At 32.1% G+C, this 144,179-nt stretch overlaps 2 protein-coding genes across 6 annotated transcripts; both read right to left on the reverse strand.

Moving 5' to 3' along the window:
• Positions 1–7,933: 7,933 nt before the first annotated feature.
• On the reverse strand, positions 7,934–100,938 carry LOC143236938 (eukaryotic translation initiation factor 4E transporter-like). 5 transcript variants are annotated; one of them, XM_076475650.1, is made up of 21 exons: positions 100,556–100,938; positions 47,818–47,927; positions 45,832–45,926; positions 44,674–44,747; positions 40,476–40,727; positions 38,912–39,135; positions 34,669–34,806; positions 32,893–33,041; positions 32,228–32,387; positions 28,613–28,843; positions 25,804–25,880; positions 23,823–24,024; positions 21,538–21,708; positions 21,180–21,277; positions 20,055–20,191; positions 19,790–19,856; positions 19,594–19,669; positions 15,838–16,143; positions 14,379–14,624; positions 12,284–12,487; positions 7,934–11,169 (listed from the first exon to the last, which is right to left on the reverse strand). In XM_076475650.1, the coding sequence occupies exons 2-21, from the start codon at positions 47,897–47,899 to the stop codon at positions 10,961–10,963; spliced, it is 3,198 nt and encodes a 1,065-aa protein (XP_076331765.1). In that variant the 5' UTR covers positions 47,900–47,927; positions 100,556–100,938; the 3' UTR covers positions 7,934–10,960. The 5 variants fall into 5 exon arrangements, with proteins under 5 accessions (XP_076331765.1, XP_076331766.1, XP_076331764.1 ...); XM_076475651.1 differs by lacking the exon at positions 100,556–100,938 and adding an exon at positions 75,050–75,194; XM_076475649.1 differs by lacking the exon at positions 100,556–100,938 and adding an exon at positions 48,627–48,732.
• A 3,232-nt stretch (positions 100,939–104,170) lies between these two features.
• Positions 104,171–137,419, reverse strand: IntS2 (integrator complex subunit 2). The gene is made up of 16 exons (XM_076475020.1): positions 136,954–137,419; positions 135,225–135,363; positions 133,043–133,390; positions 130,657–130,851; positions 127,025–127,197; positions 121,700–121,897; positions 121,066–121,249; positions 115,233–115,355; positions 114,256–114,886; positions 113,493–113,823; positions 113,050–113,275; positions 112,625–112,735; positions 112,257–112,364; positions 109,371–109,476; positions 105,628–105,801; positions 104,171–104,563 (listed from the first exon to the last, which is right to left on the reverse strand). The coding sequence occupies exons 1-16, from the start codon at positions 137,235–137,237 to the stop codon at positions 104,412–104,414; spliced, it is 3,483 nt and encodes a 1,160-aa protein (XP_076331135.1). The 5' UTR covers positions 137,238–137,419; the 3' UTR covers positions 104,171–104,411.
• Between the last annotated feature and the right edge of the window lie 6,760 nt (positions 137,420–144,179).

The raw sequence follows: 144,179 nt of genomic DNA on the forward strand, positions 1-144,179 counted from the left end.
AATCACTAATTATTCAGGAAATATTGGAGTGTTTGGTTCTAATCAGTGATGTCGAGAAACCCACTTGTTGAGAAATTTATATGCAGAAACGCCTCGTTTGGGTTGAGAAAATATTTTACATAGAAGAGCGAACAACGTTTCGACCTTCTTCGGTCATCGTCAGGTTCACAAAGAAAGAGGTAACTGACCGGAAGCTGATCACATGTTTGAAAGGGGTTGTGTAACTGAGTGTCGGAATGTAAAGGGCGGAATTAGATGTTTGAATATATAATTTATTTATTTTATTATATTAATATAGGTATAAAGTCGTTCCTTTATATTGGTTAATTTTGGGTTTAAGTTGTTGTATAAGTTGTTTAATTTTGCGTTTGCTTATGTTTGTTTAACACAGCATTAGATCCACCACTATACTGGTACAGATATGTAGATGACACGGTTGCGGGATTCAGATCTACAGAACACATACTTAATTTTTTCAATCGCATTAACTCTATACATCCCAACATTAACTTCACATGTGAACAGGAAGAAAGCAATCAAATATCATTTCTTAACCTCAAAATTACAAGAACCGACGCACAATTCAAAACAGAAATCCACCGAAAAATCACCCATACTGGACTATACATTCCTAGGGACTCAGCACATGAAACAAAACAAAAACTCAACATACTAAGAAACCAAATAAACACAGCCATAAAACTATGCTCACCAGATAAAATTAACGATGAATTAGACAAAATAAAACAATACTTCATCAACGTCAATAAGTTTCCTCCACAAACCGTAGAAAACATTATACGCACACACCTAGACAGAAAGCAAAATCAACCAACTAAAGTAAATATATCTCACGAATCAAAAAATCACGAAACCATATACTGCTGTATACCATATATTCCTGACATCAGTAAACAAATAACCAACATTTGGCAAAAATTAGTAACAAAATATGACATTCCAGTTAATACCAAATTTATTCAAAAACCAGGCACAAAACTGAGGTAAATACTCAGTGTAAAAAACTACACTGACAAACACCACACCAACATTATTTACAAAATACAATGTGATAACTGCCACGACTTCTATATTGGAGAAACAAGTAGAAAAATGGAAACCAGATTCAAAGAACATAAAAAGTCACCTTCACACGTTTTCGAACACTGCAAGTCAAATAAACACAGCATAACCATAGAAAACACTCAAATACTAAATAAAGAAACAAACATAAACAAACGCAAAATTAAAGAAGCCTTACTTATACAACAACTTAAACCCAAAATAAACCAATATAAAGGAACGCCTTTATACCTATATTAATATAATAAAATAAATAAATTATATATTCAAACATCTAATTCCGCCCTTTACATTCCGACACTCAGTTACACAACCCCTTTCAAACATGTGATCAGCTTCCGGTCAGTTACCTCTTTCTTTGTGAACCTGACGATGACCGAAGAAGGTCGAAACGTTGTTCGCTCTTCTATGTAAAATATTTTCTCAACCCAAACGAGCCGTTTTTGCATATAAAAGTGTTTGGTTCTATTATGGCCAAGCTATTAGATGTCATTTATTTTTAACAAGTCCTGATATGAGTAATTAATTTCTCGATGGTACCATTGACTGTTCTCTTAGTTGTTATAAAAGGTCCAATCTACAGTTTAATAATGGTCTTATAAGGCACAGGGATTTCCTGCTCGTGGATTTGGATAAAGTCAGTTCCTAATATGCATTCTTCTTCAATGCTAGTTACTCACATATCATGATGTATAGAAAAGTGTCCAACAGTAGAGTGACGAAAATAATAAATGTACATAAGGTTCCAGAAAAAAGGAAAGCTAGAAGTTACTTTGAGACTGTAAAGAATCAACAACTATTAAGATACTGAATCTTTGTTCCCAATTAGATATCCTAATAACTGGTGATTCTTCACAGTCGCGACTGTAATGACCAGCTTTATTACATCTGTAACAGATACTTTTTTTATTTACTACAAGGTTTGTAAGCAGTTCTTGATAATATCTCATTTGAAATTACACCACCTGAAACACTTATTTTATAGTGGTTTATTCTCTCCATTCTGTGTCATTAGTTGTCTAACTAGTCTCTTGAGTTTTTCTAAATTAGCGTTAGTAAGAGTTAATATTTTAACACTATTTACTCTGATGAGCCCGTAGCTTCAATATGGTGTCTATAGTAGCTTGTCCAAAACTTTACTGAAATATAGCTTTATTGTCAACAGCAGAGCTTTCTTTAAGGATACACAATTACCTTCCTTCAGCCTAATTCTAATATCGTCGTCTGTTATGACGTTTATTAATTGGGTACATGTCAAAGAATTTATCATTTCACGAGGAACATCTGGGTAAAATAAATGGGTAAGTCTTTCTACATTTTCTGCAAGTTCAACTATAGTCTCTCTGTTTTTTCTCTTTCCCCCACCCTGTTTCAGAACTTTTCACTGGATACTTTTTTCTGGTGTAACACGCTGAACCTGTTTGTACGATGCTTGGTATTTATTACGGCCCTCAGCTGAAAGGTTATACAACGTTGTCAAAGTTGACCATTTTAGATGGCCAGCAATGTGAATGGCTTGTTGTTTATTATTCCTGTGTTTAGTTTGGAAATGATTTCATACTGAGCCTGCAATAACTCTTATGGTACCTTGCTATCATAGTTTTTAGTTTATACATTGACTGAATTGAAACTGACGAGGTAAATTTTGAAAATAAATTTGATAGTGTCATGGCTGGAGTAGTTAAGGAAGGTCCTCCAGTAACAGGTGGCATAGCAGTAGCGTAATAGGTGTATAACAAATAAGTCTTTCTATTCACCATTCTGTAACAGATGATGTTCCGACGTAGAATTCCTGTGCTGATGCAGGAAGATATGTTTTTTATTTTAGCTTTGCATTTGGTACTTTGTTTTTCAAATGTTTTTTCTACGATTGATGTTCATATTTTCTGTCTCACTAATGACATTTTATATTTCATTGATGGCTTTTTGTACTTATTGTTACGTATTACATTTATCTAGAAGTCTCTAATTTATTATGTTATGTATTACAGCTTGAAATAGCATGACACTGAGTTAAATCATAATTTAAATTTAGAATTTAACTAAATGTCTATAGGTATGAAATGTACAATATTTCTCAACAAGACTGATACACACAGTTTTTTTTTTTTTTTTAATACAAATATATTTTAATGTACAAAAAGTAATACAATTTATAATGATAGTTATTACAACTAATGATTTATATACAAAGGTTTCATAAAGTTATAAACAATATTGAGTCCTTTGTCTGGTCTGGAACTGAATATTTTATCAACCGTTCACGACGAGCGAATTAATTCTGAATTGATATATATGCAATTCACTTAATGGGGAGTTAGTTAGCTCTTCGCAGCTGAAGTTATAGAATGTCTTCATAAAAATACTAACGTCCAAGGTTAATCTGCTGAAGGCAAACAGTTTTTAGTGTTAGAAATCTATAAAGTTCCTGGTCAAATATTTAAACTTCCCGATTAATGAGAAGTAATCACAGTTATAGCTTCTGCGGTTTAGAGTATATCAGCTGTAGCAAACAAATAATATATATCTTGGGATGTTGGATACCTTTTATAAACGTTAGGTGAGATTCTAGAAATCTGAATTGAGATAACAATATTGGTATTTTGAAGCTCGCGCAAAGCTACATTAGGGCTATCTGCTATTTAGCAGTGTAGGACTAGAGGAAAGGCAGCTAGTCATCACTACCCACTGCCAACTTTTGGGCTACTCTTTTACCAATGAATAGTGGGATTGACTGTAATGTTATAACGCCCGCACAGCTGAAAGGGCGAGCATGTTTGATGTGACTGGGATTCGAGCCCGCGACCCTCGGATTACGACTCGAATACCTTAACCACTTGGCCATGCAGGGCCATATTGGTATTTGCATACACATATGCGTTGTTGATTTTTACACACTCGATATCTACAATTTAATAAACAGGTGAGAATTTCGCAATACAGAATTAATAGTATAAGTTACATGCATTTGTAAATATATATTCAACTTAAACAAATACGGATATTAAAATAAATAAAGAATAGTAAGTCCGCCACACCCTTCATCTTTATCATTAATAATCTTTTCGTACTTCTTTGACATCCTTCAGCATTTCTTCCAACCTGCTGATGTAATCTCTCTGTACATCTTCAATTGTGTCATCAAATTGTGTCTTCAGTCGTATTTGTTTTTGATTTAAATTGTTCGTTAAATACTAGGCTTATTTGTTTTAACTCTATAGTTTGCAACAGTACGTGTAAAACGCAAACTTAAAATATTAAGATGCAAAAATTATACGTTGAAATATTTAACTGGCTAAAGGAAATGTTTAAAGGTTATGGAAAAGTTATGCTTAAGATTAATAAGTGTAGAATTAAAGTTTAAACTTTTGTTTTAATTAAAATAGAAATTATATAAAACAAAAAATATCGGCACAAATTAAATATTGATAACAAATAATATTATGTGTGAATTATAAAAGGAAATTATATTTATTCATGTAGTAATATGTATAACAAACATTAAAATTACAGTCCATTCTCAGTTTCTGAAAAGTAAAGAACTACCATACATTTATTTGGTAATTAGAGTATATTTTGTTTCTTTCTTTCTTAAATTTCGCGCAAAGCTACACGAGGGCTATCTACGATAGCCATCCATAATTCAGCAGTGTAAGGCCAGGGGAAGACAGCTAGTCATCACCATCTACCGCCAACTCTATGGCTACTATTTTATCAACGAGTAGTGGGCTTGACCAATACATTATAACGCAACCACGACTGAAAGGGTTAGCACGTTTGGTGTGACGGGGATACAAACCAGCGACCCTTAGATTATGAGCTTAGTGCCCTAACAACCTGGCCATTAGAGACTTCGAGATAAATGTAATACGTAACAATAAGTAAAAAAGCTATCAATGAAATATAAAATGTCATTAGTGAGACAGAAAAGAGAACATCAATCGTTTGAAAGCAAAAAAAAAGTTTATAAATATGAATATTCTTGCATAAAAATTAACTTTTTTTTATAAATTTTGAAATACAAACATGCACAAGTTTCAAGATAGCAGTGTATCAAGACCTAAAATATTAAGTTAGATATGTCAGACCTGTATATATATATATACATACTTTTCTTTTTTTTTGTTGCAGACGCTTATGCTCATGTCAAAGTACCTGATGTTTTTTATTTAAGGGGATAGTTTAATTTCCTCATTTAGTAGTGGCAATTTAAATTCTAACAGAAATTTAAAAGTAAAGACAAAGCGAATGATATTAACAATTCGAATGTTTGTTTTACACAGAGAAAGTAATATAAACAGTGTAAAATTAAAAAACCCCACCATAACTAAACAATTAAATTTAAGAATAAATGTAATAGCGGAGCTTAATTTATATATATATACATTTTAGTTATCTTTAATCACGTGACCAAACCAAATTTATTGTCTTTTGTTATAGGAGTGTTTCTTATCACGTAATTACACCCTTTTTTTTTTTTTGTAAAAATTACTACTATGTATCATGTATCTTTAGCACCCACTTAAAATCATGAGCTCTATTCCACTCAGTAGATACACAAGGAAGTCCAATGTGGTTATGCTATTAAAAAAAATAAAACATACTTTTTCAAAAATATCTCAACTTGGGGTTTTATCTCCTTAGATCTTTGTTATATCTTCAATAGTGAATACAATAAGTTGTCAGTTACCAGGATACAGTTGAATCTTTATCTTCTTTCAGTTTTTCATATATTAAAACATCGTTATATACTGAAAAGCAGATTCATTTTCTTTGTAGAAACGTTATCGTTGGTACAGCTACAGTTTTAACCATTTTAGTTTATTTGTACAAGCGTACTTTTGTGAAAAACAGATAGGGCCCGTACGTACATTTTGAACAAAGTGTCTCTTCTACTATCTTGTAATTAACCTAATATTTTTAGAATTAAAGAAAGAGAACATTTGTTACAAGAAAGTAATACATTAATTTCACCTCAGAATATATATATATAAAATTTCCATAAATAAGTTCTAAGATTAATGGGACCCACCAACAATGTTTATTGACATACGTGTCCCACATGCAAGTTCAAAACCATTTCTTAGGTATCTTAGGTCATTTATACGCACGTTAGTATTTCTAATTCATGAATACAAAGGTCTTACTGAACAGATTAACGCTAGGACTGAATTCGGGTAATAGAGATGGCAGATGTGTTTAATTCCCAGGCTCACTAACGAATATGAAAATGAAAAATAAATAATCAAAATTGGGTGCCTCGTTAACAAACACGTTTGAAACCATAACATTATGACAAAAGCGATTTTAATAGTTTCTTACAAACTTCTTATTTTGTTCTCTGTTATAAGTGTCATTATGTCATTATGTATTACTAAGAGTAAAGATAAACAAGATTTCCAAACAATTCACTCCACGAAAAATCGCCATATTGAATTCTTAGGCGAAAGTGCATGTATACTAATACGCTAAAACGGTCGCTATCTTTTCTAGCATACTAATAAAAAAAAAAAAAATCTAAAACAGCGACTATCCAGCCACAACCTGATCATGTAAGCGAGGCTGGCACCTAAACGGCTCAGACTATCACTTCAAGATTTCTCCAACTTACTTGACTGGTCTGAGGATACACACATTTGATACTCTGATAATTATTTTATTTTTATAAATGGTAAACATATCATGTACATACTTAAATATTTTTTAGTCCAGCATATAGCTCTTCATATCGATGTTTAGACACGTGACAATTTCTAAAGATAAACTACTGCATACACTTTATACAGCTATAACATAAAATGTAAATAAACAATAATGTTAAAGATTATGAATTTTAAAATGAAGCCGGTATTTTTCTACAAAAGTAATAAAAAAGAATTATAATTACAATATTAAATTTATAAAATGCAATTCCGATTTTGTCACTTTTATACATTCATTTCTAGGCCAAAGTGGGGATTGTATTTTATACGTTTTTGTAGTTTTAATTATTGTAAAAGTTGTATATATGTAATCTGGGATATTGTTATACCGAAAATTTATAGAGGTGTTCATTCCATAGACATATACACAACTGAATAAATATATACGAAAAAAAATTTGAACGGGAAGTAGTGATCGGAAGTTATTTGTAGAATTTCTATAAGTATCCAAAACAACAATCCCTACTTCCATTAAAAATTAGTTATTATATTAGAATCAATAGTTGGCTCACACTGTAGTTAATAAATAGTATTGAATTGTATTAGACTTCGTGAAATTCACATCTTAAGACCTTTTAATACAGCTCCGAGTACACAAACTTCCTTAAAAGATATTAGTTACTAAATGCTAACTTTTTCGGTCATTCTCCCCGTTTTGTAACAAAGCTGCGTGGATACGAGACCCCGTGTTGTTTTGTTTTTAAACCCCTTCGTCTATTTTTCTGTAATAAATTGGGATAAATATTTAAATTTAGAAATTTTCTCGATGATTCTGGTTAAACGATTTTTAAGCTCCTAAAGTGTAAATTTACCAGGTTACGTTAGCGTCGTGAAATCTGACCAACATAGAATATCTTCCAAGAACAAAAATAATGGATATAGCAAAACACATGCACGGATAACATACAGTGAAAGGTGTACAAAATAGGTTTCATGGAGAGCACAAATTTTACTCATGTTAGAAACTTTAGATCAGTGTCGCTCCATTATAGATTATTTCGTTATTAATTAGCTTCGTCTCTACTAACAATAAAGTTATTCATTGTCCAAGTAAAAAAATTTGTTTACAATTGTTCAAGTTCATTCCTTTCGTAGTTAAAGCGTTCGACTAAATGTTCAATTTATAAATTTAAATTCATTAAGAGCAGTCTTCATTACCATACTGACAGTGATTTGTTTTATTGAATCACAAAAACAAAATCAATACAAAAGGTTGACTGAATATTCTTGGGAAACAAAATATACAAAACAAAGTCGGGTAAATATCACTTAAATAGTAGTTAACCCAAAAGAATAGAAGATGAAATCATAAGTTCTCGTTTTTCACTGCTCATATTGAGTTAATGCAGTTTTTTTTTTTTTTTTTTATGGCGATATAGTACATTAAATATTTACATAACCTCCCTATGGAAAAGTGAAAATCTGCATTGATATTTATTACATAAGATTAAAAGTTAATAACCTCGGTTACCAACACAAAATTGATCTATTTGCGACATTAAACAAGAGCCGTAAGTGTATTGAAAGTTATTTTGCTGAACGTGGCGATTTAGTTTTAAAAAACCTCAAAGAATGAAAATACTTAAGGTGAGAATATTAAAATTTAAACTACAATTGAATAGCAACAATAAGTTATGTCAGAACCATCTACACATTCAAGTATGAAAAAAGTCAAGAGTTTAGACGTACTCTTCCCGGACCTTTGAGAAGAACGAAATTTTCACATCAAATGGAATTTCAAATTAAACCTTACATTCGTTCACAACATGGAATCGCCAAAAGAAAATGAATTTTAGAAACCGAAATCTTGTATACACAAAGTACTTTCAACATCGCAAGAACGCATAATAAGAAATGTTAAAAACATTATTTCTATAAACTTTTCAGAGTTGAGAAAAAATACGTTTTTACAAAATTTTCCGAGGTATAAGGCCCACACTAATGTTGACAATTGTGTGATTAAATATTCAGGTTTAAGTGCTACCATACTTCAGATTTTTTAAAACAATAACAAGGGAAGAAACGAGAACCAATAGTTTATTTTGTAACTAGGATACATAGAAAACGTTAAAGTATTTTTTATCTAAGATTTAACTTTGCAGCAGCGAAGGCTAATCTTGAGAGATCAACGGTTTTGTTTAACCAAATATATTTGCACATTAAGAAATATTTACAAATTTACACATGCACACTTTGTTTTCGTGAAACCTATCTGCATCTAAATTCTAGCAAAATGCAAAAATCTTCACGTGAGTTTCTCAAGAGAATCTTTGTGGTACTACAAGACAAACATTTTATTCTGTGAAGTGTTACTATAACTAGCACATCACCTATACATTAAGATAACACTTCAAAATAAGTAACAATACAGCAAAAATAAGATTTTAAACAATACACATGGCAAAACAATTCAAGCTATGGTTATTACAAACTAAACTTAGAACTTAAAGTTTCTTCAAATTTACACAAAATACTCTTATCATAAAAATAGAACTTTTGATTTACTTAACAGTTTTGCATTATTTTTATTTCATACACTTGTCTGTACAATACACTTCTAGTTAACAAAAATATGCCTCATCAACTTTACAGGCATAAAACTAAAACCTAAACAAGTAAAGAAATCACTCCAGTCCTCACTATTTATGTATCAAGGTAATACGTGTACTTTATTTTTTATTACCATGTATCTAACAAATTTCATAATTACAAACACACACACACACACACACACAAGAAAGAAATCTAATCTTATCACAGCTTTAGATGTTTTTTAGATATCAATAACTGAATATTTATTTCAGACAAAACCGTCTCACTTGATATGACTCAGCACAAGGGTAAGAGCATTGTAAATAATTTTCATAACTGATGTTCAATTAAAAAACTAAGTACACTAAAACCTACAAGTTGAAGAACTTGAAGCTAGAAAATACAAGAAAATGTTCACACATCTTCAAGATGTTCAAACTATTAATGCAAATGAAAGTGCAACATTTTCCGGAGGCTGTACTTATTACAAAATTCTTTTCGGAAGTTGTGATTTCTTCTCTATTTAGTTTGATTTAAGTTTGAAAACGGTTCATTATATTAATCCCAAATACTCTTAATGTTAGAATTCAGCGTGAACAAGACAAAATTAGTAGTTACAATTTACTCTCAGATATACATTTGTGATGAAACATGAATGCATTTTACAAAAGGGAAGTTGAAGATCAGTGTTTGATGCCAGTATGAAAACTTAGATATTCAAAAGTAATGCAAATAATTCTCAGAGAAAATATTTGTGAAGTAGCAATTATACTCAGGTTTAGAGTTCACTAAAACAAATTTAGAGGGACTCATGCACACAATTTTATGTTAGTGACAACATTTAGAAGGTCAAAACTATTACAAATAGATACACAATCTTATTCCTTGACATCATGATTACAATTTAGTTTGGAGATTACAATAAAATTAATCCCAATTACAAGCCCACAAACGTTTATTCCTGGTGTTAGCAATAAGTAAATAGATTAGGAAACCAGTGAAATTAATATAATTGACAGATCCACATAGAACATGTTATTCTTTAACAGTTAAGTGGGAAACATTTAAAACTAATACAGGTAAATACATGTAGAACAACCATTATTAATGGGAGTTGGTAGTAACATTCAGGTTGAAAAAAAAAATGAATAATGCTAATACAAATAGAAAGATACTGTTATCACTGGTGTTAGTGATAACTCAGCTCAAGAAATTTAAATTAAAATCTAATACACAGAATACATCACCACACGCATACTTTAAATGTTACTGATAATACTTAAAAAAAATCAGGAACAGCAATGCAAGTGAAAATTTCACAAATATTTGTAGTTTTGAGAACTGAAACTACAATGTAAGTGAAGACAGTTTCATATCAAATGCATCTTATCTGGTGTTACTGCTAAACCAGCAGAATTTAAAAAACTAGATCACCAATTACTAGTATTTTTGGTGCTAGAATTTGAAAATTAAGAAAATAATCTTGAAGATTCTCAGCAAAAACATTTGTGTTTTCTGGTGCTTCTGATAAAGAAATCTTTGGAAATGTGAAAAAGATTCATTCAGTTGATAGAATTAGAAGGACTGGATTTTTTTTTTCACTCCATAAAAGCAGTTTTATTTAATAAAATGATTTTAGGAACTTAATATTTCATAGGAGCAGACAACTGCCGTCTTTCTAATTCTTCAGCTAAATAAGCTCTTTGTCGGAAAACTGGTGGCATATCAGGCATTTTCTGTTTCAAGATGTCACTTCCAAACCATTTTGCTAAGTTCATAGGAGATTGTTGATTTGAAGGCCCTTGAATAGGAAGAAGATGTGGTCTTGAACTAGCAAGATTACCAAAGCAATCTAGAAGAACAATATAATGTCAGTTATATTGTACATTGTCAAAATAATTTAAGAGAAATCAGGTACAGTGTTTAATGCTATTATCAACAAGTGCATCTAAATAGAAAGAAATCTTATCAAATAAATACATGTACACAGGCTGATTGGGAGCCAAAGTAGGATATACTTATGAAAGTAACATTTATAGCTAAATGATTCTTGTAAAAGAAAAACAGACTAGTTTTAAAACATGCATGTAACAGTATTTCCTGCCTTGTTATGACAAGTACACAGTACACATGAATAGTTTATACTTCTAGTCATATGAAAGCAGTTCACATAACTAAGAGTAGTCCTTTTTTCCCCATACATCCAAATTAAGAGCATTTGTTTAGGTCCTGACCTATTGTTTCTAGTACTCCTACAACAATTTCATACATTTTACAACTCCTATATATAAACATTAAGCTACCCATTTAACTGTTAGTGATGACAGTAGTGTAAATTTATTATTCTGAACATCCTAGTTGTTTAAAACATCTTGACAGAAATTACCAATACATTGTTTTGCAAGGGCCCTTAACATTTCCTCTCACAATATGATAAACAGTATATGCCTAAAGTAAACACTTCGTCTTATGGAAGCAGCCTGCACAAAACTACATAAAGAATACTTCCAATAAAGTATTGTAATACATGTGCATATAAACATTTTTTGTAATTAATTCTAAGAACTTCCAAGAGAAAAAATACGTAAATGTCAACCACACTACGTGTCATATGCATTATAGATAAGGTCTTTCAGCCAGTAACAGGAGCCTGACACATGGTGTTACTGTTATTTTAATCATGAATAACTTGTGTGGAACAAGAGTTGCAATTATAAAATTAAGTAATTTATGCCAATTAATGCTATTATTTAACATTTTATCTTGAATTAGTTTTCATACAATTTAAAATAACTGGTGACTCAGCAAATTAGTCATGAAACAGTCTTTGCATCATTGGAAGCTACCAATATTGTTCTTTCCTGTCAAGGTCAATGAGTAGTTCACACACAAATATAGTTCAATAATTCACCCAGAATAATTAATTCTTGACAATAGCATAAATTATAAAGAACAAGCCTACCCACCTCCAGCTCCAATTGACATGGGGTTCAAATTAGGAGTGCCACTGACCATTGCTGCTTGATTCCTAGCATACAGAAGTGGGAGTTGCTGATAGATAAGTGGATGTATTCCTTGAGCATGGGCTAGGGCTTGCAACTGTCTGATATCTAGTCCTCGTTGTTGTTGGAAAGCCAAGAGATAAGCAAGGTAATTCATGGTCCATGGACCTGGAAGAAAGTCAAAATCTGAATAAAATAGAATGTACAATTGTTTTTTTCTTCTTATGAAAACAAATATGTTCTTAAATAAATCTTGTTTTCTAAGTACTAAGGTAGTCTGTTTAGTCATTTATTTGTTCTACCAACAAAAAAAGCTTAACTGTATAACTCACCAATATGTCTGCACCTAAATTTGTCCTTTTTTGCACTAAGTCACATTTAATGGTGTTTACTAAAATAAGAATGGTCAACTTTTCTGTACATCTTTAAAATCAGTCAGTTATCTTCAATGAAGAGTTATGTCAATTAGCTATACCTTACTTTATAAATGTGGAAGCAGTTTGGAAGAGGTAATTTAATATATACAAACATTTTCACTGCTACAAAAAAGCTTAAGACAATACTTTGTGAAGTTAACCCTACATTAATAGCATTAGTACATTACACAATCCCATTTTTGTGAATTTATACATAATGCTTGCTATGTTTGATTTTACTAATCTATCTTCTTAGAATCTCTAAAGCTTTTACTATACAAGTATATTACAAGAGAAAAAACAAAATCAATATTTGATATTTTGCTACTAAATATTTGATAAAGACTACAGACTTAAACTAATTCAAACTAGTGAAAGGCGATTTATGTTCAGAATAAAAAAAACAAAAAACTTAGCTTCAGGTTTTCACATTTCATTTAAATAATTTTAGAACCTCCTAAATGAAGGATGCTTTTGCAGTAAAATTATTCTTTTTTCCTCAACCTAAATATAGCAAAATTACTAGTAACAAAAATTAGAAAATATGAAACAAAAGTACCAAAAATACATTTTATAACAGGTGCAGATAATAGACCATAAAAAACTTAAGATTAAATTTTATTATCTTTTCAAAAGTGATTTAACTGGGTATTATTGCTCTTTGAACTAACTATTGTGATAGGCAATCAATTACTCAGTAGGGATGTGGACAATAAAGTAAATGCAGGTTACATCATGTAACATCTCTACACATCTTCATTGTGTATTATTTAAGACAAAAGATGTTTTACACCAAGCTTAATTTTTGTATTAGTTACTTTCATTAAAAAACAAAACAAAAAACTTGCATTAGCTTTTGACAAGTTTGAAGCAAGAGCTTTCCTAAACTTTCTACTGGTTGTCCAAAAAAATAAGTTCATGTAGCTTTCAACGTAGAATTTTACAAAACCAGGAACTTAGTTACTAGATTAGATTTGTACATACATTTCTATAATTTGCTTGGCTTTTAAATCAATCTTAAATAGTTAATTTCTCAGAACAACATCTTTGTAAATCATTTTTTTGAACCATTAGCTTCAATGTTATCAGAACTCAACAGCTTTCAACAGTGTACAGTTTGCCTTTTCATTTGGTTATAAATGTCAAATAAATTTTAAAAAGAATACTTTTTGAAAGAAAGTGGTAGTAGAGGCATGACATGTGGGTTTAACTTCTTTATACACATCTTAAAAGGAAAAGATTGGAGGCTATAAATTTGATTACTTAGCAATAAGTATGTAATAAGTGTGTAATAAGTGTGAAACTCAGAAGATCATACAGATAGAAAAATCTAAAACAGGCAATTTAAAGCAAAGAATTGTCACTTTATACAAAGTAAAGGTTGAGAACTTATTTGAATAATTCCATTTGATATTGAGAAATTAATGCTTATAATATTAAAATTTGAATTAACGTATATTGTAACAAAGTTTACACAAGTTGTTTGCATTTTGAATGTCACTTCATAAAAAAGTGATGTGCACACTCCCACCTCCCTCTCCCAAACAAGTACTGTGAAATACTTTACACATGCTCATTTTTTAAGTACTGATGAAAGACTAATGGCATATTCATAATAATAAAGTAATGGAAAACTTCCATACCTCGAATATTAGGGTTTTTCAAGCTATTCTGGACAATATTATGAAGCAAAATTAAATTCAAGTTAGATCCAAGACCAATACTTCCAGGTCTCACCATGCTAGCATTCAATCCAGTAGGTCCCATTCCAAACGTTGTAGGAGGTATTAAAGAAGCATTTAGTTGTCGCTGGGCAGCTAAAAAAGCTTGTGCTTGTTGCTGAAGTATGCATTGTTGCTCAATCAGTTTAGTTCTAGGTACTTGAGTTACTGCATAAAAACAAATGAAAATGTGTAACTTTTTTTGTTTAGATTCTAATTTGAATAACTTATTCTTAAATAATTAAATACATAATACAAATATATCCAAGTAGTTAATGGTTGTGATGATCAACTGAGCCCATCCCCACAAGCATCCTTTACTGTGAATGTAACGAAGATTTACGGAATTACATTCAAAATTTTAATCATTTTGTTATACTAATTAGTATAGCATAAGATGCTAACTAAAAAATCCTGAATTTCATACAGTGTAACATTTTCTGCAACATCTTTTTGGTCAGCACCTCTAATAACTAGAAAATTAAGTATAAATTACTCACCAAAACAATTTTTTATAGCCTTCAATTTTGTTTGATTACAAAGCTAAATAGAAAATCAGACCCCTCTTGCCATACCAAACTGCCACATTTTTTCAGGAGTTAGTTCTTTTACATTTAATTCTACACAATGTGCAACCAATAAACCCAAGGTTTATCATCAAATGACATAAGGTTTTCTGAACAGAAATGTCAGTTTCTTCATTACAAGTTTTGTACCCACAGAAAAGATAATGACTAGCTTCGATGACCTTGTAGTGGTTTTTAGTGCATGGTTAGAAAAAAAATTGTGATGGGGAAAAAAAAAAATCCTTTTTGTATTTTATATGTTTTTGATGCATTATTTAATTAAATAAGATATTAGTGAATTACTCCTTTATAAAAAAAGTATAGTTAAGGTGTCACAAAGCAAGAGACTGAATATTTTATTTCTGGTGTTTCACTATGATTACAAAATTAAAGTGAATGCATAAATAAGAATCTGTTTAGATGTGTTAAAGTAAAATTAATAATAATAATGTAAGAAACTTAAAAGTCAGTAGTATCAAATCCATAACAACTTTATACAAGTATAGTGGTCACGTGGCAGGTCAAATCAACCGAGCCTGCCTCGAGTTAATTTTAGGACCTAGTTATCAATTATGTTCGAATTACTTAATAGAAAGTTTGATACTGTGGTTTGTACAACAAATAAAGTATTAGTAACAAGTAGTTCAAAATTAGCTCATTACATAGCTTTGTACTTGAACAGTAATATTTTTATCAACCAAATTGTTAATATCACAATTCAAAGTAATTTCTCTAGAGGTAATCAGTTGCACCACCCAGCTTTATCACATACACTAACTAATCAAACTCAAGGAACACTTCAAAAGGATCAGTACCAGTTCTGTCCCCTCCTCGACAAAAACGGCCACCTACTGTGCCCTGACCTGTGGATCCTTTTACAATAGGTCGGCCAGGCCCAGGCATTGTTTGACTGCTGGACACAACTCCACCACCTTTTGTTGGCTTTTGTTTCTTTTCAAGACACTGACCACCATTTGCAATGTTGTCTCCTTGCAACTGTGTTGGACACTGCCCTGGTTCTGTTGTGTCACTGTTCACAGTCAGTACTGAAGTTACACCAAGGCCTGTATTATCTTTCTCAGTGATGACAGCATCTGGTTGGTTATATTGTTTGATAGACCCTGATAAGTGATAAATATTCTAAATACTGCACATTAAACAAAAACATCAAGACTGGTAAAGGTGTATCTTTAAGCCTTCAGCTATGGGCTCAGTATAAACTATAGGAGTTCATATAAACGTTTGTACACATTAAGCATTTACACTAATTTGATACAGCATGTGCATCTTCAAAGTTTCATGGATTTTTAGAATAGATGTACATTTTATCTAAAAAACAAAAAAAGATCTTTTAATGGAATATTTTTACTAAAGATTTATTTGCGAAAATAGTCTTGTTATTAGTCTGAGTGCAAAGTGACCTCATGTTATGATTAAAACACTTGTAAAAAATGTGTAATTTGTTTTCAGCAAGACTATTTTTCTGTCACATCAACCTCACAACCATCATAGAAAAGGAAATAAGTTATGCTTTTTCTGCTAGAATGACTACATATTACAACATGAAAATACAAATGTTTAGTCTATGCAAGTCTCATAACACTGTTTACATATGCATTTTATTTTATTTTTTTAGACCTTCCAGTCATGCTTAGCTAACTTTACACGACTAACACAGTGCATGTGCACCGCACATTACATATGCAGTAATGTAAAACTGACCTTAGTCTTCCCCACCTTGAATGTGTCTTAGTGGAGTAGCATTTTGTAAGTCACATTTTGAATTATACATTATATGTACAGATTGCTATTTGGAAATAAATTAAAACTTATTTTTCTTAAAATATAAAACAATAAATCAAGAAGTAATGCAGGCAGTTCTGTTCTCACCACAACCTTTGTACTCTGTTGTTGCTTAATACAAGTTGCCAAGCCTTTTAAAATTTTGAACATGGGGAATATATAAAAATTTAGGCATGCATGTGCACATACACAGTTGTATGATAAAACAAACTAAACTGATACAATAGAATTCCACTATAATTTATTAAAACGTAATAACTAAGATGTAATTTAGATTAAAAAAAATGAAACTGAGGAGGCTAAAGATACAATCTATCTTCCTCCTCAAAATCTTGGCTTGAATGAACACTAGCCTTGTAACAGATAAAATGGCTGAGAAAAACCAATAGGAAAACATTCTAAGCTTGGGAATGGTTATTCACATGGTCATTTTAGAGTAGTTGTATATAAGACTATTTCAAAAAAATAGAAGTGAGCAGGGTCACTGCATTATTAGTTCATAAGCCACTTCTCAGTAAAATGATACAAAGGTTCTTATTTTATATTCTAGCTTGTAAATATTGGTGAATTCAGTTCATAATTCATGCACAACTATAGGCTTAGTATTTTGACAAACATTGTAACTGGTGTGGCATTCAACACACTGATTCACTAAAGTCTATATTTAGGTAGGTTCTTTTAATATTTAAATTATTAATTTAACTTGTATATTAAAAGTTAATTGTAATCTACAATTTGATACCAAACTTACCAAATACATAAGTTCAATTTACTGACTTGCATTCAAAATGATGAGAAGTGGCAACTATCATGAAGGTGTTAAAATTCCCAAGTAAACTTGTGTCACACGATATGACAATTACAGCATTGGTTCAAATAATTGTGTGATGTCCAAACACAAAATAGTTTCTTATGAATGAAGAATTCAAACTACCACTACTTACAAGCTAGAATATAAAGTAAGAACCTCCTACCTTTTGGATTTGTCAAGATCTTGCTACATTTAATGAATAAAGTACAGTGAACCTGCCAATCTCTTTCCATGTTTAGGAATACTTGCTTACATAAAACTACTTGTGTTTATGACATGTAAATAAACAATTAAAAGCTCACAATGTCTTGCTGGTGGTTTTCTCAGTCTTTTAAAAGGTGGGAAGTTCTAAATTTTTTTTTTTAATTGAAATCTGAAAGAGTGTTAAGTAAATGTTTTCTGATTTTTTTTACTTAAAATAGTTTAGTTTGTAAGATTGACATTTACAGTAATTCTGCAAAATTGATAAAATTTAATATTTGGTTGCTTCAAAATGCATATAAAAACACCTAAAAATGTTTTGTTTTACATTCTCTACATGTAAATTTGGCATGACTTAGCAAATTAAGGCAAATGGACAAATGAATAAAAGTTTGCAAGTAGAAAACAACAAATAAGAGTTACTGTTTTAAGAAAAATGAACACAATTTATGAAATAAGTATATATACATATACATATGTATTATAAATAGATTGAGACTATTTTACAAAATATTTGTTCACTAAAACAGAAGACAAGTCACTTTGTAGAGGTCAGTTTTATGTTATGGAAACTAAAGAAGACTGCACTGCACCACAATCATTGTGACTTCTGTAATGAAAGACCAATGAAATTAAAAACAATGTTATGAGATTTAAGTTAATCAGGTTAAACATTTATGGTTTATTGGTACAGTTTGTAGTCATTCTAGAACAAAGGAAATTTGTATCAATTTATCTTTTATGTTGGTTATGTGGTCAGTAAAACTGACCAAACCCATGTACATCCTCCATGTTGAAAATCTGACAAGGCTTTGTAACTTTTTACCAACTCTGTACTTCTTTACTGGTTGTTAGAAAATTGATTGCTATACTTTACTGTGCTATATTTTAAGAAAACAAGTTTAAGATCTTATTTGTAAGTAGTAATAATGTATAACTGAATGACTTTACAAAATACAAGTCAATTAAAATGCAGCCAAGACAAGTCACTTTGTAGAGATGAGTTTTACATTCTTGGATAGGGTTAGAAGAATAGGATAAGGTGATCATTGAAATTTCTCCCCTGTTAGCCAGAAATGGCTGAAAATTAATGTAATATTGATGTATAATGTTACAAGATTTAAACTATTTTGAAAATAAAAAGTTTTATAATTTGTAGTGATTCTAGCACGAATATTTTAGGATTTCTTACGGTGATTATCAGGTTAGTCAAATTGACTGAACCTACAGAGATTTGATAATGGAAACAGATGAAATACACAATTTTCTTAAAATGTTTGATAGTTAGCTGGAGGTTGCAGGTTTTACACATGTGAATCAGAAAATTTTCAAATTACAAGTTTTTAATCTTAAAATCAAAATTACTTTGTTGGATAATTAACATTCCAAAAGAATAAAGTAATGATTTTCTTGTGAAATTTATCTTAAAACTTAGTTCAAATATCTGATATTCTGTCTATGTAAGCACAGTAACATTTACTGATAACATGCACAGTTTAAGGATATGCTAACTAACATGAAAAATATAGTTTAAAATTAATAATGAGCACAAAATAATTTATACATCTTGTAAACTGTTGGTTAAGAAATATTTTAAACAGTAGGGAAGGCTCTTCAGAATGATTTTAAATATTTTCTCCAATGCAAGAAATCTGCTGGAACACTGCTGGTTGAGATTATAAAAAAAAACTATCAAGTTTCAGGTGAAGTAGAACTAGATATAAAACTCTTAAGTACTTTATATTATACCATTCACCTCTTTCCTTTTTTTCAGTTTGCATTTTTCTCATCACTGAAGTTGGAGTGAAGGCTGCCATTGTAGGACTTGGTCTCTGTAATAAAAAAAAACTTAAAACTTCTCTTTCCAAGGGAAAAAACCACAGCAATAAAGCTTAGTAAAAAAGATAGAGATATTGCTCTTGACTATAATTTGAATAGAGTTCAGTAATTACCTTTGGCAAAATGCCTCTAACAGAAGCTGGTTTATTTATCACAGAGGAAACATCTGTGGAAGGTTTCCTATATCAGAATAAAAATATCAATTATTACATAAGCAACTAGAGTACATGAGGCAAGTATAACGTAATGAATTTTTTAAAACTTGTACAACTTCCCTAAATACAAAAAGGTAGTAATAAAAATGATTCAACTGCAGTCTACTTACAGAATTATTGCATTTAGTTAATTGGGAATGAATGGGTTCATATAGATTTTTACCATTGAACATTTTGCTGCTGTTTAAAGTTTCTCTTCTGTTCTTCAAGCTTTCTTTTGATGAGAGCATTTTGCAGAATTGACTGAGTGTGGATAGCAAGTTCTTGGGGTGAGGGTACACGAGGTAAAACCGAAGCAGGCTAAAGTTCAATAAACAAAGTTGTGCCTTTTTTTATAAAAACATGATGTTTGAAGCAGTACAAGAGTACATTAAGTCTTAATATGTTTTATTAGAGTTTACACATGTAAATAAGATAAAGGGGAAAAAAATTACAATAACTGATATAACATGCAGTTTCACCATCAAACAAGGAATAGAATATATAGTAAAAAGTAACTTATCAAAATGGGAGGGAAGTAAGAAAAGGGATAAAAGACAAGTAACACTTTGGTAGAAACTTGGATCTAATACAAAATTTTATAAAATTTTCTTGCTACATAAAATAACATTAAGGATTCATAAATTTTCTGCTCATTTTGTATATAATGCAAAAGGCCAAGTATTATACAACAGTTCTGGTTTAAACACTGAAAACTGACAAATCATAAAATACCTACAAGCCTAAAATTTGCAGTAAAATCACATTAACTGAAGATCTTTTATTCACTATGTCCCTCTTAATTTGTCCACTGAGGATACCATAATTGCTTACCTTAGGGTCCATGGATAACAATGAAGTTGTGCATGTATTTTTTCATTGCAAAGTCATATTGAACTATATTTTACATTGAGGGGGATCACACTGACTGAGACCTACCACTGTGTTACAGGGGAAATAGAAAAGAAGGTTTTCAAACTAAGATAATACTTATTGAAAAACATCAGAAGATACCTACTTCAATATTGTCAAATGCTTTAATTTAACAAGCAGTAGTTATCTGAACCACCTCAAATGTTTAAATTAACACAAGAGACGATTACATGAAATACATCTGTACCAAACTAAAATGGGTATGAATAAGCAAGCCCTTTCTAGCATAATGAAAAACAAATTACATCAAAAAACGTTTTTATATACTTATATATTCTATAAGAATACAGAAGAAACATTAAATTAATAAATAAAATTTGTAATTTTATGTTGAAAGACATTAAAAGTATCAATATTTTAAATTGGTTATTTTTACCTGTGCCAGTAGAGTGCTTGAATTCTGAGATAAATGTGGTTGATAAATTGGAGCATGACTCAAAGATGGCCACTGTCCAAATACTGAAGGGAAGGGAACTATGCAACAAATTGATAAATTAAAATACAGTTTTGAAACAAAGGTTGCACATTAATACAAATCCTAGTGTCATAGTTATATGTTTAGGTGAAATTTGAATATAAAGCCTTACACATTATGCAAAAAGATTTCTTTTAACCCATTTAATTACTACAATGTCATTCAGAAATAAAAGGACACCACTTCTTAATATTACTAAATGAAACAAAACCTATAGCCAGAAATGATTGGGTTAAAAAGAAAAATAAATGTAGCTTACCAATAGAAGAAATACGACCCTGGCCTGTATATGGTAAAGAAGAATGATACTGACCAAGTCCATTGGATGTTGGTATTACAGAGCTCTGCACAAGAGACCCACGGGACTGCTGCTCAGGACATTTTTGTAAACTTAACAGAAACTCTTTCTTCTGTTTCTCATCAACTAATGCTGAAAAAGTAGTGTTCAAGTTTCAGAAATACAAATATCTAAGTAAATGCCCATATAATAAGACAACAAATCTTAATGATACAAAATCACAACTACAACTGCACAGGTAGTTAAACAAACCAAGGACAAAGAAACTATTGGGATATCGAATTTCTAAGCTTAGTGCCAATAAATTACATGAGCTACATTACTGTTACTTTAATTTTAATTTACACTTTACATGCAGTATTAATACAATAAATCAAAGATAAATCTTTACTAAAGTAAAAATCAATTACACAAAATTTGTATCAGTGAGCTCCTAGACATTTACAAATGTTTTAACCCTGAATTCAAAGTTTGGTAAACTGCCTTCAAATAGCAATAGTTTTCACATCAGAACAAGTAGTATTTACTTGCTACTTCTGGTTAATGTACCATTTAGATTTGGATCTAAAGATTCTATAATCAGCATAAAGAAATGAAAGTGAATTTGATCCACCTTCCAAATGTATAATTACTTTTATTTTGAAATGGTCATCCACCTATCAACAAGACACTGACATCCTTAGAGTTTCTATACAGCAACCTGAAGCTTTATACTTGGTTCAGTATCAAGAACTTACATTTAATATCTATTCTCTTTCACTTTTTAGCAGTGTGGGTCCTTAGGCCCTTCTACAGATCTAATAACCCCACCGAAATATTTCTTTTGAGACTTTGAATTCACTGCAAATCATATTTTACCAATACTTTTATCAAAAACATTTTCAGAATACATGCACACATGATCATATTCAATACTTGACTGTTTTAGTCCAAAAGGGTAAAACCTTAAATTTTTTTTTTTTTTTTTTAGCTGTTTTTGTGAAATCCTTTCCCTGTCTATGTTAATTTAAAAGTAAATATTAAAAAAAAAAACACCTAAATATTGATGTTTGTGTATCATGTGGTATGTTGAATGCAGCATTAATTTAAATTAGATGTTTGTGATGTCCAGATACAAAGTGTATGCATTTTTAAATACAAATTAAGAACTTACATTACTGATATTGATAAGCTGGAATATAAATTAAGAATGTTCTATTGGTTTTTCTGTTTGCAGAGATATTTTCACATTTTCTGAATCATGCACAGTAATTCTACTTACCAGCATAACTTGATTTTTGTACATAAATATTTTAGGACAAAGATTTAAACAAATTACTTAGACAAATAAAAGATGAACAAACTTAATATCAAATAGTCAATATTATACATTTACTGACCTTGTAAGGTAAATAATTTTGCTACTGAAGTCCAGTGATTATTTATAACAAAGAAATTGCTTTATCCTAAATAAAGTTTTTGATGATTTAAAGCAATAGTCAATCCTTAAACAGTAATCCAGTGTATCTTTACATATTGTTTCTTTAAGGTTTCATATCCAATATGCTCTTGGCAAAAGCAACACCAAAGACTCATTTTTTAAGCTATAGTACAACATCCTGAGCTTTTAAAATAAAGCTTAAGAAACTGATGACTGAATACCAATTCCATAGCAGTTTCAACTATTATAGCTAACTTTCAGCATTTTACTTTATGACAATATTCAAAACAATCAATATTAAACAGAAAATAAATATACTGAACATGTGGAGAGCTCAAGCAATTGCACCATTAAAGGTAACCAGGAATAAGACAGCCATGGAAATTTATTCAATCCATTTGTGAAGACAGTACAAAAACTAAAAAATTGTTTATTGCAGTCCATAATTTTGACATACTGATCAGAAGAAAAAAACTGGCCATCAGCACCCACCACTTAGACTACACTTTAACCAACAAGTAGTGGGATTGACTTTCAAAGCATCCCCCCCCCCCATGGCTGAAAGGGACAGCATGTTAGGTACAATGTTGCTATCCTACAAACAGAAAACTGCAAGTCAAACACCCTAAATAATGCCCCTTCAGGACTGATTGAGAGAAGGAGGAATCCATGATCCTTCCCTGCTCTACAAACAATTAACACAAAAGTGTTTATGGTTAATAATACTGAAATTGAACATGATGAATACTATCAGTTTATGAAATTATTTAACTCATTAAACTTTCTTACTTTTCCACAGATCTGTACATTTCAGTTCAATACCCACCTTGAGCATTCTGGATGTCTGAAGACAGCTGTGGGGGTGAAGATGGTATACGGTTCTGTATTAATGCTGATGTAACATTAGGAAGTAATGGAGTGGGAGTATTCCCACTCAAGTTGCTCAATAAATCACTTCCATAAGGTTGCACTGATTTATCCATCTCAGAAACGCTTTTCATTACAGGCGATTCTCTATTTTGTCCTATCTGATTTAATAACAAAAGTTAAAAATACTAAATTTGAAACTAGTGATGACTAATACATTGTGTAGGGGTGAACACAGTTAATTATTTGCATAGTATACAAAAATAATCAACTTATCTAGATTTATCAATATTTCCCAGATGTTTTGGAAATACAACAATAACCAGTTGATTTCTATGTTAACTGGACTTACTTTTCATAAAATGTATAACAATCAACATTTTGCAAGGAAGCTAATGAATTAAATCTGAAACATTGCCATTACATAATTTTTGAAGCAAATACAAAAAATTTCTTCAAAAACAAACTAACAAGTTGATTAACAATTCAATGATTAAATCCTAAGTTTGGACATTAATTAGTTCAAAAAGTTACGATTAACCCTCTCACTTTGCTAACCTTGTAATTCCAAAAGGACTAGTTTCCATACAAATTTGAACACATTTTGTGCATTTACATAGAATTTGGCAAGATTCCTATAAACAAGTCTTGTACATAAAAACAGGTTTTAAAATTGTTTTTACTAATCATTTAATTATATGGAGTCAGAGCTAACTGCTCAAAATGATTTTTAAAACATTATAAATACTTCTCTTCACCTAAAAATTGTCAAGTGTCATTTGTGTAATTTATAAAACATCCTAAATAAATACAATTGTTTTTTTGTTTTGTTTTTAACTCTTATAAGCACCTTAGAATATATGAAATATAAAATTACCTTTTTTTCTTACAACTGTTTATCCTAAACAGTAATGTTCATAACAATATACATCTATTTACACTTAATTGTTTTATTGTCCTTGGGCCCATGTCTAATCATCCCTCCTCCCCTATCCAAGTTATTAATCAAGTGGTATACATCTAGCTAAAGTTACCAAACTGAATTATATAATCCACACGTTTCATGCAAGCATACCACACAATTATTTTTCCCATTTTCTTTTTTCACATAATTTAAAATATTTCACTTTTATAATGAAGAACATTATTAAAAAGAAATGACATGTCTTTGTTGTTAACAGTTAGGTTTGTCTTTTATACTAATAGTACTTGCATGCAAATTATTTAATTAAATAATTAACCTAAGAACACAATAACAAAACAATGTGGCGAGTCTTTAAAAATTCAGCCAAGCTTGTCAGTGTGAACATTACAAAAGAAATTTTCAAACTGGAGGCAAAATAGACAATGTTCTGTACAGAAAAATGTAATGTTACTTGACAAGTTAAAATTGGCTTTTTGTTGGTTATAAATAATACTGAATAATACAGAATTATCAGCAATTTGTAAAAGGATGTGACAAGCAATCAAGTTTGATTTTCTATATTCTGGCTCTACAAGCATGATTGAAGACCAAGAACTGAACTTTGCCTCACTGATATCTATATTATAAAAAAATTTTACTTTAAACTGCATACTTCTCAGAGAAGGGGTAACTAAATTACAGAAGAGGGAAGAAATTGAAAACAAATGACAATTCTCACACTAGGAGAGAGGAATTTAACATTTAAAATAAGAATTTAAGTTAAATAAATATTACAATTTAAAAGTTAACAATCTGATACATTTATTTGCCTACAATTATTTACCTTTTGAATGCACCTCTTAAGTCTAAAATTCATACTTTAACCTAGTTATTGACTCACTAAAAGGATTAAAGTTGATGTTTAAATTACTTTAACACAAACATGGTACAGTATAAAATACAACTGCAAGACACAAAATGAAGTTTTACAGATAACACTTCATTATATTAGTAGTTTATTCAAAACATTGTTTACCTGATCTTCCTCTCTGTCCTGTCCAAACAGAAGCTTCTTGAGATCATCTTCCATTTCTTCAACTTTTATCATCTTTTCTAGAAGTAACAATTTCAAACTATAAAACCAACAAATGTTGGTAAGTCAAAACTAATACTTTATTTGTTAAATATATTTGCAGCTTTTTGTTGTTGTAAGACATGTAAGAATAATGTTTTCCACCAATGCCAATGAAATATTTAAATGTTTAAAAGTTCATATTTTTGTGGAATTGTATTTGTTAGTAGTATTAAAATGCAAGTTTATTGAGCCTTTTGAAAAAAGGCATTGATTGGGGAAGATCAAGGTGCACAAATCAACCATGTTTTTCTTCAAAATTTAATCAACCTTATTATCACAGTATATCAATAAACCTAGTATATAGTTTTATACAACCTTTATTATTAATTTCAAAAAGGAAATATATTCAGTTTTAATCTTGTGTTGCATGATAAATCTTCTTTCGTAATGGTCATTTTTGATTTTCATTTTCTTTTAAGGCTGTCGGTAATCTACAAATATTGTAGGTCATACTATAAAATTCTTCTAGCTCAAATTCATAAGGATTCAAATAAAGTTGTGAATCCACAATTGATGCTCTTAGTTTTGAATGAGTTTATATCATGCATTGTTTCAGACTTAACTAAGAACTTTATCCTCCAAGAATCTGTTAAAGATCATAACCTTCTGCCACATATTTCTAAACCATTCTCCTTAGATTGGGCATGTGTAATACCTTTTGAACTCCATATTTTAGGTCATTCTATATTTAAAAATAATGTTTTGTTCTACATTTCATTGTTACAACTGAGCAGGCCAGTAGTGCTTTGTTCACTAATAGCAAAAGGTGAGTTCATAAAGTACTGATAGCTTAAAATTAGTGAAGTCCAGAAACCATAGGCTTGTAAAAAGTATGCTAAGTAGCTCATATGGCCCCTTAAAATCAAAAGCCATTAAAAGTTGACTCCTTACAAGTTAGTCTAAGCACTTCTTAACCAAATAGAATTTACAATAAGTCATGAAAGGACTTTTCCAAATTTACAAACTCTAGCCAATCATATCCAATCTATAACAGTTGTCACTGAGCATCTGTGCAATTAATATAAATACTGTTTCATTAATAAAAATGCTGTCACTTTGTCCCAATATTCAAACATTTTCTTTTAAATCAGGGTAATGGATTGATATAGAAAATTTTAAAAAATAGTGATTATTTGAACTTATGATGACTACCATTTGCAATTTAACTTCAGGACTACAAAACTTCTGCATCAAGAGGAACATTTGAAAATATTTAAGATATTTTGTTTTTGTCAATACCTTCCAAAAACAAGCAAGTAAAAACTAAACTTAATTTGAATGTTCATTGTTTGTGTGCATGCAATGCAAGTCAGAGCAACCAAATCCAACTTTACAGGCCATACCAACCAAAACTAAAGAAAATACTATTATTTTTGTGATCATGACAAGTGGAAATTAACTACTGATTATTACAGTACAGTCAGCTTGATTCCAATTATGTACAGTAAAGTTGATGTCATTTTATATTGTTGTTGAGAGTTTAAAAATTGTAACTAAGGAATGTACTCTGAAGCTCCAATAAAATTGTAATGGTTGGAGTTATCAATAAATTTATTATGAAAAAAATAAATTTTCCATTTCTTACTTAAGAGAAAAAATAAAAATGTGTGCAAGATCAATGCATAACACTGCAATCCTTGTAATTCAAACAATCACTTCAGCCATAAGCAAGTTCAAAGACTTGCTATCACAATACATTGGTAATAAACTACTTTCAGATCCACATGAAATATACAAATCAAATATCATAAAGTGAGTGTGTGAAAGTTCTGTTCATAAAGATCAAGAAATATACAGTCCACTTCCATAATTTTTTTTTTTTTTTTTAATTGGCCTTAATATTCTAACCAAGTATTGTATATATAGTTTTCCAATTTAAAAAAGGACAGGACTGTGCTGGTTGAGTTATTGAAAGTGTATCGCTTCCTGACTTGGTCACTTTCGACATTTGTCTAAAATACACAATATTTTACTATCAATAGGGATGTATACTTTCCCACGTTACAGGTGCAAAGGGGAGTTTGTTTTGCAGCAATTGCCTATTTCAGAGATTCTCACTCAACTATTTGCTTTTTTTTTTTTTTTTTTTATTCAGTTCACTTATAATGAACACTAATGACTTTAAAACAGGAATAACAATTCTCTTGATAGTGTCAATGATATATTATCCACATGATTTCATTATTTAATATCAGACATTAATACAGGCTAGCCATGCATGGGATGTTACCATCCTTAGAGGTATAGTTAAAGATTGAAGCTAAGTTTAATTCTTGATGATGTGAAGTTGAGTTTGTTAATAATTCTTCTGCTCATTGAAGAAATTACTTCCTCCCAAGTGAGTCTGAAGATCATCTGTTTTAACCACTTGCAACATTATACAGTAATGCATTGTGTTAGTTGTCACTAATATGACATCACATAAGGGACATTTAATGGAATTTGTACTGCTGCAGTGTCAGCAAAATATGTATGTGCTATGAATGAGAATAATTACATTCTATATAGGCTATAAAACATAACATGAATTTCAAAAGCAAGTAAAAATGTTATTCTTGATTGTGATTTTATTTATTTTAGTAACCAGAACATTTAAGAACTTGTGGAGGAACATCTAGTTGCATACACAAGCAATTCCTTAAGTACAACATACAATCAGCTATTACAAACTAACAAGGCAAAGAATAAAAAAAAAAAAACAAGGACGTACCATATTCCTTCATCTTATCCAATTCTCCACTCAAATACGACCCCAAATTCAAAGTGGCAACATGAAGAAGTTCTAGGATGTTCTTATTCCCATTCTGTTGCAATTTTTGATGAGTATAACCTTTTTGACCATAATTTTGTGGAAACACAGGGCTTACAGAAGGAAAACCGTCTTCACCATGAAATGATTTTGACAGTGTGGGAGATATTGAATCTCTAATGCCTAAAGCATCTAAAAAGAAAACATTTGCTGATCTTTTTGTTGAATGACATTACGGGACTAAATCAAGATGCTAATTTATTGCATAATAGATATAGGTGCTTTTAAGAATGATTTAAAGTTGAATATTACTATTGTCTGTTAGTCACATTAATAATATTAAAGCAAAGGTGATTGCTATTCTGGTGCTATTTGGAAAGTTTACTTTACATTATCCTTTTTACATGTTTTAAATACTTTCTTAAAAATACTTAATTTTTCATACCATTTTGAACAGGGTACTAGTTTTTTTTCTATTCCTTCATAACAGAACCATGCCAGAGGTTGTCCAGCCTCACAAACCTACATTAAAGTTATATTCATCTCATCTGTTTTGTTATATTAGAGAATGTTTAAAGTTCTACATTTCCCAGTCACTCACTCATTATACCCTTCTTAAAATATCTGAATAAAACTGGAAAAAGAGGATGAAACTTAATGGCTACTTTCTAGAGAGTACAAGTTGGAAATGTTCATGTTAAAAATTTAATTTCTGTATTAGTAACTGTACTTCCATACTTATTTCAATAAAATTTTCAGCAACAAATTGTTTTTTTTAAGCAAGTTAAGATGATTGAAAAGCTTAACTAACCCACCCAAAAAACTTAGGGGGTTATTAAAATTAATCAATAACCATGGATGTCAATAAAACAAATTCCAATGAAAAATTGTAAAGAAAAATAAATAAATTCTAACTAGCATCCCATTACAAGGAAGCATGAAGTACTAAAAGGATGCAAGACAAAACAGCTATTAGTGGTTACTATAGATTAATAACAGTCAAAATTAATGAAACATTCATTCTGGCATTTTTAATGTCATACAGTGAAGATTTCAAAAGTAGTATCTATTTTCTATACAAGTTTCCAAAAAGTGTATATTTCAGTTTTAGTAGTCAAAAACTTGCAATTTTACATTTGTTTAATCAGTAATAAGAAACTAAACAATAAAACTTGGTTATAACTATATTATACATTTACCTCTACTGAACTAAGCTAGAACAACAAGCTTACATTGGCAACAAAAAATGTTTTCTCTCCGTTACTAGAAAAAATGCAACTCTAATTTTATGATGTTGATTCTACAAAGTATGTAGAAAATTCCAGATAGTTATTGAAGATATTTAACATGAAAATAACTAAATTCATTGAAAACCTTGTTTAAGGATGTTAAAAATTAACACAATAGCAATGTTAGTTTAAACAAGAAACGAGTATAATAAAATTAGATACTGAAAATACATTCATAGGATATGTTCAAACTTTGTCATGATATCATTGTTTACTTTTTGTTGCAAAATACCTGTGATTTATTGCATCTTTTGTGTATACTGTTTCAATGGTGTATGAACCAACAATAATTTCCCATCATTGCAGAATAAATGACTCTTGATATCATGGTTCTACTGTAGAAATTTGTGGAAGTGCCCACCATGATCATTACTCACTTCACCTAGATCATTTGAAAAGTCTAAAATGGAAGTGTAAAAGTGCATCTTTAGAACCTATAACCCAGTTTCATGTAGTTTTTAAGCATATCAATCATTACAGTATAGATTTCATCTCCAATTTCTTACAAACTCATTAACAACAGTTTGAACAACTTCCAGACAGGAAGTTTTTTTTTTTGACTAAATACTGTTTTAAAATCATCACCCACCAGCACTTCCTGAATCTGTGGCTTAAAGATATTTTCTTTCATTTTGATTTTTGGAAACTTGCCAAATAAATATAATCCAATTTGTTTTCATTCCTTTAAAAAGAAAATTTTCCTAACCTCCAGCTTAATTTAAAGTGGGGACAAAAACATTTTGAAGGTTTGCTAAACGTTGATACCAGGGAAACAGAATATCAAGTATCTAATTTTCAAATTACTGGCCTTTTCTCTTCTTTCCAAAATAAATTTTATCATTTCTGTTGTCTCAGAGACAAAGTAACAGTATTTGGTACATCAACTCTGCAACTCAAGCAGCAGTGCAAAAACTTTTAGGTCACCACATGTTTTACCTACAGTGATCCTATTTGATGGCCTCAAGTATAGTTTGCATACTATGCAGTTTGTCCTGTTCACTGCCTGGGGAATAGGAATAAATGGCCTAGTGTTCCTGCTGTGCAGAAGTACAACTTTTAGGTCAACTGTAGATTAGTCAATAAATATCCATTCTTGCATTAAAGAATGTTTAGTACCTACTTCTTGCATTAGTGCATCAACATTTGTACAGAAACAAAGCATCTTATATGCTGTAGTAAGCAAGAATTTGACAAATTTGATAAATTTAAATTTTATTCCCAGAGATAAATTCTACTGCTGCAAACAAGAATCTTCCCATACTGGTTTGATAGAGACAAAAAATGAATCTTGTCATCTAGCTCTTCTTGCATGGATTGAAGAAGGTAACTTATGTTGAGTTGAGATGATTCATCATCTTTGTAGTGTACCTCTTTAATTTCCCAATACGCTGGTGGATGTTAGCATTGAAAAGCCATCCCAATGAGAGTTCTAATTGCACAAGCAACATCTAGTTATTTAGAATGTTTAATTTTGTTTAAATATCCAGAGGCATTACTTATGCAAAAATAAAGCCACTTAGATTAGCTTTGGGCTTATGCTGTATCATTAGAACTGCATAATGATATATTTGGTCTTATTCAGCCACTGCATGAAGGAAGATATGCCAACTGTACAACACAGATATACACACTGAGCCCAACCCAATCGTTTTCTTGGTCACCAGTTTCATTTGAAAACCAAATGGTAGTAAACTAACCAATACATTTTTCACAAAATTTGCAAAATACTGATTGGATGATTTTGCACTTTCAGACTTTATTCCAATTAGAAGTAATGATTTCAAATACTTTTCTAAAAATAACAATTTACATGTTTGCAGAACTAGAGTTTTTTCCTTTCTTTGCAGTGAGATGAGTGGTTCCCACTCCCCAAACTGGCACTTCTTTCCTAGTTTTTTTTGAAGAAATTAATATTGTTGTATTAATGCTGAAAGTTTGGCAAATCAAAAAATATTGACAGTTAATAATCTGAAATCAGTGATAAAAACATAAGTACAACTGTAGAAATACATGTTTAGTGACAAACTACAATTGTACCATTGTTTCATTTTACTTCCATTACATATTTACTCAAGCAGTTTACACCAAATTCACAAAATGTAAAATAAGCTGGAATTTAAAAAGTATGATTGTACTTTGCATTAAAAAATCAACAAAAAAACAATCAATGATTAAAGCCAAAAACAGTTTTCTGAAACAAAGAACTTGAATTAAATTGTCTGATCAACAAAGTGCAATGCTTAATTTATCTATCTTCACTTCAGTTTATGTTTAATCAAAAACATACCACATAGCACATGTGCCACCAGTTCATCCTGAAAAGATGATCTCCGACTAGTAGAACAAGAGCCAAAACTTGTGTGGGATGGACTGTCTCTCTGAAACCATTGGGTGAACCTGCTACTAGCAACACCCTGGCTGACTAAGGGTTCATCTGAAGTACCACTCTATGAAAAACCAGGTGAAGAATATATAACAAGGTGTATTATCTAAGAGATTTTTTCTGCAAAAAGATAAACAAATACATCAACATTTAAACTGGATGAACTTAAGTGTTTTGAAACTCTTAAGTACTGGGTATCTAATTAACAAATAACATTTTTGTACTTTGAGAAATGCATTAAAAAGTACATGTATTAAGCATACTATCAGCGTTATGCCAGAAATGAGACTTTTCAACCCTAAAGATCCTTTGTAGCAATACAAATTTGTATATGTAAAGATGGATTTAATATTTTACAGGAAACAACATGAAACGTCTTACAGTTTGACAACAATGTTGCTCGTCAGCATTACTCAATTTCACAATAAATGTGACAATAACATTATATGAAACCTAAGTAAAAATGAAACTTCCACATAGAGATCAGTTTAAGAACTGTAACTACACTGCAGTGAAACACTTGTAACTATTTGTTGTACAATAGTATCAATGAACAATAACAAACTCACTGGAATTAATTTTGAAAGAAAATCACTCTTGAAAAGTTCATTAATATCAAAACTAGATGTTTCTTTTGATTCCAGTTCCTCCTCTGTCTTTATTTCATCACTTTTACTCTCTCTCTGAACTTCTTCAGGTACAGCAGTTCCTGGACTACCTAGAAAATAGTATGTTGTAGCTTAGATAAAAGAATACAGGTTAGGGGGTAGAATATAATATTTTGTTTTACAGGATTAAATTTTCTCAGCTCAACATTATCCATGCAGTTACTAATCAGTTGAAAAAAACTGATCAAAATAAAGTGACACTGGAAATAATGACATCACAGAACTCAATCATGAACAGTGGGGGGGGGGAAATCACTTCAAGTGTTCAGTAAATAGCATTGAAGTATAAAGCATTAAAACTGGACATTTTAGAATTCATATTTTATCTTTACAATATATAGTGTATTTAACAAAGACTATTCAATTTGCTTTTCTATGCAGCTTCAAATCTCATATTTGAATAATACATTTATGAAATGGGATTTTTCTACCCTTTCCAGTAAAAACATCCCTCAAAAATGTGATGCAACTTCAACATCAGTAAGTTTCCTCCACAAACCATAAAAAATATGCACATACCTAATCAAACAAGCAAAAAATCAACTAACAAAAAAGTAAATATACCCCACAATTTAAAAGATTATGAAACCATATACTGCTGCATACCATATATTCCTGATATCAGCAAAACAAATAATCAACATTTGGCAGAAACCTAGTAACAATATAACATTCCACTCAATACCAAAATTATTCAAACACCAGGCACAAAAGAAAAGGTCTATACTATGCATTTTATAAATAATGTTTGTGGTGTTTGTCAGTGTAGTTTTTACAATGTGATAACTGCCACAACTTCTATATTGGAAAAACATGTAGAAAAATGGAAACCAGATTCAAAGAACAAAATGTTCCCAGTTAGAAACTTGGATTTCTCCAAGCCCGTTCCCTTGGCTGTGGTTTCGTTAGATAGTAGATAGGGACAGTGGGAATCTCGTTAATCCATTCATGCGCGTCAATAATTAGATGACGAGGCATTTGGCTACCTTAAGAGAGTGCTTACTAGCACAATTGCCTTAACCTTCATGAGGTTAAGCAATTGAGTATAAGTATCTTATACTCCTATAATTAATTTTTGTCTTTATTACACACACACACACACACACACACACACAACTATACAGTTCTATGCAATATAGAACTCCACTTCCCACCAATGCCTTTTTGTAGGTACACATTCTTAGCTGGATGACTCATTTCATTATATTTTTGATAAAGCTAATATGGCTATCTCAACTTATGAGAGTTTTTGATTGCCCAATATATTTTGTTCACTGTTATGAAAGTATTTTAAGTTTGAGTACAGCTACAGAAGTGCAACTGCTTAAACTACAACCTCCATGTTGTGGCTTCATTTCACTCTAGAACAAAGTTATAGGTTTGAGATGTTATGAATGGTGCACAAATCCACATGAAGGCTATCTGTGTTAAACAGCACTCATCCCTAATTTGGAAGGGAAAGACTAAGAAGATAGCTAGTTATCACAATCCCCTAAATTAAACTTTTACTAACAATAAGAAGTGAGGATGACAATCACATTACAATGCCTACACAGCTAAAAATGGACAAGCATGTTTGGTGGAATGCAGATTGAACCACACAATCTGCAGACTGCAAGTTAAGAGCCCTAGCCACTTGTATAGAAGTTTGTTAATGAAATAAATATGAATTTTTACCTATAGATTGCTTTCCTTCTTTCCTTTCATTATTTTGTTTGAACTCATCTAGTCCTACCAATTCAACTGCTCCTGACGGGCTTGCTGGACCTTCTACAAACTGTTTAGGTTCTTCTAAAATGTGATCTTCTGGTTGGCCTAATGAGATATTCAGCTTTTCTTAAACATGAAATTACCCTATCATTTCTAGTCACTTTCAATTCAGTTTCAAGAATAAAAATCCTAGATTACAAAGTGGTTTGTTATAGTATTTAATCTACAACTTCTCTCCTCAATTGAGTATTTCATTTAATTCTTTCAATATGAATATGCATTTCTCTGCATAGCACAAAATTTTGAGTTACTTAACACAGATTGGGTTGAATTGAGCAAGTGACATTTGTTAGTTTTAATTATACTGACTTTTAATATTGTATGCTTATTTTCATACTTATTTTATTTCAATAAAAACTTAAGTTTTTTTTTTAAATACTAAAAAATCAGAAGTATTTTTCATAAAAGAATGAGGTGGAAAGCACAATATATTAAATGACATCTTTGTTTTTTTTAATTTCATGCAAAGTTACACAAGGACTATTTGCACTAGACATCCCTAGTTTAGCACTGCAATACCAGAGGGAAGGCAGCTAGTCATCACCACCCATCACCAACTCCTGGGCTACTCTTACCAGTGAATAGTGGGATTGACCAAGAAATTATAATGCCCCCCCATGGCTAAGAGGGCAAGCATATCTGGTGTGATGGGAATTCAAAACTGCAACCCTTGGATTGCAAGTTGAGCTCCCTAACCACCTGGCCATGCTGGGCCTCTTATTTGTCCAGGTGCAAAATAATTTTCATATTAAAAAGTACATATATTAAATCTCAAACTAATATTGCCTAAATATATCTCAAACTATTTTAGGTTACTTTCTCTACCTTAACCTCTATACATTGTTAGTATGGTTACTTTAAATTCATAATACACATTTATACTAACATTTTATTGCTCTTCGAACCATGTTTAATTACTATAAGTTGTAAATAACTTGGGAAATGTCCAGTTCATGTTACAGCTTTGAACTATATTACTCACAGGCCCTTTGAACTGCTTACACATGTGCCTTATGAAAATTATGCTATTCTTACTAATTTTATCAATTCTGGTCTTAAATAAAGTATTATGAAAAGTAACCAAATTATAAAAATTAAATAATACACATGAAAAACAATAAAGTACTTACCTGACTTTATTACCTGACTAAGTACTTACCTTTTTATCTTGACCATTGATGACACTTTACCCTACTTTATAATGGTAGTAGTGATGCACCAAGTTATTTGATTTAAATAATACACAAAAGAACATGGAATAATGACATGCAAAAAGCATGTAATGTTCCATTAACAGTTTTTCTGGGTTTTAATAATGCAACAAGAGCTATTACAAATTCATCCAAGATAGTCTGCATGTTTCTCATTGGGATGAAGTACATAAAACATCTGATAGACCAAATTCTTGGCTTACTATTGGTTATAAATATAGCATTATTAAAAGACAGAACTATTAACAAATCCTAAGAGAGGCTATGACAAGTGAGTGTGGCAAGGGGGGCATTTTATTTGATGGTTCTATAACTAAGCAATATTGAAAGCTATAGAAATTGTTTTGTCTTAAGTGATAATTTAGTGAAATATTTAAATTTCATACTTGTTGGAGGTCGGTGAATAAATGAGTGGGGTGCTTAGTAAAATCATTTCTCAAATTACCTTATAAAATTAAAGAAAGTAAAATTCTTATACTATTACAATATAGATTATTAGCCAAGATTTTATGCTATACTAATTGGTATAACAAATTAAAAGTTTAATTATATTTTTAATGTAACTCAAACTTTCATGATATGCACAGTAGCCCATGGTATGAGAGAACTATTTTATCACCATGCTACATAAACTTGTTAAACATACCTAAAAGAAAATATACAAAGTTCTTAGTTTAGTAACGAAATTTTAAAAATCCTCAAACTTAGTATAATTGCTACATTTACTCGACAGTTATGGTAGTAAGAGATTTTGAATTGACTGAAAATACTAAGGGGAAGCAAGTGTCAATGAACAGCTTTTACACTCCAAGATGCAGTCAGCTTCTCTGGAGCCTACTGTTCATATCCTTTATTGTAACTCTTAAAACCAGTTTCAAAAAGACATTATACCAACATTAGTGCACACCATTAAAATTTATGAAATATATATTCAAAGTTAGTTAGATGTAAACAAACATTTACAAGTCTGGCAATACCAAAAGTTTAGGCAAATACCAACAGAAAGACTTTCATTGCACTAGACCAGTATTCTAACCTGTTCAAGAAACAATTACAGTGTACCACTTACTAAGTTAAAGTTACAATTGTTAATATTACTATGTACTACTGAAGCAATGGAATTATGATGTACATTTATATTGAAATACAAGATCTAGAACTTTTGGGTTAGTCTGTATTAGGATAAAGACCTTACAGGGTTAACCAACATGCAGCATGGGAAAGCTGACTTACTTAAATTGTTTTACAGCTTAAGACAAAAGTTGTTATAAGCTACATTAGAAGTTTAGGCCTACTATTGACAATACAATGTCTAAGTCAACATTGAGTGAGATTACTTCTATGACTATACAGGAATTGCACAGAAGCATCCTTCCCTAAATTGGAACAAATTGTGCATAAAGCACTTAGGAAAATATTGGTACAACAAAAGTACATCTGCTGCGATGTAATGTATGTCACTTCAGAAAACTGCCAATCAATTAAATTAACATACATGCTCGTATACAGCATTTTAAAGTTCTTCCAAACTTGCATATCTAAATGTTTCCCTGAATGTTTCAAAGCAAGCATACATTTGTAGTAGCCATTTGTCCTTAATTTTAGTACAAAATAAGGAAGCTGGATTTTTTTTTTTTTGTTACAAACTTAATTTTTTCACTTGACAAAAATCCATCTTGAGAGGAAACTTTGCCTTCCCTGTCTAAGATATTCCCCTCTTTAATTTATTACCTCAGAAGAAATAATTTAATACAAATTACTAATTCTAATATAGTTATTACTTGAGCAAAGCTTTTTTGTTTGTAGCTATTTTATTTGATTACAGACAAACTAGAAAATCAGAACCCCTCTTACAATACCTACCTGTTGCATACTTTCTTTACAAATTGCCAGTAGCTCAATATTTCATACTATTTAAAACCAATATAAAGCCAAAATTCTAATCCATCATGAACTATATTTTTTCAGAATTGTCTACTTTCATTCTAGAGTAGAAACTACTTCCACAGAAAATACACAAACAAATTAAGCTGAATTGTTAATGGGTCTTATATCAATAGAAAACCAGTTATAATGGCCTGCCTTTTACATTAGTGTGTTCTTAGTTGTTTACTATAGTAGTACTATTAATGTATAAAATGTATGGTTAAGGTTCCATTAACAGTTAATATGAAAAAGAAAAACTTGTTTCACACATTTATTATAAAAATGTAAGAATATATTGAGTGATTTACAACTTGTCTGATGGAAGTAATTACATATAGTTCAGAATTGCAATAATACAAAATTTAAGTTGAAACATGTGGTACACTGTTATAAGCTTTAAAGCTATTTAGGATAAGCTGATAGTTTAATACAATTTGAAGTCATTTTATGAAAGTAATTTAGTTTTTTGTTAAATGGTAGTTACAAGATTTGTTAATTTAAATTTCTCATACAGCTAGGGTAAAGAATATAAATGGATGAAATGTAAAGTTTTACTAAGAAAACTGAAATTTAACTCTGAGGTTAAGGGATTACAATAAATAAAACATGACAACCGAGATGAAAAAGTATATAATTAACATTTTGCAGTTGGAGCAGTTAACATTTTGATTCCATATATTCATGAAAAACTTTAGAATTTATAAAGAATTATTTTTGTCTACAAGACTTAATGTATAAATGAAATTTGCAAAATCTTGAAAAATACACAAAACAAAAGTAGTATAGTATGAAGTTTAAAGTTCATTTGGAGTCAACTTAACTAAATTCTATAGCAATAGTTAAGTCTGTAATCCTTGTAATGAATTCCAACTGAACTATACACCACAACTAAGTATTTTTAATACTGCTACAAATATTAAAAAACAAAGAAACAAGATCAAAATAACAATGTTTTACTAATTGTATAAATACATAAAACATCCTAGCTCTTAATGACTGCTATAATATTTCACCTTTTTCAAATCTTTCTCCATGTTCACTGAACTGATTACACTGGCTAGAATATTGACTTTCATTTTCTTTATTTTCTTGGTCAATGTTATCTTCTCTTTCTCCAGTTTGTTTGTTATATCTGCAGTCATTTTCATGACTGTCCTTATCTTCACCATACTGGTCTTGGTCATGTGATACTATTGTAACACTCCCTGGTTTTCTACTTGAATTAAGGGGAATGGTACTGAAATGAATACAATTGTTGTAATTAAGCTTTTCTGATTTAATGCTTACACAAAATGCAACTAGGTTATTTCTTAGAATACAAGAGTTGAAACAGGATGTGAAATGTGCTTCTTAATGTACATTGTTTCTGTTATGCATGTGGTTATTGAAGGAATATCAAAAATAAGTCAAATTTTGGTTTTATATAAAATTTAAGTATCTTTCAATAATGTATTCTACTAAACACTAGTCTTTCAGCAAACTTAACTAACAAATGCAAGTCACTAAGACAAGTACCAAGGCACTGAGAGAGCAAGAAAAAATTAAATGGTCACTAAATCTGAGTAACTTATTTCCTACTCAGGATATTTTGATACTTAAGTTTGCCACTTGAAGCAGGTGACAAATCCAATAAGGTATACAAGCACAGCACAACTTGAAAAAATGAAGAAAATGCCTTTCAACATCATTATCTTTGGGTTAGAGTGTGATAAATCAATATTAAACAATGACTAGAGTTTGTTTTCTACAAGATATTGCATTTATATTGTGTAAATGCAATAAACAAAAAAATTCACTAAAAAATAAACTTCATTAATTTGCCATCATAGGTCTAACCTACTGTACTTGACACCTAAATCATGCTGAAAAAATAAGATATCTAGTGTGTAACTAAGTTGTTACAAAGATTGTCTTAAGGATGCTTTGCTACTGTTGCCTATAACAAGTGACTAATTCCTGCAGTAATTTCTTATTCTTGACTACCATATATTAATGATCAAAATCCATTTCTGATAGATATACTCAGAAATTTCATTGAAATAAATAAAGAGTAACAAGGAGAGAAAAAACGTTTAACAGTTCACATATCTGGAGATGCTACAGATATACACATCTAGTTTTTGAATGTTTCATTTAGGAAATATCCATTAACTAGTTCTAATTAATCTCTACAAAATAAGAAAGTTGTCAAAATAGTTAAAATCTAATTTAAGATTGATTTATAAGTGTGCACTTTATGCAATACAAATGATCCTTTGATATGAAAAGTGCAATAATGCACTTTCATGAAGAAGTAAACATACTAACTAAAATACAAGAAGTTAATAAATACTTAATATTTCTACATTATTTACATGTTATGGTGAAAGTGAGGTTTAGTTAAATTTTGCAATTTTGATTCTCTTGATAAGTTTAAGATTAGATGCAAGCACAATTTGTTAGCATGGACAACTGGTGTTATTTTTTGAAAGTTATAGTTTCATAAATCATAAATGTAGACAAAATTATTTTTTGAAAGGTTCTGCAAAGAACTTTTGCAATGCTCAACAAATTTTCAAAAAGATAAAAAAGAACTACCTTTGTGATTCATTCAGTTCATGGGGACTCGGAGATCTTTTAGATAGCAAAACCTGCCGAGGCACACGACAACAGGTTCCCAAAACTCTCTTCTGTGGATTCAGTATACGTTGCCTAAAAGCTGGAGTTCTTCCATAGAATATACCAGTATTACAAGATTTTTCACATTTTAATCTTAGAATTTCTCTAAGAGACTGTTCATATTTACGTATAGTAGAAGACCAGTTCAAGGGATTCCATAATCCAGAAGAACTAAAGAATAAAAGTTATCAAGTAAGAACGATAAAATCAGTACACATAGTAACATTTAACACAAAAGTACAATGTACACATTACTTCAAATGCCCTTTCTAGTATCACTGTTTACAACTAAAACACATCTTAAAAGAAAGTACTTTATCAGATTCATTTTGAGAGTCATCTACCAATGTGAATGTCCAATGTTTAAGAGTTTAATGAATTAGATAAAATAGGAATTATAATTAGATGAATGTTATTTAAAATCATCCTGTCATCAATAGGAGCATGTCAAAACTTTGTGGATACATACACATGCTAACTATTTAACACACACCTGTTGTGAATTAAGTTACATTACGGAAATTCAAGATTCTGTACAAAATAAGTCTTTACAGTTATACAACTTCTGTATACTTAATGTTTAATATTAAACAATTAGGACTTAAATACAGAAATATTAATTCGGATAACACTTTGCAAGTCTGAACTGCAATTATTAAAATTACACTGTTTATGTTATCCTGACTGAACAGTTAACATTGGATACAGACATTTCCAAACAGGCTGACTAAAGCAGAACAAAATTCCAGTGGCATCATTAAAACAATTTCTGATCCATGGAACTCAGGGGTGGCAAAAACCTAAATACTTCTACCGACATAGGCAATGTGGGTTAAAATACACATTAAAACATTTTCAGTTAGTCAAAATTAAAGCTACTCAAAAATTATTTTTAACAAAACTGGTATTAAAATAAAATGCAGGTTAAAATTAAGATATTTGTATGACACAAATTTTAATTTTAAAACTAAATATTTAAATTATCATTCTTCCCTTCCCTGTCATGTGAACTTTTGAGCTTTAAAATTCTTTTCATATTCTGCTCTTTCCTTAAGGATTTAGTGCTACCAATCAGATACACACACATTGACATGCCAGAATATAAGAAACTTCCACTTTTACTTTTGAGAGGTCAGTAGATTTTCTCATGACAGCTCTTCCCAACACTGTGCTTGAAATAACAGCTGCTCATGACTACTTGTCAATGCTACAGGTTTATAACCACCAGCTGTCCCATTTTGTGGATTGTATAATTCAAATTTTTTTTCTATAGTGCAATCCATTTCACAAATAGTAAGTGTGTAGACCAAGTCAATGCTCTTACAAATAACAGAACTTAACCTATTTATAGTTTCCTTAGCAAGCTAGATCAAATTACAGTTGTAGAACTATATTAGCATTGATTTTTTGTTCCATAATTCATATTTGAAAGCAAAACAAGTTACTTTTGGATAACCAACAGACAAAAACAGGCATGCAAATATTAAGTAGCCTAGGGCTACAACAAAAGCCAATCTTATATTTATTACTATATATTTTGTAAAAGTTCCTAAAACAAAAGCAAAAGTTCTGATCACTCCTAGAAACAGTTGGGTTATGTAGTCCTGAAACAAAGTTTACCCTGGACTTTGGTGCTTCTGCTAGATTTGTTTGTTGCAGTACTAAGACATAGCTTAAAGACTAAAACAAGAGGCCTAAAGCTTTAATTTATCTGTTAGAACCTCCAGAGTTTCTTGGGAAAAAAGTTTATATATTCAGGTTTTATTACAAATGATCTCAATAGTGTTAATGTAGACAAAATAAGCAATAGTTTAATAGTTATAAAAAGGTTTGATATACATCTTTAATGTGAAAGAAATTCTCATGATAATCACATATGTAAAAGCTTTGCAATTTCACACATTTCTAGTGAAAGATACTTGTTATACGTTAATCTTGTATTTTAACAGTTTGCAAATCTTTACTAAAAGCTTACTTAATTGCCTGACCATAGACTTACTACATTTAGTTATAGTCCATATAGTTGTGTAGTTACAAGATTGGTCAAAATGAGCCCATGTATCAGTACATACCTTAAGTCCTGAGAGCTATAGTGACAGAAAGATAGACAAACAACCTACTCCTGAATAACAGCCATGCCCAACTGAAGAGGGAGCACATTGAAAAGTTAAGCTCTTGAAATATTAAATAACTTTCAGAAATCTATAAGTTGTAGCAATTTGGGTTGAATAACAATAACTAAATACAGTAATTTTGATAAACAGTCAAAATTTCACAACATCGGCTTAGTAAGTATAATAGTATTTTAGGTAAATATAAACTTACTGGTAAATTGTAAAACAGGATAAGTACATTGCTTTATTCAATAAATATAATCTAAAAGTTAATTTTAATTTGTCACTTGGAGTTTTTAAAAATTAACGTGTTTACTTGAACATCCATTAGTTTATCTCAGAGATATGGGTAAATTATAATGTAAATCAGTTTAAATACATTTTAATATTAGTGTTACGAACATTGTTAGTTCTAATAAATAAAAGTTCAACAGAATTAAAAGAAATGTTACTATAGTGCATATACAAAGTAGTGATAATTGGTTCTTGAACATTAGGTGCAACAGTATTAGCAATATGTTACTGGTATTCAATACAAAGTAGCTATTATTTCAGGCTAGAAGTATACATACAACTGCTCAACTCCTACACTAGTCTTAACTTTTATATGTTAGGTGTAAATGGGTACAATGAGTGGATTTATTTGGAAACTGAAATGGCAGCTAGCAATGAAGAAGATGTGCAATTTTTATGCAATTGAACGGGTGGAAAACAAAATGGTTAGAGAAAGATGTGGATAAGAAGGTTATAGTTATAGGTAATTCCTTGCAGAGGCACATGGGAATGAACTTGCAGGATAAATAGGGGTTGAAGAACAGAATGTGCTAGTAAGGGGGTACAAGTAGAGAATATAACAGAGCAGAAGATATAATAAAAGGGTGTTAGCAGAGAAATGCAATATTTTGGTGCATGCAGAGGCTAATGATGTAAGGAAAAGGAAGTCGGAGGAGCTAATTAACACTTTTGCTAGGGGACTCAGTATAGAATGCATGCACTTGTCTGTCTACACATTTGCACATGTTAAGCATTTACATTATAATTTTTGATGCAGCATGTATGCAGACCTCCAACATACATTTCAAATGATTATTTTCAGTAAGACTGTATCATGTTATTTTCTAGATTCTAACTATGGGATGGGGGGGGTGTCACTTGACAAAAACTTTGTAACCATCATTAAAAAAAAAAAAGGGATACAAATGCCTTTTTTTGTGCTAAAAACAGCTACACAACATGAAAATATCAATGTTTAATTTAACTACCTTAAGTTTCATCACACTATATTTACTTTTATATTTGACGTTACAGTCATGCATAGCTACCATTAGGTGTAGCTAGATTTAAAAAAATGAAACTGAGCAGACTAAAGATACAACATACTTTATTCAAAGCTTGGTTCACAAGAATGTGGTAGCCTTTTTAGAATAAAATGGATGAAAAACCACTAGGGGGACATTTTAAGCTGTTGGTTGGGTATTCATGACATACTGAAGCAAGGGTATATAAAAGGGGACCATTTTCAAAAGTCAGATCCTAGGTCATTCATAAATTTCAATTTGTCATGAATAAGAGCCATAAATTATGGTTATTGTAATGAACAAAATAAAAACTTCAAAAAGTATGAAGAATATCAGTGAAGTTGTAACTGACTATATATAATTTCTGATCAATGAAAAACATGATAAAAGTACTTTACAGTTTCCAAAACAGTATCTTACTACAAGTTTAGAAAATTCATAAAAATGATACTAAAATTAAAAATCAGATTTATTCAAAGTGAAAATTAGACACTGAAAACTTGTACTAAAACTTCATGCAATCTGATTGAGTAATTACACTGTCACAAGGAAAGAAAAAGTTTAAGAAATACCAATGACAACTTTCCAGTAAAGAAGGGTTAATAACAGCAGTACATTTAATTATGCATTTTGTAATTAGTGTGGATTTTACTTTATAAGTGTTACAATCATAAAGTTATTATAATAAAATTTTTTTTATCATACTTATTAAACTTAGGGTCCAGGCATTCAGGTCTCTTCTTGGCTAGAGGGAACTTTGAAATGCAAAGTAATTCTTTCTGTAATATATAAAAAGCTTACTTAAGAAATGGAATCTGTGTTACTTACTCAAGTAAACACTTAAACTCCATTACTAAAACATTTTAGTAACAATATCTTAATATTTAATTACAAATTGTAATGGATAGGTAGAAACTTAAAATATGTCAGAACATGTAGTGTTTTAACCACTAGTGTGATAATATGAAAACACAGAAAAAGTATATAAGACTGCCATTAAGAAATGTTTTGGCTATCATACTAAAAATTATGTAAAATTAGAGAAACGTTCACTTTTAAACAATTCATATATGCTAATATAGGAACAGTAGTTAGGTGCTATATTGTATTTTATATACAGTTTATTTGGGGAGCTTTGACAGTTTTCTTAGTTGTTTAAAAATTTTATTGTTGGAGGGAACAAATCATGTTTGAATATTTAAGTGGTATCTTGGTAATTCTCTTCATATTTCTTTAAAGGAAATGCTTAGGTTGTCAATTAATGGAATTGTGGCAGTGATTATTTCTGCTTGTTGTTAATTTCAGTGGTGTTAAGTTTGTAAGTACTGTTCAGATTAAAATACAAAAATGTCAATAGTCTATTAGGTATAAAAATGTCTGTCCAACCATTAATCATTTTATATAAAACATATCTAGAAACATAAGTATGGTTTCATTTTATTACACACATAATGCTGATATTTATTCCAGATTTGACTTCAGTAGAATTTGTTTTTAATGGTGCACAAAGTTACTCAAGGGTTACCTGCACTGACTTCAGTAGAAACCACAGAAATTGATATACACTGTTTGGTGTTGTCTGAGATGAGCTGAATGAAATAACTTATTGTACAAGTATTTTAAAAGGAGACAAAGCACAAAAAATTTATCTAGACAAGAATTAAAAAAAAAATCCATCTTAGTACATATGCTTTTGTAATACATGCAATACTTTACGTAGAAAATACTTTTATATTTCACTAGAAGCATGCCAAATTTTACAGTAAATTTATAGTCAACATTGCTTTTCCAACATGGGATCAATCCTACTGACTAACATTGTGTACACTGTTACTTGCAACCTGTCCTGCCAGATTAACTCACTTTTGTATACTGGTATGTAGGAAGTATGTTACTTTTCACTGAACCTCTTGAGGATGGTCGATTTGTTCCATAATAAACTGACACATTTTTGTCACCTGAATAATAAAGATAAACATATTACAAAACAAGATAAAGAAATATACTGTAAATTAATTTTTAAAGAAGAACCTCAGCTCCCATTAAAGCTAATGTTCCACTAACTTGACAGAATTCAAGTTCTAAGACTACCAAATATTCCTCATCCACAACTACACCACACTTTCAAGTCGACAATCCAGCTATCTCACACAGACAATACACTATAATCTAACAACTTCAGGTAAATAAAGCAATCATACACCTTCATGATACTAAACACAAAAACATGTATATTGATACTTTGATATTTTGTCTGTACAATTCACACAGTTTTCAGGGATGGAAGAATATCGTCTACACTTCCATCTTTTTTACAACAGGCAGTTGTCATACATTCCAGTATACTTACACTGGATTAAATATTGAGCTAAACATATATACAGATGTTCTTATTTTTTGCCTACACATTTTATATAATACTCAGAGATGTTCTTCCACCCTCTATATTTCTCTTTCTCGCAACAATTCATGACTAGTAAAACGGCGAGGAGTTTGATATTTGAGATAGTTATGACTGGACAAAAATTAAGTATTTAAATGGTTATAGATTAACCACAAGCTAAAGTTTAGTATGAGATAACCATGAATTTGGAATAACTATATTGAGCTTGCAAATTGAAATAACACTGAATATCAGAACATTTAATAAAATTAAAAATGTATGTTTCTTTGTAAAATTGCTTTGTTGGTAGTAATAGACGAAATAGAATTGTGTTGTTTCCAGAAATGTTGAATACAAGACTCTAGAAACGTTATTTCATTTGTACATGCTAATGGTTAGGCTTTGCATGGAGTAACATATCCTATCCTAGCTTTACAAATAACATATTGTTGGAAAGGATTCTAAAGGAGGGTTAAGATGATACTTGGGATGAAAAGCTTGTCATACGACTGAAAAAAAAACAAAATTTAAATAATTCAGGTTAAACACCTTTTTCTTAAGTGAAAAAGAGACAGCCTTAATGAACAGGTCAATTGCCATTAAAATGTCTTGCATGTTAAATTTACAAACAAAGAAATCTTCCAAAGACAGTGATCAAGACCTTGACAATAAAGCACCAGAAAGAACAACATGTGTGTACTATAAATTGGGAGAGATCTATCAAGGTTTTTATTATGCAATTTACAACATGGCAGCATAACTCCATCATATGCAAGACAATGTTACTATACATTCTTACAGCACTACAGGCTATCATTGGCATATGAAGTACTACACAAATATGAAGTTTTCAAATCAAGTGGTAATATCTTTCTTACTTTAAAGCAACCACTAATGGTACCCAACTAAGCAGATTTCAGAAGGCATTAAAAAGAAATATTACAAGTAACTTAAACAAGAAACAAAAACAAACAAGTAACAATCGCATCCAATTTTTCAAAAGGTAGATTAGCATCAAAAGTTACATTTTAAAATGGAACTTTTACTGAAAATGTTGGATTATTATTTTAAAGAAAATAATGAAAGCTATAACAATAAAAAAACAAAATATGGTAATTGTGGTGGGGGAAATTTAAAATGTTCCAGATAAAGGAATTCCACTTAAATATGCTACCAGATGTACAAAGATTATATAACTGTTGTAATCCTATATTACAATCCATGAATCAGGTTTTGAAATTAAAAATTTTCACATCATAGCTGTCAAAGTTTCTTTTTCACAAGTTATTTTTCAACTTAGAAATATATCATTATAACTCAAAACATGGCATGTATCTATCACCTACTGTATCAGTAGGAAAAGTACCATAATCCAGCAGCACTTTTCATCTTAATCCAAAACTAACAAATTGCTTCACAAAACTATTAAAACCTAAGTTTGTTTGTTTTTTTACTTATTAACTCACCTCCTGATAGCAACTTCTGCTGCTCAACTTCTTTAACAATATTGTTATGTATTAGTCTCAGAGGTTGTTGAACCACTGCCATAATATTTCTCAGTGGTGTAAAAATGGGCCTGTAAAAGATAATGGTACAATTTTAAAATCAAAATTTAAAAGCAGAATTTTAAAAAAGAGACAACACTTGCTACCACATCAGTTATCTGTTTAGCAATAATCGAATCTTAGCATTACTTTAGTACTAGTAGAACAATACAACTACAAGAAATGCTTACAGTTTATATTGGCCACTCAATTGCTCATAAAATCATACGACTTGTGTTGCATGTTAACTTCAAGCTTATAACAAAAGTTAGCTAAAACTAAAAAGACAAAAACCTAAAACTAAAAACTTAAAATTGTTATATCACACCGTAAATTCGTGTACCACTTTGGGTTAATTTTAAGCTAAAAACAAATGCGATACTAGTAGTAATATTACTAGGAACTACGCCCACGTAGACAATAACGAAAATATGAAGTTTGCTAATTTAAAATGAATTTAATTCAGTCTTTACAGATTCCGTAAAGTAAGAGTTAAAAGCCTCCCTAATTTGATTAGTCAGATACTCACTTAGCCCAAGGCATATACCACCACTTATCACTGAACAAAACAGTTAATAGAATGAAGTTATCTTAGTGAATAATAGATAAATAACTTATATTTTACTTAATTAACGCGAAGACGCTATTTACACAATATTATTTTATACACGCTTTTCACACATACTCAACAAAAAAACGACTGTCACATAAGGATATTATTTGTTACACACATTTTTGCATAAGAGTACACGAATCTTCAGCTAACACAATTGTAATGTTACTTCACACGCACATCTGACGTTTAAACTGTAAATACCAATAAATACCCGGATGAATAATTACACATCAGCTGGAAGAAGTCTCTACACCAGGTGTTTTTTGTAACTAGATTATTGCAATAATAATTAAAACAAGTACATTACAATAATTAATAATTTTTTCTGGAAAATATAGTTTAGTTTCTTGACATATATTTAAAAAACTTACCTTTTAAATATTATAGCATGATCTAAAATATCGCTTATTATATCATAACAACTAACTATTATATTTTTTTATATTTTAATTTTCTTAAAAGAATAGCATATCACAAAGTGTAACAAATTGCGCTTTTCGTATATTGGCTTATTTACATATCTGTCTCTGGGACTGGTAAGTGGACTTCTATCTTTCAGTTAATTTTCTCCCATGCATTTTTCGAAAAACAAAATTAAAAAGTAGGCCATTTTAAAAGACGTTAGAAGAATGGTTTACTCTAAATGTTAAGAAGAAAATAAACACATCAATAAAATCTCAAATAATGCCCTCTTAAATTGTATTAGCTTTTTCTTTCTGCTTGAGCTTTACCTTTATTATAATATTTTAAATATCCAGCTCATTGTTTTAGAGTGGCATTGCGTTTTTTTACATTGTAATCTATTTATAGAAATATTACTTTCCATATTCTAATTTGCTTATTATCTATGCACATAGTATTTTAAATGAGACCTCGTAAAAGCCTTACTTGATGTTGTAATAATATTCTTTACCTTCGCTTTAGAATTCCAATAAATAAATTCCACAAGTGTAATATCGCTTTTTACCACAACTGACCACTCAGCAAAAGATGCCAGAATTATATCAGTGATATAATCTAGATCATCTTTTTTCTCCACAACACTGATGATGATGTGATGCTTCTACACAAAAAGTAAGTCTTTTCTAAATTTGCATAGCGTCTATACATAATATATAACACATTTAAATTAATCTTTCAGATTGCTATCTGTTTTGGTTTGGAATTACTGGTTATTCATCCTCAACCCCGGATTATGGCCAAGTGATGACGAGAAACCCACTAGAAGAAAAATGTATTCTAAAGACGACTGGTTATTAACACTTTTATTAAATTAAAGTGGAGAACAATGTTTGACCTTCTTAGCTCATCTTCAAAGAGTTAACTTGAAAATGACCTAAGAAGGCCGAAACTTTGTTCTCTACTGTAGTTTAATAAAAGTTTTAATGCCCATACCAGCTATCTTTAGAATACAAACCACTTTTTCATCCCTATTATTTGTGAAGTTGTATTATATTCCTGAACATCTAGAAGGTTGAAGTCATTCGTGATATTCCTAAATTTGTATGCCACTTAACCCATAATTATTAGTAATCTTTGATTTGTTTATAATTGTACTATATTCTTGAATTTTATTATAATGTCCATATTTGACAACATAGTTAAAAGAAAAGGGTATCCAATCATTCTGGTATTAAGTTGCGAGTTATTTCTGCCCTCCTCTGCATCACCTTATCATAATTGATTACCCTATGATCATAGGCAGCGGAAATGGGAAACGCTGTGGGCAAGTATCCCTAAATGTTGATATGGTAGCAAAGTACCTCTTCGAATGGAAAATAGAAATTTGCGGTTAATTATGGGAGAAAGTTACTATTTCAACTTTAAGTATGAACCACGGTTAACATGGTAAGTAAGGTGTCCCACCAAATTCAAATTTTTTGTTCCGACAGCTATGTCTGTGATTAGTAAATGTCATGTCTCATCAATCTAGAGTAGGTGTACACAACACATTATCATCCAAGTGTAAGGTATACAGTGCCTGAGCACGGTGGATTTTTTGTACAATTTCAAATAATAGGAAGAGTTGATGTGCTACATACTTTAGATCACCCTGAAGCTCATATCTAAATTTGTTTGAAGGTAAGCGCAAAGCAACACGATGAGCTATCTGTGCACTCCCCACCACGGGTATCTAAACCCCGTTTCTAACGTTATAAGTCCTCAGACATGCCGCTAGAAGCCGGGTTACGATACCCGTAGCGGGCAGAGCATAGATAGCCCATTGTGTAGCTTTGTGCTGAAGCCTAAACAAACAAAAAACACAACGTTATGCCACTAAGGGGGAGTATGATGTTTAAATAAACATCGAACTAGTGTATATACGTAAAACGTTTAATCACCCCTGGTTTAGTACGTACCATACGATACCTGACATCTGGTATGGAGTGCCGCTATCGCTAACACTGTTTTTGAAACTGACATTTTTTAGGATAATTTGTTTTGTCAATGGTTAACTGAAAACGAAACAGACAAATTTATTGATAAGTGATAGTATTTTGTTGTTGCAGTAATCTAATACAGACTTCTCAGAACAGCTATATATATATTTGTAATTGAAGAGAGGAATGTAGCTAATAACCATACAACCTTCGATATATTTAATGACAATATTTAAAGAACACGACGTCAAAATTAAATTAATATAACGATACTAATAATAATAAATAAATAAGTTCACGGCAGCAATTCAATCACGTAACATGTTTAATTGTTTTTCGTATGCAAAATGTAATGTAAGTATATCATAAAATTTAATACAGAAGATCATATAATAGTATAATATTAATTATAAATAGTAATTTTTAATAATATAAATGCTTGGGATTTTTTAAACTAATTTTCCGACATAAACGTGTGTTTTCTTATAACAAAATCACATCGCGTTATCTGCTGTGTCCACCGTGGGGAATCGAACTCCTAATTTTAGCGTTGTAAATCTAAAGACTTATCGCTGTCGCAGCAGGGGACTACCTTACATGAAATATAAACTAGCTGATTTATATGAATGTATTGTATTATCAAGTGAAACGTGTTGACCAATAAAACGTTTTGCTAAAATTGTCCAGTCAAGGAATTTACGAAAACATTTAACAGTATTTTAAACTAAATTTTTACATAAAAATAAATTAATAAACCTTCCAAATTATTATTAAAATGAACTGAAGATGTAAACACTAAATATTAAATATAAAAGCATTGTAAGTAAATGCAAAGAATGCTTTATATATATATATATATACACACACACACACACACACACACAATAGCCTGGCATGGCTAAGTGAGTTAAGGCGCTCGATTCGTAAGCTGAGTGTCGCGGGTTCGAATCCCCGTCGAACCAAAAATGCTTGCCCTTTTAGCCGTGGAAGCGTTATAATGTGACGGTCAATCCCACTATTCGTTGGTAAAAGAGCAGCCCAAGCTTACACTACTAAATTAGGGACGGCTAGCACAGATAGCCCTCGAGTAGCTTTGTGCGAAATTCGAAAACAAAAGACAATTACATCATGGATAGCCAGTAAGACATTGCCACAGACTGAATCAGCTGAATGTGTCAAATCACATAGGCGAGTCTAATTTAGTCCGAAACATTATGCATATTACAAAACTATATTATCATAGAAATATAAAATGTACACATGATTATAATTTATATTTTCTAATACAAATATGACGAGAGTAGCGCTTTACATATATGAAAAATAGAGCGATGCTACCTGCAATGCTATATTTTTAAATATAACGTCGATTCCTTCGTCATTCCTATAAACATAGCGACTCTACGTATCGCGTGCTATTTATAGCAGCGCTACTCCAAGTGCTGATTAATACATAGAATGGTTAAAACAAATTCTTAAATGTAAGTTTTTGTGTGTTACGTGGTATTTAGATTACAGCTTAAACTAATGTATACAATTTTAACCTCGCTACAGTTTGTGTATACAACGTATGATCGAAACAGAATCGAAGTATACAGTATCTGATTCCCCTGTAGATATTATGTACAATTTTTTGATAACTGGTATATAACATGTTAGTTGGTTTGTTTGTCACTTCAGTTATGTGAAAATTGAACTCGTGTTTCAAAACGTACTAGGCCTACGAGAAACTTTTGTAGTTACGAGAGAAAATTATCAAGTCTAATGCCTTAACTGTTTATTGTTATTTGTGAAGTTAGGCCTATTGCTTGGTTAGGTTAGTAAATGAAATTTTTCGAACTTGTAATCAAGAAATAAACACTTCTTTATTATTAAGTGGACTAGATTAAACATTATTATTTTTACCAAATGATCCAAAACAACTCGCTCAACGATAGAAACCGATACAACACTTATGTAAAGAGTGTGATTGTTTTGATGAAAAGAAACTAGATTTCAGACATAACTTCAATATGACGATAAGGGCTCAAAGCAATATTCAAGATTTAATGGAAATGCTGAAATAATGGATACAAGATTAATAAAGAAGATAAAGACAATTAGAAGAAAGCAAGGCATTGAAAAAATCACAGAAACTCAAGAGAAGATTAAAAAGAGAGAGTGTGTGTTTCTTATAGCAAAGCCACATCGGGCTATCTGCTGTATTCACTGAGGGGAATCAAACCCATGATTGTAGCGTTGTAAATCCATAAACTTACCGCTGTCCCAGCAGGGGGCTAAAAAGAGAGACAAACAGAGAGAAGAATCAAAGAACTGAGACATAATGCTTACATAAGTACTGTGAGTCCAGATGGAAGACAAAATAGAAATTTGCATAATAAAATTGAAAAAGCCATAGAAAATATACAGAAAAATAAACCTGATGTAGTGCAGAAGGATTATATCATCAACATCAGGATGAAACATCTAGAATCTGACCTGATTAGTGAAAGTATCAAACAAATCTCACCTCTCTCTGCATGAGTTCAAGAATTTCAACCTAAGACACCATTAACTATGTTCCCTGTTACACTACAAATTTACCAAGTTATGAAATTTATCAAGCAAGTTGAACAATATTACTCAGTTGAGAAACCAAGAGATTATGATGGAAAGATACTTTGGGAGGAATAACGGGCACAGTTAGAAATAATTTCAAATACGAATAAGTAGAATAATGAGCTACAGGCTGTCATCTACCAACATATTTAAAAAGACTAGCCCTAACAGCATCATCCAATTTTGCAACAGAGATCCATATAAATTATCAGTCATTAGAGGCTGTTTTATCAAGCAGGATAAGAAAGTCAAATAAAAACAAAGTTTTTAAAGTTGTAGAAGAAAGATAGAAAAAAAGATATCTTAGTCAAATTTGCTGAAAATGTGAAAAGACTTGCCCAATGGTCTTCACGCGAAATTATGGATTTATTAGGATGTGGCCAATTCATTAACGATATATAATAGATGAAGATATGCGAATTATGCTAAATCAAAGTAGGCGTATAAATATTTAAGGAAAGTTGTCTAGTTGGTAATGGAACTTTATTAAGTTAGTTGCAGATAAAGAACTAAATTAAACATCCAGAAATTACGAGTTTATCGGATGAAGTAATATAGAAACATTAGATCATTTTTATGTGATAAATACCCAGGAAACAAACGTTTAATGAGACAACTTTTAATTCTGAATATAAAATAAAACACACTACAAGACAGAATGTTTCAATTGTAAATTAAAATGATATATTGTTAAAAACTACTTTTTGGTGTTAAGAGCTGCTCCCAAAGGAAGACACGAAATAGTAACTACTATATGTGTTGAAAATGTGAACATTAAATCCGAGGCTACAATGAACCAACATGATAAAAGACCCAGGAGATGACATTCTGAAGATGATACTCAGTCTGACAAAGAGAGGATAGGTTTCATTCTTTAAAGAGACCAATTCGTGAGCCAACGAATTCACTAATGGAAAGTTTTTTAATATGATGCTTGACACTGATTTTAGAGCTACCATTATTCAATCTGATCTTGTAACAAAACCTGTAAAATAGTTTTCAGAGATTAAACAAAAAATAAATGTATGTGAACAAGAAATGATGAAACAATTCCAGCAAAAGGAAGTTAGAAGTCACCCTCAAAGTAGGAATGTTTTCTGCACAATATTGTTTTTGAGTAATTAACAAAGAGAAAGAGTGGATATTAGGAACAGACTTTATGTGGATACACATGCGAGGATATACTTCCTTGACATAATTTTACGGTTTAGAACAAGAACAGTTCTTGTGCACTAAATTAAAGTGGAAACAAGTATGTAAGGACGTGATAATAAGGACATCCTGAACTCAGGAAGACGTGTGCTTCAAGCTAAAGATCATACACCACGTCGGTAGCTAAATGATTACTTACATAGAAGATTTCGCCACAGGTAAGTAAACCGACTGTTGTGATAACTTTCAGAAGGATAGAACCACTAGTGGATTCTCTTGACCATGTACTTGAAGAAAATTGTCCCAGTGGCAAGACGACAAATGTTGACAGAGGAAAGATAATCTAATCTTTGTGCAGTAAGCTTCGGGAAAGAAAATTATTAAAATATTTGGTGACTGGATAGTTTAAAAACAGTATATGAGTAAAGAAAGAAGATTTTGTTTTACTTATTAAAATTTCGATTATACTTTATTGAATTTGGTTTGTTTTGAATTTCGCGCAAAGTTACACGAGGGATATCTGCGCTATCCGTTCCTAATTTAGCAGTGTAAGACTAGATTGAAGGCAACTAGTCATTACCACCCACCACCACCTCTTGGGCTGCTCTTTTACCAACGAATAGTGGGATTGATAGTATTGTCAAAGCTTTTAATCATTAATTACATGTGTTAATTCAAAGGAAGCTTAGGTATAATGTACCATTGTTTTATCGTGAAATACGATTGCTGTACACTTTTTAAATATAGACGTTCGTAATGTTGTTTTATCAGATGGAGATACCACGCGTTGATCGCGTGGCTAAAAAGGAGAAGAATTTTGTTGAAAGCTCATTAAATGATTTGAGGAATATGAAACAAGTGTTAGGCAAGACTAGATAAAACTGTTGTTTGGTTATTCAGTAATGCGTTTGTTAGTCGGGTTATATGTTATTTCAGTTTTGTAAATATTAAGTCATGTTTCAACAAAGTGCTGGAAACAGAGAACGTAACGTGGATATAAGAGGAAATTATCAAGTCATTGATTAGCATGAGTTGTGAGGTTGAGCCAATCGTTCGGCAAATGTTAGTTTAGTAAATGAAATTTATAGGCCTAGTAGTCGAAGAAATTTACTTGTTTGTTGACATTCGCGTAAAATTGCTAGAAGCTATCTGCACTAACTATCTCTAAAATAAAAATGATAGACAAGAGATAAGGTAGCTCGTCACTACCACCTACAGTTCATTGCACGTGTGGTATGTTTGTTTTTGGAATCTTACAGCTTGTGATGCCACTTTGGTTTGGATCCATTTATACTTGACATATCTAAGGGATTTACATAAATTATTGGGGTACTCTTCTACCAATGAAAAGTGGGAATGACTGCCACATTAGAACGCTCCCACATCTGAAACGAGGAACATGTTTAATGACTGAATTCAAACTCAAGACCCGCAGATTGAGAGCCGAGTACCCTAATCACCAGGCTATGTCAGGCCTCTCCTTGAAGAAATGAATTGTTTTCATTACTATAAAAGTGGGTTAGACATTGCATTTTTCATTTTTACGAATTCCAAAGAAATGTCTTTAATAATAGGAGTCATTAAAGCACGTGCTTATAAAATAGAGAAGAAAGCCCCTATGTGGTACACTTTAAAAGTACAAAACGTACTATGGTGTTTCTATTCCAGATATATATAGCTGATATACTTCGTTTATAAAACATGCTATTTATTAGCACGTTTATTAAAATTAACTTAAAGCGTTAATTTTAATGTTAAAAGAACGATTTTAATTGTACTTCTGTGGTATTCTAACTTACAATATGTTTGTGTTTTATTTTCAAATATAAATAGTATAAAACCGCATTTCACTCTAGCACTTTTTTGTTTCTTAGATTATTTTCGTACGCTTTGGAATTTATTTACTGAAATTGTTAAAGTGCATTGACTTCTAATCAAAGCAATAAATCATAAATGAGAACAGTAAAAAAATCAATACTAATTATAACAAATTTTATATACATTATTGTCAACAATGAGCAGAATGTATTTACTCATCAGTTGAGGGATGGGTAATGTATTCTTTATTTCAGAAAAAGTGTGAGTTTTCTTATAGCACAGCCATATCGGGCTATCTGCTGTGCCTATCGAGGGAAAATCGAATCCCTGATTTTAGCGTTATAAATCCGTAGACTTACTGCTGTACCAGCGGGAGGCATTTAGAAAAAGTAATAAAAACAAATTTAAACTTATTTAGCCATAAAAACACAAGCGTTTAGAAATACTTTTTTAAAGATTACAAGCAAAACTTCTTTCATGATTCTTGGTCAAAGTGTAACATTAATGAAATAAAACATATTTTATATTTATATTGCTTGATCAGGTTTGATACCTGTTATTTTTTCACTGTAGATATTGAAATCCAAACTTCAGCGTTGACTGCTGAGCCAATAGGGAAGGAGGTGGTATTAAGTGATTACAAAATAAGTGTATTTATAAGTTTTTATTGTTTCTCAAAAGGTAATTGTACACCTCAATACCTCAAATATATAATTTTACTACTTGGAATTGTGATATTGTCCGTTATTTGTATGAGATAATAACAGCCACTTACTTACAATACCACATCATTCTTACCAACTTATACGTTTTCAGAAACTTATCACTTGAGATATTTAACTAATAATAACAATAAAACTTCCAAGTACAGTAGTTTACGATTTGTGTCACGAAGTTTAAAAATAAAATAACTTATGTTGAGCTTTATAGTACGCGTTAATTTTAAGTTAAAGTTCGTTTGAAAGAAACATAACTTATAAAAAGGTTTAAAATTGTAGTATTGTGTTTAATAGGAATTTCTCTGGAAATATTTAAATTATTTGTTTAAACAGGATAGATGACAGTTAAAAACAGGCTGAGGAAATTACTTGTGTACCTCCTCTTCAATACCTGAAAACAAAACAAAAACAAGAAGAAAGAAAAGCAGTGAATAGCTGTGCTTAATGCCGCAGTTTCTATTATTTTATTTTCTATGTTTATGAACTTATCTCTTTCGTCTGGGATCTCCGTCCACGATTTTGAACCTAGAAGGACCAAATTTGATAGGGTTTCCTTCTTTATATGGTACAGTCCCTTTAGTATGGAACTAAAATGCATCAAAAGGATCATCGAGGCATGATGGAGGTCCAGAAGTAGATTTTTGGAGTCGCTAAATCAGAAGCTGTTATCGGATTTTGTGTTCGAGGCACCCTCTGCATCTCTGGGGCGTCATGTATGAAACTGTGTTAATGCTCTTATTTATAAGCTAACGAGACAAAACGTGGAAAACGTGTTCATATACCATGGGCGGTGTCTTAATGGACTTGTTTTAGGGTACAGATCCATTTTGGGTAGCTATAGAAGTAAATGGGAAAAATGAGGGAACTTGATCGATATATTGTGGCCTCTGTTAATCATGAGGGGACCTTTGAACCCTGCTGCGGAGTTTATGTTAGTCTTCTATGTTAATTCACGTTGTATATATGTACGAATTTGTTTGTTTGCGAGTTCTTCACACAATTTAGGAACAAGTAGGACAAGTAGGATCAAAGTTCACAGGCGGACTCAGGGTAGTCATTGGGGATGGGTGTCCTTATCTACATGGCTATTCTTCTACTTTTATTTATTTGAGGAACCAAGGTGAGCTAAAACGCATCCGAAACGCTATCCAAGCATGATGGATGCCCATAAATATGTTTGTACGGCCGTTGAACTCGATTCTTGCACTGCTTTTTTGTTCTTGACCCCCCTTGAATTTTGAGAGCAATGTGTTTCAAACTGTTCGTATAACTTCCCATAATAATTAAGGAAACCAATATGTGGTATGCGTGCAAAGCAACACGAGTGAGTGATCTGTTTTTTATTTTTATTTTTGGCATGGACTCCTCCTCTCCTTGAGATAACTATAGAAATGATTGGGGATAATGGAAGACCTTTACTGGTACACTGGGGCGTATTTTAATCATGAAAAGGACTGAGCATGGCTCCATCCGCCCCTAGTTTGAACCAAAGCAAATTATTGAAAAACGAAACAACATAACTGTCATAATGTTTTGTTTTTTTTCCAACGTGATTTAAAAGAGTAACTGAATTAGAGATGTGGATATATATTTAAAGTAATATATTACTAGTAAATGCAGTATATCCTATTATAATACCCATCTTAGACTGTTATGTTCATCTTACAGGCTTTGATGTAACGATAGCTCATTCTTCTGAGAGGTTAACTGTGGGTTTAAATTGCTGCAATATATGCGTTAACTGAGAAAATTGTTTGCAATACGTAGGCCTTGTTAATCGGTTTTTATTAAACTCTCGGAATAATAACTTTTCTCGAGTGAGGTTAATTGATCGTCAGATACTTCTGATTAAGAGTAGGCTAACTCTATAGAGCATACCTGAAACCTTACAGATTAACGATTCTGACTTCGTGTAACAAACCGACTAGTCTTACATACATGACATCATACATGTACTCACGAGAAGCAACTATAATAATATTTTGATTAAACTGATTAGTTACAATATTTTCAAAGTCATAAGCAAAGTTCATTAGTGAGAACTAAATGTGTTTATTTTCTTTTTTCAAGTAAATCTAAGTATGTTTTGAAGTATCTATCGCAGAAGTGCATTAACGGCTGTTGCTTATTACACTCGAATGAAAGAAAATAAGCATTTAAAGGATGAATTGTTTGTCTTAAAATATCGGCTTTTGTATTAGTACTGTATTATTTCACACAATCACACATATCAATCAAATATGTTATGTATTTGACTGGTGTTTTAACATGTACTTTTAGCAAAAACTAATGCATGATAGAAGCACCTACGCATACACCTTCAGGTTTGTTTGTTTTTTGACAAAAACATTTTTTAAACTTTGTATGGCACAATCGTATACTAATTTATTGAAAGCGATAACAACAAAAAGATTTGTCAGAACTAAAACCATGGAATGTGGAAGGCCATGTATTCGTTTAGTCATAACAAAAATTAGGAAACTACCAGAAATCGTCTGACGTCATCCTCCACAGGGTCTCGGAAAGATGCGTCATACTTTAGGTTGGAAAGTTTTATTATTATTGCTGTTTAATAACTTGCCTTAGTAAAAAACAAAAAAAAAAAAGGAAAGAAAAAAACAACAAAAACTCCAGTTCTTCCGAATAGTCTTTTATTAACGGTTTATGGATTACTTAATTATAGATTGACGAAGAATTTCACATTTGTGGCTTAGCCCTATATGGCTATACAGAGAAATTAAGTGTGATAACATTTGTTCTAAATGTATACTTACAAATATCCAGCTCTGTGAGTAAGGTTTATAACTTTAGATAGGTGAATACGCTGATAGAATAAAAATTCTTATCGTAAAGAGGATCAGTTACGTGCGTGTGTATGTCAGCATACATCACCCAGAATTGGTTGGCTTGATTACCGTCATTTCTGGTATGGGAACTGGAAACAGTCCAAGAGTGCACAACGGCCATTCTGTTTTATGATTTTTTTTTACCGAGAAGGGGGAATAACAACAAAAAGAAAACAAACAACAACACTGAAATAGGGCACATTTTCACCTTTTATTTAAAATATATTTTTGACTTTGAATTTAAAGACATTTAAATAAGTCAATTATTATCTTCCGTAAAACAGGGTATGCACCTAACATATTATGAGGTCATTAGGAACTTAATAACAAAATAAATTAAACGAGGAACATTATTTAGCATTGTCCTTTATAAAACTTGTACTCCCTTAACGGGTATCCTCAGCTATCTTAAACATGAAATACTCTGAGATAACATCAGTTTTTAGATCGGTAAACATAACATTATGTAAACGCGTTGATAAAATCAAATCTAAGTAGATGAACAAACTTACAGAATAAGAACAAAAGTAAACAACTGATACAATAACAATTTTCGAGAAATTTCTGATAGAATTATAGTGTTAGTTAAACACTGATATAACAATAATATTAGATAGTTAAATATTGATAGAAAAGGCTTAACTAGGTGCTTGAATGTTGGGAGCTCGGGCCCATGGATCCGAGAATTTTCGAGATATCTGTGATTTTCAGATCATAATTTTCATTTTTGATTTTTTTTTACACAACGACTGGGTATAAGAGGCACTGAAAAATAAAACTATAGCACGAGCCCAGTGTACCAGTTCTTAACGACGCCTCTGACTGATAGAATTACAATATTACTTAAACATTGATAGAATAACAACTTGAGATAGCTAAGCACAGATTTCAAAAGTAAAGATTTTAGATAGGTAACGGAATTTTAGAGCGATACAGTTATAACTCAACATAGATAAACACATGGGTAGAATAAAATGTTCAAGAAATAAATATATTAATCGAATGAAAACCAGACAAATAGAAAACAGCAATACAATAAGTACTATATATAAATAAGTACACTGGTCGAGTTAAAGCATTAGAGAAGTAAACATACTGATGCTGTTAAAACTTTATATAAACAAAAACATTGACAGAATAGAACTTTAGGAAAAAAACTCAACTTTGACAGTTTAATACATTAATAAATAAAAACAATTCTAGGAATAGATAATCATTGGTAAATAAAAACACTTGCAAATACTTTAAATAGGTAACTCCAATAATACAACAACTTTGCATAAGTTTCACATAAATAAACATATTGAAAAAAAAAACATTTTTTTTATAATTACTTACACTGGTACAAATAAATATAATTTATTAATAGAATAAAACCTAGTTTAAATAAGTTAATACACTCTTACAATAGTGACTGCAAAAAACAAGTACATCATTAAAATTAGACGTTTAGGTAAACAAATAAAAAACATGAAAAACAAACAGAAGATTGTTTGTTGTTAAGTACAAAACTATACAATGAGCTATCTGTGCTCAACTCACTGCAGGTATTGCAACCAGATTTAGTATCCCTCAGACTTACTACTGAGTTGCATTAACGAGTTAAAAATATTTAATTAGTAAACACAGTAACAATATAACATTTTTACACAGATAGATATGCTGATAGAATAATTTCATTAGTTAGATATGCACAGAGTGAAATTAACATTTTAAATAGATAATCCCTCTAAAAGATACTTTAACCACTCACATATTTCAGGCCAAGATAAATTAATACACTGTTAGAACAGAAATTTTTGAAAAACAATTTTTTTAAACAAAATTTTTGTCGTTAAACACAAAGCTACAACATGGGCTATCTGTCCTGCTCTTCTCACCACCAGTATCGAAACCTGGTTTCTAGTACTATAAGCACATAAACATAATGTTGTGTCACTGGGGCAGAAGTTTTATTTTAAAAAAATCATAGAATAACACTGTATACAGATAATTAAACTGAAAGAACTATAGGGAGTTGAACACTGATAAAATAAATATGTCAACTGAATAGTAACAGTGACTGAATAAATAAATGCATTCAATTATACTCCAAACGTTTTAGATAAAAACATCAGACAGAACAAACATTGACAGTAGGATAACTTTAGAGAAATAAAGGTATAGAAGTACAACAAAATTACTGAAAAAACATAAATGAACCAAACTGACAGTATTATTTTAGATAAAAACATCAGACAGAACAAACATTGACAGTAGGATAGCTTTAGAGAAATAAAGGTATAGAAGTACAACAAAATTACTGAAAAAACATAAATGAACCAAAGTGATAGTATTAAAGAATTTGATAGATAAACATGCTTGTATAATAACTTTGGGTAGATTAATATGTTGATATAATAAAACTTTAGGTAAGTAAACAGAAATTGATAGAGTAAACATTTTGGGTATATATATATGTGTATCTAAACATACAAAATTTAGAAGAAGATCTTTTGGTTTGGTTAGGTCAATGTATAAAAGAATATCTGAATACTAGTGCTGGTACGTTTTCAAATATCTGCAAATACCTAGATAAGGAATCTGATGGAACTACTGATAAAAAGAAATTCGGCATAAAATATAATTCCAACAAATAATTAAAAAAAAAAGAAATTAAGATGGATATTGAACTACAAACATTCTGGAAGAACAAAGTTTTTGAATACATAAACATATTGACACAATAATTACTGAAAATCAAACATTGATAGAATGGTAGAATAAATACTTTAGACTGATACACACTGATAAATCAAAGAATTTATGTAGAAGTAATAGCATAAAATATGAATGCCTTGGCACACTTGGGTAAATGATAATGTATTTGGTATTTACAACCTAAACGGTGTCTTATATGACACATGGTCAGAGATTCATCCTCAGATACCAGCATGGCCAGTCAAAATTTCAAACTACTGACTAGAGAGAGAGGACAACTTGTTCACAGCATCTGTCACCTACATAGCTACTCTTAACCAAATAGTAATATTGAAGGCACTGAGTTTGTTCTGTTGCACACTGTGAGCTTCAACCTAGGACCTCCTGATTTGTAACCCTACAAACTAATGCCCTAGGCTATAGCAAACATAGGAGTGATAAAGAGATTTATAGAATAATAAAAAAAGAGAATCAACTTAAGACACCCAAACACAACGGTAAAACAAACATTTAGATAAATAAATATGTATTTAGAATAACAACTTTAAATAAATAAATAAACTGATAAAATATCTTTTAAGGAAATACAGAGACAGAGATAATAAAGAAACTTTTGAAAGACAAACATGTTGTTTGAATAGCATCTTTGGATCAGAGATTAATGGGCTGGAAGATAAACTGGTATGATTTAGATTTATATACAAGCAAATATATGGAAAGAATAAAATTATTAGGTAATTAAACACTAGTAGAATAGATATAAATGAGTAAATAGGAAAATATTTAAATAATAAAAAACAAATATTCATTTTTCTGCACTACATGATTTATTTCTAATCCAAAAATTAACTAAACAGGTTGGTATGTTGTCAATAATTATTATTACTCTCATATATAGGCAGGCAATAGGTATTTATATAGGCAGGCAATAGGTATTTAAGTTGAATAAATTTACCTAGTGTTGTAATTTTACATCTTCTCTGACTAAAAAAACCTTTGCAATTCAATGAAGAAAAAAAATGCCAGACATAAATCAGTTGATTAATAATAAATTGTCCAAGTGGCAATTCCTGCAAAATACTTCCATAACTATGAGATTTATGGTTCCATGAACTTATCAAGACGTCTATAAAACTATCACTAGTTTCTTTTGAATAATTAATTCTGAGTCACTAATGAAGGGCACTTACAACAACCGGATCACGTGCTAAACAGGAAATTAATGGGTTATGCAGGAAGCCTTCGTTTCAAATATATTAGTGCCATAGTTCAGTGTAGAATGAAAACCACGTTACCAACACATTTTTCTGTAATTATGACACAGGAAATAATTTTTAACAGTGAATACTATCTTGCTTTTATTGTGTTTTCATGTTCATTGATAACCGTTTCAAGTCGTGAGAGAGAGAGGGTAATTCCTAACCCAAGGTTTAGTCAAATAAAACTTATGTGACATTTTAAAACTCCTTTTGTCGTATTTCTGTGAATGCCACAAATGTAAAATATGTTCCTCTCGCTGTTTTACGATTGTTTGAAAGCAAGTTTGTTTTTTCTGGATGTTTTAATTGTGTGCTTAACTAAATTTAAAATGTCATCTTTATTCGTTCGTTAGCCACTAGTAACTTCAATGACACAGATGACGTGTAAATATAGGACATACCTTAAGAGTACGTCAAATCTCTCGCACGATTACCTGTGTGACATCTATCGTTTACATTTTGTAAACCTCAGCAACATGCATTTATCATGAAAGGAGAAACCGTTCTTAATTTCTTGGTACATTGAAATTTTAACCAAATAAAATATATTAGCTAATGTGAGAAGACTTCTCAACATAATTACAATTATTTAACAGAGTGCTACTGACACAAGATTATTTTGATATCCAATACGTTTTATCAATTAGTTGAACGTACACTGTGAACTAACATGCGACAAATAAAAGTATGCCCAGCATGGCCAGGTGGGTTAAGGCGTTCGACTAATAATCTGAGGGTTTCGGGTTCGAATCCCGGTCGCATCAAACATCCTCACCCTTTCATCCGTGGGTGCGTTATAATGTGACGGTCAATCCCACTATTCGTTGGTAAAAGAGTAGCCAAAGAGTTTGAAGTAGGTGGTGATGACTAGCTTCCTTCCCTCTAGTCTTACACTGCTAAATAAGAAACGGTTAGCGCAGATAGCCCTCGAGTAGCTTTGCGCGAAATTAAAAAAAAAACAAATAAACAAAAGAATAAACGCTTCATAAAATAAGGATTTGGGATTCTTCAAGTAATTTCAAAAACCGTTGGTGAAGTAGTTACAAAATAGCTGAAATGAGGATTTAAATTGTTGCTGTTGTTTGTAGTTAACTACAAAGCTACACAATGGGTTAACTGTGCTTTCCTTACAACATGAGTCGAAACCAAGGTTCTAGCGTTGTTATTCTGTAGACATAACGCTGTGCCTCTGGGGAAGGAAATAATTTAAAATTCTTCAGGTTATTTCTGTAGTCACTATTGGATTTTGATTTCTTAAAGCCACTTCATTGTAACTGTACAAGAAATAAAAAAGTTGTGAATCCCCAAGTAATCTCAAAAACCATTGTTTTAACAGTAAGAAAACAATTGCAATAAGGATTTATATCTATTCAAATGATTTCAAAGCCAAAAGATATGCCCCTTCGCTAGTACAGTGATAAGTCTACGGATTTACAACCTTAAAATCAGGGGTTCAATTTCCCTCGGTGGGCTCAGCAAATAGCCTCATGTGGCTTTGCTATAAGAAAACACACACACCCAAAAGATATCGTTGAAGTAGTTGCTGAACAGTTGAAATAAGGACTTGTATTGTGAATCTTGAAGTACTTCCAAAAGTCATTATTAAAGTAATTATGTAGCTGTTGAAACAAGGATTTGGGATTCTTCGAGTAATTTCTAAAGCCATGGTTGAATTAATTGCACAACAGTTAAAATAACGATTCAAATATTTTAAAGTGGTCTCTGGACTCATTGTTCAAGGCGTTGCGCAGTAGTTAAAATAAAGATTTGGGATTTTAAAAGTAACCTCAAAAAGCCTCTATTAGAGTATTTGTAAAATGTTTGGTACTCTTATTAGTGGCCAAAGGGTACGTGTGTTTTTTTTAAACGGATATGTTTTTTAACAGGTATCTAAAATAAAGCATGATTAACTTAGCGTTCAAATAAAGCTTGTTTGTTTGTTTTTTTTCGAGCAAAGTTACACGAGGGCTATCTGCGTTAGACGTCCCTAATTTAGCAGTGTAAGACTAGATGAAAGGCAACTAGTCATCACCACCCATCGCCAACAATTGGGCTACTCTTTTACCAACGAATAGTGGGATCGACCGTAACACATATAACGCTCACACGACTGAAAGGGCGAGCATGTTTTGTGTGACAGGGGTTTGAGCCTATAACTCTCAGATTATGATAAATAACTGGTACTTTACATTTATTAATAGCTAGTTTGCCGGAAAGACGTCGATTTTTTCCGACATTGGATTAAACATACTTTTTGAGAATGAAAAGAAATATATCTTAACATATGCTTATTGAGTGTAAACCAACTTTTAGAATGAACATCAGTTGCACAGTTGCTAAACTATGGCACTGTTAACATCGTTTTTAAGACTGAAAACTAATACTGCGTAAACGGTCTTTTTTGTCTATTTATGTGCATATGTGTAGCAAAATGATATTAGAAGCTTAAGAAATAGATACAAGATATATAGACGAAAATGAGCAGTTTGGAAACCCAAAGGCCATTAATGCGCAAATCCATATTACTAGTTCCCTATACTTCACATTTTTTAGAAGTAATTTGGCCAATATAATTGAGATTTAGTACTTTGAATATATAGGAAAATTTGTTGCTTAGGTTGGCTATGTATCCCGAATGTGGTACACAATATAGTACGGAAAAATTGGTCTTTATAATAGTGGCGTAACTACAAAAGTTGGTTCACCAAAATGAAATGTAATTGGACCCCTGTATTTATTCGTCTTGCCGGCAATTCTTAAGCTTGCCAGGTTTTTTGGCTCGCTTTCCCTGCAATTACGGGATCTGCGGTGGCGTACTTTCGTGACTGCCTTATAAAGAGGAAACCAAAGCATTTTTAGTGATGGTGTGACAGAAAATTTACATGGGTACACATTACTACCAATTTCTTAGATAAATAACTGTGACCCAACTATTTTGTAAGCAAAGGAAGCAGTATCAAAATCTGACCAATTGTCAGGACAGTGTTATAGAGTAAGGGAAATGTATGAGCAGTGTAGGAACATAGAAGTTTTTCCTATAATACAACACAATAAAACTGAATGTGACAACAAACTTGGTACTTTGCACTGATAGCTTCATCTCGCCCTCTGAAGCTTGTGTTAGTAATGACGATGACCAATGATCAGACGTTGCAGTTATACAAGGAGCTCTACTTGACCGTTTCTTAAGGCTGCCGAGAAATTTTGACATTTTCGGAGGACTGTTTGATTCACAGTTTTTAATAGTTCGGAAAATTCTATTAAGTATCTTATTGCTTGTTAGCGAACGTTGGTGCGGTCCAATGATGGTTAGTTTGCCAAACTGTGGAGATGACGTTCATTGGTTTGAGTCCCGTTAGTGAAAGAAAAAAAATCGTGCTCCGTGAGTGCGTTATAAAAGCAATGATCCATTCGATCTCACAAGAGTAACTCTCTAATGGAACAGCAGTATGGCTGCGGGCTTACAACACTAGAAACCGGGTTTCAATACTCGTGACGGGCAGAGCACATATAGCCCATTGTGTAGCTTTGTGCTTAATTTCAAATATACAAACAAACTGGCGAGAGTAGTTTAAGAGTTGGTGGTGAGTGGTGCTATTGACTAACTGCTTCCCTCTAGTCTAACACTTCACAATTAGGGAAGATTAACGCATATACTCTCTCGAGTTGAATAAACAAGCACAATGCTGAACGTGTTTATAATATGTGAAAGTGCTTGTGTCTTTTTTGAAGACTTTTTAAGGACTAAAATGTTTGTGTCTTTGTTGAAAGTGTGATAAGAAAACTGTTGTATTTAAGTTTAACACGTTTCTAAAGCATGTGGCTAAAACACGTTGTTTCTTTTTTTAGAATAGTTGTATCGTTGTTGAATGTGTATATGATACTTGAAAATTGTTTAATTTTAACAATAATATACAATGTTTATATCTTTGTTGAAAGCGTTTATAATGCTTTAGGAATGTCTGTGTTCAGGTTAACAATATCTCAAGAATAGTTGTATTTTGGTTGGAAACGTTTCTGATATTTTAAAAATGATTATATTTTGACAGTAAAATAAAAAAGAAACCACCTTTATTTTCGATATAATAATAAAAACTTCGTTTCAGCCATCGTTTCGCGACTTCATCAGGACCAGTGGTGCAAAAACTATCGTACTACTAACACTGATGAAAATGGAATGGCGAAACGTTGAATGAAATAATTATGAGTATATACTGAAGAGTATGCGTGTGTGCTTTATGATAGCAAAACCACAATGGGCTATCTGCTGAGTCCACCGATGGGAATCGAACCGTTGATTTTAAGCATTGTAAATCCGAAGACTTGTCGTTGTACCAGCGGGGTATATGGAGTGGAAAGATAGTTTTTCTCTACGTTATGTCTTAGTTAAGATTTAGATGCTTTTTCTGGTTTAAGAATAATTTTGTCTGAATTAAACTTGTCCCTCGCTGGTACAACAGTAAGTCTACGGATTTACAATGCACTCATTAGGGGTTCGATTCCCTTCAGTGGATTCAGCAAATAACGCGATTTGGTTTTACAGTAAATTAAGTTTCTTAAAATTTTTATACTGAACACTTTTTTTAAGAATAATTGTGCCATTAAGCTGAATATATTACTCGCCTATCAAGATTGGTTGTGTCTTGATTGAATATATTTCAATGATTTTAAACACTACTTTGTTTATATTGAAACTGGTTCTGAGGTTTTAATAATAGTTGTTTCTTGGTTGATTACGTTTCAAGAAATGTTGCATCACAGATAATCAGAGCTGTTGCAATACAAATATGTCTATTTGTGATTGGCTAGGCGTTAGAACTAACACAATTCTTCAAGTTAGTTTCATCTTTCTGTAGAAAATTCAAAGTTAACAAGAAAACTAAACTGGCTCGAAGGAGGTTATTCATGGATGTTCTGTCTGCTCTGTATGACCTCAACTTTGTTAATAAGTTCAATTTTACTTTGATCTCCAACTTTATTTTTATTTAGGTTTTGCTCTTGGTTTCATCTTTCCATTTTCATTTCCCCAACTTTTCCTCAGTGCTTCATTTGTTTATTGTTTGAGTTTATATGTTAAAAAACAATTTGTTTTGAAAACTGTAAAATAACTGGTGATTGACCTTCTTTTTGAAACTTATTGCCACAGGGCAACCGAATTATAGAACGTCCTGTTATGAAAGGTTGGTTTACCAGTGCGAAGAATATTCCATAACAATGAATAGATCAAATACCTTAAAAATGGCTGAAATCTTTTCTGTATATTTTAAAATGGTTATTCATTGTTTAAGATGTTTGTAATGTTATGAAAATTACCATTTCTTATTATAAAAGCAAAAGTAAAAAACATACGACTGTACTCAACAGCCCCTTTTTGAAAAAAATTACTAGCTCTCTCTCTCTCTATATATATATATATATATATTCACGTGGCTATATCGAATACGAGGTAGAAGTATTCTTAGATCTAAAATTATGCACATTCACATAGCTATCTGAACAATCAACGTAGGATTATGCACATTCACATGACCAACTGAACAATCAACGTAGGATTTGCACATTCACATGACCAACTGAACAATCAACGTAGGATTATGCACATTCACATGACCAACTGAACAATCAAACGTAGGATTATGCACATTCACATGACCAACTGAACAATCAAACGTAGGATTATGCACATTCACATGACCAACTGAACAATCAAACGTAGGATTATGCACATTCACATGACCAACTGAACAATCAACGTAGGATTATGCAGATTCACATGACCAACTGAACAATCAACGTAGGATTATGCACATTCACATGACCAACTGAACAATCAACGTAGGATTATGCACATTCACATGACCAACTGAACAATCAAACGTAGGATTATGCACATTCACATGACGAACTGAACAATCAACGTAGGATTATGCACATTCACATGACCAACTGAACAATCAAACGTAAGAAAATTATAAGTTATATATATTATTGTATGTATTCATGTCGCCATACTGACAGGTCTTTGTTTGAAAACAACCAAATATATATTTATATGAGAATTAGATCTTAAAGAACGGTAATTATAAGATTATTTCGGAGTATTTTCTTTTATCCTGTTTTTACATAAAAAGAATGTTAGTAATATTTATGACTGGATATTTTATAGAAGATAAGTGAATTGAGTTATACACACATTAAAGGGATTGAGAGGTTAAAAATAGACAATGTACCAGAACCAGACACCGTTTCTCCCAGGATAAGAATTGCGCTGAAAGCTTATAGCCAATTATTGTTACATCTGTATTACATAAATCTAGAATGTCTGACAGAAAACATTTACAAAATCATTTTGGGAAATATGATCTCATAAAAGAACCTGAACATGGATTCACTAAAGAAAAATCTTAGACTATTTAGGAAGTTTTCTTGCTATGTGGAGTTTGGAAAAAAATGTGAGTTTGATTAACTTAAATTTTCAAAACGTTTTTGATAAAGATTCACACAGAAGATTAGCCAAGAAAACAGCATCGATGGGGAACAGGAAGTATTAGTTAATTGGATTGAGGGTTGAATGGAAAGAGATACAGAGGAAAACACATTACTGAAACTCCGTAGAAAAGGACCTTTCTATCTAGTGTCCTAGGGATCAATGTTTGGGTCTCTGCTCTTTTTTATTTATATCAATAACCTTAAGAGGGACATAATTAACAATTACATTATTGGGTAGTTTCAACTACAATGAAAATGTTGTACTGCAGAATGACTTGGATCAATTGCTCTTGGGTTACACGTTTGATATAAAAGGGAATCCCCTTAACTAAATGATTAAAAACATTTTGGCATCGTATAAGTCACTCAAGTAATCGAGGTCGTGCTCTGTTATTATTAATGAAACTAATACAATTTTAGGATATATTGAGGTGCTGATTACAAGTCAAATGAAGCAATCATATATATATATAAATAGAATTTGTTAGATGAAAATTACTTAGAATATTATATATAGGTTGTTTTCTTATTGAAAAAGTGTACTGATTTATTAGAAAGAGTTGAGTCTTGAGGTACCAGGATAATTCCAAGGATGAAAGGGCTACCTCGTAGAAATAGGTTAAGCCCTCTTAACTAATTTTTCTTGAAAATAAAGAAGAATAGGTGATTGTATAAAAGATTGTTTAGGTGATCGAGAAGATAAAGGCCTCTACTTTCTTCGTGTTGAATTCTGAAGACAATAGGACGACATAATGCAAGTCTAACGTTTGAAAAAGGCAGACTAGGCTCCAGTGAAAATAGTTTTATTTTTTTAACATAGGAATCAGCTTAAGGAATGAGCTACGTCAGCAAGTAGGAGAGATCGGCACCTTACAAGAATTTAAGAGGGAAAGTATATTATTTCCTTACGAATAAACGACGAGTTTAATTTTTCTAGAAGAAAGAATTTATAACAGTAAAAGGTCCTTTGTTCTTGTACTGCTAGGCGGAACAGAGTCACTTATAAAAATAATTATAGGTACACTATCATAAGGCTATGTTAAAAGTCTTTGTACCAACATCTCAGGATCTATGCTTAGTGTATGAACATTTCTATACTGAAAAATGCACGTATACACATCCTATACAAATCTAACACACGTGAATATTAAAGTGACTACATCCAATAATCTCTGCATTAAAATATCCAGGAGTATAATGTGTAAATTCAGGTTGCTCTTCTGAACAATATTAACAGAAAAAAGGCGAAAATTTATACAATAAACATTCACTTGTTAAACTGAACAATCATTGTAAAGAAATGTGTCATTCCGTACTACGAATGTGAGTATTCGGTAGATATAATGAAAAGTCTTTGTAAGGAAGTATTTTAGTTTCTACTTGTATCTCAGAACGGCTGGTATAGGCATTAGCACTTTTACTAATGAAGCAGAGAATAACGTTTCGACCTTCCTAGGTCATCTTTGTTAACCTGAAGATATACGCATTGTATATATTCAGTTGTTATACAGGACAGTCTCTGTAAGGAAATATTTCAGTCGACAGTACGTGTATTCAGTAGCTAGCTGTAGGGAATAGTCTTTGTAAGAAAAAGATTTCAATTTATACTTTATGTATACTGAGTGAAAATACAGGGCAGTCTTCGTAACGAATTATTTTAATCCATAGAACGCATATTCAATGACTAAACAAAACAGATTTTTGTAGGAAAATATGTTAATATGTAGTAATTTGAATATACTGAACATTGTGTAGTAATTTCCAGATGTAACCAATGCATTTTAAAGTGGTGATCTTGACCATTCTGTCGGACAAAATCCCAGACCTGGTATGTGATTTTGACTACTCTGTAGGAGCGTTCCAAGACCTAATCTGCGTATTTTCACCTGATGATCCTGATCACTCTGGAGGAAGAGTTCTCAGTTTCAATCTGTGTATATTTTCCTGGCTATTCTGAACATTATAAGTTTGGAAGTCTCTAAATGTAGCCCGTGTTTGTTCACGTCTTTACAATGAACATTCTACGCATTCACATGGCTATAATTAGTTGTTTCTGTATGTAAATCTCTAGATATACATATACATATACATATATAGTCACGTACCTATAATAAAGCATATAAATAACAACCTATTGTTCATAGCTGTACTTATTTAGGCATTTGTAGTGAACAATCTGTGAATGAAAATGAAAAAATTTATGAGCGTTCCGTAAAAACAAATGTTCCCAGTTTTACAGACCGTGCTTGTCTTTACTGAGTTTGATTTTCATGAAAACAACGACATCTGTATTAAGTATATTCGTACAGCTTTTTAAACATTCTTTTTGTGAACATCTCAAAATCTTCAACGTACAAAATCGCGTACCTAAAATTAAACAGTCGATGCTTGAAAATGTTCATACCCAAACTATTTATGGGAACGTGATTGTATTGAACTATAAAGACCACTGTTAAAAAACTATGTGGTTTATACCATACGCAATCACACGACTATACTGACTAGTCTGTGTAGAAAACTCTTCTGGTATATAGGTTGTACGTATTTACTCGAATCCCCGTCGCATCAAACATGCTTGCCCTTTCAGCCGTGGGGGCATTATAATGTGACGGTCAATCCTACTATTCGTTGGTAAAAGAGTAGTCCAAGAGTTGGCGATGGGTTGGGATGACTAGCTGCCTTCACTGCTAAATTAGGGATGGCTAGCGCAGATAGCCCTTATGTAGCTATGCGCGAAATTCAAAAACAAACTTACATATATTTACATCTATCTACTATTCTGTCTATATATTTCAACTAGCTACAGGCCCGGCATGGCCAGTTGGGTTAAGGCGTTCGACTCGTACTCTGAGGGTCGAGGGTTCGAATCCCGGTCACACCAAACATGCTCGCCATTTCAGTCGTGGGGGCGTTATAATGTGATAGTTAATCCCACTATTCGTTGGTAAAAAAGTAGCCCAAGAGTTGGCGGTGGGTAGTGATGACTAGCTGCCTTCCCTCTAGTCTTACACTGTTAACTTAGGAACGGCTAGCGCAGATAGCCCTTAAGTAGCTTTGCGCGAAATTCAAAACAAACAACTGGCTATACAGCTCTTTCTATTAACTTCGTACAGAAGTCTCTGCCTGCGGCGACAGCAAGAACTTCGGTATTTGGAGGAAGTAGGAGGAGTTATATGATATCATACTGTAAGTTTTGTTACATGACTAATATGGGCTTGGAATTCATCTTCATTATGCTCAATTTCTGCAGGAAAAAAACACACTTTTAAATATTTTCTGTTGACAATTTACAGCTTTGTTTTTTTTTAATAAAAATATTAATGATATTAAATGCTGCTGTGTTTTTAATATTTAAGAAAAGTGGCAGATTAAAGATGTTATATTAACTTATAACAACTGTTTACTGTTGATAATTAAGAAAGCTTTATATCGGTATCATAATTGTTTGTGCATTAATAGTAATATTTTAATGGGACATTATTAGCTTCATTTGTTGACAAAGATGATGTCATGTCTAATCGATTTTAACTCGCCTGCTCTCAGCTACTTCTGTTATGAAAAAAATATCACGAAAGTGTGTGCATTATACGCAAAACAAACTCAAAATTCTAATCCTTCCTCTTTTCATGTTGTACTTATAATTAAGAATATTTCATGTCGTTTTTGTGACCTTTTTTAAAGTTTGAAATATTGCTTCTGTGGAGCCATAGTTATTGATAATAATACTTGTAATTCATGATATTCTGTAACTCAAACTCGGCTACCAAACTTTAAACTTTGATACTGATTGAAAGTTCAGTGACATGGTTAAATCAGAACATGAGTTGTGGTTTCATGTTTCTTGTTACAAAAACCTTCCTGTCTCCAGGATATTAAAGGAATGCTTACGTAAACTTTGACCAAACCACTGTAATTTAATCTCACGATCTTATTTTTTTTTATATTATGTGGTAGAGGTACAAAACAGGAAGGCTGCATTCAAATGAATAAGTTATATTCGAATATAAACAACTTTAAATTACCGTGATGCAGACTTAGTATCAGAACAGAAATGTTGACTTTTCAAGTGCAACACAGACGGACGAAAATCCCACCGACCTGACAAACCCTAACGGCCGTTGCGAGAACTTCGTCCGGAGGCATTACACCGTATGGGGTACTGCTGCCATCTTTTGTTGTTTCTAAGTATCACTGCTGCATAGCGAAAGAGGTGTCTAGTGAATGGTGTCAGTTAAGAACTTATGACGTAATTCTGCATATTTGGACGAAGTTCAAGAATTTCTTGCGTAAATTGAAATAGCAGAGCACAAGAATTAGATCTAAAGAATATAAAAGTAGCAATGACAGTTTTCTTATAGAAACAGTATTCATTCCAAAAGACTTACTCAAAGGAGATATATTTTTATAAAACGTTTCAACGGTGGTTTAGGCTAAATAAAGAAACGTTTCTCTATTAGTATTTCGAAAAATAGCGACTTTAATCGCCCAGGCGGATATATTTGGCAGTAATAAGTTAAAATAGTAAAGAAAAATAAAATATTATAAATATATACATTGAACTTAAATATTGGCTTACCTCTCCAGTCGAAGAGTAGATTGTTAGCACTACATTCAAGAATTGTATGGAGGAAATAACTAAGAAGAAAACGAAATGCCACCTGTTTTTATACAAACAACAGCCATGTTAAGCTCCTCTAAGTCGCGTCTTATGAACCAACAGTGACGAACGAGGTTGGATTCAGCAATGAAAGTCACTCTATGTCCTTCAAACCCCACCACACGAAAATTTCCTAATACAGTGATTGGCTCCATTAATAGAAGATACACCAATAACATAGTTTATGTATATAAATGACAAGCCTAAGAGCTTTGTAATTGGTGGAAAATGAGTTGTTATACACCCACAGGTAATTTACTCAGTAGCATTGGAATGCACAGATGGCCTCATCAACGAGGCTGATCTATATTTCCTTAAGATCCAAGGGAGTGGGTTTATCCTAAGGGTCGGCCAAAATATTTTGAAACAACTAAAAGTGACTCAAACAACAAAAATAATTTAAAATAAACACTAAACTTACTGTACTGAGCATCACCAGAGTAAAAATGGCAAGTGAGGCAGCTAATGCGATGATTCATAGTACAACGAGGACACAAGTAGGCCAACACAAACATATACCTCATACACGTTATTCATACAAACGCCCTTGTGTTTACTTCCCAAGTTTAAAGTCCTTGTAAGTGGTTACTAATAGCGTGGTTATTGTACGAGACAAATTACTTAAACTTTCTCCCTTCTACTGAAGAACTGAACTGCAACCAAAGTGAATCTTTTTGCTTCAATTGATATTAGATGTGTAAAACACTCAACATTAATTTTAGTTTTATTTCAGATATTTGTACTTATAGACATTTCCTGTTGTTCTTTGTTAAACGTTTTTGTTTTTAATCTGATTTAACCAGTCTTCTCATTTCCTCTTACATTTCGCCTAGCTCTACATTTAACATTCTCCTTCTCTAGTCTGGCTTCCCATATCTTTTCTCTCACATTTTAAATTTATCTTTTTTTTTTAACTCAACATATCTCAGTTCTAGCCATTAATTCTTCTTTCTCATGGTCAGGTGGTTAAGGCACTCAACTCATAATAAACAAAATCCATAGATTTTGGCCAGGTGGGTTAAGGCGTTCGGTTTGTAATTTGAGGGTCGCGGGTTCGATCCCACTATTCGTTAGTAAAAGAACAACCCAAGAGTTGGCGATGAATGGTGATAATTAGCTACCTTTCCTCTTGTCTTACACCGCTAAATTAGGGAGGGCTAGCGCAAATAGTCCTTTAGTAGCTTTGCGCGAAATTGAAAACAAACAAAAACACTTTGTTATTGTTGTTCAACGTATTTACTCATGTCTCCAGCTAAACTAACCGCCACACACTACTCTAAATTATTCATTTTCGATAAATTGGTTCGAAATATCGTTTGTCTTTATTCGTGTTCTCGATTCTGACTGTTGCTGACATGTGAATACAAAGCAGTCAAATTTATGTATATGTTGTTGTTGTTTTCACTAAATAGGAAAGAAATGAAGATGATAAAATCATTCCAATTAAATGTACTTCCTTTGGACAAGATTGGGTAACAGTTTAAACATCACATAAAATATATGCAAAACGCCTTTATTATTCTGAACTGAACCAACAGATACTGCGAAATAATACAGTCATTCCTTATGGCGTCTGTTGTTTTGCAATTTTGAGTTTGTTCTTTGTTCTGTTTATAATACCCTAACCCTCCCAGTGGAAGACAAGTAATGTTACGAAACGTAAACAGTACACTCCATAAGCCAATAAAGTGTACAGTATACAGCTGCCTCTAATAATAGAAACATTTCTGCATTTGAAATAGTAGCTGAGGAGACACCAGGTAGAAGAAACCGTTTCTTTTTCATTAAATAAAAGATATAGTTTGTAAACAAAGGAAAAGAATAATTGCGTGAAAAACAAAACATAGAAAGAATATATTAAACTCAGACTATAAGAGAATGGTAAGTAAAGTTGAACAGAAAGCAACTTAAAATATTCAAAAGAAATAATATGGAGAGGAGAGGGTAAAATCATAATAAGATAAAAATGTGAGTAAAGTTCCACAGAAGTCAATTCCAAATATGCGAGAGTTAAGATAAGGAAAAGCTACATTAAACAAAGTCTAGATTACAAAGATAGAAAAGTTAAACATAGAACAATATTAGATGTACGAAAAAACATATATGGAAAAGAATTTGATTTGTTTTGAATTTCGCACAAAGCTACTCGAGGGCTATCTGCGCTAGCCTTCCCTAATTTTGCAGTGTAAGACTAGAGGGAAGGAGCTAGTCATCACCACCCATCGCCAACTCTTGGGCTACTCTTTTATCAACAAATAGTGGGATTGACCGTAACATTATAAGCTTTCACGGCTGAAAGGGCGAGCATGTTTGATGTGACAGGTATTCGAACCCACCACCCTCAAATTACGAACCGAGCGCCTTAACCCACCTGGCCATGCCGGACCCGTAACAAAGTGAAAGACGAGAAAAACAATGATAGGTTAATTTGTTTGACTATATCTATACAGTAAGTATATTTAAGTTTCACGTCTCCTCTGGATGATATAAAGGAACATTCTCCTCACTTTAAATACTGTATTTATACATTTTGTTATAAGTCGTATCTTGTACGTAATACAAAGTGTTGTCCAATTTGACTGACTACATTTGTTTTACATATGACATACACCGACTATCACGTGCATAATACAGAGGAACTGCAGCCCAGTTTGCTGCATTTATACTGTATACATTACATACATCAGTTATCATGTGCATAATACAAAGAAACGTTTACCTGGCTCACGTGATTACATTTCTACTGTATATTACATATATCGACTGTCATGTGCATAATGGAGAAGAAAGAGTAGTCAGCTCATTTTGGATATATTTATACTATACTAGCAGTTGCTTGTTGAAACAATTCAACAGATATATCCCTAAAAATAGTGAAGAGTAAATATGCAGTCTATCTAATCCTTTGTATCAAAGCGCATACGCAATGCGATTGTCTAGTGTTATTTCAATAAGAAACACTACATTACTTTTGTTTTTAACCAAAGGAGACCAACTCTAATGCGTTTTTGGCAAAAATGTTTTGGTTTCAATGCAACAGGTGCATTCAGCAGAATGGAATGCTCAGGTTCGTTAAATACTTCCGGATATTTTTACCGCTGGATGCCACTATTCATTGTTATTTTATTGCACGAAAATAACTCCATTGATTTGATTGTAATTAATCACAAAGACACACAATGGGCTGTCAATATCTGGTTTCTTTTTTTTTTTTTTTTTCGCTCAAAGCTACGTCGTCCCTAATTTGGCAGTGTAGGACTAGAGGGATTGTTTGTTTGTTTTTTGAATTTCGCACAAAGCTACTCGAGGGTTATCTGTGCTAGCCGTCCCTAATTTAGCAGTGTAAGACTAGAGGGTAGGCAGCTAGTCATCACCACCCACCGCCAAATCTTGGGCTACTATTTTAGCAAAGAATAATGGGATTGACGGTAATATTATAACGCTCCCCACGGCTGAAATGGCGAGCATGTTTGGTGCGACGGGGATTCGAACCCGCGACCCTCGGATTACGAGCCAAACGCCTTAACCCACCTGGCCATAAACTGGTTTCTATCAGTATAAGTCCGCAGACATCCTGCTGTGCCACTAGGGGGCATCGCCATCAAGGTGAGCGCCCTTTGACAGTTGTTAGTCCTATAAAAATGGTCAAAGTGGAGATATTCAATTCAATTTAAAGCAATTTATTCGATATAGTACAATAAAATCGTGGATGTTTATAATACCAATATGAAATAAACACCACACATGTATGAGTTGAACAACAACAAATGTATACTCAGACATATTCCTCTTTTTATGTTTGTTTGTTTTTTGGAATTTCGCGCAAAGCTACACAACTGCTATTTGCGCTCGCCGTCCCTAATTTAGCAGTGTAAAACTAGAGGGAAGGCAGCTAGTTATCACCACCCACTGCCAACTCTTCTCAACTTTAAAAGTAAGCTAAGACTCTTAATCAAAGTACAACATTTATTTTTCATGTTATGTGGTTACCATGAAAACTATTTAAAAAACATTTTCTAGTGTTGGCAGGGCCTGGCATGGCCAGGTGGGTTAAAGCGTTCGACTAGTAATCTGAGGGTCGCGGGTTTGAATCTCCGTCATACCAAACATGCTTGCCCTTTCAGCCGTGGAAGCGTTATAATGTGACGGTCAATTCAACTATTTGTTGGTAAAAGAGTAGCACAAGAGTTGGCGGTGGGTGGTGATGACTAGCTGTCTTCCATCTAGTCTTACACTGCTAAATTAGGGACGGTTAGCGCATATAGCCCTCGAGTAGCTTTGTGGGAAATTTAAAAACAAACAAACATTTATCTTATACATAACATAGAGTAACGTACAACCATAAGTTTGCTGTATATACACACATCATCTGATATATACTGTATATTAGATACTTCTTCTTTCATGTGAATAATGGAGAGGAACGTGCAGCCCAATTTGTTATACTGTATTGCGTAAGCTTGTTCTGCTGTGTGTATGATACAGAGAGATGTGCAGCCTAGTTTGACTATACTAGCATAAAGTAACCATAGGGGTTTAAAGGTCTTCATTACTCCCAGTATCATCAAGATCTCGATCAAGTTCTTTCATTATGTTCAATTAAGTCAGCACCTACTCAAAAACAAACCCCGTTAGGACGTCCACCTATAATACCTCAACACATGTGCCGCGTTTGGTCTCGCTAGTTTGGAGTTAAGGGTATGAACACAGTTTCAATCTTGGCACCTCCGGAATTCATATACGGGTTTAGCGAATTTGAAAACCTACTACTAGATCCCTATAATGGCTTGAAGATCCCGAGTACTCTTCAGTTTTCTTGGTATCTCCTTAGTAGGGGATATAGTTCCACCCAGGATAACTGGTCCATACCAAAAGAAAAACCATTGGAGTACACGTCTGTGGTTCTTAAGCAATATGCCGAGTTTGGTGCACGCTAGCTTGGAAGCATAGTTTCAAATATGGCGACCATAGAATCACGAGGTGGAATAGAAACATAAAATTTGATGCCAAATTCAGGTTAAATAACTATAAAGATGTATTATTAGACGCCCACCGTGCTTGGGCTGCGTTTTGGACAAGTTTTAACCTTCCTCGGTAGCCCTTTGGTATGGAGACTACAGAGAATAGACATGACACACCCCAGATCACCACCAGTCTGCCTGCCAAGTTTGGTCCTGCTAGCTCCAAAACTGTAAGAAGAGTTCGTGAACTAAAAACCTAATTCACAAACACACAAGCTTCCAGTGGTTCAGCCCCCCGCTAGTACAGCGGTATGTCTCCGGATTTACAACACTAAAATCAGGGGTTCGATTCCCCTCGGTGGGCTGAACAGATAACCTTTGTGGCTTTGCTATATGAAAAAACACATTAAACACATCCAGTGGTTCAGTGGTAAGTCTCCAAGCGTTCGACGGTAAAAATCGCATTTCGGTACTTGTGGTTGGCAAAGTATAGATAGCTCACTGAGCAGCTTTATGTTTAACAACAACAAAACCAAAGATACAACGTCAACTAAAATAAGATTTATATTGTATGCCACAAGTTTCATGTGCAATATGCACGATACACAAGACAAGAAAAGTCAGCTTTTCAAATTATTTAATATACATACTTTTCTAATTTCGCTACAATCAATTTCCAGCAATAATTATATTGAGCTTTTGAGACGATCAGTTTTAAGAACGAATTTAACATAATGATTTAGCAGAAACACGATATTTTAATATCTAAGTTTTTATAGCTGAGAAACCATACCAAACCAAGATCCATTTGATACACTAGATTAGCTCATTACTTCAAAACATGTTTTTGTGTTATAAAGCGTCTGAGAGTCAGTACGAGAGTAAATATCACGAATTACTTAGATGGAACTTTAAAATACAGGGTTAATATTGTGTGTTTGAATAATTTGATTGCCATTATAATTTTCATCTTTACGATTGTTTAATATCTTCAATTTATTTGTTGTTAACCATAATGATGTATAATTGCAAGGATCGAGCTCTAATTTTAATTTTAAATTTATTACTTAGTCAACATAAGTGGGGTTAACATGCTCTGAAATATGTATTTTGTTTAAAATTTCGTGCCAGTTGATGATTTAGAAATTAAAGAATAGGTTTTCTATATTTTCTATTTAGAGATAATAAACAAATGTATAAGAATTGACTATTTTGTAACCTACTTTTGTATGTTTGTTACGTAACCGGTTAACTATATTTATTTCCATTAATGATACAAACAATTGTAATCTAGGTAGATTGTTTGTTTGTTTGTTTTTGAATTTCACGCAAAGCTACACGAGGGCTATCTGCGTTAGCCATCCCTAATTTAGCAATGTAAGACTAGAGCAGCTAGTCATCACCGCCAACTCTTGGGCTACTCTTTTACCAATAAATAGTGGGATTGATAGTAACATATAACGCTCTCACGGCTGAAAGGGCAAGTATACTTGGTGTGACAGCGATTCGAACCCACAATCTTCAGATTTCGAGTCTAGTGCTTTAACCACATGGCCATACCGGGCCAATCTAGGTAGAAGTCTTAGAACTTAGTGTTTCTCTAGATATAAACACAGCTCTCTAGTTCCGCGTGAATAACACGATTATCAAGCGTAAGTAGGCCTAACTGAGTGAAGTATAAAGTAAGTTTAGACTCATTTCGTGGGATTCTTTCTATGTTAAGAAACCCTAATATAGAAATAAAGTTTTTGGAAGTATGTCCTATTTATTAACACAAATTAAGACTATTAGATGTTTGCTATAAGGTATTGGCAATCATGCAAAAGTTTGTCTTAACAATAAACGTTAAAGTCTTTAAAACATAAATTATATCAAAAAATCAAAATATAATAATTTGATTTTTAAACTTTATTTAGTTGACACCACTGACGTAAGCGTTATTCAGCAAAACTGATCTGTATCCCGTTAACACTGTTATCCGACAAACCTTGAATTAATATTCCTCACTTTTTTAATGATACCGACAGCATCATCCTAACATAACCATCGTTCTCTAGCATGTCGTCTTTACACAATAATTACAGATTATACCAATGTTATACTAGGTATCGTACACTAATATAATCAATATTGATTATACCGATGTTCTCTAATGTGTTGCCATAATAATATATCAATGTTATCCTATGTATCATCTAATCGTAATTTATTTACCACATAAAGTTTTAACATATCATATTAACGTAATGGTTTCTGATTACGCTTCTATCATTGGAAAATTTGCCTCAACATAATCACTACTAATTACATAAACGTATTTTATCTTATTATACTAAAGCCATGATTTTTTAACAAACCAACATTTTCTAACTTATAAATCGTATTGTAAATATTCAGTCTTATTTTAATAAATTATACCAAAAACTAAAAGTTATAAGTTAATAAAGTATTACATAACTAACTTATTTTTTCTGATAATCCACATTTTACTTGTATGCCCACGTTATAAGCAGTTTAGGCTAACGGCTAATATGTCCTAAAGCATCTAAATTTCTAGATGCTCCTACCTATTGCATAACAAAAGGGAATTAGTATTACATTATAACTTGTTGCGTTAGTTTCCAGGTTCTATGGTCAATGTTTCCGTTTAACAGCTTTCAAGGTAGTCATATAAAATGAAATATTCTAATTTCGATATAAATCTGGTTTAATTTTAACTTTGAGAAATGTTTTGTCATATCTATCGGGATATATATGTATGTATTTCCCAATTAATCTGTATAAGTTGGTATAAGCTGATATATTTAATAATAATAAAAAAAAATCTCAAGAACACAAGTATTTGGCACTTTCATACTTTACGCACTTGGTAGCTATTTAAGTCTACAGTTGCCAAGGTAAAGTTTAGGTACATTTCTGACGATCGACGTGCTAGTGGCATTTCTTATGTGATAGCAATATATGAAGCTATTAGTCAAACTTTTATTGAGTGACATAATGCCTATGTTGGTACATAGTTGTCCTGTCTGGTCACTTTTTTTTTACGCTGGTTAACAACAGACTTTTCTGATACCAACCTCTGGCTAACAACAATGCTGTGAGGCGATGTATCTGAATAATTTCATAGACACAGTGATTATATGTTAGTTTATAAAAATTATTAAATTAGTTTCTGGAGTAACTTATTCTGAAGGAAGTCAAATTTGTAACAAACTGTCACAATTAGTTATTAACCTTTTTTGTAGGGTATCACACACAGTGAAAAAACAAACCCGATATCTTGTTGGTTATGTCATATAATTACTGCACCGTTCTATATTGTAGATAAATCATTTCCAAAACTTAGAAGATTATCTCTGTAACTTTTATCACGGTAGTCTTGAAATATAAAAAGTGGTCTCACACTATGAATGAATGGATTAAGAAAATATGCACGATCTTTACTTTAAAGCAATTTATCACTAATCATCCAGAATTCGTCAAAATTTTTGTTTATCAAAAGCTTTAGTGGCGTATTCAGTGGATTGTGGTAAAATCATAAATACAAACTTATAGCATATATGAATAACATTCTGAATACATTAATGATATTTAAATGCTACACATGTCATGGGGGAGATGTACAACTACTATTTGTTTGTTTGTTTTGAATTTCGCACAAAACTACTCGAGGGCTATCTGCGCTAGCCGTCCCTAATTTGTCGGTGTAAGACTAGAGGGAAGGCAGCTGGTCATCACCACCCACCGCCAACTCTTGGGCTACTCTTTTACCAACGAATAATGGGATTGACCGTAACATTATAACGCCCTCATGGCTGAAAGGGCGATCATGTTTGGTGCGACCGAGGTTCAAACTCGCGACCCTCGGATTACGAGTCGAACGCCTTAACACACTTGGCCATGCTGGGCCATACAACTATTAAGCTAAACAACAAAAATTGGGACCCCAAAGTCCTGCAACGGGTTCAAATTATTTAGAGATCCCAGAATCTCGGAAAAGTTTGTTTTAGAGCAAAGCCAGCTGTTGTGTCCATCTCGGCAGTGGCAAATTTAAGGTTGTGTGGGTACAGGGGCTAATTGTCTTCGTAAATGGGATGTAGTATCCCATGCAATTTTACACAGAATAAAATTATCAATGGGCCCTGGGGCTGAGTCGCTTCTAATTCCTACTTAAGTACTCCTCTCACTGAATCTCGGGGAATCGAAATCCCAAGTTTAGCGTTGTAAACCCGTAGACTCACCGCAGTTCCATCGAGGTAGATCTGCAAAACAGTTTAAATGGTTTAAGAATCCCAGATACCTAAAATAAGGTTCAAATATTATAGAGACTCTAGAATATTGTAATAGAATTCCAATCGTTTAAGAATCCCTGAAATCTACAACAGGATTCAAGTAGTTTCTAATGCAATTTTAAATCCACTCAAAGTGCAAAAAAAACAACAACAATATAAAAAGGATCTATGTTTACTAAAAATTGGAGAACAAATACTGAACAAATGGAAATTTGTGTGCGATGAAATATATAGAGGTCATCCTCTTTTGGAGGCTACTATTTATAGTTCAGCTGGATATTTTCTTTGTTTTTGGCGTCCTGGGATCAAAATGTATCAAAGTATACCCTTGTGAATCTAATAGAATTGATTGTTTTGAAATTAAACACAAAGTTACACAATATGTATTCTCAAGACGACTGGTATGGGTATTAAAACTTCAGTTAAAATAAAGTACAGAACAACATTTCGACCTTCTTAGGTCATCTCCAAGTTAACAAAGAGAATTTGCAACTGACCATTGCCGGGCACATGTTTTAGGAACGAGAGTGTAAACGGGTACGGGATTGTAGGGGTGTTGCACTCGTGTTCCTAAGACATGTACGCTGCAATGGTCAGTTGAAAACTCCCTTTGTTAACCTGAAAATGACCTAAGAAGGTCAAAATATTGTTCTGTATTTTATTCTAATGAACGTTTTATACCAGTACCAGTTGTCTTGAGAATATATTTTCACTTCAACTGAGTTTCTCGTCATCATGAAAGCTATGCACTGGGCTATCTGTGCACTGTCCACTACGGGTATCGAAACCCGATTTCCAGCGGTGTAAGCGCGCAGACATAGTACTGCGCCATTCGGGGGGTGAATATAATAGAAATTTCTCAACTTTAAAAGTAAGCTAAGACTCATGATCAAATTACAACATTTATTTTTCATGTTATGTGGTTACCATGAAAACTATTTAAAAAACATTTTCTAGTGTTGGCAGGGCCCGGCATGGCCAGGTGGGTTAAGGCGTTTGACTAGTAATCTGAGGGTCGCGGGTTTGAGTCCCGGTCGCACCAAACATGCTCGCCCTTTCAGCCGTGGGAGCGTTATAATGTGACGATCAATCCCACTATTCGTTGATAAAAGAATAGACCAAGAGTTAGCGGTGGGTGGTGATGACTAGTTGCCTTCACTCTAGTCTTACACTGCTAAATTAACGACGCCCCCACGCCTGAAAGGGCGAGCGTGTTTGATGTGACGGGGATTCGAGTCTGCAATCCTTAGGTTTCGAATGGAGAACCCTAACCATTTGGTTATGTCGCGCCTACAAGTATCGAAGTTGTGATACTTATTACAATTTCATAATAGGTCAACATTTTAATAACGTAGTTTAGTGGTAAGAACAATACTATAGGTTTTGTTTTGTATATTTGCGCGAAACTATAACTGGGCAATCAGCTTTAGTTGTCCCTAATTTTGAATTTATAGACTATAGCAAAGGTAGCTAATATAAAAACATCTACCGCCAACATTTGGACTATTCTTGTTTAATTTAATAGTGGAACCCTACTATAACTCTTATAACTCACAGATAGCTCTAAAGTGTGGAGTGTCATTTTGTGTCAAAGGGAAATGAACAACGGACCTTTGGATCCATAGTTCGGTACGTTAATTACTAGGCCATGCCCAGCTTCTATAGTTATAAAATGATATTGAATTATAATGCATTGTGTGTTAATTACAAATTATATTTGCCAGATATTTTAGTCAGCTGATTTTAAATAATATGAAACGATTTTATTCTGGTGATTTTTAACAATGCAAAACAATATTACAATGCAAGTTTTATAAATATGAAACAGTATAACTGTGATTATTTTAACGATGGAAATATTATTGATATGTTGATATTTAACAATGTGAAACAATATCACTCTGCTGGTTTCTGTTCAATTAAAATAATTACTGTGGTAATTTATAACAAGACTACTATGATGATTTGAACAACGTAAATCAATGATACTGTAGTTATTTTTAATGATGCGAAACTTTATTAAACAAATTAATATATGGGCCACAGAGTTTCCGGCAGGAAAACGCAGTTTTATAATAAAAGGAAAAACTGTCGTTATGTCAAATGTCTGTCACAGCGAAATACATACGTATATATGAATATGGCCAAACAACGTTTCACCCTTCTTACTCAGGTCATTGTCTGGCTAGAGAAAATAACGATAATTTGACACATTAGAGAATACAAGATTAAAATAATGCTCTAACCATGTGAAGCGAAAACAATACCACTAACCAACAATGTTATTGGTTGTTTGTTCGGAATTAACCACAAAGCTACACAATGAGTTATGTGTGCTCTGCCCACTACGGATACAGAAACGCGGTTTCCAGTGATGTGAGTCCGCAGACATACCACTGTGCCACTGTGTGGAAGGGAAGGATGGTTGGGGGTGGGGTGGGGTGGGGTGGGTGGGGTGGGGGTAATATTATTAACTGTTATATTACATTCAGTAATACTGTTGGTTAATTTTATAACCTTCATGATTGGTTATTTTGACAATGTGAAATAATAGTTTCGTTTTGAGTTAACTTACTAATGAAGTATATTTTATTACAAGTTAGGGGCTTCTGCGTTTCAATCGCTTGTGTACTTGATTATGATCGTACTCGTGAGAAAAACGTTGAATCTGTTTTAAAAATTAATCTTACTACCAATCTGTAAATTGTAATAAAAAATGTAAAATAATATTAACCTGCTCGTACAGTCATAATGCAAAAATACAATCCCTATACAAATAACATAATTTACACACATATCACATTCCATATATTGTTCTGAAGTTGTTCAGCTACATTAATAAATAAACTTACATATTGTTTTATGGTTATCTACTAAATTAGTTGTTTCGTGAAGTTTTAGCATATGAAAGCCCACAATTACCAAATTTATTCTAGCTTATCTCCTATTTTCGCTGGTAATTACGTTCATAAACAGACGTGTACAGATATTTATTATAACTATGAGAGTTTTATACCAGAATACATTAAACACAATATTTTTGTATCAAATTATTAGCCACTTGAACATATAAAATTTGTAGCGACTCAGTTTAAACACGAGATATCAAACATTAGGCAGGCTTTAGAAAAGAATGTTTTTCTATTATATTTATCGAGAAGGTGTCTTAAACGTACGAAGGAAACTAAATACTGTCAATAACATTTCTCTAAATCAGTTGATAAACGTTCGATAATGTCATACTTTATTTAAGTAGGAAGTCATTATTATTTTAAGATCTGAAATTATGAAATTACTTAATGATGTATATCTTTAAATACGCCTTAAATGTGTCCATAATGATTCATTTTGATTTATAAATGTTTCCCATTCGAGGATAAAATTGATAAAATACAGCAATCGCTCGTCGTTTATAAATGTAAATGTTCTTTCTACCTTCAAAGCTACATTGAATCGTCTGCTAGATTTTGAACATGGTACTTCTTTCATCTGTCATAATTCACTCGTTTCACAGCAGACTATGGAATATGACTGCGGTATTAAATTCCAACAACTTAAAATTCTGTTGGAGCTAACTGATAAACGAACATCAAGGTTCAAAGAGGCTTGAATAAAAAATATTTAGCTGGTTAATGAAACGTCTTGGGGATTTTTTAACTTGTGAGTTAGATTTCCAACAATGAATGAAACGAGTTATTTATGCCAAAACTGAAATAAAAAACAAACACTTTTTACGCAGTATTTAGTGACAACAACGATTATCTAAAATCACTGCTTCGGTTTGAAAATTTTCGCGAAAAGCATCGTAAAGGGTGTTTGCGTGTAGCCTTCCGTAATTTTAAATTGATATAATAGAAAGAATGAAAATAGTCACCAGCACTCGTTGGGTGACTCTTATTTGACTGAACAGTGGAATTTGACCAGCACTCCTCGTTTATCACATTTACAACTCAGTGTGTATGACGCATTTTTTTTTTAGGGAGGGGTGCCACAAATGGGACGTGAACCATGAATCTCCTGATTCACAGTTCATGAATACTAACTGTTAATCGCAACCCGCTACCGTTGCTTTGATGATTATGCGTTTCCAAATATTTCAGTACGAACAACATATAGTTTAAATATTGCTTCTCCCAGGATACATCTCACAAGAACAATTTTTTTTCTTCTAATTCTGGGAAAAAGAGAGAAGATAAAATATTTCATAAATAACAATACGCTATATATTTATTATTGTCTAACTTAACGTGATACTCGCTTTTATTAAATATTTTTAACCATCTTATTTATGTTTTAAGTTGTGATTGAGTTTTACAGCCCATTAGATCAAGAAAACAACTCTTTCATACATGGATATAACACATCGAGCTGTATCATAACCAGAGACATCTACTGGAAATGTACGTCTCTGTCACATGCCATAACTTATATTTGATGTCAAGATAAGTTTCAAGAAAAATGTTTAATGTCAACATAAGTTTTGAGAATTTGTTTGTTATCAACCACAAAGCTCCACTACGGGCAATCTGTGCCGTGTGTAGCCACCGCCGTATTTGAGCTCTATTTTCAATGTTAGAAGCTTAGATGTACCGCTGAGCCACTGAAAACTTGTCGTTAGAAGAATATCATGATACTGCAAAAATTTGTCTTCAGCATATGATGAACCTTAATTACCTAATACTAGATATATATATATATAGTAGGCACTGTTCATGTTATTACACATTCCAGTGTGGATTTTTAATTAAACAACAACATAGTATGTCAAATACTAAAAAGTGCATTTAGTTAAACATGTTTAAATTAATTGAAAACTTGAAATTAAACTGAATATTTTCCTGTTTATTTCTTGTGAGACCTCATTTAGCAACGGATTAAAAACGCACTATCTCCAGTCTTAACATTAGGCTAGTTTCTTTATATCCTTAGTGCCTGTTTATGCTGATTTCTGATTAAACTTTTCGTCTTAGGTATATATCATGAAAAACTAAAAGTAAGATTTACGTTCAAAATTACTTTAATTAATAATTATACGCAATATGTAATAAAAATACAAAATCACACACGAAATATAATGATAACAAACATAACTCTTCAGAAGTCCTGTTAAATAGCCTTACCTCAGGATTGAGTGTAACTAAGTATAATATTTACAAAGTTACATATCTACTAGCATTACTCGACAAACAAAAATGTAAGCTTTTAATTATTATTCTAAATTCAAAGTCAAATTTTTATCCTGCTCTTCAAAGACACTTCATCGCTTATGATGAACACATTAACTAATTCTCTTATGGAGCTTCAAACACGACACACTGCTAAAGAACATATATCGGGCCCGGCATGGCCAGTTGGGTTAAGGCGTTCGACTCGTAATCTGAGGGTCGCAGGTTCGAATCCCCGTCGCATCAAACATGCTTGCCCTTTCAGCCTGGGGGCGTTATAATGTGACTGGCAATCCCACTATTCGTTGGTAAAAGAGTAGCCCAAGAGTTGGCGGTGGGTGGTGATGACTAGCTGCCTTCCCTCTAGTCTTACACTGCTAAATTAGGGATGGCTAGCGCACATAGCCCTCGTGTAACTTTGCGCGAAATTAAAAAAACAACAACAACAAAGAAGAACATATATTTCAATGTGTGTGTTAAGTGTTTTCATTATTTCTGCTCTAAAAGTTAGTTTGACTATTGAGATGTCAGAAAAGTACAAAATATGATGAAGTACGAAATTCAATTACAGAATGCAGACGAATGATATTATTTTAACATTTATTTTAAAAATAATCGATTAAATATGCCATTTTAGCCGTTAAAAGCAGCTATAACATTGCCGTTAGGGGTACTATGTAAACAAATTTAAACGACGAAATTAAAGAAACAAATACCTAATAAAAGTATCTACTGTTATAGTTTAGACGTTTGTGCACGAAAAATTTCTAGCAGTTAGAAATAATTATTGTATACTTCAACGCTCTGTTGTGGGCAGAAACATAAATACACGTAGTGAATATAAATTAGCAATACAGATAAAAATACATTATATGATATTAAGATTGTTTGTTTGTTTGTTTTGAATTTCGCACAAAGCTACTCGAGGGCTATCTGTGCTAGCCGTCCCTAATTTAGCAGTGTAAGACTAGAGGGGAGGCAGCTAGTCATCACCACCCACCGTCAACTTTTGGGCTACTCCTTTACCAACGAATAGTGGAATTGACCGTCACATTATAACGCCCCCACGGCTGAAAGGGCGAGCATGTTTGGTGCGATGCGGATGCAAACCCGCGACCCTCAGATTACGAGTCGCATGTCTTAACGCGCTTTGCCATGCCGGGCCCGTGATATTAAGAGAGAAATAGATTATATATGTATTATTCACTATTGTTGACAAAAAAAAAAAAAATGTGTAAGGTGAACAGAAGAGAGCTGTATGTGTTTCAACACTTGTAGATCGAAATAAGCGTTGATACATGTACATCAACACTTTATGATGGGAATAAAAAATACTGCATACTAAGCTAATTTGTATAATATCATTAAATGAAACAGATTCTGAGATTAGTGTCTTTATACTAGCTTTTTGTGGAGCTTAAGGATCAAATTTACTGTGAATTCAAACAAGAAACTAAAGAAACGTAATATATTCAACAAATTACTTTGCTGACCAGAGTTGATCAATTTATACTATCATAGAAATTAAGCATCTAGCAATTACAGAAGAGATGCCAGTTGTGTATTCCAGCTATAGCTAATTGGCCAGTCACTAGATGGCTGATGTGCAACAAACATCTTCTGTATTGTCTTGATGACTATTAGACACGAAGTAGCAACAGTAAAGAAGGTAATTCTGTGTCCTAGCCATGGCTAATTGGCCAGTCACCAAACGAGTGATGCGCTACAGAAAATAAACTAATCGATATCCTTATAAAAACTAAGAAGTTCTTATTTTGTTAAATACTAACGTATTTCTTGCTATTTTTGATAACATTCTATTTTCAACAGACACAGAAATTCACTTTTTCCAATTTGTTATCAATCTTTAAGTTACTTATTTCATTATTCTGTGATGCACATAAGATATCTGGATTTATCGATGGTAAAATCTCTAAGAAAATGGCAATTTTTAGATTTAACGGGATTCGAACCCAAAAATATACCAATAGGCAGACGATTTAGCCAGCTAAAATATATCATTCTCCTGTAGTTAAATGCCAGTGTTCATTCCACTGGGGAAATTTGTAGGGCTTTTGGAACTATGCTAACTGACTTGTAAAGTTTGGAATCCATCTATTACCATATTTTTATATTGGATATGATGGTTTGGAGAGTTCAAACTAGAGAAACTATAAGGTAGTAAAGTCCTTAATCCATTTTTTATTATATCATTGCCACAGTTCTCAGATCATGAAATACAATATCTTGTCTATAGTTCAATTCCAAAAAAAAATTAATCACTGTAATTATTATATTAGTGAAGTATTTTTTGTGACTTGGTTTAAAAAACATACTTTACTTGTTCTACTGTTCAAGGATATAGGTGTATAAAAATAAAGTTAGAACCGGACATAAAGTAGATTGCAAGAAGAACTCCGATTACCATAAATCTAATTCACGCAGACCTTTGTTATTACCCACAGAAACAACAACACACATCTACACACTAAGCGGATACTGCCCCCTTTTAGCGTCTATTGAAGTCAGCACTACTTAACATCCGGGTATGTTAGTAGGTCAATGTTAATAACGTTCGATGACCCAATAGCTATGAGTGTTGTCTAAATTGCTATGGTAAGAGTTATTCGATAAATTTACCATCTTGACAGTTATCGACTTTTTTGCATGATAATAGTTCTTTGTCGAGTGAATAGTTGCATGTAAAGAAGATTTTCATAAGACAAACAAACAAACCTAGTTCTCTATAAGCCTTAATATAGCACATTCCCATATTTTTCCTGTATATCTGATAGTTTTGTACTATTTACTGTGCAGCAACGAGCAGCAAGTCTGTTCTATTTAATGGTAAATTTTGTTAATAAGTTTATTGTATTTTTCACATATTTTAAGTGCTATATATGTTGGGAATTTTACAGAAGACCCAAATTCAGGATCTTGGAAAAATTCTGATTATTGTTACGTATTTAAACAAGTGTGTGTGTGTGTATATATATATACACACACACACACATCTATTATAAGAGGGCATTTGGAAGAAGATCCGTCCAGACGCTCAATTGTTTCAGGGTCCTGATGCAAATATAGTTGCACCCATTCACTTTGTAACGGCTCTGGTGACATAAATTATTATAATAAGCGGAATATATTTGAATTTGGGGTGGGTGGGTGCATCTCATTTGCTACGTTAAATGTAATCATTGAATTCAAAACAAAAACAACGACTTTTAACGATAATTATAAACACACTTATATTCCCCATTCAAAGGGACACTTCATACCGGATTAACATTTGGAACATGTGTCCCAACAGTTCTGATGTTTTCTATGTCGACTGATAAAACATGATAGATGGAAATAAAAATACTTTTTTTTTGTATTAGTGTGTAACATTAGTATCTTAAAGTGAATCATAAAGCCTCTGACGTCCATAAACTTGCACATTTCTGATATATAATTTCCAGTTCAGTTGTCAGTAGTTAATATTTGATATTGCACCATAAAAAGTCAACGATTAGAATATTACTGTGGTCCTTCTTGTGTTTAGATACGTTCTGATATAACTAAGTTTCATAACGCTGCTATAATCTTAATTCTGCCTAGATTTATTTTTAAGTAGGCACGCTTTTAGAGTGTAATGTGGTCATTCTTATGTATAAATACGTTTGGATATAACTAAGTTTCTATAAATACTACACTAATCATATTTGTGGTCAGATACGTTTCGAGAGAGCTAAATTTCTTAAATGGTATAATTATGTTTCTATAATATTGTTGCAATCTTATGTATTTAGTTACGTTTCTATATGGTTAAAATTCTAGAATATTACTGTAAACTTATATTTAGATACATTTTTTACAACGATACGTTTCTGTAAGTTTAGTTCAATAGAACATTGCTGTGCGGCTATTCTTTAGATAAGTTTCTATATAGTTAAGTTATGGAACACTACTCTAGCTTTGCATTTAAATTTAGTTGAATTCTAGAACTCTTCTATATTATTATGTTTGTATATAGTTCAGTTCTAGAATATTGCTGTAAACTTATGTTTTGGAACATTTCTTCATCCGTATAGGTGGAGGAATCGGGTGGGAGCATTTATATGCAAAATACCAAAGTATCTTCAGTTGCACTCCGTCGGTGTCTCACCCGAGGATTGTTAACACTAAAAATCTGGTTTCGATATTATTGGTGGCACAGAACAAATAGCTTAATTATGTAGTTTTGTGCTTGACAGCTAACAAACAAGCGAACATTTCTTGAATTAGTAATATGACTTGTAGTGTAGCAGAATACTGAAAAACAAATTAACATTTTTAAATCTTAACAAAGAGAAAACTAATCACTGTAAATGAAATAGTAAAACTAAAAAATAGAACATGACTTATAAGAGAAACGTGACTATAATTTAATACATATTTAAAGTGACGAGACTGTGAATTAACATATTACCGTGGCTGTCATTCAACATAATTCAAGGAATGAAACATATCTGTTTTATAACATATTGTTCATAAAGATGCACAGTGTAGCTTTATAAATATAATAGTACCATCTGTTGTATGTCCATGTAACTACTTCGCTGGGTGTATATCGATGTTCATTAAATTTGATATCTAGGTTCACTGGATCCATGGGAAGATACATGTACGTTTTCAGTGGTGCGTTTTTACCACTATCTCGCCTCTTGATAATGATCCTTCACCCAATTTGGTATGGAGATTCAATGGGTCTATGCGGAGACAAAGAAATCTGCAGTTTCACATTTTGTGTATTGCAGTTTTTATGGGCATTTTTGCTTCTTTTTTTACGATTACGTATAAGGGAAGCAATTTTTCATATCCTAAGATAACCTTTCATTAATCAATAATTTATAACTTCCGCCCAGGGGACAGGTACTTCAACCAGTTATTTATAAACCAGCATTACTAAATTTGTGTTGTTTAAAAACATTGTAACTATTTTATTTAATGTATTGTTCAGAAAGTAACGGCATTGTTAATTGGTTTAATTGTCGTTAAGTACAATGCTACACTATGGGCTCTCTGTGTTCTGCTCATCACAGGTATCGAAACCCAAATTATAGTGTTTCGAAACCTGCAGAGTTACCACTGAGCCACTAGGGTGCTATATTATTAATTAGGACACTGTGCACCAAATATCGTGACTGATTAGGAAGTACTGTAACATATGTAATGTATTGTGACTGTTAATTAATGTAATGCATTTAAAAATAACGTGAGTGCTACTAAATAGCATTACGAAATTTTGTTATCGTTAACGAGTAGAATCTGACAAGAAAAGTATTAATCTTCTAAAATCTGATGTAACTGCGGAATTCGATAAGTTTTATCTCCTGTCATTCGCAAGTACTCTGCATCTCTGTTAAAGTTTTACATCAATGCTCCTTGTTTTTAAATTTGTCTTGCAATTATATAATGATTCAAAGATATGTCAACAATGAATACTGAGTCATTATTGTTACTTGAAATCCTGATGCAGTGACGAGTTTCATGCAGATTGTGTATTTCAAATAAAATGAGCGCTCCTTTTTTAAAATTGAAAGGTATATTGCAAGCAAACAAAGTGACTGACAAACCTATGTTTTAACTTATTTCTATCCAAATCCTAAGAACAGCTTAACATCACATTAGAGGAATATCGTAAAAGGTGTGTTAGAATTTCCCGTTTGAACGGCCTTTTATACCCAGTGAAAAATTTCATTTCCTGGTTGATATAGTTTGAAGCATATAAAGCTTGTACGCTTATTATGAATGTGGTTTAGGACTCGGTAGTCAAGTCGAAAGTACCAAAACCTGATATCGTTAACTAATACCAGGTCCATTTCTGGAGTTACACGAAGAAAAGTTCAATCTCACCACTTAACAACGAACAACCTATCAAACACTCTATGACAAAGATTGGAAGGGCTGATTCAAAAACAAAAATATCTTAGAGTAATGTTCCCTTCCCCCCAGCTTTAGCTGCACCTCATTAACATATACAGTTTGATAATAGTTAAAAAAACCGGTGGTCACGTCTAAGGTTATTAAAACTTGTGTATTGCTAAGTAAATTTAAGACGTTCTCTAGAAACTGGAAGCTATGTCTAAAGCTTGAAAAACTTGTATGTTAGCTACCTATAGAAACCACTAGTCGCATCTATTTATAAATCTTGTATGTTAGCTACAGTTACGACAGAAAGTGTTCGTACCCCTGCATCCCGAGTAGGTTTTTGCTCATAACTTAAAACGTATCAGGATTAGGCTAATAGACATATTTCATATTATAAATATTATACTAACACACATCTACATAAATTGTTATGTAAATTAAACGACAAATAAATTGTTTATAAACGAATAACCATAAATAGGAGGAGCAGAAAGTGTTCGTACAGTTCAGAACGTGTGACAAAACTGATATTCCCGTAAAAAATTTGATTAGTTTGGCAAATAACTACATTATACCATTCCAGAACTAGACAATGGATTCATAATTATTGGAATTTAGCTAGCAAAAAATTACTTCCGGCAATTTAGCGTCGTCTCCGTCATTATCTGCTTGGTCATCATGGCGAACAGGAAATAACTGTCCAGTGATTTAAAAAACCGAATTATTGGAAAATACAAGTCTCGTGTGTCTCTTTCCGGTATTGCTACACAACTTAATGTGCCGAAATCTACTGTTCAAGACATAATTGCCAAGTTTAAACTTACAGGATCAACTGCTAATCTCCTTTGTTCCGGACACCCCACCAAAATTCCAGAGAGAGCCAAGAGGAAGGTTCTCAGAGAAGTTTGTAGGAACCCTCGTTTAACACGCAATAACGTATAGAAACTGGTAAGGGAAACTGGGGTTGAAGTAAGCACCTCTACAGTTATGAACATGTTACGCTCTTCTGGGTTCAAAGCATGCCATCCTCGTAGAACTCCATATTTAAAGCCTGTTCATTTAGAAGCATGATTGAGGTATGCCAGAAAACATGTAGATAAACCCTTTACCTAGTGGAAGAACATTCTTTGGTCAGACGAGACTAAAATCGAGCTTTTCGGCAACAATGATGTTCACAATATTTTCCGTAAGAAGGGGGAACGAAATCTTCCAAAGACCACCGCCCCTACAGTTAAACACGGAGGTGGCTCGATCGTGCTATGGGGTTCCTTCAGCTCTTTTGATGTAGGCAGCCTTCACCGCGTCAATGGAATCATGAAAAAAGAAGAGTACGTTGATATATTAGGCACTTATATCAAGAATGATGCTCGGAACTTGCGGCTTGGGCGTCCTTGGATCTTTCAGCTCGACAATGACCCTAAGCACACATCGAAATATGTGCAATCCTGGTTGCAGAGGAACCATATAAGCGTTCTGGAGTGGCCATTGCAGTCACCCGATCTCAACCCAATTAAAAACGTTTGGCATGAGTTGAAGACCAAGGTTCATCAGTGTCATCCGAAAATCTTGGGAGAGTTGGAGACCTTCTGTGAAGAAGAATGGAAGAAAATACCAGTAGAGTATTATCAAATGATCATGGAGGGCTGTGAGGAGAGATTGCGCCAAGTAATTCACCTGAAAGGGTACACAACTGACCATTAAAGTAGACGCATGAACACTTTCTGCCCCTCCTATGTTTGGTCATTTGTTTATAAACAGCTTATTTGTCGTTCAATTTACATAAAAATTTATGTATACGTGTGTTAATATAATATTATTTATATTCTCTACTTTTATTGTCTTAATCATGATACTTTTTAAGCTATGAGGAAAAAACTACTCACGACGCAGGGATATGAACACTTTCTGTCATAACTGTACTTATAGAAACCACTAGTTACATCTAAAATTTATAAAACAAGTATGTTAGCTGCTTATAGTTTGATAGCAGTTTAAAAGTCACTAGTAACGTCTCATTTTTATAAAATTTGTATGTTAACTACGTAGAGTTTGGTAACAGCTTAGAAGCCATTAGTCATATCTAAGTTTTATAAAACTGGTATGCTATCTACTTAAAGTAGTAAGAGTGAAGTCACTACTAACAGTTAAGTTATTTATATGAAAGTTAAATGTGTGCCTACTTATATTTTAGCAGAAGTTTACTGTCATGTTTATATTTTGAAAAAATCATGATAACGACAAACCTACTTGAAGGTATGTTAGGTAGTTACAGTTTGATAGTAGCTTAGAAACCATAGGGTGTTACGACTGGTGACTTAGGCAGAAGACTTTGAATGAAATGGCATGAATACCCATTTCATTCTCTAGCTGTTTGAGATATTAAACGACTGAGTGTGTATGTTGTTAGCCTCAAGGCTACATAAACGAATGCCCTAATTTTGAACTAATGGGCTACATATATAATAGTTGAACAGCAACCGCCGCCAACTTCATGACCCTAAAGTACTGAGCTCATTTTTGCAGCTGCGTAACGTGAGCCATGAATCTTTAGCCTCACGGTGTGGGCATTACAACCACTAGGTTGCATCCCGCTATAACAGGAATAACAATCTGTCATATAGCTACAACAATCACATAAATCACTCTCTATAAACAGAAACACAAAATGCTGTTTAACCTGTTAAATTTCTATAGTTACACACTGAAACTCATTGATCCATACATCAAATTCCTTGCACTTACACACTGAAACTCATTAAGCCATACATCAAATTCCTTGTAGTCACACACTGAAACTCATTGATCCATACATCAAATTCCTTGCACTTAGACACTGAAACTCATTGATCCATACATCAAATTCCTTGCACTTAGACACTGAAACTCATTAAGCCATACATCAAATTCCTTGTAGTTACACGTTGAAACTCATTAAGCCATACATCAAATTCCTTGTAATCACACACTGAAACTCATTGATCCATACATCAAATTCCTTGTAGTTACACATTGATCCATACATCAAATTCCTTGTAGTCACACACTGAAACTCATTGATCCATACATAAAATTCCTTGTAGTCACACACTGAAACTCATTGATCCATACATCAAATTCCTTGTAGTTACACATTGAAACTCATCGATCCTTACATCAAATTCCTTGTAGTTACACACTGAAACTCATTGATCCATACATCAAATTCCTTGTAGTTACACATTGAAACTCATTGATCCATACATCAAATTCCTTGTAGTTACACACTGAAACTCATTGATCCATACATCAAATTCCTTGTAGTCACACACTGAAACTCATTGATCCATACATCAAATTCCTTGTAGTCACACACTGAAACTCATTGATCCATACATCAAATTCCTTGTAGTCACACACTGAAACTCATTGATCCATACATCAAATTCCTTGTAGTTACACATTGAAACTCATCGATCCTTACATCAAATTCCTTGTAGTTACACACTGAAACTCATTGATCCATACATCAAATTCCTTGTAGTTACACATTGAAACTCATTGATCCATACATCAAATTCCTTGTAGTTACACACTGAAACTCATTGATCCATACATCAAATTCCTTGTAGTTACACATTGATCCATACATCAAATTCCTTGTAGTCACACACTGAAACTCATTGATCCATACATCAAATTCCTTGTAGTTACACACTGAAACTCATTAATCTATACATCAAATTCCTTGTAGTTACACACTGAAACTCATTAATCCATACATCAAATTCCTTGTAGTTACACATTGAAACTCATTGATCCATACATCAAATTCCTTGTAGTTACACATTGAAACTCATCGATCCTTACATCAAATACCTTGTTACACACTGAAACTCATTGATCCATACATCAAATTCCTTGTAGTTGCACAGTGAAACTCATTGATCCATACATCAAATTCCTTGTAGTTACACATTGATCCATACATCAAATCCCTTGTAGTTACACATTGAAACTCATTGATCCAGAATTTGAAAATTTAGTCAACTGCGAAACGCTTTCCCAGTCTCATTTCAGTCATAACCAAACAGTTTTAAAACTTGTGCTATAATTTTACGCATTACGCATATTTTCATGCTTTCTTTAGTACTTTACCTTCATAGCTATCCGATTTTAAGAAATATACGAATAAAATGTACTGATGTAAAATAAAAAAAGGAACGGATAGTGAGGTTTACGCGAATTATTAAAACTATACTTACAGATCTCCTTAACTTTTGGATTATACAACAGATTTTGTTTTGTACTATTAATAATTGCTTCTTCTTAAAAGGCAATTTTCGTGTTAATTTCAGTCTAGTGAGGAAAGGTTATAACAATGAAAATAAAACTGTAGTCAATTAGAGAAATGAAATTATTTCAGTGAAACAAATGTTACACATTAATATATCATGGTTAAGTTTACAAAACAACAACCAAAACTGTGATTTTCCTCTATAGAAATACATATATATTTTTTATAGCAATTATAGATATCCAAGTTAAGCCTTAAAATATTTTTTCTCCCCACTGTACAGTAACGTTCAAAATTATTTGTCGTTATAATAAGAAAACGTAACTATACGATACGGTTATCTGACCAGCACAATACCGATATCTTCAGAGTCATCTGTTGTAACTTATTAAAATATTACCATATTGTAGGCTAGTCAACAAAGTACAGTTTTCTTCAGAGCCGTACATATTTACTTTGATAAAACTTTCTTACAGCAATTAAAGATCGGGATAGAGTTATGTTCGCAGAGTTATTTACGTCTGCGTTAGGAAAGCGTCAGCTCAAGACCTGCAACCTTTTTCCCAAGATTTGGTATCTTACGTCTATCTGCTGTTTTTCAAAATTATATCATACAGATCTATGAAAACCGAATTATTTGTTTCAAAAGTAGCAAATAATAGTCCAAAGGTTAGGTGGATTCAGCTGGGAACCAAAAGATAAAACGACAAATGGTAATGCAGCGTGTGTTATTTTGGCAAGTAGATACAACCGCCGAAAAAAAAAAAAAAAAGATACGTAAGGACTATTTCCGTCTTCTTTCTAAAATACACGCACAATTTTGTTGTTGTTTTACTTACTTTAGTCACCATCCTGACAAAGAGTAATCCCAGCAGTTCGAAAAGTGATGGGGATTCAGAAGGTGTGGTTGCTACGGTCGCTCTGCCTCTCGATTTGTATAACCTTGAACGGCCTTGTCGCATCCTAGCCGCCGGCTAACGAACCGCCTGCAAAGTGTGATCTACTGACTCGCCAGCTGAGAGAGTTTCTTTCGTCTGCACGGCAGCAGACATTACACCAGAGTGAACGCGGCTCTAACGGGTTTCCTTAGTTTGTGAGGCAACCATTCAAATCCGTTCCAGATTAGAGGATCTGCAGATCCGGCATGAGTAGCCTACAGGCTGCGGCTATAGATACCGTTAGCACTGACATCCGGTCCAGTTCAAAATTTATTCTCTTCTATGAGCGCATAAGTGGGTTACCAGTACTTAAACTTGCCCACGGTAACAACGGTGTGACGATCCGTCTTTTTCTAGAGATAGAATGTCACTAATAAAACATTCCAAACCAGGCGGCATATTTTACTAAGAGGAATCATTTAGTAGGATGACGTTGGCGACACGTGCCTAAGTCATCAGAACTTAGGCGCCAGTGACGAACTACGGCGGGGGTGAGGAATTTAGGGTAACCGGAAACTTTTTTTTGTTTATCTGTGTGCAAGAAGGAAGGATTCTTTGAAGGTTAGGAGATAAGACAATTGTATGTTAATTTCTAAAAATGGTGTTTCTATAAGGACCTATAAGGGTTATCAAAATAGTTTTGTCCTGGAACATTCGCAAACATCTGAAACGCCTGAATACTTTTAAAACAATCACGAGTAAAAATGCGTAACCATTACGTCACGCACGTGTTTAATCAGCGTTTCTATTCCCGTCCCCACAAATGAATGACGCCAAGGCCAGAAAACACCCTAACAGTCCCATTGTACTAACTCTCATGCTAGTCACAGTCATTGCCACGAAAAGTTTTGGAACTAAATGTTTATTTTTAGTTCCGGTCATTTGCTGGTGTATTGTAACAAAATATGGCATCTTTTTTTTTTTTTTTTTTTCCATTGGTAAGAGAAGCCAAATAAGAGTTAATTAAACAAACTGACAAAGAACAAACAAACCCCAAGAAAACAGAACGATCAAAGTCATTAAAAACAAAAGTGAATTACCTCCAAAAACACATGACCTTCTCTTCAAGTTGTAAGACCCAAGAAAGTAAAACAAGTAAATTTATAAAATACAAAAAATCGAAGTATTTACAAATCAAACCAAATACACACCTTAATAAAAGGAAACAATGTACTATCAAATTCTTTCTCTTTCAAAACAAAAACAAAGTTATGATTTCATGTGCCAGCAGATCTTTATCAGTTCTGAGTTAGCTAACCTTAAAGCGGTATGTAGTTATACATGCATAAAGGATCTTTCTGTAATAACTTGTCATGTCAGCATCCTCAACAAATCCTACACACGTGCAGAGTAACTTTGTAAAATCTCTTGGAGTACAATACTATCCAACCTTTCACACGATATTTTTGGTTTCTTGACACATTTAACGGAAGAAGTTAATAAAGATTAGAAACAAAATTCATAATTTTCTTAAATAGTCTGTTTTGCATTTCGCACATAGCTACACGAGGGCTATCTGCACTAGCAGTCCTTAATTGAGCAGTGTAACACTAGAGGGAAGGCAGCTAGTCATCACCACCCACCGCCAATTCTTGTGCTACTCTTTTTACCAACGAATAATGATTATGATTACGAGTCGCACGCCTTAACACGCTTGGCTATGTCGGGCCTTTTAAATTACTACTAAGCTTCCTCATAAAACAGCACTTGAAGATTGTTATCCATTTACCAGCAAATAGATTCTCAGGTGATCCCACCCTACATTTTAGTGACCATGAGAACAGCATGGTTGTTTAAGAAACAATCCAGTAACTTTCATATTTTGACCTTGAACCCCTTTAGAACATCATACATTTTCTAAAGTATCGACCTGCTAAGATTGATTTAATAGGTCGGGAGTAGTTACCCAACAGGCTTTACAAAATAGAAATAGTTCAGTATCGAGCCCCTTAGGATATACCTCATAGTTCTTAGAATTTACATACAAATTTCAGTTGAGATTGGCCTAAAGGACTCGGAGGAGTTAGGGTACAAACAAACACACGTTTAACTATAATTTTGAGCCATTTCTAATAAAAAACATATGCCACAAGGCCAAGAAACTTCTAGTTTTGTCAACTGCTTACCGATCGGCACGTGACTGACAATTTCTCACCCGACAGATTTCCCAATTTGAATCTATAAATAATAAACATTACTTTCGTAAAGAACTGTTAATAATTAAAAAAAAAAGTTATAGGATGGTTTTGAAAACGTTTCTGTTTCAGAAAAGTTTTACGTGGCTCTACTGGGTTCAGTTTACCACAGGGAAATGCAGCATGACACAATCCTACGTTCAGACCCAAACGAGAAACCGGTCATTACACCTTAACCGAATTACTTGGTTTGTTTAAGATTTTTCGTGCAATTGTGCACACAGCCGATCCAATTTTGAGTTGAGAAACTGAAGGGAATACAGCGACTGAACAGAACTCCTTGTCTGATCGAATACTGGAATTTGATCGTCACTCATACAATGCACGTAAATCCCGGAACTTCAGCTCCATAGTTCGAACTGCTGACCACTGTACAAAATATGTGACTAGAAACGTTGCTGCTGTGTTACAATTCAAGTGTACTCTTGATCATCCGTAGTCATTTTATATTCACATAGCGTTAGTTTACGTAACAGGCGCTAACCGAAAATGTAACAATGGAGCTTAACTGATGAGCAAGTATCACAACTTGGTGCATGTTTTAAGGGTTAAACTTTAATGGTATTTTAGCGAAACGTCAATGGGAAAAGTTAGAAATAAATAATTTCATTGAATAAATCCCTCACTTTTATATATATAAACACGTATGTATGTAGCATTTATTTTAGCGAAAACCTACACACAGTTCTTTATGAGCAAACCATGCATCCGAAATCGAACTCGATTGTTAACGTCACAAGTCCTCAAGCTAAACCCAAAAACATTGAAAGGCAGAAAAAGTAAAACTATTTTTGTATTCCCACTTCTCACCAAAAATATATTTTAAGTGTTATGATGTATACAGTTACTATAAATATTCAAATAAATTGGTATTTTTCGGTGAAACATTTACGTTTTTATATTTACAATCCACAGAAAGATATTAAACGTACTTTGTGTAGTTAGTTAGTTCTTGTTTAAACTATAGTAACTGTATTTATTGTTCTTATTTTCTTGATAAAGTTTTTGAACTCGATATTATTTAATATAATGTGTGTGTGTGTGTACCTAATCATTTCTGTGAAATATAACGTACATCACAACCTAGTGACAAAGAATGTTTTGTTTTGTACTGCACTCTTGACTGATTTAACAAGTAGACAAGTGTGAGTAACGTTTATCCATTTTGTTCGTGTTCTCATTCTGAAACTGCCGTGTTGAACCTGTTTCGAACTCGAAGTTTTATTTATGTGAAACACGTATAGAGAATTCTAATTTATATTTCTTTAAATCATCATAATTAAAGTTGGCCAGTTGATAAATTATCACACACTAAACAGTAGACGAGTGAACTGTTTTATTAAAAAAACTTTGTTAAATTCACTTTTTTACAAAATAGTATGAAGGTTCAAACACTATACATCGTAAAATGCACGAATACAATTTATTTTCCAGACATATTTGAACAATATGCACAACCTCATATACAGAATGGGAGAAACTTCTTAAACGTGGTTTAAACAGGCGTTATTTATAGCAGCATCACAGAACGTGAGTCTGTATTCTTGTCACGATTCAGTAAGTCAGTAAGCAGCTGTTTCTGCTACAGCTGTCTCACACAAATCACGGTAAGCTGACCGAATCGCTAAACAAACAGCATTGCTTGTTGGAAGGCTCCAAATAACCTTCTGGGCCTGCTTCAACGTCTCTTTATCAGGGACACTTGTAGAATAATCTGGAAAGATGTCGAAGTGCACAAATATTACAAATGAGGATTCACAATAGCAGTAAAACTTTTTTTTTCGGTAAAATGTTTGGTTGTCAGTAACTGCAGTATGAAAATATGCCTTATGTATCGACCCATAAAACAAATACATTGCAAGATCAGGCAGCTTATCTGGTTAATTATATGTAGCATGCAAACGAACTAATAATATGCATAACATGATATATCCTTGCTAATAAAGTAGCTTACTTGGTTAGTTGTTAATAACAAACCTACACACACACACACACACACATATATAAGATATATTATTAGTCAAGTAACCAGCTACATAACGTCTCAGACACAAATGATATACAAAATTTATCTTTACTAACAACACATGATTCATCACACCTTGTATCTCAGTCATCAAAACAATGATTGATGAATTGGTACAATAAACCCAATCGCTTTTACAAAGATACATTTTAAATTAAAGTTTATAGAGAAAAAAACAGCTTCTTAAGAGAACAAATATAACAGAAACTTAGAAAAAAGCAATATATCTTTTCTCAAAAGATAAAAGACAGAATTTTTCATGAGAAACATAGTTTGTGGAAGTTGGTTGAAAAAGTTCTAACTCAACTATATGATAAAGGATACATGCACACAGTGTAGGAAAATGCCATCCCTCTAATCTTTTAAACAAAGGATAACCATTTTAAAAATTTATTGAACTGCTCAAAAAACAAGTTCAGATAAATCTACTGTAAGCTGTTAATTTAAGATATCTACCACTTATATGCTAAGTTTAAATAAAACTTCAACATATTTTCCATTTAAAACATTTCAACAACCACTCATACATCTGAGTGGAATCATTTGTCAACTACTCATATGTTTAGATAAAACTCCAACAGGCTGCCTGTCTGGTATTCTTTTAGTGCACATCCTCTGCAATGGGAGAAAATCTTACAAACACCCTCTCACGTATGTTCTGATATACATAAAAAGCCTGAAACGTATTTCACTTTCTCAGTATCTGATGAATCTTGTCCTTAGCACACCTAATAAATCGTCCTTACACTTACCAATTACAGATGGAGAAAACACGTCCACGACACATGCGTGAGAGTAACAAATATGTCCGAGCTGCAGTAACAATGCAACCACATCTTCAAAGAGTGGAGGGAAAGCCTTGCACATCCTAACAATCGCTGGTAATGCTGGTAATATCAACTGTGGCCTCCTTTCACTCGGTATCACTGGAGGAAGAAGAAAAACTCGTGTGAATAGTGAGAGATTTGAATATGATAAAATAAATCATTTGCACCTGAAACTAACAGGTAGCATTTGGCTCCAAAACCCCAAAGTTTAGAACATTAATATTAAATATTTTAGTTTGAAGATACTATAATAAAGCATTTTTAAGTCAACATAAAAATTCCTGTTTGGATCTTCGATATTTCTAAGCAGTTTTACTACTAGCAGATGGGATGGTTTGCATTAATTACTACAGTGGACTGATTTCTAGATCATCCCAGATATTATTTCTTGGCATCTAATAAAAAATATACCTTAGAAATGATCTGAAAACCTTCTCTGGTTACTCCAGCAATAAATTAATCAAATATTCTACTCAAACTTTCAGACATCAGAATAAGTTATATATTTAACTTGTATAGTATCTGGTGCATTTTTTAAATAACAAAAAATTGAACATAAATTATACAAAAATTAAGTCCTTATCAATTACATCCAATTTGCTAAAAACTCCTTTATATTATATGCATAAATATATCTCATTATTTGTTTTTTCTTTTAATACTTGCCTATCCAATCAGATACTAATAATATACCCATTGTTTTGCTGGTTTTGCTTTCATTTCTGTACAGTTTCATATGTATTATAATTTCTGTTTTTCTTTACAAATTCTGTATTTTCATATTTTACCATTTGGCACAATACTTTGATATAATTGAAAGTTTTCAACCTTCTTTTAAACTTTTTTCTTTAACTTACCATTCGTATACCTACACTAATATTTTTATTATAATGATAATACATACTTTTCAATCCTAACCCCAAAGTTCTGCTCAGTTTTTTTCATTGTAATCTCCTTAATCATGCTTTTCACCAACCCTTTGAACTTGTTTTCTTCAGTAACCAACTCATATACTATGAAGTTTCTTCATTTCTTTTACTGTTTCCTATTCCATTTGCGATTACTTTAGAACAACGTTTTAATTATCTTCCTTCATCTTTAGTTAGTCCAACTCATAAGCACTATATTTTATCTTACTGACTGCCTAACCAATTCTTCCTACCTCTATCACAGAATCTAATAAGATGCTTCTACTTAAACTTAGTCAATTAATATATTTCCTCCATATTTAACACTAAAACATACAACACTTTAAAAAAGTACAAATATCTATCCATCTTCCACATTTTACGTAATGCTATACGTACTGTTTGTTGTACTTTCACCTTAATGTATTTTAACTATTTCATTGTCACATTCCTGTTAACAAACCAACACCTAAAATGTTTATGGTACTGTGCAAAAGTGTTAGGACAAGAGAACATATTGTCATTCTTTACATTTTATGGGGCTAATTCTTCCATGCTATTACAGAATATAAATTCCAACAATGATCCCTGTTAACAACTGAATGAGCCAGGGTGAGAATATTCTAATTCTTTAGAATTCCCATATACTTGTATCAAGGGAATGTCATAATGATTCAGCTTGAATGAACATACTAATCAAATTTATGGTCTAACATAACTGTCATAGTACTCCATGCAGTGTCTTAACTATATAGAAGTTATCAATAAAATAGTATATGGTTCCAATATATGTTAGAATAAATCAATTTAATAGTACTCCACAAACAAACCTTGATAAAACCAGTGCTTAACATTATATATTAGATTTAGTTGTCATACATGGCCCAAAAAGCACAGACTTGTCTGTAGAGTTCAAGTAAAAACTTTATGTGATGGTGGTTGGACTCTATGATAGATTTTGCAAACATTGTCAAGTACACCCTAGAACACAAGACCAGGACTGGTAAATTTGCTTATAAGAAAGAAAGAGGCAGAACATCTAAATGCAATAGTACTGATGACTCATATTAAGAAGACTCAATGATAATGGAATATTTGGTCAGTAGCAGTTAAAAAAAACTTGACTTTGATTTCCAAGAGACTGAAACTGGCTAAAGAGTACAAAAAATATTTGATTCAATGGGTAGGACAGAAGAAAGGTCAAAGATATCTCAATGCGTAACACCAACCATGAAGCACGATAGAGGCAGTGTGATGGTTTGGGGGTGTTTTTCTGCTGAGGTGACAGGAGATATTTGCAAGTTAGCTGAAATAATGGATCAGAGCAAGTACCATGAGATGACGTGCAGTCACAATATAGCCAGCAGTCTGCGTGTTATTGGTAAACGATTGTACTACCAAGAAGATAATGGCCACAAACACTCATCTAAACTATGCAACAATTACTTAGCTACAAAAAAAGCTGCTAGAATCATTCAAGTGATGCAATGGCTCTTACAAAGCCCTGATGTAAAGAATTTGAGCAATTGAGCAAGTCTGGGATCTGATAGATCAGAAACTTAACAAATAAAGAGTTACTGCCAAAGAAGCTTTATGGGAGTGTATTATAGACATTTGGAGTAAACTCCCAAAGAACACTTTGATGAAACATGTTTCAACAATGTCTGAAAGACTATCTGCAGTTATTAAAGCAAAAGGAAAATAAACAAAATATTAATTGTTTGTTGAACTGAAGCACTTCCAGAGTTTCTGTTCTAATAAATATGAAGATTAATTAACTTTTGATGTTTCACCTGTGAATTACCTTCCACTGTTCTTTGAAAGTAGCCTCAAATCTAATTTTTACAATGCACAACAATATAACTTTGTAACAATTATATTTATCTATTCCCATCTGAAATCTATCTTATTATCCAGATCTAAGTTATTTTGAAATTCTTTGTATAAGAATAAATCAGTTAACAATCATTTTGTTTGTCTTGATGAAGCTACAATTGTGAAACATTGGCTTAAATAAAACCAATTATGTTTTGTAGAGCAATATGTTGTGTTTTATCTATCTTTTAACATGCTCTTCATTCCTTGGATAATCCTCTACAATTGCAACATTATTTGCACATGTCAAAAATAAATTATTCTTACGTATCACACACCAACATTTCTATCCAATTAACTTATACCAAATCATTTAAATCTAGTAAGAACATTGTGGGACTAAAAAATGGGCATTCAGTGGGTTACTGATCGTTTGTATTACAAATATATTTATCATTTTTTGTATGTTTCTTTACCACACCTAATAATCTCCCAAATATTTCTATTTTTTTGTTCAAATAACTTCTTTCTATCCACAGTCCCAAAGGCAATTTGTCAACCAAAGTCTTATTCAACCATGTCTTAAACTACTATTACTGTATATTTCCCTCCATTTACTGCTACAATATACTTCTGGGATACTAAATTTAAACAATTTTTCTTATCAACTATACAAAGTGTTTATTACTTACTGTTAAATGATTTTATTTAGTTAGTAATAAATTATATTGCTTGACTAATACTAAGCCAGTATTTGGACATTAATTAAGCTGAAAACATAAATAACAAATGCATGTCAAGGAGGTATAACATTTAAATGGCTCTTTCATAAAAAAGTTTTTCTCAGTGTCATCACAAACAGACAGAATTTCTGGCTACTTCTTCAGGGTATTGATGTTGTATATGTTATAACATTGAACAGTAAAGACACAAGGTTTGGCTTACCTCCTAGTAATGTGTGAACAACACTAATACACAGTCTGGCTATGCTGAGTGATTTTGGAATGGCATACTGCTGGCATAAGTACGACGTCAGTTCAATTCCAAAAACCTATTAAACACATGAAAATCCGGTATACTAAAAAACACCAATGAAAATAAAACTTTAGATATCATATGCTGAGCTTGATGGTCTTGATTGAAGATTGAGCTAGATCATATAAAACATTAAGAAAACTCCCTCCCCAGATACACTCAAATGTTATAACTCTAACACAGAGTTACATAACACAAAAAACCTTTAATCTATATGGATATGAATAAGCTCGACTTTAAACTATTTTTATTGTTCAGCTGCAATATCACTGCACAACAATTTTTTTGAAAAGTTTTTGCTGAGTGTGACAGGTACCTGGTGGGTATGCACAAATATAGTTTTGCTTTTGCTTCATCACATAGGAACTCTGAGAAATAGACAGTTAACTGTTTGCCGGCAACAATGTATTTAATTGTGTTTATGTTCCTAATACGCTATTAAGTTCAACATAATTAAAAGTGTTTTGCTCCTGATTTTCGTTTGTATTCAATGTCTGGTGCATCACGTTGCAGTGTCCAACAGTAGTTAGCAAGCATTGACGGATTCCAGTTGCCCTGATATTGTTTTTCCATTGTAGCAAAACTGAAGATTTCAATGAAATGGGCAAATTTAAATGTGATTTTCGTGATCAGCAACCAAAAATGTATAAGGAACACCCAACAGTGTTCAAGAAGCAAAAACATTGTTGTGCAGTGTAATTAAACACATCAAAGCTGAAAATTGTTCTGTAAAGAGATTTGTTTTTAAAATTATTATAATACTGAATACTATTATAAATGTTTATGGTACTTAAAGTTAAACAATTTATCTTGTGATTTTCGTCAACGACAAATGTTTTAGATACATTTAAGTTGACTTTTCTAAGTTTTAAGTTTTTAAGTTCCAAACAGAACGTATTAAAATGATGATCTGATGAAGAGTTAAAAGGTATTACATATTTCTGTTTCTTAACTTCAAACATTTTATTGCACTGTATGTTGATGATAACAGTTACAGTTAGTTATATGACAAAGAAAGAGAAAAATGAAAAATATAAACATTTACAATAAAAAACTTTTATTTTCATTTAGAAGATTCTATAGGTTATGCAAATGAAATTTAAACACTAAGATAAAAGTATTTTTATTCTTAATGTGCAAATCACCTTGCACTTGAACTATTTTAGTAGAAAAAATTAAGTGTTTTATTCTTCAGAAACTTCATGCCTACAGGAAAGTCCTGTTTCAGTTTCAAACAATTTCACCTACTAGCCTTATTTTTGGAATGTATTTTATCTCAGATGATTATCCAATTTATCATATTACACATTACAATTTCAACTAATCAGAAACTTGAATTTTAGTTTAGAGGTTAATTAAATATCAATATGTATCAAATCTTGGATAAGTGTTCAATTTACTATGTTATGTACATTATGAATTACCATCTCAAATAACCAGAAATTTGAATATAGAAGTTAACTGAATGTCTATGTGTATCAAATTTATGATATTTGCCGACAAAATTAATACACACAATTTTCTTTCTTAACACAAATATATTTTAATATACAAACAGCAATACAACTTATAATAATGGTTTATATACAAGAATTTTACAAACTATACTGAGTCTTCTATCTGATCTAGAACTAGATATTTTATCAATGTTCTAGGCCCATGAGGAGTGAATTAGTTCTGAGTTGATATTGTTAATATTCATTTAAGCTAGCTTGGCGTCACACCAATTCTAAGCTGACTTTTTACTAATGAAGACATTTAACATTCTCACAGAAATACTAACACCTGAAGTTAATTCACTGTAGTTTAACAGTTTGCAATGTTTGAAATCTATAAATGTTCCTGGTCAACTACCTCTAGTTTCCTGATTAATAAAGAATGTAGGATTATAGTATACTGAGTGTAGTGACCAAACAATATTATTCTGTCTCTCCACATGTTACGATGGCTAACTTTTATATTCATTAGGCAAGATTCTCGAAAATTCACTTGACAACAATATTCGAAGATATGCTAGTACTTTTTGAAATATATATTGTTAATTTTACATATAACAATCTTCAACAAATTTATAGAACAGGCAGGATTTGGGCAATACACATCTAACAATACATGTTGCACATTCTTCTAAATATACATATTAAACTGAAAAACACATATATATTAAAATGATATTAAATCCTCCACAAAATGAAATATTATGATAGTTATATTACATCCTTACAATGTAGCTAAAGGGTTAAATTCATAAGGTGTACAACATTCACACACACAAGTATTATCTTTTTTATACTTTGCATTACTATTTCTATGTAGTACTCTTTCCATGCATTTACAAAACATAAGTTAAACACACAAGGTTTTCACATAAACACATATAAGGACAAACCTTACACTCTGTATGCTATTTCTATGCAGAATATTCTCCATGGATCTACCAGACATAAGTTAAATATTTAATTAATGCCACATAAACATCCATAAGGATAATCTTTCTTATATTCTGTATAGCTATTTCTATGCACTACCTTATCTATGGAAGCAATAAAACAATGTATGTGGTTGGAGGGTAAAACAAAGCCAAAAGGTTACATTTAAATATATTTCAATTAGCTGTGAGCAATTCTAAATTCCTGAAATAAGAAAATACATGCAGGGTAAAACCCAACCAATAAGATGAGCTTTATTGTATTTAGCCAGCATACAATTTGACTTTTCCAATAAAATAAGAAATTGCTTATTAATAAATGCAGTGTTATGTATTACAAATTAAGTAAAAACAATTTAACTGTTTACCTGCTTTTCCAACTGTGGTTGACTTAAAAGTTCTGGAATAAAATCTAGACATATGTGCATTGATGGAATCGATTTGACAGTGATTGGCAACAGTTTGCTAGGGTAACCCTAAAGAACAAAGTACTTAAGCTGATAAAATAAAACTACAAACTTGAAATAATCTGGATTACTTAATCTTCAAATTAAATAAATACGCTCTGATACATATATAAACAATTTTGGGATGGAAATCAGATATTAAATATGTTTAGAGATATATTTAAATTACAGTTAGATAGTTAAATGTACGTATTTGAAGTAGTCAAACATTTTATTTATTTAAATAAACTTGGTCACATATGAATACATCAAAACGTATGAAGTTATACCTGAAAGTGAATCAACTTCACCAAATGTGGATCAGCTATAAAGACTTGATGAAAGTGGGAGCATATTAAGCTTTGCACTTCTCTTAATCTTGTCAACAGTCCTTCTGATTTCTGCCAGAGACAAACATCAAAATATAACTAAATATCTAAATGAATTATTCAATTTTATTTTATAAACCATGATTATATTGAAAGCACGCATTCCAGATAAATTTCAGTGTTTAACATTGAAAACTGAGGAAGTGTTAAAAACCTTACAGATATGTTTGAGGTTAATTGCAATTTCTTTATCTTTTACTGACAATTAAGTAAAATATAATAAAAACCTTCTGGCACTACTTATTTGTGTTCTTTTTTTACAATACATATATATAGTTGGCAAAATGTTGATGGAATATCTAAAAAATCAATATGCTGATAGTTACAGTTTCTTCATCCATTGGAAGAAGACATTCCATTAGGATTTGTACTGCTGCACTCTCTTGGGTCATCATCAATGCATGCTTCAGATCTTCTCGATCTTTCTCTCCTTCTAAAGGCCCCATTTTCTCCAGAAGAGGGTGTTCCAGTACATGATGTGTAAGGTGTGTACGAGATGCCGCCAAAAAAGCTCGGAGCATGTACAAAGTAATCTCTAGCAATGAGGCACATCTAAAAAAAAATGATATTAAAAATACAACATATATAGTTTACTTGAGGTATGAACAAACCCATTACCTAATGTTACAATTTACTTAAAGAACAGTTTTATAAAATGCAAATCACATGGTGTACATACTATAATCCTGTTTTCCTTCCACAATTTATAACCAATTTTATATGCTGTAAATGTTGCTGAACATCCATTCACAAATTACAGTGAACTCACCTAAACACTCGTTGATCGCATCGAAGGACATGTAGTGGGTCAAGTACAATATCATCCAATATTAGAGGTTTTAAAGCCACCAGTGGGAGCCGTGTTGGACGAGTGGCATTTACTGTCATGACCCACAAACGACGAGGGAACACACGATTTAACCTCCACCATACTTCCTTAGCCTTGTCCACTAGAAGCTGTGGAACACTGGGATCAAGAAGTTGTGGAAGATGAGAGGCAAAAGAACTAGCAAATGGCCAGAGTTGGTACAAAGGCAGCGACAAGAGGTGATCAAGAAGAGCAAGGAGCTTAATGGAGCAAGTTGAGACTTCTTGAAAAGCTGTAAAAGAATAAATTAACAAAAGTCTATTTTCATAGTAGTTAAAATCTCATTACAGAATATACTCGTGAACTTTTCTGTAATCAAGAGAATGACTGCCCAAGGATGGTTAGCTTACAGCATTACCAACATTTATATTTCATAGGTTTTTAATCCTTTAGATGTCTTACTACCATCATTCTAGTCAAAATGTGTGCTCTGGACTGAAAAGAAGTGCTTAAGGAATATCCTTGAGATTAAAATTTAACAACAATTAGTTTAAACACAAATAATGAATCCATACTACAATATTAAAATCTAACAGCAATTAGTTTAAACACAAATAATGAATCCATACTACAATATCCTACTTTGCAAAGTTTTACATTTGATTCAAATTAAGTTGGCAACTGTTCACATTTACACAATTAAAGCTTTAAGTATAAAATCTACCTTCTCTTAAACTGTCAGTGGTACAAACAATCTTAGGTTTAAAACTTCCAAGTTCAACAACTTGTTGAAATACTTTTTTTTTCTCTTCAACAATCCATTCTTCTACTTGACAGAGATGAGGAAAGTGAGTAGCCAGGAGCCTCAAGAGGGGAGAAAAAAGTCCAGCAAACTGTTGCTGCTCACGTTGAGCTTGTTGCAACAAGTATATAATTGGAAGTTGTGCAAAAAACTTGGAAGAGTAACATTTTACTTTACGATTAGCAGATAGGATAGCTTTCATATTAGCAAGTCTTGTGTCTTTGTACAGCAACAAGTAATAAAGCAATAACATCTGTGATGTCAGTGATGAAGGAGTTTCCTCATTGGTTTCCATGGCAACTGGGGTACTTCGACCAGATCTGGATGAAGGCCTTGAAGAGTTATTTTTTGATGCCCGTGGTACAAAGATGGAATTTTTAAATACTGCCATTATTTCATCTTCTGTAATTGGCTCATTAGTTGTATCTTGAGCAGATTTAGAACTTGGAATAATCACAGAGTTAACATAAACTTCAATAAGTGGTGGTAAAACAGGATGTAATGGTGGAACTGTGTTGCAAATTTGCCGATAGATCCAATCTTTAATAGGTACCTAATGCAAAAGTCAAAAGATTAAAAGCAAAATGACACTCATCGAAAGCTATACTTTCTCTATAAATGACGAATACAGATATATTTATTACCCTGTGACTAGTTATACTGTTTATCAATGACTGATGATTAAAGATATTTAATATCCTCTTTTTAGAAAAATATTTATCATCTGATGAATAAAGATATGCTTCAGTCAGAGCTTTTCTAAACAACTAATGAATAAACTTCTGTTACCTTGTGTTTAATAAAAACTCTACTTTTCAACAAATAATGAATAAAGTTCTGTTACTTTGTGTTTAGTAAAAGCACTACTTTTCAATAAATAATAAATAAAGTTCTGTTACCTTGTGTTTAGTAAAAGCTCTACTTTTCAACAATTGATGGATACAATGTACAGGAAGAAATCCTGTGGTATTGCTACAAAGGTTTGGAGTGACAGGAACTTTTACTGCATGAGCTGTTACCACCTAGAATAAATAATTTATTTCTTTTAAAATAATGTTTTTGACTAGTAAAATTTCTATTGTGGTATTTATCATACTGTCTTCCAAATACTAAACTTATTGTCATGATTATGTCTGTTTATTTCCTGAGTATAACAGTCATTCTCATCACAGCTTTTTATTATTAACATCCTGACCAAAACTCACATCAAATTTATTTTTGATTACTCTTACGTCAACACAATAGTGTTAAATTTCTCTAAGCACTTAAAACTACTTGCTGGTATTCTTCTGACAAACTCTCTACATAGAGTTTACTTTCTGTTATGCTGAAACTCTTTCTTCTAGAGTGTGAACTTCCTCATAAATGCTCCAAGTTATAGTACTGATAACCTTTCATTATAACATAATAACATGTTACCTTTCTAATAACCTTCCAAAACAATTTCCTACTATGTTATCTTCTTAATAAACTTCGTTATGTTGATTTACATTCAAAATTACTTTTTATATATGTTATACTAATTATAATAGCACAAAATCTCAGCTAATAATCCATATTTTAATAGTATACAAGTTTTAAGTTCTTAATTCTACAAGGCAATATTAAAAGAAACCATGAATTGCCTCTAGTGTGATACATGTGACACATTTTCTCTTAGTATGTCATCTTCCCTATTTTATCTACCACTGCTTTTTTCATACTTTGGTTTGGCTACAGAGGTACAAATAGGAAATACAACACATCTGGTTTGGCTACAGAGGTACGAATAGGAAATACAACACATCTGGTTTGGCTACAGAGGTACGAATAGGAAATACAACACATCTGGTCACACATACTTGCCACATCCTCTTTTTTATAATTTGTTAATAGTTCTCCCTTATATTTAATTATACGTTACCTATAACCAATAGAAAGTCAAGGTTTTCATCTATCAAATGATGTATTGTATAATGATATGCTCTGAACAGTTAAATTTTAATTACACTCAGAGTACTAACATTGTTCTTGTAAGAAAGTTTTTTTTTGTTTTGAATTTCATACAAAGCTACTTGAGGGCTATCTGCACTAGCAGATAATTTAGCAGTGTAAGACTAAAGGGATGGCAGCAGGTCATCACTACCATGGCCAACTCTTGGGCTACTCTTTTACCAATGAATAGTGAGGTTGACTGCCACATTATCATACCCCCAAGGTTGAAAGGGTGAGCATGCTTGGTGTGACAGGGATTCAAACCCGCAACTCTCGGATGATGAGACGAGTGCCTTAACCACCTGGTCATGCCTAGCCTCGTATGAAAGTTAATGACTAGCTTGGATGAATTTGTAATTACTCTTGTCACATAGTTAGAAAAAACAATTTTGAGAGTTAAGGGAATTTGTCTACTTTTTGCAGGTTATCAGTTTCTATTGTTTGCTGCATTATTTACTTAAATAAAAATTAAGTGCATTATTATAAAAAAATTAGGGTTGGCTCTCTTTCACAATCAACAGTAAGAAAAAAGAAGATTGGTTAAGTGTTTTATTCCTTGTTTTTCATGTTTATTCTTTATGTATAATTGTAAAAGTAAATTACACGTACAGACATAGAACTTTTTAGATTAGGTAAAATAAATAACATTATAATAAAAATGTTTTACACGGTACATGTGAGTAACTTGTGGGTAATGCAATTTGTTAGCATAATGTGAGCTGTATGTTCCCCTGAGTGGTTTACAATTTATAATGGTGTGCATAGTAGTCAAACAAGGTTCAAAGGGCAATAAAGCACCAAAATTTAATTATAAATAATTGTATAATGTTATGAACTTTAGAGCTATTCAAGTTAAACAAATGTGGTTTCATGTTACTATCTGAAGTCATTCTAGAAAGAATAAAAGGGTAATTCAGATTTATTTCAACAGACAATCATATATATATTAGTGAAATTAAACAATTACATCCAAATGAAGTTAAATGAATAAACAAAATCATGAGGAAGGATCGCATTAAAAACAGCAAATCTCAACCTCTGATTAAATATATTACAACCATAAATTTTCAAGCAATTTTAAAAAAATATGCAGCATATTTTATTTCATGTGAATATGTTTTGTTTATGACTTGAAAATTTATGGTTTTATACACACACACAGTCATGTGAAAAAGTTAGGAAAAGTTATGAAAACCTGTGTATTTTTCTAACATTTTTGAATATATAAATATTTTATCTCAATTTTAACAATACTGAGAGATTATAGGAATATAACTAAACAATTAAAATTGAAGAAAAGACTAAGATCTTCTGTAAATGTAATTCTACAAAAATGCATATTCTAACTGAGGAAAAAGTTAGGACACCCCAACATTTATTCCCACTTAAAATGGCTCAACTCACACACAGGTGTATCACACCAGGTGCACATGATCAGAAGATCATTATTCAGCATTTTGAATGAGACTTGCCCTATTTAAACCTCAGACATTTAGTTTGGTGTGATCCTGACTGTTAAAGTGAGAGTGAGCACCATAGTGAGAGCAAAAGAGCTGTCTGAGGCCTTCAGAAAGAAAATTGTAGCAGCTTATGAGTCTGGTAAGGGATTTAAAAAATCCCAAAAGATTTTGAAATCAGCCATTCCACTGTCCAGAAAATAGTCAACAAGTGGAAGGCTTTCAAAACAACTGCCAACATGCCCACGTCTGGTAGTCCAAGCAAGTTAACCCCGAGAGCAGACTGCAAGATGCTAAAAGAGGTCTCCAAACACTCTAACATGTCATCATGGGACCTACAGCAGGCTCTGGCTACTGTTGATGTGAAAGTGCATGCCTCTACAATCAGAAAGAGACTGCACAAGTTTAACTTGCATGGGTGGTGTGCAAGGAGGAAACCTTTGCTCTCTAAGAGACACGTCAAGGCCAGACTGAAGTTTGCCAGAAAGAATGTAGACAAAGACCAGGACTTCTGGAATAATGTTCTTTGGACAGATGAGTCCAAAATTGAATTATTTGGACACCAGAACAGAGGACATGTTTGACATAAACCAAATACAGTATTCCAGGAAAAGAACCTCATACCAACTGTGAAGCATGGAGGTGGAAGTGTCATGGCTTGGGGCTATTTTGCTGCAGCAGGACCTGGACAGCTCACAATCATAGAATTCACCATAAATTCTGCTGTGTATCAGAAGGAGCTTGAGGATTGTGTAAGACCATTTGTATGAAAATTAAAGCTGAAGCGGAAATGGACCCTGCAACATGACAATGACCCAAAACATACCAGTAAATCGACCAAGGACTGGATGAAAACTGAGAAATGGAGAGTCCTGGAATGGCTGAGTCAAAGCCCAGGTCTTAATCCCATTGAGATGCTGTGGGGTGACTTGAAAGGGGCTGTATATGCAAGAAACCTCTCAAACATCTCACAGCTGACAGAATTCTGTATTAAGGAGGGGGGCAAACTTTATTCAGACCAATGTCAGTGACTGGTAGATGGCTACAAGAAACGTCTCACTACAGTTATTTCAGCCAAAGGGGGTAACACTAGCTATTAGGGGGTAGGGTGTCCTAACTGTTCCCTCAGTTCGAATATGCATTTTTGTAGCATGACATTTACAGAAGATTTTGAAAAGTCTTTTCTTCAGTTTTCATTGTTTAGTTTTATTCCTATAATCTCTCAGTATTGTTAGCATTGAGATTAAATATCTATATATCCAAAAAAGTTACAAAAATACACAGGCTTTCATAGGGTGTCCTAACTTTTTCACATAACTGTATATATATACACAAACGATTACCTTCCTCACACTTTCTGTATATTTCTGATTAATTCAAATCCTTAAATTATTAGTGTGTTAAGATTTCTAAAAAAAAAGCACATTAGTTTCCTTTCAAACTCTCATATAAACATTCTAAACTGTTAATGTCTGAAAAACCACTCTCTTCAATTTTCCTCATATAATCACATATCAACTTCTATTTTTCTCTAGAGTTAACTTCTTTTATCAATGTATTATTACTCTTGACTAACTTAAAAGGCCAATAATCTGGTGGTTCAGCAGTTTGGCTCCCAATACACAGGTTTCAAGTTCAAATCTCTTCATTACACACACTAACCCTTTCTCCAGTAGGGGTGTTATAAAATGATGGTTAACACCAGTTGTTATTTGTAGTCACCCAAGAGTTTGCAGTGGGTAGTGTTAACCAGCTGCCATCCTTCTACTCTATCATTTCTAAATTTGGGATAGCTAGCACAAATAGCCCTCATGCAGCTTTGCATGAAATTCCAAAAAACAAAGAAATAATAAAAAATGAAACAGTGACAGAAGCTCACTAGTCGATGATCAAAATAGTTTTTAAGCTCAACTATCTCATATCATAACTACTCTTAAATTTACTTGCTAGTGTTATTTCATATCTGGTTTATATGATTCTATTTGATTAATTTTACAGTTTCTTTTGTTTACAATAATATTAATTTGGCATATTTTGTTTTGGATCAGTTTATTCTGTTGTTTTTCCTTTATTTTTAAGGTCCTTTAATAGCATGATGTTTTAGCTCTGATGTGAACATAGTACTATAATTACTTAATGTTAATATTTTTTTAAAGTTAGAGGGTTTCTATATAAACACTGTTAACCTTTTTACAACCACGTGCTACAGCTAGTAGCAACTAAATCATTATTGTTATATTTCATTCCAAAAATAGAAGGAGTGCATTACATTGTTTGAAATTTGTCGAGAACATTCATTAAGTAGAGAGTTTCAGAAAAATAAAACATTTCATTTTGATTTTTTCTGCTATTTCTAATAAAGAAATTTATTATTTAATGGAATTATTTGCACTCAGACTCTCAATAGTTCACCTGCAATATGATTTTTATATGAAGTACAAACATACTTGTATTATCTTACAGTTTTCCCATTTCATTTGCATAATCTCTAGAACCTCTTAAAGGAATATTAAAAGTTTTCCGAAGGTAAATGTTTATATTCTCTCTACTATGTCACTATCTCTAGCTATTACCATCAAAATACAGTGCAATAAACAGTTAAAATTGAGTAACAGATATATGTACATACATTTTACTTCTTGATAGAATATTTTTGAAACTTCTTTTTCTTCTGTGTGTTTATCTTTTCACTTATTTTATTTTAATATTCCTTTCCAATTGTTTCTCATTTATTATTTATCATGAAACATAAATCTGCTCTTTCTATTGGTTATAAGTGCACTATTCAACTTCTAATTGTTGCATAGCAACACAGTTTTGGCTTTGTGAATAGACATGGCTGAACTTAAACTAAAGAAATATTTACCATGGTTTCTTAGGGGGAAATATTCTCCAAAAGTATTTCTGAGAGTAATGTTGAACATGTGTATAATGTACTTTGACCATCAATGAAGCTTCTATATTCAAACACACACAATTTCTTCTTTACCAGCTCTTTTACAGTCAAGAAATTGCAATCATAAGCAGATCATGTGAAAAAATCTAGATGTTTAATTGTTATTTTGGATGTTTCATTTTTAAATAAATGAATAAAACTTAGATAATATAAAATTTTGAATTATAACACTCTTATCATTAATAATTTCATTAAAATACATTGATAGCAAAGTAGTTTAATTAAATTTTATAAGTAATTTAGTTTCATATGCAAAAAAAAAATTAAAATGATGTCAGTAGCTAAACAGTTAAACTATTCTAGTTCAAAATAGACCATCTCTTTTTATATTTAAAACTAACGTACCTGATCAGTGAAAATCTCCTGGGTGAAGATAGCTTTCATACGAGATAAGTTATTTTGTCGAATGGGAACTTTCATACCAAGAGTTGAACAGACTAGGTCAGATATTGCTGTAGTTTGATTGCTGTGAAAATGAATTGCTATCAGCAACAGCATCTCACCAAATGAAGCATTTACTCCACTTGTCCTGGATAAGAGATTCACTCAGATCAAATAATGAAAAACATGTGGATGAAAACAAAACCTAATATTTAATTGCAAAAAAGCTTCTTAGAAAGGTTTATCTATACAACAGAATACTGAGCTAACATACATGGTAAAACATCAAAATACTTATAAAACAACTTATCTTACAACAACCAAATAAACAGATTTCTTTTTAAAGTTATTATATGTTTACAAAAATATTGACTGTATATTTGACAGAAAAGATTTTACCTTAATGAATTATTTTCTTCTTAAAGTAAACTATGTTTGTAGGAATGTTGGCTGCACTGATATTTTTATTTTAAAAAATATTTTTGTGTAAAAAACAAATGTATCTATAAATGTTAACTATTTTATCAAAATAAAAAAATGGACGTACCCCAAGATATAACATTTCTTAAATCAAATATTGAACAGAAATGTATCATACCTTCCAAAATAACTTTCTTCTTGAAGCAACCAGCGTATCCATTCACTGGCTCTCCTTTCGTGGTCTCCATCAGAGATAAGTGTAGGACAAGCAAGTAGCATGCAGACCCCAAGAGACACAAACCTAATGCCAGCAGGACTGGGTGGGGGGTGTGAAGTTAGTAGTTGGAGGAGAAGGTTAGTTTCATCTTCATAAAACCTAGAAGCAAAAACTTAATTTGCTAAAAAAAATGTAAATGCAACATCTGTAATTGTTTATCTTTTTTCTGAAATAATATACAGAAGAGTAACTGGTAATTCTCAAGTACAATTACTATATTAAAACAACACTTAATACTATGTCAAATATACTAATGTTTAGATTTAAAATACATTGTAACTAGATAAAATTTTTTAAAAATCTAAGTTTCTATTTTTGTTTTGAGAATATAAACTTAAACTCATCACTTTTCCTACAGTTAATGATTGTATTGAATGAGTGAATATGTAATGTACTTTAAAACTGCTTAAAACTGCAATAAATTATATTTAGTGCCAAAGTATTGGAACAAGAGAATATTCTGTTTTTGTTTCCATTTTGGGGCTGATACTTTCACACCATTAGAGAATGTAAATTTCAACACTATGGCAAAGCTTCACTGATCCCTGTTGACAACTGAATGAGCCAGGGTGAGAATACTTATTCTTTATAATTCCAGTGTACTTGTACCAAAGGAATGTCATAAGGGTTCTGCTTGATTTGACATACTTATCAAGTCTGGGGTCTGAACTAACTGTCATGATACCCCATACAGTGTCTTAACTACATAAAAAGAAGCTTGTGTATGGTAGAAGAAATCAATTTAATAGCACTCCCCAAAAAATTGTGATAAAACAGTATTTAACACTATATATTAAGGTATGTTCTCATGTCCCAGCCCCAAAACATAGAAAACTGTTAGCAGAGCAGAGAGTTCACAAGAAAGTTTACATGATGTTGATTGGAGTCTTTGATGAATTGTTGCAGTATTGACATGCTCCCCAAACACTGTTAAGTACACTTTAGATCACGAGACTGAGACAGGTAAATTTGAAAATAGGAAAGTAAGAGGCAGAATATCTAAACTCGATGATACTGATGTTAAGTATCTTGATTTATGCAACCTTCACGACAGGAGAAGGACGACCACTGATCTTAACATAAAATAAATGACCAAGTACGAAATCACAGAAGTGTGTACAGATCTTCAATAATAAAAAGACTCAACAAGAATGGAATATTTGGTCATCTAGCAGTTGATAAACTTTTACTTTGATCTCCAAATATTGTCACAAGACTGAAATTTCCTAAAAGATACAAAACTGGACAGTTCATGATTGGAAAAGGGTGTAATGGATGGATGAGTCCAAGTTTGAAATGTTGGGTTCAAAGTGTAGGGTGGTAGAAAGGTCAAGGATACCTTAATACATGGCATCTACCATAAAGCATGGTTGAGGCAGTGTGAAGATCTGGGCCTGTTTTTCAACTGAGGTGACAAAAGATATCTGGAAAATAGTTGGAATAATGAACCAGTACAAGTACCATCAGATACTGATCTACCACAGTATGCCCAATGGTTTGCATATTATTGGTAAATGATTCTACTAGTGGTCTCAAACACTCATCCAGCTTATACAAAAATTACTTTTGCTAGAAAAGCTGCTGGAGTCATTCAAATGACTACAATACAGAGCTCCAATCTTAACCCAATTGAGCAGATCTGGAATTTGATAAATCAAAAACTTGACAAATAAAATGTTATTTCCAAAGAAACATCATGGGAATGTATTAGATATTTGAAATAAAATCCAAATGGATACTTTGATGAAGTATGTTATGACAATGTCTGAAAGAACATCTGCAGTTATTAAAGCAAAAGAGTGACAAAATATTAAGTGTTTGCTTAACTCAAGCACTCCCACCGAGTTTTCTGTTATACTATATATTAAGATAAAATTTTGATGTTTTACCTTCTTCTTTTCTTTGAAAGTAGCCTAAAATCTAATTTTTTGCATAGTACGGTATAAATAATTTTCTTTACACTAAGATATTATTACAGATTGGGAAAGTCTTCAATCTCTTTTCCCAAGCTACTTTCTTATAAAAAAGATAAATTTTTACATAAAGACTAAAGTAGTTCTATTAATGGTGCTCTCTTTCCTCAAACAAATGTTTGTAAACAACTGAAGATTGGTCGGTTGGTTGATTTTGTGTTTTATGACACAAAGCAGCTAGGCTATATGCGCCAAACGTCCTGCAAAAAGGTAAAAATAAATTAAATGTAGTAAAATACATAAAAGGAAATGAAGGGAAAACAAAACAGCATTGAAAAACAGAAAAAGCATAAAACCAATGTTGACACCCAGGCTGCAATGTTAAGAGAGAAAGCAGAGTAAGAGAAGTTGTAAATGATTTTCTCTAGCATAATGGTAATGATCATAACATGCCAGAAAGACTAACAGGTAAGTATGAGAACCACCGTCAGTCACCTGAAGTTGGCCTTTCTAGTCCTGGTTCCAGGTTATGTGTCAACAACTGGAGATTAAATTATGGAAATGAATGTTTGACTTTAATACTCTGAGTATAATTAAGTTTTTTTCTCTAAAACAGAAAAGAAAACATATGCAATATTGTAATGAAATATTGAAGAAAATGCATACAGTATAAACTTGTAGTCATGAAGTAGTATGTGAAGACATTTTTCATAATATTTATAGAATATTAGAATGTTTAATCTTGCACATTCCTTTACCACATAGAGGCAAGAATAAATTGCAAAAGTACCTGTATATCTTGTATTTGTGTTTAAATAAAAATTAATTTATGTGGTAGTGAATAAGCAATATATGCTACTGATGGCATGGTGTTTTTTTCCCTAAACAGTTTTTTTGGAAATAGCAGGAAATCAGTTTGGAGAAACATTTTAATGTACAGGTGTTAAAAGCCTACTATGAGTGATTTCTGAGAAACAGTTTTCTCTTAACTGAGCAACATAAAAAAGAATAGACTTTTTTCAAAAATATAAGTTTACTTTTTCAGTCATTAAATACTTTTAAATTTGGGTTATATGAAAATATTATTTAGTAACAGACTGCTTCTTTTTTATGTTTGATGTACAAATATTAAACTGTGGACATGTACAAGTAACAGAAATTTTTCTTCATATCAGAGCTTTAAAGGTTAAAAATAAAAGGTAAAAGCTATCTCAGTAAGGTTTCATTTTTATCATTGTGGACTTGTGAGTACATACACATACACACACAGTGACCCTTGTTAGTACACAATCAAAAATTCAAATTATTTACAATGTGGATAATTTATGATGTAGATACTTCTTTGCAACAGGAAATGTAATTAGTAACTTGCATGTTTGTGTTCTGTAACCAAACTGCTATTTCTTGTAAGAAACATGAATTTCCTATGAATAAATGATTTAGTAATCCAATCATTAGTAAGTGTCAAACAGAAGAGAAAACGAGGCGATAACTACTGACCACAAAAAATCTCTGCACTCACAGTGGGTATAGATTTACAACAAACAATGTTTCTGAGAATGACCTTCCCAGTAAAAATACTTATAAACTATAAAAGACACGTCAAGTCACACTACTCTAAAATGAATATATGTCTTTAAACTATGACGCTTGTTTATACAAGAAAGCAATGCATTTACGATGCATTTTGTATTCTATAAGTCATTAGTTTGAACAAAAAGATGACTCATGTAAAAATAATGACATAATATACCACTTTGGTTATGTGATTTGTATAATTATAGAAAACATGTACTACTAATAATAAACTAGTAAATTTATTGTACATAAATTCCTTTTTGTTTACCAGTCACATGCCCACCCTTATAGTTTGCATCCTTAAGTTTAATGATTGATAATTCATGCTATTAATAGTATTCTCTATACTGAAGGTGACTGATTTGACTATCTAAATATCCTGACAATCCTAAGAAATCCTTCATTACAAATTGATTTGAATTAACAAGGTCTCACTTATATAACATTAAATAAATCTGATCATATACTACTGTTGTACATTTCTTTGCAATTATATTTATTTTATTTTTTACACATATGAGAATTGATAAATGTGAACAAATAATTTTTTATAACAATTAAATTTGAGTTACAGCAAATAATTACAATTAAAATACCATTACATACTTTAATCACATAGATATGTGTTACACTAAAACAATTTTATTGAAAATAAAAGCATAACTTTAAAGTTTATGGAAGTTATGCTTTTAAGAATGATAGTAAGAATATTAGTGAAGCTACTTGGAAAGGTAAAAAATAAAATAGAAAGATTAAATGTGAGTGCTGATAAAAGAGAAAGATTTGTACATCATAAGTAACTTTCAGTGAAACTGTTTCAAAGTACATACATGGTTAATGTATTTAGAAGAGATATGGCATAAACAAACCCAATGAAAAGTTGTCGTTCAGATCTCATTTTTAAAATTGGGATAAGGGTTAACTTTCAAAGGTATCAATTTATCACCTAATATAAATTAGAATTAATAGCTTTTATTGAGCCTACATTTCATGGTATTGTAATGTTTCTTATTTTTCAAGTTCCTACAAATACACACCTAAATTCTAATGTTTAATCTACACAAAATAGCTGTAATAATATGAAACTAAATTAAATGTGAAAGTCAAGATCAAACAATTATTAGCATAACAAATTACAGATATGTTAGTCTATGAAACAGATTTTAATATCTTTTTTTTTATTTTAGAAGTCTTTTGTTTGAATATGTAAGATATGAACAGTAATTGTTGAAAAATACCAAAATGTTAATGTTTTGTATTTACAAATATTATAATTAAAAAAACAACAACAACTTAATACCACTATTGACACTTATGTTTATTAGCTATTTTTTTTGGGTAAGCTCAAATACTGCATTATCACCACTTTTGTGTCAAACTCATAACATATAGTTTTGTTGAGATGTATACTGTTTTGAGATTTCTAACATTTCTTATGTAATTGACACTGGTTTGAGAAAAATGTGTCGTGCAGCTTCGCACCCTTCCAGTAACAATCTGTACACTATCTTTCCTTTGTACAAACACACTTCCTCTGTTATGTTTTATGCCTTTATTGTACATGTTCTACCAATTAGTTCCTTTCAATACTGAACTTTTATAAAAGTGAATTACAAATATTAATAAAATATAGGGCCAGGTTACTTTCTTTAACACAATTTGCAAATTACAGCTAGAAATTCCACAAAGATATAATATTTTAAAACAGTGATTAAACTTGTAAGGTATTTCTTACTTCAAACCTGCAATGCCTCGTAATGCACAATACAGCCTAAGAAGTGAGCTGGCTTGTACAACTTTAGAATCAGGAAGGTTACGTTGATCGATACTGAACAAAACTAGGTTCTGAAGGCGTTGAAGGAGTTCTTCTCGAAGTGGCTGTATGGTTCCTCCATCAGATTCACATTTCTACTAAAACATATACAACAAAAAGTTTCTCTGATGTCCATACTTTTAAGAAAATAAACTTAGCAATATCTTGTATTTATCTGGTCATCTTTCTATTACATATACTAGAAGCTTAATTAATCCTTGACCAGCTTATTATGCTTATTATGGAATCAATTTGGCTTATTTAATTTTTTAATAAGTTTCCTGCTCCAGTAGGTTAGAATCGCTAAATCCTCTGAACACAGCTTTGAATCATAAGTAATTTTATTTTACATTAAAAGCAATTATTATAGTTTGCTTAGATACAGAATGGAAAACAATTAACTTTTTCACTCTATGGCATTATACTGGCCACTTCTGCATTTGCATTTGTAAAATTAATAACTCATAAACATTACTGTGTGTGAAGTACAACATTTAAACAAATGGCATCATAAAAATTTGATTATTTTGCAAATATGTTAGATTTTTTTTGGTAGATTTATAATTTATAATGAAATATAAACAACTATGTGACATAGCAGTAGACTATGGCATTATGCGACACTCTCTTATCTACTTGTAGTTATCACTTAACACAGTGATCAAGAAGGTTAAGTCCTTTCATTCTAGCTATCCATTGATTTATATCATTCACCTATGGTATCACTTTTGTCTTCACCAAGGAAACAGTTCTGTAAAGTTGTATGTACTATGTATGGAAATAGAAAGTGTCCTTTTCTACTGGCAGCTCAGTAAATAAAACCTCCCTTATGTTCAATTAATGGAAATGACCAAAAGATACATATAATGCAAGTCACTCTGAGAAAATATGACATTCTTATTTTATGTTTTCTCAGCGTGAAACAGATTTATGGAGAACACAGTTTGGAACTAGCTTATACAGAATAAATAGTTTTTGGCTCTCCAGTAAGTGATTGCTCATTATGAAAATAAGATACCTCCCCCCTACATACACACACTGTTATCTAAAGCTTGTAAATAAATTATGACGTTCACTGAATTTTTATATTGTATCTAGTCTCTTTCTTTCACAAACTCAGTTAGATTTAGAGAATTCAGAATTATTACATAATGTACATATCAGTTACATTTCCTGTCCTGTTAAGATTCGATCATGGCAAACCAGCAGTGTTAGGTTTGTAAAATGAAATGAAATACCAAGGTAATTATTTCAGTTAAAAAAAAACAGAGCAAAATAATAATAACATTATTACTTTTCTGTAACTTATATATTTGTACAAACTGGCATTTGTATATATAATGGGTTATAAAAAAGAAAAGAAAAAGAGGTACATTTATATTACATGAAGGCATGCAATGAAAGAAGGCTTCTAATATAATAACAAAAGTATGGATGTTCAAGGGACATATACATACAATACTTATAAGGAAAATGAGAAGCTTGGAAGCAAAGACACTGCAAAAAAGAAAGGAATGCCAGCTTTCAGAAAACAGACTTATCTTCTTAAGCTTGCAAGATGTAATACAGTAAGAGGAATTTTACAGTATTTTGCACTAGAAATTCAAACTTTCATTCTATTTAGTGTTTGACCTAAAAATAGCATAAAGATTACACATTTGAATCTTTGTTTCATATCTTGAATTTAATCTAAAAATTGAAAGTTTTAAATATTTTTGCTTCCCCTAAAAATTACAGTTGGAGGTGGAGAGATAATTTTAGGGTAACACTTTGAATATTTTATAACTTATTTAAAACTAATATTAATAAGATATACATCAAATTAATTCCCAAATATCATTAGTTAGTTTTATTTTGTGGGTGATTTAAGAGGAGATCAGGCAGATTTCTTTTAAAACTTAATGTCACAGAAAGTATGAGGAAGATACCAGAATGAAAAGGGTTCAGACAGTTTTTTTGGAATTATTCTTTTTTTACTGTGATAGCTGAAACAAATTCATTGACTCTCTTATGTAGTTCCTACTTCATTAAATTTATATCTCTGTACTACAACCCACCAACATAACAAAAGCAGAGAGGGGGCATTTGACCAAAAAACAAATATTAAACAAGTGACTGGTCAAATATTTTATTCACAATTGATTTTACCATCTTTACTGCACATATTTAATTTTACTTAATTTAATGTTAATTAGATAAAAATTAAAAAACGAACCAATTTATGGTTCATCTCCAGCCTTCCAGTAACAAGAAAGTTAGTGCTGTATACACTACCACCATCTTATGTCATTTACCAGCCATTATTCCAAATAAATATTTGGAAAAAATATATCATTATTATGAAGTTTTATTGCAAGTTTCAAAACTTATAGCTGTTGGCTACATAAAATAGAAGAATAACATAATGCAGCACAGTGTAATATCACTCACCTATAAAGATTTCAGCAGGTGGAAAGTAAAAGCTATTTAAATCCATTCACTATTATTTAAAAAAGATATGTAATCTAAGAAATTTAAAAAAATATTAATCTACTATAACACAACAAATCCAATTTTGCTCTTTGAACTCTTAGTCATTTTGAAATCCAGGTGTGGCCAATTTATATCACCTCATGCCCAAAACAGTGAGACTTATGTCAGAAACAAATTTTACCATTATATTGTGACTGTGTTTGATTAGTACATTTTTTTAATTAATTTTTATAGAACTTTGAAATTACTATATCATCACCATGTATGATTAAATGACAGTACAGTATTTATAATATAAACTGTTTAAACATACATATGCAAAATCAATAAAAAATATACCTTCTGTCTGGAGCTAGCACTGGCCTTTAACAGTTTAGAAAAGTCTGAGATATCAACCATATTTGTATTTTTTTCAAAACATTTTGTTTTTGATTTAACATTATTTCCAATTCACCAAGTTAATAATCAAAAAGTAATGCTTAACACCCTAAGGCTGTGCACTAATATATGGGACAATGCATGTCTCAAAGCTGCATGTTAAAATTATGCATTGTTGAAAGTTTTGATCCAGTGAAAGGCTTATTCACTTTCAGCCATCTACAGAAATTATACTGTAAACACATCTCTGGACAATTTAGTATTATTTTAAATGTCCCTAAGTATGTTTATGCCAGGTATTTACGAGTTTTATCTATAATTATGTAGTTGTTCAAACACTTTAACCACTCACAGCTGACACGTAATAGTAACTCATTTTATTTATCATGGAAATTTACACTTAGCTAAAATACAATCCTAGTTTTTTGGATATTCTTCAAGCACTCTGAATTTAAAGTCAAATAATATAAAAATTAGAACAACATCAATTAATTTTGTAAAATGAAACTTTTAATCATTGTAATGTTATCTTATATAATTTGAAAATCATTAGAGTTACATTAAATTTATCCTTTCTTTTCTTTGGTATACTGATGTTATATTTTATACAAAATGATCAGTGAATATCTTAATCGTGCAATTCTTTTTAGCCCACATTGATTTTATGTTTTATAAAAATATAGCAACAAAGAAAAACTACAGACCTTTTGACAATTTCGTACATATTGAGCAAACCAAGCTCTCACTTTGTCATCATTTCCAAGTAAAAGACCACTGACAAAGGCTACTAAGTCTCCAACTACTGAATCAAAATCAGCAGCTTCTCGATGTCCCTGCTCTAGCCGACTGTGATCTAATGTCAGCAGCACTGCCAGGCCAGGCATTCGACACTGCTCTACCTTAAATATGCAATTTAAAATTTAAGTAAAATATTTTACTTAAAAATGATTTCAAACAATTTTGAAATTAATCAGAGAAATACAAGTACATCCAAGTCAATGTGTCAAAATTTTGTTGCTTTTAATCTGTGAAAAACAGTATCAATTATCATTCTTTACAACTATTTCAGTACAAATAATTACCTGAAAAATAACTAGAATTTAGCAAAAAATGCCCTAGTTGGAAGACCATATTACCAGTGAAGACATATTCAGGTTCTCAAATTATAATGCATTAAAAAAATTTTCACTTAATAGAGGATATCTTTTTCTGTTTTGTTACAAAATAAGAACACATTTATGCTACGTTTCACTGTATCCAAAACATAGAATTCATTAACCATTTGCTGCATTGTGCCATGGAACCTACAGTATGATAGCCATTTTTGTGTATTGTTCAGCATAATCTAAAGCATATATTATCTTTCTTTCTCTATGTTCCTACACAGATATGTATGCCTTGGCTCTGCAACTAAATTCATCACAAGATAATTCCCAAGTTTTCTAAAGGTTATGTGTTACATAGGTCACATGACAAGCATCACAACTGCATATCTTAGCAGGACAATACACTTTCATTGATAAATATTAGGTCATCCCATAAGTAATGTCCAAAAGTTAATACAGAAAGTGCATCATTTCTGTCTTTGCAGAAGGCTTTAATGTAGTAGAACATGTGTAAAATGTTCAGACAAATAAAAGAAACTAACCCAACTCCACGTTTTCAGATCATTAATCAAATAAACCCTTATGAAGATGGATGTGTCTGAGGAGCACATTAGGCATATAATGCTTTATGAGTTTAAGAAATGCAATAATGCAGCAGAAACTACACGAAACATTCAAGGTGTTTATGATGTGAAGTCTCTCAATGAAAGGAAATGTTGAAAGTGGTTTCAGAAGTTTATATCATGTGACTACGGCTTAAGTGATATGCTACGTTCAAGTCATCGTGTTAATTTTAATGATGACTTGCTACTGGCTGCACTTGATGAAGATTGTGCTGTAACAGTTGAAGAACTAGCACACAAGCTTAATTTAACCCATTCAACGGTTCACTGTCATCTGCAACAGCTTGGAAAGGTGTTAAAACTTGGAAAATGGGTCCCCTATGATTTGACAGAAGCCAACCTTAGAGGAAGAGTGGACATTTGCACTTTTCTGCACTCTCATGAACATAATTCACCTTTATTGGACAGGTCAGTGACTGGAGATTAAAAACGAATATGTTATAAAAATCTTAAGTGCCACACACAGTGGCTCAGTGCAGGTAAACTGGCTAAAGCACAGCCCAAAATGGACCTTCATTCTAGGAAAATCTTGTTAAGCGTTTGGTGGGATATTGTTGGTGTGACCAACTGAGTTGCTGCCACTCAATGTAATGATTACATCAAACTTCTATTGTCAACAGTTACAGTGTATGAATGTTGCACTGAAAGAAAAAAGGCCTGCTTTGATCAATCATAAAGGTGTTGTGTCACACCAGAATAATGCACAGCCCCATACAGCAAGGATCACATCTGCAAAGAATGAAGAGCTAGGTTGGGAAAAACTTCCATGTCCTCATTTTCCAGACCTTGCCCCATCTGATTACAATCTATTCCAAAGTCTACAGAACTATCTTGACAGAAAAGAGCTTGGAACACATGAAGATGTCACAACTACCCTCTCTACATTCTTTTCCTCCAAATCCCAAGAATTTTATAGAAGTGACATTCAAAAGCTTGTGAATGCCAAGCAGAAAGTAATTAATAATAATGGAACATACATTATTGATTAAATAACATAAAAAAACATTTGAAATCCTTTTTCTTTTTCTTAAGGGATAACGTGACATTTTTACTAAAGGATGAATGAAATTACAAAACTTAAACCTTCTATTTTCACATTAAAAAAAAAAGACTTTGTGTGGATAATTAAGTAAAACATCACACTGTTTTAAGTAAATGAAAAAAGTAAGCTTCACATCACTTAAGTTTACAAAGTACTTGTCAGTGTGTTGTAATATATTTTTTCACTTTTACGGAAATCTTTCCACACATCTATTTCAGCTTTGAGATTTGCATCTGTCTTTACATTTCTTTGAAAAATATTTTCTTAAAACACATAGACAAATAAAATGTATTTAAATAATTATAGAAATATAGCTTACTGCTATAGCTCTAACACTCAGAGTTTGAACCACATTCATTTGACACAGTATTCGGAGGGCTTGCATTCGGATTCTTCCTCCAGGTGTTTCTTCATCTTGTTTCTCTCCATTCTTAATCAAAGTCTCACAAACTTCTTGAAAGCTGTCTGGTGCATTTGCCACCAGTCTGCATATAAGACCTGCACCATTCTTTACACGAAGAAGAGCTTCAGCTACATCTGGAATATGTAGTAAACCTGGTAATTCTGCCTGGGCTATACACAACACATCTGCCACTTCTTCTAAGTAGACAGTGTTGTCAAAGAGCTCTGATGGTCGGGAGACGTACTCACCAGGATTTTCTTTAACCTATAGAGCACAGAGATCTTGTATGTTAATTACAATAATCAGTTAATGCTATTATGTAACATGTTAAGTAGCTTTAACTTCAAAGCTAACCTTTCTAAGAAATTAGTATAAATGCTTAATCTTAAGAAAACAGAATTATTGATTATTAATTTCTTGAAGAGCCATACAAATGTAAAAGGTTAAAGTATTTCAAATGGTTCATCAGAATTGCTCTGATCCAAAATATTAAATAAAAATCAAATAACAATCCCCATCATCTTTCACATCCCTGTACAGATATCTATTCAAAAAGAACATTGAATAACACAGAATAAAAGCACACATAATGCCATCAAGGGAACTATCTTATATGTTGATAATTGTCTAAGAAATGGCTTGGCTTAAAAATAAATCTGTGTATGTATGGAAATTCAAAAATGGAAGACATAACAACTCTAATAACCAAGTTGCTATTACTGACACTATTAGTCCAAAAGCCTAAAAAGCTAGTCTATCTAAGCTTCAAACTATGGCTCTAATTATCATTAATTTTACATTTCCTACTTTAAACATGTGCAACTGTTTAAGACTTTCCAAAACTAAATGCAACTTAACTGCAGTACATCTTATTAACACCTTAATTTTGATGCATAGTTTATTTGATATTTCAAAAAATAAGATGAGACAGACAAGATAGCTTCTTTTATTCTACTTACTCTTATTTTACACTTTTACTGAAATAACTATTAATATTTAACACATCTACAAGTATTAGATTACAAGTCACCAACCTGTCGTTACTCATTCACTGGAATTACTCTTTTACCAAATATCAGCAAATGTAAAATGACTACTAATTAGAAACTAAAGAAGCAAGGAGCATAGTTTGTCATAATAGTGAATTCAGTTTGTATCAACCAAAAGTTAATCATATTGTGAATACGAAACAGTCTATATGTGGACCAATATCAATGCCAATGATACTGGAGAATTATATAAATCTACATATAACTATAAACATTTCATGCATAACTGTACTTAAACTGCAACCTATTTGTTAACAATTAAACTTTAATAATAAAGTCACCAAAATATTATTATATTAAACCAACTCTTTTTGAGCAACACGTTTTTATATTTTATTTGGTAATAACAGATGAAGCATTGAATTCAAATATAAATCTGACATAAATCATACAAAAAACTGTATAAAATGATGTAATTTCTTTTAAACCTAAAACAAATACTATGAGGGAAACTTTAAAACATTTTTTAAGTCAGCAAACCCATATGTGTGATAAGAGTTGTCATAATTACCTAAAAATCACTGATCAAAACAGCACAGTATGCCACAATAATCTAAAATTTGCTGAGTAAAGAACAGTCTTATGATAACCAAATGTCCACAGTATCTGATAACAATCAACTCACTAATCAAAAGGCACAGTCTGCTATTAATAGAGAACAACTCCATGTTTCAATAGAACACTGGTCTGTCTTCTTCAGGTACAATCAGAAAACAGATCAATGTTCTGTTGAAATGCATTGAATGTTCCACCATCAATAAAATTCTTACTATACTTGTAAGTCATTGTTTGTTTACCCATTATTATATTAGCATAACACACTTACTCAAGTAGACAATTCATTAAAGGAATAATCATTCTTAATAACTAAAACTCACTGATTAATGGCATAGTCTGCTATAATAATCAGTAACTCATTGAGCAAAAGGTTTGTTTGATAATAATACCCAACACCTAAATTAAAATAATTTTGTCTGCAATAACTGACAACTCAATATTGTAGTCTCATCACAACATGTTTAAATTCTAATGGTGAATGTGTAACCTACTTGTGCCATAATAGCCAAAATCTCACTCAGCAAAAGTCGAAGTCTTCTTGCAGCATCACTTCGTTCAAATTCCAGTGATAAACTATTCAGAAGTGATGAAACCAAAACACTTTCTCCTGAATGACCACCTAGTTTCAACCTATAAATAAAAAAACAACATATTGTACAAGACAACATAATACTTCTGTTTTTAGTTACTAACAACTAAAAACTGTGTATATAGAAGTTAAAAGCACTGAACAACAATGATTTCCAGTTTCTTGGAATAAGGTCTCCATTACTAATTACATTTAATCTGATGGCTGTGAATGCATACTATTGCCAAACAGCTCATTTCTGATATACAAAGCTTCACTGAAGGTTAGTGATGTCAGTTTTGATCTACACATCTTGACTGATTTCCAAGACTCTCTTCTGTACATGGATTTAGCTTTGAAGACCACATTTAAAGTAACAAAAAACTCACTGGTGGTTCATAGGGGTTTTGCTGTGACTCCAGTTTCTGTTTCTGCAGTTTTCTCATAATAACAGTCACAGATTTCAAGGTGTAGCTGGATGCTTGTTAAATTTTGGAATATAAATTTCAACAAACTTCAAAGTTTTGTATATCATCTTACTAGTGGAAGCAGAAGATATGCACAGCTTTATTGCAGTAGCTTTTTGGATTAAAGGATTATTTTTATTATCTACAGCTTTCATTTTGTTTGTTGTTGATGGCATATTAAACATAATAAAATCAACAACTGAAATATATATAGTAAGCTCTCCATATAAGTTAATAGATCAAGAACTATTGGTTTGAAAGCATGTTTCTCACAGTCTGTAGACTTAAAGCATATGTAAAACCACAATATTAAAATCATTTCTAGAATTTAGTGGCATACAAATAAATTTTACTATGTTTCAGTGCATATAAAGTAATGTATCTACCATATTAAAAACAAATGTGATTACTTATTTTTGCTAATGTTTACATTTTCATATAAAGTAGTATATTTCAAACCATCAACCATTACATATTTTATACAACTTAGTTTGTTCTGCACATGACACCATTTTTCAAGAAATATTTTCTTTTACTTTTTACACCTTAAATATGTTATGCATAGAGCTGGATGAGTCGTGCAATTTCCTAACTGATTAATCAAGAGCCACATTTTTCTTTGGCTTCACTTGATTTTTTTTTCTTTTCACCACAACTTTTACTAAACCATGTCATAGCATCAACAAATTACATAAACACATTAACATATTATTTTAATTATTATTAAAATTAGAAAATGTTAAGTTCACCATCCCTTGTTACACCAAGATACTACACTTAATGATTTATTTCTTCTGACAAAATTACCACAAGTTTCATACTATAACTTATTCCATTTTACAGTTTACCTGTACTGTACTGTGAAAGGATGTACAGTTCATTTTTCTACACTGAAGTGTTCATGAAACTGTTAAACGGTAAATTTAAAGAAAATTGTTAAACCAAGAGGTACAGGTTCATTCATGTCAAAACTGAAATGTTAAGCAGCATAATAATTGATAAGAAAAAAAAGATATCACCTATCAATTTATGAAATACCTTAGTAATTTGAGCACTTCCTAAGTTTTAGGAGCTTAAGCAAATTCTTTAATTAAATTAACAAAGTATAGTAATTATTTAAAAGCTTGAACTGTTTTTAAAGACTATGCATTTTCTCCGACTGATGGTTTAAAATATAACGCAAACCTCAGTTGTTGCTCTTTTCTAACGTCGATTTCTAATGCGTGAAAATCTATTGATAACAATGCCACAAGTGAGTTAACAAGTTCTATTCCTAAAAGAATTTTTAAAATTGTCTTTTTCTTTATAGTCCATTCGTTCCTTTGATCCAAAGGACCACAAAGAGACATTCGAACCAGACAAGGTAACAGAGGACGAATCTTCTGTTCACTCAACTCCGCTAATTCTGCAACATCCACTGTTTGAATAGCTTTGAAAGCACGGGGCGTCACGACTAGATTTACTGTCATTTTCAATTAACAAGTACTAAAGTAAAACGTTTTCATATGAAATCAGTGCACAAATCTATTAAACTGTAAAGTTATTAGCAGCAGTAATAATACACTACTATAAAAACACACGTAATATTTCCTGTACTCAAATTAAGCCTAAACCACCTTAATGATAATACATAACGTGATAATGGATAGAGGGCACTACAAAATATTTTCTTACAGAACCAATCATGGATATTATTGGTTCTGTGTTTCATACTCAATTACAGTTTCTATTCAAAGATGTATGATATTACTTGCTCAAATTGTATTAAGGCTAAAATATATGTGATTGTAAATTTAATTTATTATTTTCTAGTTTAAGTTAAATTACGAAAACAGTATGTTTGACTGTTGTAATGTAACAAGTTACCGATCAGTATAAGTGCAGCCCTAAATGTTGCCAAATTTCATATTATAATAATGTTTGAGTTGTCCTCTGATGGAATTAGTGACTTTTTGTTTGTTTATAGTTAATAATAAAGTTACACAATGGGCTATCTGTACTGTGCCCACTACAAACTGGCGCAGAGTACAGATAGTTTATTATATAGCTTTTTATATTAAAAAAAAATATTTTTGTACCAAACTTGAAATGTGTTATTGATTGCTTTTGATTGTAGAGAGTAAGCATTAAATCATGATTAAAAAAGTTTTATAAACAAATATAAAAAATAAAAATATTTTTTTTACTCCAAGTTAGTTCAACATTCCACAAACTTCTTGAAAAATAAAAGTATTTTGTTTTTCAAAATATTGGAAGCTCCAATTATTTGTACCTTAAATCACCGTAAACTGAAATTATGATACATTTATTGAAGGTTTCAAATTCAAGCTTTATGCTTTTTGACACCTTTGCGTTAAAACATTTAGACACAAACTCTTTAACTGTATCAAAATATAAAAGGTTTGGTTTGAATTTCACGCAAAGCTACTCAAGGGCTATCTGACTAGAGGGAAAGCAGCTAGTCATCACCACCCACCGTCAACTCTTGGGTTGTTTTTTTTACCAACGAATAATGGGATTGACCGTACATTATAATGCTTCCACGGCTGAAAGGATGAGCATGTTTGGTGCGATAGGGATTCAAACCCGCGACCCTCAGATTACGAGTCGAGTGTCTTAACCACCTGGCCATGCCGGGCCTACTATAACTGTAAACCTTTGGCTGTTTATGCCCTCAGTGGCACAACGTTATGCCTACAGATTTACACTGCTAGAAACTAGGTTTGATACTCCTGGTGGGACGAGCACAGATAGTCTATCGTATAGCTTTTGCTTAAATACAAACAAGCAAAACAAATAAAAATTTTATAACTGAAGCTATTTACGAAATCTCTTAAAGCAAAAAAAAAAAAAAAACAGTTAGTTAAAATATCAATTGAATAAAATGAAAATGAGCTAAAATATTACAAAACTTTTACAGCACAGTCTAATCTCCATTTAATAAAGTTCATCTTCGTCTTAATTTCGTCTCATCTTCATGCATTAAAATCCTCTTCATCCTCATCGCAATAGGGATCAATGCGCAACTGTAACTAGCTGGATTACATGATCACTTGTTTGTTTTGAATTAAGCACAAAGCTGAACAAAAAGCTATCAGTTCTCTGCTCCTGGTTTTTAGCTCTGTGAGTACGTAGACGTGCCAATGGAGGGCGTGCATGGTCGTAAACATGAACATGTAAGTAGCTCTAAGATAAAGTCGAGTGCTGAATTTTCACTTATCTAATAAGTCGTCAATTTCACACCACCTGTTTTTTGCCAAAGTAAATCATTTCAGTTCATAGATTTTGGTGTTATTAAATACCTGTGATTCAAATCAAACATTTATTTAAGATAGCTAAAAAGTAAAAGATGACAAACTAGTTTATATGATGTTATTTACACAGTGTTGAATAAATCATTATACATACTAGCCGATTACTCGTGGCGCTAGTGCTTATTTGGAGTGCTAGCAGTTGGTAGGGATGACAGTGCATGATGGCTAAGAGCGATTTACAACCTTGTATAGTAATCGCGGTTGAATTTTTTTATTCTTGTCCAAAGATAAAAACATACCAAATGCTCCATAAACGTGAATCTGCGTGTGACCTCTTCACCTTTGTTTTGCTCCACTCCGCGCAGCAAATACAGCTGTTCAGTTTCTTTTGTCTGTAAACTTGAATGGAGAAAAATAAATTTCTTCATGACGAGAAACGGAGGCGAAACGGGAAAATTATGAACTCTATTGCAAATCTACATGCACACAGGATAAAAACTTTGCGAAGTTGGGAGTTGCACATCGCGTAATGAAAAAGTTCTTTTTCCTGTATCATACAGATAAGCAAGAGTTTCATTACTGTATGATGCTGTAATTGGAAAATATCTGTAATTAGGATATGGTACTGGTGACTTGGCCCATTGACTAATTTGTTAGATATCTTTATTTACCCCAAAATAGGTGATGTATTTTAATGCAAAACTTAATATGAACATTAAGTAGTGCAAGTACAGCTTAAAATGCGGAAACTCTGGGCACAATAACTGAGATAACTAAAAATAAATGTTGATTCAGACAGGCATTAAAAATTCAGAAAGTAAACTGAAATTGCATATCAACTGATGCTGAGAAGGACGTATAGATTTTTAATAAATCTTATCTTTCAAAGCAGTACCTGAAGTAGTAATGTAAGAAGGTATGGTTCCTAGTCTGTCTACATAAATTGTCAGCAACAAAGGACATGAAGATGAGAGGAGATCAAATGATGTCGCCCATAGAGAGTATCCTTTGAGACCCTGAAGAGGTCACGTGACATACGACACTGTGTTTTCACAGAGTGGCGCCAGAGGACGCATAGTTCCAAAATATGCTAATAGATGCGGACAGCTCCACAGTGTGTCACTAATGCGTGGACGATGGAGTCATCTGCAAGGAGAATTTTCAGCAGTACGGAGATGTAAAGATCTTGTTATGTAGTTCGCAAGGGAATCACCAGAGGTTGTAGTTGAACTTGTTTGAGCGTGATTGTAAAATTATTTTGTTATAAGAAACAAAAAACTACTATTTTATTGTCTATTTTTGTGTTTTCATTATATTAAACTTTATAGTTTCACTCCTGTATCAATTTACTCAATAAAAAATAAAGTATTTGAATTCGTAACTCAATATTTTATGTATTAAAGTTAATTACTTACATAGTGTACTTCTTGATTTACTGATGTGGCTGTACATATATTAATTTAATTTATAATTTACCTCATATCCTGTGGTACAGCGGTATGTCTGCAAACTCCCCTCCCTAGAAATCGGGCTTCGATACGCATGGCGGACAACGCACAGTTATCTCCTTGTGTAGCTTTGTGCTCAAACAAATAGTTTACGCAGTCCTGAAATGAATATATTTCTATATAAATTTACACATAAAACAATGACGATTACGTTTGCTTTACATTTTCAACACATTTTTTAACCTGAGGGTCGTGGGTTCGAATCCCGGTCTTACCAAACATGCTCGCCCTTTCAACCGTGGGGGCGTTATAACGTGACGGTCAATCCCACTATTCGTTGGTAAAAGAGTAGCCCAAGAATTGGCGGTGGGTGGTGATGACTAGCTGCCTTCCCTCTAGTATTACATTGCTAAATTAGGGACGGCTAGCGCATATAGCTCTTGAGTAGCTTTGCGCGAAATTCAAAATAAACAAACAAAAATCATCTTAGGGAATCCAGCCCGGATTTAGTGTTGTAAGTCTGACAACTTTCCGTTGTACTACTGTAGAAAAAATCTGTGGCAAAAGAGAAATTACATTAGGTGAACGAAAGCAAGTTCAAATACTGAAATATCACAACACAATTAAGTGTTGTGGTTGATTGTTTATCAGAAAAGCACAACAATACTACTTTTAATAGCGTATATAATTTTAAAAGTAAACTAATTAATTACATGTACAACTGAACTAGATTAAGTTAGAATAAAATATTTATTTGCATTTTTTTCCATTTGATGTCATAAATTTTAAGATAAATAGTTGATAAATACATTTGAAAGTTTATAAAGAAGTAATCTATACACTTTGGATGTTATACAAACATATTTATATTCCACACAGTTTAAAAGTATCGTTTTTCAAAAATAAAGCATTTTTCCCAGTTTGCACTAGTAGCTTTTGTAGATTGTTATTTAGCAAAGTGACGTACTCGTACTTTTATATAATACATAATTAAAACAGTTTAAAACAGCTTCTTTCAAGACATAAACATATTTTCTAAAGCTAATTGTTTATGAAGGTTCACGAGTTGTTGACTTTGTAAGTCTCAAAACACCTTTCTGATGTTTGATGCACTTTGATTACACTTGTTAATGCTTTTACCAAAGCACTCCTTTCTTGAGCTTGTTGCAGAATTGACAACTTTCTAAAAGTTTCAACTATCAACGCCTCCTAACAATCCGTACAACGTATTCTGTTCGAGCTGTCTTGACTACATAACCAGCTATACATCCTGCGACTGCTTCCTTGTGAGGAGAAAGGAGTGTGCTATTTGGTACGTTTTCACAGTCAAGTACGATATTTCAATATATGGTTACTTTCATTATATAGTTATCTAACGGATCTAATTCCCAGTGTGCTCTACGACTTGAGACAAAGACACGGGCAGAGTTTTGAAGAAGGATCTCAAGAGTGTACAGCATAAAAAGTTTATTTGCAGGTTGAACAGAAAATGTGATAAAGAGAGGATAAATAAGGTCAGTTTTATTTCATTTATTTCTCATGAGCGCTTAGTTTCTTGAGAATGGTACTCATATACAGTACCAGTTTACGTGCTTCGCATCAGGCCTAACAGGAAGCTGTTAAACTCACTCTGTGAGTAAAGAGTTGATCTGTCACCAAGATGTTGTCTATCCTACTTTTGTAAATACTACGTAGTTTTATAGCAGAATTAACTCTTGCACTCTAAATTCATGCAAAGTATTCCAAATATTTAATTTGTTGAAGGACTGTGAACTTTCATTTTTGATTATTTAGAGTCTAATAAACTAAATATTTTATCACTTATGATCTTAGGAGTAAAAGTAAAGAAAAACCAACGTACATCCGAACATTTTACACATGAACATTTTCTTTTGAATGTATTAGTATTTATATTTGTAGACATATGTTTCATCAGGATAGAGAAATACGAAATATAAATTTAAAGTACCTATATTATTGTGAGTATTAAACCTATTATATCCTATTCAAAGGATGACGACAAATGGGAAACGAGAGTAAGTCATGTGACGACGTAGTTCCATAGAGTGCTACCAGAAGAAGAATAGTTCAAAAGTATGTTGCTAGAGCCGGGTATTTCCAAAGTGTACTACTAGAAGTGGGTAATCAGCTATTCTTTATAGTACACCTTAGATAAAATTCTTTAGTTACTTAACTTATAGAGTTAAAACCACACACATCAGAGTATGTATGCCTTGTAGTGGGGCCGTTTCCTAATGTTAAAATTGTGAGGTGTGTATGCAAATGATTAAGACAGAAATATATTTTTTTTTTCTGACGCAATGTACTCGCATATTGATAAAAATTATAATAAAATGTTTAGGCACTGGAAAAATAGGCGCAGTTCTGTTTCACCATTTTAGAGTAATTATCCCTCCTATATCGATCTCCACTAAAGTGAATGAGTAGCCTAAACATTAATCATATCCCCTGAAAACGTGGAAACATGGACTATCCCTACCTGGAATGTGGGCAAAATCCAGAGAGTGAGTTTCACGATAAGACGAAAACAAACAACAAAAACCAAAACCGACATCCAGATAAGCTTGCTGAACATTTCATACTACAATCTGATTTCTTTGTTTGTTTAAAGCTAAGCTCAAAGCTGCACAATGGACTATCTGTGCTGTGCCACTGAGGCGCTAGAATTTGGAATTTAGGATTAAGCAACTTAAAGCATCAATTCTATCCTGTCCATATCATACGAATAAACACTAACAGCGTAATGTGAAAAATGTAGATAGCATATTTAGCTGGATATACAGTATTATGCGAAGAAATAGCTTTTGTATATCTTAAATGTATTTTTTCACACAAACTCATCTCATTTAATTAACCATCACGAATCTTAAAAATGTGAAATCTGTTCCGTGCATCACCTAAAAATCGATTTTATCATATATATTTGTGAATGTGCTTTATATGTTTTAAACGGTAACATTTCCGTTACGAACATACAAAAATAGAAACTTAGTCGACATGTCATTATTGAAAGAGCGTGGCAGGTTCAAGCATTATAATGTGACAGTTCTTACTATTAGTTGAAAAACGTAGCCCAAGAGTTGGTAATGGATGGTGATGACTAGCTGCCTTCGTTTTAATCTTTCCCTGATAACTTAGAAACGGTTTTCCGCGAACTTTGAAACAAACAAAATCGTTATAGAGAGAACTGGAAGCCAAAACTTTTAGCTAACTAGAAAAGAAACGTACTGCTACATAAAGGGGAGTTTCTACCATTACTTGTAGCTCCAATACTTTCATCACTTGGCGACTCTGCAGGAAGGGCTATTGGAAAAGCAGTCGAGTTTTACAGATATGGAAATCACAAAAAGAAGGACTCTTGTCCCTGAAGAACTCGTACATTCGACTTATTAACCCAAAGTTTTTGACAGACGAATGTATAAACTAGTAAATTCAGTAGATCACGAAATACAGTATCAAAATAATACGTTATCCACAGATGGAAGCAAAAGTGTTAAATCAGTTTCAACGACGACGTCAAATTTTTCACTTACAAGTTATGGAACCCTTAAAGTCAAAATAGATTTAAACTCATGAGGATTTATATACCATCGACAACGTTTCTCCAAAACCTTCTATTATATAAAGACGAAAAGCCCTCTGTCTCTCACATCAATATCTCGGCCGTTGTGGTACCGATTATACGCAA

This window comes from Tachypleus tridentatus, chromosome 13 (assembly GCF_004210375.1).
Source record: "Tachypleus tridentatus isolate NWPU-2018 chromosome 13, ASM421037v1, whole genome shotgun sequence".
NCBI lineage: Eukaryota > Metazoa > Arthropoda > Merostomata > Xiphosura > Limulidae > Tachypleus > Tachypleus tridentatus.

What these genes read in the sequence shown, in the direction of transcription:
- LOC143236938 (XM_076475648.1), bottom strand. An exon ending in CTACATACCAGTATACAAAA is followed by an intron (nt 44,748 to 45,831) that starts GTGAGTTAATCT and finishes TATATATTACAG; the next exon opens with AAAGAATTACTTTGCATTTC. An exon ending in CAGCAGCAAAATGTTCAATG is followed by an intron (nt 19,857 to 20,054) that starts GTAAAAATCTAT and finishes ATTCTGATATAG; the next exon opens with GAAACCTTCCACAGATGTTT.
- IntS2 (XM_076475020.1), bottom strand. Translation starts at nt 137,237, where the DNA reads ATGACAGTAAATCTAGTCGTGACGCCCCGTGCTTTCAAAGCTATTCAA. An exon ending in AGAAAAGAGCAACAACTGAG is followed by an intron (nt 135,364 to 136,953) that starts GTTTGCGTTATA and finishes TTTTATTTATAG; the next exon opens with GTTGAAACTAGGTGGTCATT. An exon ending in CACTGACAGTTTAAGAGAAG is followed by an intron (nt 113,824 to 114,255) that starts GTAGATTTTATA and finishes ATTCTTTTACAG; the next exon opens with CTTTTCAAGAAGTCTCAACT.